Source organism: Podarcis gaigeae (genome assembly GCF_964106915.1).
Source record: "Podarcis gaigeae genome assembly, chromosome: 3".
Lineage (NCBI taxonomy): Eukaryota > Metazoa > Chordata > Lepidosauria > Squamata > Lacertidae > Podarcis > Podarcis gaigeae.
Window position 1 is genome coordinate 45,515,423 of NC_139680.1, and position 144,179 is coordinate 45,659,601.

A 144,179-nucleotide genomic window follows, 5' to 3' on the forward strand; every position below is an offset into this window, starting at 1 on the left:
GGTGGGAGATTGTTTAGTGGTTGTTGGTGAAGATCAAAATTTGTTTTTGGAGATGCATTGTCTTTGCTATTATGTGGATTGTTTTGTCGTTTTATTATTAGATGTTATTTATTATAAGTTATCAGTGAATCATTTGATTTTTTTATCAATATGAGATATTTCCATTACTCCATTGTTTGTATGATTTACATTTTGTTGAACCTTGGAATAGTTAGTGAATTATCTTGTGTAAACTCTTCAATGTGAACCGCTTTGAGCATGGCTTACCATGGAAAAGGGGCATACAAAAATTATGATGCTATGCTAACTGTGGTGTTCTTTTTGCTTGCATAAAATGTGATCCTCTGTATAACTGCATCCTTCCATAATGACCAGTTGTTCCACAAATGGCAGGCTTCTCAAGCTTCTTCATTCAAGTATTTAGCTGCACGATGACAAGCAGGTAGCTAATCCAGCTTTAATATTTTTCAACCTATCCTACTAATACGACAATAAATTTGATTTCAAGCTGTGCAAAAGCCTGAGAGCATTAAAACTGTATCTGTCCTCCACGGAAAAGATGTTGCCTGGTATTCAACAGACGAGGTAAAATAAATAGTCTCAATAAACCCCTGTGTTTCATTTCAACACTTTCCTGAAACAAGATCAAAGGCAATTTGGCACAACGTTAAGAGTGTGGAAATGTATTCAGTGAAATGGTTTAGTACAGTTGGCTTTTGTTCCCACCCGAATAAAGAAATCAGAATTTGCAGGGCAAACCTGTAAACATCTACTCAGAAGTAAGTCCCACTGAGATCAATGAGGCATACTGCCAGGTGTATTTGGTGAAATGTTTTGGTTCACATGTGGGTGCAGGAAGTGCAAATTAGGTGGGTTTGCATTCAAATGGAAAGTACATTTATTTCTCACCATTCCTATCAGGGAGTGGAGTTTGTCCTTCCATGCTACTGGCCATGCCACCTTCAAAGGTGTCTTGAGTCTGACACAGTAGGGCACTACTTTTCTTTTTAGTGCCCTGTCCATGCAAAAGAAACCAAATAAAAATGTGGGCAAAACAAAAGTCTAAACTATTCTTAAAACTATTAAATATTTATGTGTTGCTGTATACAGTCCTCAGTCTCAAGAATCTCAGAGAGCCCTCAGTAACTCTGAACAGAAGTTATAGGACTGGCATAATATTCCATTAACTCAAACGTGGTTAATCAATGTGGTTTGTTCCTATGTGAATGATCAGTGATGGCAAACACCTATGGGTATATTAATATTTTGTAACATAGTTTGTCACACTTACAGCATTGATTCATTTTGACAACATTAATACCTTGGCATTTTCCTTTATTGTTTCTAATTAGGGTAGGCAAATGGCTTTTCCCAGAGTGAATCAATATGATACAGTTGGTGAAATGTAAAATGTATGTTAAACCTGAATTCATTGTAATTTTTTTGCAAATGGCCATCAATCAGTGTTAAAATATTGGCACAGCAATTAAAAAAAAAATCAATCCAGTGTCTGCCATTGTTCACCCTCAAATGAATCTGTACAAAGAGACAAAATTGTTTTTGTGATCTTTTCTTGCCAGCAAAGCTGAAAAAGTCATTTGAAAATGTAAGAGGAACACAATAAACAATTGGTTTGCATTGCTTGTTGTAGTTTGTCATATTTGAAGGGCCTTCCTCCACCATGTCTCCTCTACCTATTGAGTTGTTCTCAGAAAAAGTGTGTGAAAGAAGATGCTGCCCATTGGCACCAGCCCAGTTTTAATTCCAAGACTCCGGGTATCCCAAGTGTGCAAACTGCGGCTGCAGGACCTTTTCCCCTCTGGTGGCTGGACCCCCGTGGTGCCAGGCCACCTCCCCGCATGTCTGCAGCTTCAATGTGCCTTAAGTGTGCAGTGGCAGCCGCAGGGAATTGCAAGAGTCCCGCATGCCAGGAAGGCATTAGAAAACGCAAGTTTTTAGGCTGCCCCATCTATTTGTTGGGTGGTGTGTGGGAACTACTGGAATGGGCGGATCCTGACAGCGCACATATTAAATATCCCAACTTGGTAGGGTGATATTTTCCTGTGGAACGAACCTACGGAGAAAGCTGCGCCTCCCTCGGAAGATCGGGTACCATGTTCTGCGCAGGATAGAAGAACCTGATCCACGTGTGCCAGGCAAGCCCTCGTGGGTTCCTCCCAACGTGACCGGCGCTCACAAACCCACAGCAATTAATTACCTCATTATGCTTTGTTTTCTACAATGTTTCAAGCACATTTAGATCATTTTAGATCACGCATTTGTCCTGCTAGTACACAACGGTTGCGGTCCTGTTGATTTATTTTAGGAAGAGACACTAGAGGCGGGATTTGATGTTTCCGGAAACGCCAAGAGCCAGGAGAGGGGGGCGTCAGTGCACGTTGCAATTTAATGATTTCCTAAAACGTCTTTTGACTGCACATGGATCCCCCTGCAGACGGTGAGAGGGCGGAGGATGTGTGTTCCTCATTCCCCTGAGTAGCAGCTGTCTTCCTGCAGGTGGCGCTGCCGCGGCAGCCAGATCGCGTTCTGCCCGAAACGGCAGAGGAATGTCCGCCGCCGCGCTCCGTCCGCGGAACGTTCTTGAGCTGACGTGTGAGTGCCAGAGGCCTCGCCGTTTCCACTCCGCCGCCGCCGCCTTCTCCTCCTCCTCCCCCCCTTTCCCCGCCCCCTCCTCGGACGCGGGGCAACCATGGCGGCTACCTGGGAAGAGATCCTGAAGTTGTCCCAGCAGTTCCAATCCGCCCAGTTCGCCCAGGCGACGCAGAGGTGAGGGGGGGAGGGGGAAGGGGAGGAGCCACCCGCGAGCCCCCCTCGCGCGGACGAATCTCGCTCCTTCCACGGTATCTCGCGCGACCAGCCCGAGGCTCCTTCATTCCCTGCTCAGCAGCAGCCGCTTCAACGGCGTCCCTCTGGGCCACGACCCGTAATGCCCCTAGAAGCAGCGCAGCCCTTCAGCAGGGAAGGGGTCTCTGCTCACCTTAGTGCCGTAATGCTCTTAAGTAGGGTTGCCTGTTGTTGTTTTCATCCCCGCTCCACGTGCTCTGCTTTTGACAACCTTGGCATACAGAAATGCAGCATATCGGGGCTAGAGCTTTTCCTGGCCTAGAGAAAAATGTCACCCGGATAATACTCATTTGCTAAAGGTGCTGCTGCCAAAGGCATAGGAACCAGTGAAGAAGCAGGAGCGATCCTGTCCGCCCTGGGAACCCGTGCTTTGCTAGCTGCTGCCCTTTCCCACGCATCCTGCAAACATGTCAACGCGTCCCCCATGCATTTAACATTTGAACAAGCGCCCGAGGCCAGTACTTTTCCGAGCACAATTCAAAGTGTTGATGCTGACCTTTAAAGCCCTAAACGGCCTCGGTCCAGTATACCTGAAGGAGCGTCTCCACCCCCTTCATTCTGTCCGGACGCTGAGGTCCAGCGCCGAGGGCCTTCTGGCGGTTCCCTCATTGCGAGAAGCCAAGTTACAGGGAACCATGCAGAGAGCCTTCTCAGTAGTGGCACCCGCCCTGTGGAACGCCCTCCCATCAGATGTCAAAGAGGAAAATAACTACCAAACTTTTAGAAGCCATTTAAAGGCAGCCCTGTTTAGGGAAGCTTTTAATGTTTAATAGGTTATTGTATTTTAGTGTTTTGTTGGAAGCTGCCCAGAGTGGTTGGGGGGACCCAGCCAGATGGGCGGGGTATAAATAATAAATTATTATAATTATTATTATTTCCTGGTATATCGATCTCCTGTGTTGGCCTGCTTTGCAGCAGAAGCACTTGAAAGGGTCTTGTAGCTCCTGACATATCTGTTTGGGGAATAAGCTTTCGGCCTGCTCCTCATGAAGTGGACTCTTTAGTCCGTGGAAGTTGCATCCCAGTATTGTAATACATTTGTGGGTCTTTTAAGATGCATGTACTGTAAAGCTAAAGGGCTGCACCAGCTGCAATGTTTCTGTGAAAGCACAAAAAGGGTAACTCAGTTTCGTCAAAGTGCTTATTTTAGCAGGCTTTGCCGTTGAAAGAATTGTACTGGACCTTTGATTACTGTGATGACGGTTGAATATGAATGTGTGTGTAATATATGAGAACAGAACTAAGAAAGTATGACTCGACATACATGTTTGGACATTTTCAGAATATGTATTACTGCATGCTGTTTTGTATTATTTTTTAATATAATACTATAAAACTGATAAGCCCATGGCAGTCCACAAGGTCTAATATTTAGCAGACAGTGTTTTTGTGAGCTTGTAATAAGGCTGGCAATTACTTTCGTTTGTGGAATGGCCATATAACACAATACAAACTTCTGTTCCATTTAGCTGCAAAAAAGATCCATTGATGTCCATTACTCATAATTAGTGTCAGTGCATTTAGAATGGTAACCAATATTATCCAAAAACACAATACGATGTTATATTTCAAGTTCTGATATAATCTGCTGAAGATAAAAAATCTGCAGTAATTCTGTGAAAACTGCACTAGACATCCAGTGTCAAATGTACCTTGTTGTTGTTTAGTCATTTAGTCGTGTCCGACTCTTTGTGACCCCATGGACCAGAGCACGCCAGGCACCCCTGTCTTCCACTGCCTCCTGCAGTTTGGTCAGACTCATGTTTGTAGCTTCGAGAACACTGTCCAACCATCTCGTCCTCTGTCGTCCCCTTCTTCTTGTGTCCTCAATCTTTCCCAACATCAGGGTCTTTTCCAGGGAGTCTTCTCTTCTCATGAGGTGGCCAAAGTATTGGAGCCTCAGCTTCACGATCTGTCCTTCCAGTGAGCACTCAGGGCTGATTTCCTTCAGAATGGATGCGTTTGATCTTCTTGCAGTCCATGGGACTCTCAAGAGTCTCCTCCAGCACCATAATTCAAAAGCATCAATTCTTCGGCGATCAGCCTTCTTTATGGTCCAGCTCTCACTTCCATACATCACTACTGGGAAAACCATGGCTTTAACTATACGGACCTTTGTTGGCAAGGTGATGTCTCTGCTTTTTAAGATGCTGTCTAGGTTTGCCATTGCCTTTCTCCCAAGGAGCAGGCGTCTTTTAATTTCGTGACTGCTGTCACCATCTGCAGTGATCATGGAGCCCAAGAAAGTAAAATCTCTCACTGCCTCCATTTCTTCCCCTTCTATTTGCCAGGAGGTGATGGGCCCAATGGCCATGATCTTCGTTTTTTTGATGTTGAGCTTCAGCCCATATTTTGCGCTCTCCTCTTTCACCCTCATTAAAAGGTTCTTTAATTCCTCCTCACTATTTGGTATTCTGGTATTTGGGAAATGCCTTGGAATCTTAGGTGTGGGGAGAATGCTGTTGGAAATCAGTATATATGAAGCTCCACAAAGTTTGATCAGCCCCAATAAACAACTTTCTTGCCTGTTTTGCACCAGTTAATCTGGAGTACAGACCCCTAGTAACGTTCCCAGTTTTATTAATATTGATAAGAATCCCTGCTTAACCTGTAAGCATGGTGTGGTGGTTGTGAAACTCACCTTTCTGCTTTCTGTTTGCAGTAAGACAGAGCGTTAAGGGATAATTTGATTGTATTGTCAATCTGTCAGAAACACTTGTTTTAACTGAAAATTTCTGTGGCATAAATAGATTGCTAAAGCTTCTCCAGATTGTCTTAGAAATGAAGTAGCACTTGTTTAAAATCAAGTTGTCAGGATCTCATGCAAGATGTTTTGCTGTTCTTTTATGTATGCAGACTGTCGGAACGTAATTGCATAGAGATCGTTTCTAAGTTGATTGCTGAAAAACAGCTGGAAGTGGTGCATACTCTTGATGGAAAAGAGTATATTACTCCTGCGCAGATTAGCAGAGAGATCCGTGATGAACTTCATGTTCATGGTGGTAAGTGTGTAAAAAATATTATTTCTAAATATGTTTACAAGCTCAACTACAGAGAAAGAAACTTTAAAGGTAATTTGCTTTGGGAAAATAAAAATACATAGAAACATGTATCCTTGCCATCGAGACATTTAAGGGTCATGATTCTAACACTATTTCATAGTGCGAATGGACTCGCCAAAGTAAAATAACCATTAGAAAGATACTCCTGTTGACATATCTTCAAGATCAGCTAGGGGTGGTGTGAAAAACAAAAGCAGCAATTCTGATTATCCAAACTGCTAGTGGCAGAATCCTAGCTTGGAAGGGACCCAGGTCTCATCTAATAATGGTAATGTTAGGTAACTTTACATTGCAGTCCCATACATCAGTGTTCCCCAACCTCGGGCCTCCAGCTGTTTTTGGACTACAACTCGCATCATCCTTGACCACTGGTCTTGCTAGCGAGGGATGATGGGAGTTGTAGTCCAAAAACAGCTGGAGGCCCAAGGTTGAGGAACACTGCCATACATGACTACTCAGAACTATGTTCCATTGAGTTCAATAGGCTTCACTCCCAGATATGTGGGTATAGGACTGCAGCCTCTATGTCATTCCACTTACCTCTCAAGCTGCTGCTGAATTTGGAATACTTGGTGTACATTTATCATTTAAAAGGAACTGCAAAGAAGTATGTAGGATATTTTTATGTGGAATTGCAAGCACAGTTTAGCACTATTCTGGTATGTTACATACATTGTCTGCACTGAATGGGAAAGTTGTAAAAAACAGTGTAAACAGTTAGGTGAAACTGGAGACAGGATTGTAACAGAGAATTCAGTTGTATTTACAAAGCTGTCTAGTCTTATCTGAAAGGTGAGTAAGAGCCAAACTGTCATTAGCTATTCCATCCCTTGCATTTTTCATAAAAGGCACCCATGAGAGGCATGGGTTTGAATCAGAAGAAGGGTTTCTTACCCCCACCACCCCCACCCCACTCCACCCTGGCACAATTTTCTTTTTTAAAAAATGAACTCTTTCCCCATTTTGGAAGTTGCTAGTTGCCTCACTCAAGATTGGATTTGAACAGTAGCTGTGCCACTGCTGGTAACAATTAAACTCCTAGGGTATGAGGAAAAGAATAATTGAGGGAGCTTTCTTCCTGGCAAGTATCAGTTGATATCTGAAGTTGTAGCATCCCTTTCATGCTGAGTACAGGAATAAAGGCAAAGGCCTTTTGGTTTTTCATGCCATTGTTTGTTTAGTTTAAGAACAAAGCATTAGCTACCAGCAGGCTTCATCAACCTAAATCTTTTTCTTTATGCAGATTAACAGACTTATTTCAGTGGAGTTTACCATAGTGCAAATGATGCAAACTCTTGTGCATGTTAATGAGCACACAACTCTTTTCACAAGCTCTTCCAATTTCATTTCAAAGTGGGGGCACTTTCATGTATAGATCTTTTTTGAAAGTTTTCCCTCCACTGATGTAAGTTGCGGTACTAGCGGGCATGGAAGATCTAGAGCATGTCTGCAAAATACTCTTTGCTATTCCAGATGTTGCTGCTGCCACCACCTTTATAGTTCACATCATGCTGGTCCAGGTATGTTTAAAGATTTCTACACAAGTGGCATGACTTTCTTCCATGTGGATGTGTAGATGCCTTTACATGTAATAGGACAAATATGCAAGAAACTTAGAGGCAGTTGCAGCTATGCTGGAAAAATTATGTATAAAGGAAATCCTATTCACACTTCATAGTAGTAAATTCCATTTAGCAAGCAGGGTTAGTTCCCAGACAACATGCATGAAACCATGCTGGAAGTTTCAAATCAGAATGTAAAGAGTAATAAAACAGTTCATTAAAATGTACTTCCTTTGTCTATGACTTTCTATATTATGCATTAAAATCTATTTGTTAATATATTCTTTCTTTTATTACAGGTCGTGTAAACATTGTTGATTTGCAACAGGTAACTTGCTTTAAGCATAAATACTTTTTATCTGCGCTTAATTGGGCCAATTTGAAATACACATTTGTTTTTAATGGTTTTGTACCCAGAAATAAGTCTCATTGTGTTCAGTGAGGCTTACTCCTAGGTAAGTGGGTAGCGTATGGAAACCTAAATACTTATTGAATAGTGTATGGGTGGGTCCCCCCTTCCCTTTTAAGTCCCCAGTCTTACAATCTTGCAATTAGCTGACGGGTGGAGATTAAATCCTGCCTCTAGGTTACACAGTCTGTTACCTGCTGGGAACAGGATCGCACAGCCAGTGCAGTATTAAACCCTGTCCACCCACCCACCAGTAATGTCAGCTGGGTGGGCATGGTTTTGGGGGAAAGACCTAGAAGGCCAAATTGTCCCATGTCCTGGAGATTCCCCACCTCTGGAGTAGAGTATAAACACTTACCTGCTAACCTATATTTCATTTTTACTAACTGTGGTGTCTCTGTAGGTTCCATTATGTTGCTCCCATTCTCTGTAATTTTATATATTGTTATAAAATTACAGAGAATGGGAGCAACTTAATCACACTGTTCATCAAGATAAGCACCCCATCACACTTGTTTTAATTTTTGAAGCCTGTTTTAGCCTATCAAGGAGGTTGGGCTTTTTAAATGTCACAGTATGCACAAATAACAATGACTGATCGCTGAAACAGTCAGGGAATTAATATTTCATTTCTGCCAACCTTTTTCCATCTGAAAGCTTCAGCTAAATTGAAGCTTTTCATAATAATTAGAGATTTTATTACATTGTGTGTTAACTTGTCTTGATTGCTATTTTCTTTTCCAATATCACATTTTCTTTTTCAGTTAAGATACACCTGTATCTGAATTATTGAAAAGTAGCTAGAGTGTAATGGTTTGTGAATGTGAAAGTGTATCATTTTAACAGTAGATGATGGATTTGAATTCTAGATGCTAACCTGTTTCTCCCCCCTGCAGGTAGTAAATGTAGATCTGCTCCATATTGAAAACCGAGCTAATGACCTTGTCAAATCAGACCGAACAGTTCAACTAGTATTGGGGCAGCTTATAGATGAGTGAGTTCTTTCAAGAGTGATTAAATACAGTGTAAATGTGTAAATGTGTAATGGGCTTTTAGATGTGATTAATCCAGAATGAGGAAATGGAAGCCAATAATTATGCTTTGTGTCTGAGAATGTACTCCACTGCTTTTGTACAAGCTGAGCAGTTGAAGTCATACAAACATTTGAGAACCACTTTATTGTTTTATGCTCGCTAATGCAAAGGAAGGCATTTAAACTTTCCTCATTACTGTTGAGACAAAGACAGAAAAAGCTCTGGAAATTAAAAGGAGGGGGGGTTGTGTCCCTTTTATGCCCAGTGTGTGTAGAGGAGATGGATGAGACTCCTTAGCATCAGCAGCAAGTAGTTTGCCCTCTTGGGTCGTTTGAAAGAGAGACACAGTGTGCAAGGAACTCTTACTACTTAGTGTAATGTGTATCACCTTTAAGAATCGGGTGCTGGAAAGGACAAATGGGGAGTACACAGGTCCTGCTTGCAGGCTTCCCATATGGATCTGGTTGCCAGCTGTGAGAATTAGGATGCTGGACTAAATGGGCCTTGGGCAAATTACCTATATATAATGACAACCTGATTAAATCGCAGCTTATATCTAGTATATAAGCAGTGCTCTATTGCTGACATGGACCATATGTTTGCTGTGATATCAGATATGGGTGCCGTTCAGTTTAAACTCCAATATCAGCCTACAATCTTTATGTTTTAGAAATGAGCTTCAGACGAGATATATCAAGCAACAGAACACTATGAAGAATTACATTTGCTTTATCAGTTTTGTAAAACATGAAAACTAATGGTAACTTCTGTTTGAGGGAGAATGATCACATCTTTTACAAAGTTTGTAGTAGACGCAACATACACTTAATGTTTTCATATAGTACTACCGGTATATAGGATTAGTAAAAGCAAATAATGTTACAGCACGCAAGGCAAATTTTGAATTTTATACTACTTTTTTTTCCATATTAGGAATTACCTAGATCAGATAGCAGAAGAAACAAATGACAAGTTACAGGAATCTGGGCAGGTGAAAATATCTGATTTGTGCAAGGCATATGACCTTCCTGGAGATTTCTTGAAGCAGGTAATCAATATGAAAATGACCAACTTTTCACTAAAGCATGTGATACTTCACCTGTCATTACTATTATGATAATAGGTTCCAGTATCAAATGCACTAGCTTGTGATCTAAGTTTGACAACGTCTTTTATGGTACTTAAAGTCTAACATGGTTTTAATTTGCTTATTGCTTCCAAATACTGTGACTGCAGTATTGAATCTAATTTCCTGGCAGCCACTGTGTCTAATAATAGGGAAGTGAAGCAGTCCTGATCTGCTACTTCAGTAAGATTCTCTGAAAAGGCAAAAATATTTCTTAAGATCCGTAGTCATTGGTTAGCACAGACCATTGGGCTGTAGAAATTGGAAGCATTTGTTGATTCCCCAATGTGGTGGTTTGCAGCCAGATGAGCAAAAATGCATTTTCCTAACATACCAGGAAAATAAGGATGGTATCCATAGCACCAGGAGCAAAACTAGGCTTTATTTCACCTAGGTTAAAGATCTAGTTGGGCACACCAACTCAGGCATTGGCACACACACACAGGCTGGAAGCCTTAATGGTGCCCCTCTGGAGGCTTCACACAGGGCAAAAAACCAGCTACGCCCCCCCCATAGCTACAACACTGCATAGCACTTGTATTTCTTCCCTCCCCTTGTGTTCATCCCAATTTTTTTTCTGGGGTCCCCCAACTCCAGAGTTTATTTTGAGGGCATGCAGGGGACTGCAGACAAGAGGAATGGAGAAAGTTCTGTTCTGCAAACCCAAGTCTCTTGCATTAGCAGAATGGGAACATTGGATAGGGCCTCAACTTAGGAAGCAAAATGGGCTACATTATGTCTTATTTACACATGAGAACCTGTTTACGTCAATAATACATGCAAAGTTCCAAGTAATGTAATTGTGTGTGATCTAATACTGGTACAACTTCAGGTATTCTGTCACTGAAGTGCATATTGTTTTGCACAAGAGTTCTTAGAATCTTGATGCAATAACTTTAATTATACTTCAAAATTGGTCAGAGATCCGCCACATCACATGTTTTTTCTCGGTACTAACATGGATTTCTATGTAAGAATGATAGGTGTCAATTCCTGCCTTCTGGACATCATGTTGTTGTTGTTGTTGTTGTTGTTGTTGTTGGCTTTAAAACAGCAATACACAGCAGGATTCCACTTCACAGCTTCATCGATAAGGCAGCAGCAATTCAAGGTTTTCTCCCTGTTTGGCCCCCAATCTTCCATTCATTCAACATTCCCTCCTGCAAGACTCTGTTATGAGGAGGTGACTCTGAAATAACATTAGAGCGTTTGGCTTGGGGGTAGCATTCATTTATAACATTTGTTTTAAAACATGCCACCTTTTATGTTAGATTTCAGGGTTGCATACAAGGCTTATTAAGATCTTTAAAACAAAAAAAAATTCCTTCCAGTAGCACCTTAAAGACCAACTAAGTCAGTTCTTGGTATGAGCTTTCGTGTGCATGCACACTTGGTATGAGCTTTCGTGTGCATGCACACTTCTTCAGATACAGTGTATCTGAAGAAGTGTGCATGCACACGAAAGCTCATACCAAGAACTGACTTAGTTGGTCTTTAAGGTGCTACTGGAAGGAATTTTTTTTGTTTTGACTATGGCAGACCAACACGGCTACCTATCTGTAATAAGATCTTTAACTGAGTCATCTTGACTGTCTCCAATAATCTCTGAAATGTATTTGATTAGGGCCCTGGAACTATGCCGAAGCTTGGAAAGCCCGCCTTTCTACCTCTTAAATGGCGTTTTGCCAGAAAGACCTTCATTTTTAAGCACAGAAATGTTTTAGAATAAATAAGATGAAATCCAAATAAAAGAATGCAGACCAAAGGTTTTAGAAATCTGCTGCCATTGACAGATGGGACACAGAGCACAGCCAAAGTTTCAAGCAGAAGGATAATTCCAAGTTACACAAATTTTTGAAACACTTATCGCGCTTGAATCCATTGAGTATTTTTCAGAATGTACCAGTAGGACTACAGAAGGTCGAGGCATTCATCAGCTGCAAAAACTTAATCCTAGTGCTATAATGTGTGCCATACTTCAGAGCTTCCTTACTGTCAAGTCCCATGATAGTAAGCAGGAATGTAAGGCTCTCTACATTGGCTTAATTGTCTTCCTGAGCATTCAAGTTCTGAAGAGGGGTCTCTTATCTGTACCAAGAAGCAGTGGTGGATTAATGGTTGGTTGTAGTCTAACATCAAATCCTGTCCCAAGGCTGAATCCACATGCACGTATTAAAAGCCTGCTAAAAGCAACATAAAGTCAAAATGTAAAAACAGTGCAAGGTCAAATGGCTTCTCCGGTTAATTGCTGTGTTTATGTTCTCAGGCATTTTCCATCCGCCTGGGCAAAATTATCCATGGGAAAATTGATCAGGACAACCGAGGAGTGATTTTCACAGATGCATTTGTCACACGGCATCGGGCCCGGATCCGTGGTCTGTTCACTGCCATTACCAGGTAAATTGAAAGACACGTTTCTGTTTTGGGATAAACAGCTCTGATTATCTGCTCCTTGTGTGAGATATGCAGACACTTCCTGCATAAAAGCAAGATTAAATTTTCCAGAGCAAATGTAACTGTTTTTAATTACAATAGCAATGGCAACTGCATCACTTTGGCTCTGGCTTTTCATCAAAGAATCTGCTCCCATAAATTGACAAAAGTTGGACATGCTCCTACTTTTCCGATAAAAAAATTCCAAATCTTTACGCAGCTACTGACGTCCCATCCTTAAATGTTTCTTCCCTGCAAAATCTCCACAAATTTCTTGTCTTTAGCAGTGAAAAAACTGGAAACAAAAGACATTAGTGGTTGCATAGCATATTCTAACAGTATTCTGTTTATGAAGTAGAAAATAGCAATTTAGTTTATTCCAGTATTCACAAACTTGGTCCTCAATGTGGAATAAATAAAGATATTTAAGGAAGGATTCACTGTTGTGCTAAGGCGATGGTTCCATGAGGACAAACATTTTGGCTTGCCATGTGGAAGGATCCCCCATGTGCTTTTATGGGGGATCTCTCAGCCCCCACCAAAAACCAATTTTGGTTGTGCAGAGGGAAAGAAGGAGGGGAAGTCCCATTGCACACATGGAAGTCCTTCCACAGGGCTTTTGTTGATGGGCAAATTGATCGGGACAACCGAGGTGATTTTCACAGATGCCGAATCCTGCCCTAAGTGTTTATGTATGAGTGTCCTGGTTTCTTATATATCACTTCTCTCTTTAGACCTACGCCAATAATTAACCTAATAACTCGGCATGGATTTCAGGAGCATCTGCTTTACTGTGAGTTTTGTTCAGACTTATTTAATGCTGATTTTTTGTTATATCAGAAAGTGTTAAGTAAGAGGAAATTAAGATAAGGTTTGAAGCTTGCGTACTTTTTTCTCCTTTCGAAAGGAAACTGAAACTGACCCATTAAAATGCATCTTTCATGTCTTGTTTTGGGGGACCAAAGGAGGTGTGGCCTTAGAGGAATAACCCTGCCTCGTTACCAAAAGACTTCTGCAGTCCTGAGCTTTCGCTACCTAAAACTATGCCAGCTCTTGTTTACTACATATCATTCTTGTTCATTCCTCCTGACCACTATCATTTAATGTAGTTTGCATTTATTTTGGCCAACCATTTTCTGGCTGCCCACACCTTCAACATATAGATTTTTCTTGTTCTAAATAAGAATATCTTAATTAAATTAATTCATTGCAACCTAAAGTGAAAATCAGACAGTAACTAAATGAAGCTCATATTAAATACATGCATTCAAATTATTATTTCTTCAACACTAGTGTATAACACCCCATGTACGAATCAGGCAAACAAAGCTGATGTATTTTTTTAAAAAATGTTTTAATAAGACATACCACCCACAAAAATGTAAATAATTATAAAAAGAATCCATAGCACACACTGTTGCTGACTGCAAATGTCTGCTGAGACTGTGCTGAAGAAACAGCTGTTTTCCTGTGACTTTTCCCCACTTGTTAATATATAATATACTGTACTACAGGAAGCAGGTGAGAGGTGAACTGTTTAACATCTATCTATCTAGGTGTGTCTGTGTGTTCAAATTATTTAACTTGTCCAGAAAAAAGATAGGCCTGCATACATCCCTCTGAGTTGTGGTTGTAATCCCTGTATTTTTAATCACATATTCATAAGTATTTCTAATGCTGTGGCGGCTTTGTTTCTTTTCCCAGCTATGCTGGAAGAACTTGTTAGTACTGGACGTTTGAAAGGCACAGTGGTTGGTGGAAGGCAAGATAAGGCTGTGTTTATCCCTGACATCTACTCCAGAACACAGAGCAACTGGGTGGATTCGTTTTTCAAGCAAAATGGTTATTTAGGTAACTTACCCCTTTTGAACAAACTTTTCTTTCTGAAAGTTACTGGTCAAGAGAAGCATATTTCTTAGAGATCTCCCCCTCCCTCCGACCCTCATATATCCCATTTTTCCTCATCAGTAATGGTTGACGCCTATTGAGAGAGACTGGTAGGGCAGGAAGGTTAACAGTAGGCAGAGCCACTAACAGACAGAGCCAATTCTTGTTTTGTCCCCATCCTCCTCCCTCCTGAGTTCTACAAGGGCAACACTAAAACTAAGGAGGAGAAAGCTGACAGTCAGTGCCAGCCTCTGTGCTGGCTGGAAGTAAGTAGCTGGGGGCTAACTGAGTTTTATGGGACAGCACCCTCCTCCCCTTAATAACCAGCCTCCGCTGCTGATCACCAGTGCAGGAGATAATGCAGTGCAGAACATCGCCATCTCCTGCTCCCTAGTATAGTTCCTGGGTTGGAAGAAGGACAAATTCCTGAGCTCCTCCTTTGGGCCTGGATGAAGCTGTAAGCTTTGGTAATAGAGGGCATGTTTGGAAGAGCAGACCTAGTCCCACTCTTTAATCCACACATGACAGGACAGCAGGGAATGGACAAGACCATCCCAACTCTTCATTATTCTGTTCAGTGAAGCTATTGCTGTTGTATTGGGGAAAACAGAGGCTAGCCATATTCTCCTATTGGGGAGTGATATAGTGAGCAGACTTGTGGAAGACTTCCTCCCTTGCCCACCTGACAAATTTACCAAGTTAACATACAAACACCAGCTCCTGGGTTCCCTACTGCTTCAGAGTGAGCAAGAAACAAAAGCCACAGAGAGGCTGCGAAGAGGGTGGTCAGTGTCCACCAAGAGATGTCTAGCCCATTGTCCCCAGTTTTGTTTTGGTTTGGTTTAGTTTGCTTCAAAGTAAAGGACTTTCTGTAATTTTGTAGAATTTGATGCATTGTCCAGACTTGGCATCCCAGACCCTGTGAACTACATAAAGAAAAGGTACAAGTCCTTGCAGCTCTTGTTTCTGAAATCATCTTGTGTTGGTCAGGAAATTGTGGATCAAGTGGAGGCCTCTGTGGATGAAGCCATCAGCTCTGGAACATGGGTGGATATAGCGGTATGCTCTTTGCTTTTCATTTCTTTCCACTGGCTTTATTTTTCAAAAGGGGTCACAGCACAGGTCATGACTGAACTTCTTGCACTAGCGCAAGGAGATTTCCCCCGTCATGCACACTATGCGTCATCCCCAAATCTCCTGAGAGTTGAGCAAACTTCAAGGTTGTTTGGGGTAAGAGACTTGAGAATGTTCCGTCACGCAAGGGAAATCCTTGTGCTGCCAAATATTCACCACAATGCTACATTGTCTACAACCGTTTGCCTCCAGAAGGACCCAGGTCCAATCCTTGGCATTTCCTGGTGGGCTCATGGGGGATAGATACCCTGTTAGAGATCCTGCAGAAACACTGCCAGTCACTGCCAGCAGCACAGAACCAAATGGACCAATTATCTGTCTATATAAGGAAGCTCCCTGTGTTCCTATGTGGCAACAGAGACTATTTTATGCAGTTACACAGAGGAAAATTATACACCACAGATTTAAAGCAGTGATTACTGCAATTTGCAAGGACATGGCAGTTGAAAGGTCATCACTTGCTAGTCTCGCTTGTTCCAGCTTGAGAAGCATTAAGCCTTAATTTCAAAGCATAATTTCTGCCAAATCAATATTGAGCAAGAGCTTAGGGTTGATGTGGCAGACTCTAATACTGCCTGAGATGCTATTTTTGTAGATGGGACTTCAGTTCTTAAACAAAAAATATTTGCTATCAAGCTTTATGTCTCAATAGACAGTACATATTCCTGTATTCCATTTATCCAAAAGCGGCTTTTACCTTTGTGATAGCAACTGTTCCTTATCGGGTGTGGCGGGGGGAGCTATAGAGCTTTGAAGACTAAAAGCATACTTACTCCTCCGAATAGGTGCCACATGCATTTTTAATTTACCAAAGGTAGTGTGAAAAATTGGAAGTGGAAATAAATTATGGCCCAGACAGCTCTGAAAGAGAGTGATAAAGTCACTAACTGAATTCACAGGTTAACTCTAATACACTTGTGTGTTTTACAACATTCTATAATTCCAGCTTAAAATTCTTCACACCACTTGCCTGTAGATTTGTGGACATATTTAGCTCACAGTTGCTTCACTGCAATAGATGACTGCAGCATTTTTGTCCAGATAGATAGAAACGAGTTTTGTACAAAGTGGCAGTAATAATTTTCCCAACAAGCTACCTAGAAACAGGGAATTACATGTTTATCTGTCATCATCCAGGCAGAGGGCACAGACTCCTGTCATCAAATACTGCAGGTTATAAAATGCCTTTTGAATTGGCTTTATATCCTACCTGGAGTTTTTAATTTGTACATTATTTTAATGCAAACATGGCAAGTAGCTTGAAACAGCTTTGACACTTTACAAAAAGCTGTAAAGATTTATTTTGTCAAAAAGCTTTTGATTTCCCAACCTCCCTTCTCTCAATGTCATCTTTACATTTTCAGTTTTTCTGGTTTAGAAAAATCCTGTTTATTAAAGTACATTCATCCACCTATTCACCTATTCATCTCTCTAACAAAGATTAAATGAGTAGACAGGCAGGATTTTGCATCAAGGTAACCTAAATTCTGACCTTATTAAAGCTGATTTCTGCAGTGAGTATCAACTCTGCAGATTGAGTCAATGCAGAGAGATGTGCATAATTTATTTTCTGCTATAGAAAGCTATTCAGGGTAGTCAATCCCCACCTCACCTCATACTTTTGAGATTTCACCTGACATCGTTCAGACACCTTTCAAACCTTTTCTTGCAGTTGTAAAAACTAGCAATATTTAAAAAATAATAATCTTGGGACTGCTAAATTCTGTGCCAGGATATGAGTATCATGCATGGTAGTTATACAAACAAATTTGTATATATTGTAGCCAGTTGGTTGAACAATAAATAACAATGTGATGGTTTTCGTTTGGCTTTGCTTCTTTTGCTCCTAGCCTCTTCTTCCAAGTTCATTCTCTGTAGAAGATGCCAGCATGTTGCTCCAGCAAGTGATGAGATCCTTCAGTAAACAACCTTCAACTCTGGTCTTTGGCGACACTAATGTTGTCAGTGAGAAATTTATCAACAGCTGTGCTGATTTGTTTGGTGATCTGATGCACCAGAAAGCTGAAAAGGTTTGTTTCTGGGCGCATTGTTTTAGAAAAGGACTGCATGAGTTACAGCTGACCAAACTCAATGCCACTCACCAGTAATGCAGTGTGGCCCGTCAGGTGCTCTCTCCTTCCCCAGCTCTCTTTGCAGTTTGATTCAAGCAAAATCAATATATTCATTGAGCCCTTGATAGACTTATCTCTGGCTGGTGGGCTGCATTCAGCTTGATAAGTCACATGTTGTGCAAGCCTGTCTTTAGCACATATTAATGATGTTTTTATGTCTTTGAGCTGAACTACCTACCCATGGAATCAGCATTGTCCATCATTGTGTTTTACATTTAATTTTGCTTCTCGTTAAAAATGACACCTTTGTTTTGTAAGCTTTGTGCAACACATTTTGGGAGAATATTGGGATGCCATCACATTTGGCTCATATTCCTTGAATATGTACATCCATTTTCCATATCTCAAGCCAGACACTGTCAGATTCTTGGCTTTCCTACTGTGATAATCAAGAACAAAGCAGCAGGTGGCAAGGAAAGGTTGTCTAGTGATTATTTCTAGGTGAGAGTACAACAAAGAAAACGGAGATATGTTGCTGCATTTCAAAGTAAAATAGCAAAAAATGGGATTATTCTGTTTATATTTCTTGCATATCTTCTTCCTATCAAAACCAGCACAGCTCAGTGGATGGTGGCTAAGTTTAAGGTAATAGTGTTCTGCTAGGACCTGACAGATGGGATACCTCATGCAGATATTAGCTGAGTATGTGTCTGTCATGTATTGCGCTCTCGTATGAGTGTCTGGGACATTATGTCCATGCTAAACAGGAGGGGAGATAGTATCAGAAACCTTAAGGATTTGCAGTACGTTCCAGTGCATCTCACATGAACAGGTGCACGTATGATCTTCATTTTAGGAGATGAAAAATAACCCTGTGCACTTAATCACAGAAGAGGACCTGAAGCAGTCTGCATTTGTAGAAAATGCTTCTTCAAGTAAAAAAGACAAGAAAGATGAAAGAAGAAAGAAAGCAGCAGGTAAGAAAATGGAGGCATAAGTTACTTGGTTACTGATTCCATGGTTTCTTGTTAGTTTGGCAGCTGTCCTGTTGGCATGACAAGGACTTCTCCCACATTTCAGCATTGACAATAGAGACACAGGTTTTGGGAAGAAAGAGTAGTGCTTCTCTTCTTTGCTGACTACTGTCAAGTTTTCACTGCTCAAGGAAATGCAAAGAAAAAGAGTGCTGGAGGGAGCAGGGTAACTCTGCCATTTCACTCTGTAGCTGGACATGGGAAGCAGAACAGCTCTTGTCTCTCATCATCATCATCACCACCACTCACAACTTATTTATGTAGTCTTGGCCCACCGTAAGACACAATGAGAAACATTGGTTAGTTGTTTGTGGGGAAGAACATTAACATGTACAGTAAGAACTCCGTATTGAGTTTGCAAGAAATCCATATTGATGAGGAAAGCTCCCAAGAGAACAGAGTTTTCTAGGGCATGGTGGCTATAGAAGCTCTCTAGACAGCACTATATAAGGCAGACTCTAAAGCTGTAATTAGACGGAAGGAATTTATACCAGTGTTGTCTTTATAGCCATTTCTCTTATTTATTAGCATTCCCCACCCCCGAACGTGTAATTAATGCAAATGTCAAGTCACACGTTTATATACATAATGTTACCATTGCTTAGTCTGCTTATCAAACCATAAGGCTTTGGTCAGGATGTTAACGATTGTGTTCTGATAGCACAATATGATGCATGTTTACTCAGAAGTAAGCTCGTCTCTATTCAGTGGGGCTCAGAGGAAGCTGTGCCTAGGATTGCAGTCTAAAGTAAGGAATATTCATTCAATTGAGTAATTTCATTTTACAAATGAGAGGATGAAAAGGATTTGCTAGAGTTTTGAAACTATTTACACTGAATTTTTAGAATAGCCTGAATGTGATCAACCAGAGTTGTGATTGTATAGTGGCATTTATGCTAAGTGGCTCTTAACAAACTTTATCAAAGTTTGATATAATGCTTTTCTTCCAAAACAGAGTACCCATTGTATGCCAAAATAAAAACTACACTTGAATTTTACATTATTGTTTTAACATACGGGATTGGGACACTCACAAATTGCAATTATAGAATTGTCTTCTACTCAGAAATGAGACCCATTGATTTCATTGGGGCTTACTCCCAGCAAAGTGAGCATAGGGTTGTAGCCCAAGTGTTCCAATGAGTTGGTTTAGGGTCATTTGAAATAAAATGTGCAGATGACAGTTCTGTTCAAAAGGCAAACAGTAATCATGAATATTTCCTGTTCAGCATTGCTTGAACTTGTGTTAATTTCATTGTCAGTCAGCTTAAATGCATTTCCTTTCATCTTGATTTGGAACTTGCTGTGGACATTGCTTCCTTTCATTTTACCGTTATCTTTTATTTGATTTAAGTCTGAGTCACATTTTCATAAGGATCAGTTTGCTTTACTGATGAAGTAGAAATTAGAACAAATATTGAAATACTATACTCTTAGTTCTGTCGTTCTTTTATTATGCACCCAGGTATAGTAACTCCTGTTTCCTTTCATAATATAGTCAGGGTTATTATTTTCTCTGTTTTTATAAGGATTTCGGTTTCATTTTATTCTATTTGTCAAAGCATCACTTGACTTAGTAATACTTCACATGCTAATCAAGTAGTTTTTCCACCAGAGGGCACTGGAAGTGTGAAAAGTAGCGGTGGAGGAAACGCCAGAGAATTTAAGATCAAGAAAGCCAAGAAGAAGGGAAGAAAAGACGCTGACAGTGATGAGGAATCACAAACAAGCAGCTCAAGTTTGTAGTTTATTCTACTATAGTAACCTAATCCTTGTAGTTTTGTAAATGCAGTACTGTTGCCCTGAGTTTGTAATGAAATATTCTCCTATAAGATATCCAAATATATTAGTATGGTTATCTTTTTTTCTAAGATAATTATTTGAATTGTGACACAAAGCCTTTTAATGGTAACACAGAAATGCTACTTCAAGCAAAAATCAAGGTTAAGCACGGAACTAAAATATATATATATATACATATGATGAAGAGAATTTAGTGAGCTGTTTTAATATGGGGCTGCAGGTGTGAGGAGAAACGTGCTAGCACTCTGGTAGTGCAAAGTTCCGTTACCTGGTTTCAGGTGATTTCCATGCACTGTAGCCCAGCACGTCATAGCTGGCAATGTTTGGCAGCTTCCCCCAGCCCTCTGGAGAAGTTCCTCAGGGATGTACGGGGAGCTGCAGGAAGGGAAAGGAAGATCAGTTGCATTATCTGCCTTGCACAGTGTTGAATGCAGCCCAGGATAAACTTTTTTTTTACCTGAATGCTTTAAATTGTATAACCTTTTCACATTAGAGCATCATTTCTGATATGTGTTTGGTAACATTACTTACTGCAAATGGCAATGGTGCATCCATATAATTTTAACAGCAGTTTTTTTGGGGGGGAATCTCATTTTACCATGATATTTCCAAATGACTCCTGAATTAATCTAATCACAAAAGCAAACAAGGGGAGGGGGAAAAAACTAGGGCTCTGTGATAAACATACAGTAGCAATTTTGAATAACGTGAATAGCAGTAGTCGGCACGTGCTTATTTTTTTGTGACCTGCGGGACTAAGAGGAATGTATTTTGTGTTCTTACACGGGAGATTTCAAGAAAACTGAAGATATGAATTATGTTTCTCATGGTCATTGCAGATAAGAGCAAGCACCTCGAGATCCCTTTTCTGTCACCAGAAGAGATTGAGGATGTTTTAAGAAAACATGTAAGGGACTGTCCTGAAGAGCTTATAACAGAACTCGCTGACCATCTAATAAGGTAATTTCAATTATTTATCTCAGTTTTGACTTAAACAGGGCCTAACACATCCTATAGCTCAATGAAAAATGAGAATTCCGGTGTTCCACCTTGCAAGGCCTTCATTCATTCATTCACAGTATTTATATCCCACTCTTCAGCCAGAAGGGCTCCCCAAGTCACTTATGTATCCATAAAAGAAATGCAGTAACTATCAACAACTACAATCTAAAAAATTTACAACCCATAAAAGATGAAAGGGAAGATGAAATCAAGCAAAGTTATGTTACCAGGTTCCCATATTAACCAAGTGTGATGAAAGCAGACAGCTCAAAGTTTGAAAGACAGGCCTTGTTGGGCCCTTGAGAAATAGCCTGCTGACCCTCCCTTCTATGATGTGTCTGCAGCAGAAAGTTGTTGATCTCACAAAAAGCAGCTCCAAGCCAGCAAAAGAAATCATTTTTAAAGCAGTCACACAGGCCAGACTCCTCCTTTGTTGCCAACTGCCATTGTTAACTACTGCAGCTGCAGGCTATGTGAGCTGCCTGTGTAGTTCTGTTCTAGCTACTGTGTTGTGTACAAAAAACAGTTGCAGCTGAAGTTCTTAAAATGCCCTTGGCTTTAAATTTTCAACTTCTGATAGGAAAACATGTTGTTTTGTTGTTTTGAGGTTCTGTAGTATTTGAAGAAATACTAGTCTCTTACTAATGTATTCCCTCCCTACCCCCACCCCCCCATTCTTTAGGCCCTTGACCAAGAGTTATCAGGAAGTTGTGCGTTCAGTATTTATGTCCTCCACTTCTACTTACTCTGGAGCTAGCAGGAAAAAGACCATCAAGGACTTGCAGGAAGAGGTGTCCACCCTGTATAATAATATCCGATTATTTGAAAAAGGAGCAAAGCATTTTACAGGTACAGCTTGGATTGTATCTAAGGTAGTGCTAGGTAACTAGTTCCAGTAGCACTAGATTTCTACTTGAGCAACAGAACTTCCTACCCTCTCCCCATGCACACCTTAAATCTGTTCTGAGTGTTTCTTCAACCCACTAGAGCAAATATCTTCAAGCTTTTTAAACCCAACCTTCCCATTTAAACATGCATTTGGGGATCTGCTTCTCAATCTTTTACCATATATTCCCATGGTGGTAGTGCTCCTTTTACAACCTGCCTTAGAGCAGGCTGCGATCCACCAGTGGGCCCCAGCCCACCCATTGAAGCACCAGTGCTCTAGAGCAGATTTGGGGAGCGCACAGGGCACACGTGGAGGGAGGAAAGGGAAGTTTCATTGCTCAGTACTGTATATATATCCTTGCAGAAATGGATGCCACACACTTATCTTCAGAATGAATTTATGGTTTAACACACTGTTGCTGGGCAGTTTCTGATTTCAAAAAGAACTCTAAAAGACTATAGTCTTTGATGATACTGCCCACCCATTTACTTAAACTTTTTCTTTTTTTACCTCTTTGGTTTCTATTCTTCTCCCCCTGTCTACCACAGATATTTTTGTGTGGATGTTCATTGAATTCTGCCGTTTGTAATCTGCACAGAACTGCCCGTAGGAGTCAGTTTAATATTTGCTTTCTCTGCTTGAAGCAAAAGATGGCCTAGTTTGAAACATCTTGTCTGACCTTTCCAATAACATTTGCAGGTCTTTCATGCATTGTGATGCCACGGACATTTTAACACCTGTAAAAGCAGCTGGAAGCAGAGCGTAAGATGCTTTGTGGCTGGAAAAAAGGCCGAGGCCTCTCTAGATTGGCTAATGTAATATGCAAATATTTACAAATTGTCTTTTTAATCGCAGAAATTCTGTTTTGCAGATGAGACGCAAAGTAACATCGCCAAGCACATGCTGAAGACGTTTTGCACTGACATCACCAACCTCATCTTCAACTGCCTAGCTGCTGATCAAATGATGGCAGCAGAAGACTACACTGCCATTACCACCGAGGTACTTTGATACTATTTCCTATTATCTTCACAGATTCTTAAAGCAATTAGTTCATATCCCCCCCACCCTCATTGTAGAGCTGGACAAGGGGGAGGGGGGGGCCCTGTGCTTCTTCAGGTGTTATTGATGAACTCCAATTCCTATCAGCCCCAGCCTGCATGGCCAGTGGTCAGGGACGATGGGAGTTGTAGTCCAACAACATTTGGTTGTCTATTGGTTCCTAGACCCTGTTATAGGGCATGGGTTCCTGTGCTTATAAGATAGCTTAGATCTCCACAACCCCTACAGACATTTTTCCAATGGTTCTCCCTGTCTGTAGGTCTCCAGCACAGTGCCTGCAGAAACCTTCTCTGCTGACCACAGAGTCCTGCCTCCACATGCCTCCCCCTGCTGAAATTAGGCCTAGAAGAAAACTTCAATTGTAGCTGATTTATTTCAAAGCAAATTGCATTTTGGGGGGCATGGCAGTACAATAAACTCTGCCCACGGTTGTGACCCTCCCTACTGACCTCCCCGTACACACACAATTAAATTTCACAGAGCCCTTCTATTTGCAACAATACAAGGCTTCTTTAAAGCCTTATTGACATGAAGAAAGGGTGATTCTGAGTTAGTGGGGTTGCAGCTGGGGAGGAAAGGATTACTCTTTTCCTTTCTCTTATGCACCCCCCTCAAAATTGCTCCCCGCCTAACTGCAACAGAAGGCTTTTCTCGAGCCTAATTGTTGTGGGGGTGATCTTCCAGGACACTATAGCTGCGGGGAGAAAATTGGCTCTTGTCAGAAGGTGACAAACACCCCATTATCTGGGGGCAGTGCAACAAAATCACTTTTTTTAAGCTTAAATGTGGTTTGTCCAGTGTGCAAGGTGCCCATGACCATTCCTCTGGTTTGCAAATATGTCACAAGGCCCAATAAGGCTGACCCCTGCAATATGAGATTAGTGTTTCTAAGACTACTTTCTTTTGAGTTTATTGACCAAAACATGTTGTTCATTGGAATCTAAAATTACCTTCATTGATTTGCACACTTCTTCAAATAGATGAGGAAAAAGATTTTGAGTACTTTATCTGAAGAGACAAGAGGTCCTTTAACAAAACTCCACATTTCTCTGAATGGCAAGGTAAGTTTCAGGCATCCAATCTGCACCCACTCTCCTAAAGAAGTGTAGTTTTATTTGGTTTGTCATTATTAATTTAGTAAAGGATTTTGTTCTTCACTTTTCCCTTAATAGTTAATTTCGAAATAGGCAAACTGTAAGCGAAATAAACTGAGAACAAGCATTTTATTCATAGGTGTGAAAAAAAGCAAGAGGGATGGGGGAAACAGCGGAGGACACAATATAGGCAAAATATCAGATACCTCTGTGTGTAGAAGGAAGCCATGACACTCCACATTAGATGAGCTTCTCCCAACCTGTAGAAAACCTCACACTGAATTTAAAGGAGATAATAGCTTTGCTATTCTTTTTGTTCTGCTTTTTTTTTGAAGAGTTTAGAAGAGTTTGTTTCCTGTCTTGATGCTGCTGCAGAAGCTTGCGATATTATGGTGAAAAAGGGTGATAAGAAGAAAGAAAGGTAATATTTTTGCAATACATAGTTTCCCTCTGTAGGCTTCTACAGGTGATCACTTTTTCAGAATGATAGGTGCTTCATTGCTGGCAAACTAGTCTTGCTACTCCAAGGAATAGGGAGATAAAAATGTTTTAATGTAAGTTAATTTTCCAGAAATAATACTTTCCAGCTTTTTGCTTATGACCTAAACTTTCTTGGTGGTATCTAGCCATGCCTCCCCCCCCCCCCCAAAAAAAAATGCTCATTTAAGATCCTTCACAGCTAGGAACTGCTTATGGAGGACAAAAGTTAAATTCAAGTCTCCTGACGAGTTACACATCTTCATTCTGTGGCTGTTTAAAATCCTTTTATATTAAGAATACATATACCTACTGACAGTGCTTTTTTCTGGGAGGGATGCAGGAATACGGATACCCCTAAACATTTTGTGAATCTGAGTTTGGCCTCATTGATGGAAAGTATTTCAATAGGAGTAAGAAAATGAGAGTACCCCTAAACATTTTTTTAGGAGGGGAAACACTGCCTACTTACCTGGTAATCCATCTCATTGAACACAATGGGTCCTATTTCTAAATAGATTTGTATATATATTGCACATGTAAAATCTTGCAGCTTATGAGTCCTAAATTTAACATTAAATGCTTTCAACTTTATTAAACTGGAATTGGAAACAGCATCCTTTAAAAAATACAGAAAGATACTTCAACAGTGTGTTTACACATACTTGTCCTCATTAAAGGTAGTTGGTTTTACTACCACGTGGCTACCAGTGGGGAGGTGCTTTAACATTATGGCCACTTAAGAGAAAAGACACATTGACGAGTTGGTGGAGTCATAACTAACTAGCTAGAAACAACAGTATTCATAATTTATTGTCATCATAGAAGCCCTTTATCATTCTGCAAGCAGTAGCAATTAATGTTCTTGTACTGTAGTCTTGGTTTCCTAAATCTGTCCAATAGAGTCGCTTAACCTCATGGCACTTCCAACAGCATTTGGAGAAATATATGGGATGGTAGTAATGCATGACCTGAAGTTCACAGGACTCTTGCGGAATCTAAGCCAAGCCTGGTCAGAACCTGGGTAGGAGACTGCCTGGTACCCACATATGCCGCCATGATTTCCATGATAGAAGAAAGGTATAATGAGTGGATTTGGTGGCATCTATACCTCTTGGTAATATTATGCACCAGTAAATTGCTCTTTTTCATTCCTGTTAATGGGTAGAATAGTATTCAGCTTTTTAAAGTATTTGCGAAGTTGCCGTCATTATCCTTGTACTAGGATTATTATTACTAAGTTTATTCGTTTCCTTTTTGCCACAGGCAGCTCAAAACAATAGTAGTACATCTATTAAAAGCGGGAATGGGGAGAGAGAAAACATTAAAAACATGCCACCCATTCTAAAAGGCCTTAGATCATACAAATGGAAAAGTGAGAGTTTCTAATTAAGGCCTCCCAGAAGAGGAGAGTGGAACTATAGTTTTGAACTGTGGTCCAAGTCCAAAACTTTTGTTTTCAAGGAACATTGTCTTATAGATTAACTCACTGTTATCCAAATCTGCCAGTAATTAAATTGGTAAAAGCCTTTTCTCATCATACATCCTGTTTCTTTTCTCAGGCAAATCCTGTTCCAACACAGACAAGCTCTGATTGAACAGCTGAAAGTCACAGAAGATCCAGCTCTCGTTCTTCACCTGACATCAGTCTTGCTGTTCCAGTTCTCAACACACTGCATGCTTCATGCACCCGGAAGATGCGTGCCACAGATCATTACTTTCTTAAGTACAAAGATCCCAGAGGTACTTACACTAGAAAAACCAAGGAGTGTTGTAATTTCCTCTTTTCAAAAGTTGAGAAAATGCTGGCATTCACAGAAACCACTTTATTTATTTATTTATTTATTTATTTATTTATTTAGACTGAAATCCTGTACACACGTTCTAGGAGTAAATTGTATGGAAATCAGTAAAAGTAAATATGTATAGGATTATATATGTGCATGCAGAGGGATGAAAGTGGACATTTCTGTGACTGGTTCAGTAATTAATTTCCACAACATAGAATTCTCAGTAAGCACATATAGGGAACTATGTGTGTCAACTATATATAACAAGGGATAAAATTAGGTATGTGGTCTACTGAATTTAAGGGAAGCAACTACTGTGCAATATTATAGTGCAATGGTCTTCCAGGGAAAGCTGTAAATATGGGATGCAATATTTAAAATAGATTTTTTTATGATCTGCCCATTAATATTAGACAAAAATAAAATCACTCATTTGTATTTTGAAGAAATGTTAAGGTTATCTTTTTTGAACGTGATTTTAATCTTGGTATATATTTTATGTGAACAGATTAGAGGTTTTTATGACTAAGCGGTATGTAAATTATGTTAAAACAGATCTCATTTGATTTGATTTGATTCTTTGAGATGGGATCATAATTATGCTTGAAGGAAGTTGCTTTTCTCACTGCGGGTTCTTTATGAACTAACACAACCACCATTTGATTATAAGTTGCTCATATTGCCTTCTTAGTAGCCACATTTTGTTTCATTTTGCAGGATCAGCATTCTCTTCTTGTCAAATACCAGGGGTTAGTAGTGAAACAGCTGATAAGTCAAAATAAGAAGATTGGGCAAGGAGACGACGACTCAGTGGATAACAACCTGAATGCAGAAGAAAGCATAGAGGCAATCCGGAAAGAACTCCAGGAGCTGGCTGGCTCTGTCAAAGACCTTGTTCTCAGGCCCAGAAAATCTTCTGTAACAGAGGAATGATAATCTTAATAAAACTCATTCAGGATGTTCAAAGAGTCGGGATGTTTTCTTTGAGGAAAACTCTGATAATGCTTGAAATAGCCTTGGCTTTTAGAAGCTGTGTTTGCAATAATTATATTACAGTCCTAAACACAGCAACCATGTGGTTGGCGAAAAGAACTGAAATGCTTATTGAAAATGCAAGGCAGCATAACCAAAGGGAGAATTTGTCTCTTAAAATATTTTTGTAATATCTGGCAACTGAACAAAGCATTTGTTTAGATTTCATAGAGTTAAGAATTCTCAGTTTTGTAGGCCACAGAAACAGTGTTGGTCTCAAAGGATGGAAGACATTGAGCATATTTTTTTAAACTGTTGGATTGGAACTTAGTGTAGGACTATGCAAGCTTTTGCATTTCATAGAATTCTGTCTGATCTGACGAGTTCTTTGAAATTTCAAAGCCTACATATTCACCAAATATGTTCTCGCACAATGCTTGTGTTTTCCTTACATAAAGAGATGCCATTTATTCAAAAGGTTGTTGTTTATATGCAAATGGAAGGTGTCCTTACATTTCTGTTAACTGGACATTCTCACAGATAGAAGGGGAGAAAACAACCCCCTCCCCCGAGCAGCCCTGGCATTTCTCCGTCCTTTGCTACAGAGACCCTGCCAACTCTCCAGAGTTGATTTCTATGAGGTATAGGGGGCTTCAGAGAGAAGAAACAATTGGCTAAATTTTCACCTGTAAGAGTTCTACTACTCAGGAATCAACCATATATCTCTGTATTCTGTATTTTTCCTTTCCAAATTACTAACCACTTAAAAATAAAATGTCACTAGAGCTTTTTTTGCACACAAATTAATTGTGTATCAGTAATACACAGTGCTCTGTGTCATTTTAACATTATGGAGAGAAATTGTTGTGGTTAAAAAAGTTAGCATCCCCAAATTATTTTAGTCCTAATATTAACATTCAAATGGAGGGGGGGGCAGTGTCAGAGACACAGTTTAAGATCATTGCTAGAGGACAAATGTTGACAAATGCCCACTAAAGTGATCTCTTAAACACACTCTGTGGTGTCCCATTGCTAGAGACATGTGATGTTTAATAGTATTTCACTCTCTGGTGTTTATAACTCTGTAGTACATTTATTATGAGACACAATATTTAATCCATTTAAAGAAGAAAAAGCTAGGAAAAGGTTATCATTAGTTCCTATGTCAGGTCTTTGTACATGTCTTGGTTTTATTGAGCAAATTATTCTCCTGAACAGCCATTCATTGAGATTTTTGTTATTGTTTGTGCCAGCATAACTCTTTTCATTGCTGTTCCTGCTGTTTGCTGCAATTTAGATGCATTTATACCTCTTAGGGGTATAAGTGAAATCATAATTTCCATTATATATGGAACATTTGGTTTAACAACAACAAAATAGCATTGCTGTTTTCCATTGTATTAAGTTACTTTGCAGCAACTTTGGGTTTCTTTTGTGGATGCTTGACTGCGAACAAGTTTTGATGCCAGGTTCTGCCTGCCCTTAAGCCAGCTTTCTCTGCATTCATGATTTATCTTGTGCAGATTGGCTCCAAGCCAGACAAGAGAAAGGGAGCTATGGCAAGGCAGCTGGGTCTGAAGTGGAAGCAAACTTGGATCCCTTTAAAATGTGATTGGTTTGAAATCATGGCAGGAATATCTGCCCCACTAGAACAACTTTTAGCCTTTCCCTCGTTCCCTTTGTCATTTGCATCCCCACAGAATTTTCCATGCTGGTTCCCATTCTTAATATTTATTCATTGTTCACCTTGTATTACTCCCATCTCCTCCTGTTCATTTTTTTTTCTTTCCTTCAAGTTCTCTAATATAAGCTCCCCTTGCTCAGTGCTTCTGCTTTTTTCCATGAAACCCTTCTACCTTTCGTGCTTCTCTTCTGTTACTACTGTTATTGTAAAATGGAAAATGATTTTGAACGTTTGCAATGGGAATATGGGGGCAGTAAGATTGAAGATTATGTTACTCCTCTCAAAAGAATCACAGTGTTTTTCTCTCACGTGAATTTTTGATGCACACAAAAATTCAAGCCCCTTCATCAGGGTGCCCAATTAAGTTGGAATGATAAAAAAATGATGTCTGCAACCAAAGGGGACCATACTTCAACCAAATGTGTACAGGAACCTGTAGTCTATCTGAAATAAGTTGTGCAGTGTGTGTGTGTTTTTTTTTTACTGTAGCTGTTGTTACATGAACTCATTAAATGGCTATATTAACCTACAGGACTTCCTTTTACTTTACACCATGTAATTGTACAAATCACGATCCATTCTGAAGCAGACTTCCTACATCAGAAACTGGAGAGCAATAGATGACTGAGAATCACAAATCAGTAGTTTTAGAACCACATGGAAGCTGCAAGCAAGCTAAGAAGCAGGTGTCTGAAGTCTCCAGTATGCCCTGTGTCACCACCATGACCTACAATATTCAGCCTATATGGAATTCTAAACTGGGAGTGGCAGCAGGTTAACCAGCAACCCACAATGGCTTTCCAAATCTACCACATCCCAAGTTGCTAATGTATGCTAAGGATTCGCCTCTTTATCCTGGCATTTGGCACCTGAGATTGGTGTTTTCAGGACACATATTGAATTTTAAATTGTAGCCTGCCCTGCGATCTGCCAGTTAATAGTAATGATAATAGTGAGAATGATAGTGGCTAGAGTTGGGAGTCCAACAACAGATTTCCCACTGCTGTCCCTCACTGAGCCTCCATTTCCTGCTTTGTTTCAGCGGATAAAGCAAATGATGAAGGCAGGTTTTTGTTAACTTTTGGACTATGGCCACAGCCTTAAAAAGTTGCATGCCTGCCAGAGTGGGTAGGGAGAACAGGGAGTACTTGGCAGAGAGGAGAAGCAGATATACTTGGTCCGGAGCTTCAAGTCTAGAAATGAATCCATTGTAAATTGATAAGGCAAGGCAAGAGATCAGAGACAGAATGTCAGCATAATCCTGTGTATTAGAACCTCTGCATTAGAGCATATTGCAATTTACCCAAGTGTGGCCCAAGTATGAGCCTAGTGAGGCTTTCACCATTTGGTGAGCCAACATGATACACCAGGGGTGGGCAACTTCAGTCCCTGAGGCCAAATGTGGCCCTTGAGGACTCTACCTGGGTTTCAAAATCTTAGGTCAGGAGCCCTAGAAGAAGAGAACAAGAAGAAGAGTTTGGATTTGATATCCCGCTTTATCACTACCCTAAGGAGACTTCAGAGAAGTGTGACTAGCCCAAGGTCACCCAGCAGCTGCATGTAGAGGAGCAGGGAAGCGAACCCGGTTCACCAGATTACATGTCTACCACTCTTAACCACTACACCACACTGGCTCTCTCTACACTGCAACCTCCTTGAGGGTTACTTTGCCTAGTTTGAATTTATCCTTAACTCTCATTGCTCTTTTTGCTTGCCTGAATGGAGGATCAAGAGAGTACATAGAAAGAAGCTTGTTGTGCAAAGGTATCTTTAGCATCCTTTCACTTTAGCCTCCCCCCCCCCAACTTGGCTGGTGTGTGGCCTGCAGGAGCTGAAAAGGGGCCTATGCCCCCCAATATGTGGACTTGCACTACTTCAGGTGCAACAGAAGCAAATATTACCTATACTTTCCCACTACTATCCCAATTTACCCAGCTATAATTTAATCTCTTTTTTTTAAAAAAAAATAATTTTTATTAATTTTCACAACCAACAAAAGACAAGAAAGAAAACAACAGCACACACAAAAAGAGAAAAGAAATAGACATACACAAAACACAAAAAATGTGACTTCCCCATACCTCCCTTACACTGCATCCTTGTTTTGCAATTTTTCAGCAACCCTTTAGTCCTTTTTTCTATTTGTATCTCTCTCAAATTTCTTAACATTATTATTTACAGCTGTAATTCTCTGTTTCTTACCCCCTGACATCTTAACAGTCCACTATCTTACAACAATTTTTAAGGTATAATTTAAATTTTCTCCAGTCCTCCTCCACTGTCTCTTTCCTCTGGTCACGGATTCTGCCGGTCATCTCCGCCAGTCCCATAAATTCAGTCACCTTCATCTGCCATTCTTCCAGAGTGGGTAGTTCTTGCATCTTCCAATACTTTGCCAGAAGAATTCTTGCCGCTGTAGTTGCATACATAAAAAATGTCCTATCCTTTCCAGCTATAATTTAATCTCAAGGCTGTGGAACCTATTGTATATCTGCTTAGAATGTTTCTTCTTGATGGTTGTTGCTTCAGAGACGAGTCCCAAGGACGCTTTATGGAGTGTGGGACATTACTGCAGTCAAATGAACAATCCATGTTTTGCCAGATAGGCACGTGAAGGGCCTGAGGCTCACAGAGCTGTAAAAATTTACTACAGAGAACTCTGAAATCACTGTGAGATTATTAGCAGGAAGCTGGCCCTAACACTACATACTTTCTGCCTAGGCATTTCTCTCTTCTTCATGCTTCCAAGCTGACTTCACCAGGCATGTCAGCTCTGCAGCTCAGACACCATTTTTGAATGTACATTTTGTACTTTCGTAACATAGTAGTTAGGGACGCAGGTGATGCTGTGGTCTAAACCACAGAGCCTAGGACTTGCCGATCAGAAGCTCGGCAGTTCAAATCCCCGCAACGGGATGAGCTCCCATTGTTCGGTCCCTGCTCCTGCCAACCTAGGAGTTCAAAAGCACATCAAAGTGCAAGTAGATAAATAGGCGGAAAGGTAAACGGTGTTTCCGTGCACTGCTCTGGTTCGCCAGAAGCAGCTTAGTCATGCTGGCCACATGACCCGGAAGCTGTCTGCTGACAAACGTCAGCTCCCTCGGCCTATAGAGCGAGATGAGCGCACAACCCCAGAGTTGTCTGCGACTGGACCTAACGGTCAGAGGTACCTTTACCTTTACCTTAGTAGTTATAAATCTGCCTTCATTTTGCTACCATAATTGCGGCTTCAAGACCTAGCTTATGTAAGTAAAGGCTACTTTTATTTCTTCACAAAACAATGTTTGATTGTTGGCATTAAAGCATCCTGGATTAATGCTTCTAGAAGATTAAATCAGCCTTGTCAGCTTCCAAGTTTAAGCTACAAAGGATGGTACTCTGCTGATGTGCAGCTGTCATAACATGGCAAGCGCAGTTAGGGGTGGGGCTGTTCTTGTGTGCCATTTGTGACTGCTAATATTTTCAGATTTTGAAACATCTCCTCCTCCTTTCTGAAATATAAGAGCCCTTCATGGTCCTCCTACATGCTCTGTGTTTAACTCCCAACACAGACAGTATATGACAAAACAGCAAGAGACCCAGCTGTTTGAGGTCTAAAGGAAACAGAGTAATCTTCTTGGCTGCCTACTGCAGAACCAAGGAATCCCATAGGAGACAAAACAGATCTGGCAGGCTATGCTTGTTTCTCTTGGATCCCTTTCTCTGAAAATCTACAATCTTTCCTCATCCTGTCCAAGCATCAGAAGAGGCAACTGGTAGAAAAATGTGAGTATCTGAGGAACTTACATTCTCTAGCTCTCTAATATATGAAACTTGATTATTTAAAAAGTTGTTCACAGCAATATCAAAGATATTCTCACTCACAGCTGCCATAATGAGAGAACATAATGGAGAATTTCAGGTTCCTCTCCTCCCTATAGTTCTGTATGTACCATATGAAAGTTAAGATTTCGCTATATGGCCAAAGAAAAGAACTCACATGGGGAATAAAGAATGGATGCACATTTTAGACTTGGGAGAACTAACCGGTATTAAGATTTGCTGAGAGATTATGTGGGTGGTAGTAGTTCTAACAGAAGTTGCAGTTTGCCTACTGGCTATCAGGTCATACGTTGTCAATGCTGTGAAATTTGGGTTACCTGAAAATTATGAATCATACTTATTCCTATTATTAAATGTTCTATGTTGCCTCTGTGTGTGTGTGTGTGTGTGTGTAATTTTTCAAAAAAGTCTCCATATACTATTTTGTGCTGCCAATATGACAGCAAAATTAACGAAGCAAATTCAAGCAAACTCAGTTACTTGTACCAAAAAAGAAAAAAACTGAAACAGTTCTTTGGAGGGATGGTGTGTCTGCTAAATGGTATAATTCTTAGAGTAATTAAAGTAAAGTAAGTTAAAGTAATTATATTTACAGTTCACCTGCCATTTTCTCCAGCCTACCCTTCCATTCAACATATCCGTTATGCAAAGAAATATTATGACGTTTTTCTCAGATTCAAGTCCTCCATGAGCTCCATGGGGCTTAGTCCCACATAAATGTGCAAAATAATGTAGCCTCCTAGGCTATTGTCAGTGAAAACACATAATAAAGCTACAGTCCTAAATACACTATCTGGAAGAAACTTCCATTCAAATGGAATGGTACATCAATGTGTTTAATCAGATTTATAAGGCATGTTTCATTCCTTGTTACTCAGCTCTTTTCTACTGTACTTTCCACTCTTACTTTTTCTGGCCGCATGAGCCTTTAAATCAGTGCTGGCCACCCATAGTATTTTGATCCTTTTGATCAGTTTGTGCTTATGACTGTAGATGTGCTAGTGGTGAGAGAGGTCTGACACAGGAGTCTCGCCTCCACCCCATACAGTGGCAAGCTCAGCAACCATCACTATTCCTAATACCCTTATTTCCCCAACATTACCCCACCCCGAATCAGCACACACACAGAGAGAGACAATTGCTATGCCCATCTTGTATCAGTAAACATATAAAGGAAACTTTCCTATAACTGAAGGTAATTTTATACTGTACTATTTAATATCCCATACACATTTTGCATTAGGAATCTGACTAAAACTATCAATTAGGATGGTGAAGCATTGGAACTGATGCCCCGCAATATTTTTTCTTCAGTCTTTCTTGTTTTAACAACATATTTTTTCCCCCAGCTGTTCACATACTTTCACTGAAAAGAAGACCATTTTCTCACATCTGGTCTGTTCCCATCTGATGTTCGTTCTCGTATTTTTCTTCATACCATACGATTGCTTGTCATTTCTTAACATATCCCCCCCCCCCCCAGCTGGCTGGAACAAATCTATCCATAAATCTGTTACCACATTGCTAAGAATTTCATTTTGCTGCCATGCAGGTCACTAGGATTGAGGCTGTGTAATCTTTAGAAATCTAAAGAAAATGTTTGCTTTGTGACATTGACCTTAGGAAAAAGCAAGCTTGTTTGAAGATGGCTCTGATCGTCAGTGACCTATGCAATATTCAGTCTCCCAATTTGAGGGTCCCAACTGCTCTGTGTGTTTTGTGTGTGTGCACAGAACTCTTGAGCACCCAAGCATTCCCATTCACTTAACTGGGAAGGGACAGTTAAGTAAATACATCCTTTTGCCAGCAAGAGACTCTGCCTCTCACACTGAAGTGACTCGGGAAATCCTGGTTGCTCTATAGGCTTCAGAGCCTCTGTGCTTGTATACAATATTCCTGTGATATGCAGACTTTTATTGTATGATTATAATACAAATACTAAACTCCTGGGGGGAGACAACAACATGAAAAAGCAAAGATGCCAGCATAGTTAGCAGTCAGCTATCAGCTATTAGAGGCAAGAAGCCTGCCAGATGAAAAGAACAGCGTCTACCTGAGAGTTCTCAAAGAACTCAAATGTGAAATTGCTGGTCTTCTAGCAAAAATATGTAATGCTCCTCAGGTCATTCTCCATCTCTCAGGACTGAAAAGTAACCAATGTAACACCAATTTTTAAAAAAGGATCCAAGGGGGTTCCTGGAAATTACAGGCTGGTGGAATATAATATTAAAAATAAAATATGCAAGCGTATAGGTATTTATTTAGATGCCACCCATCTGACTGAGTTATCCCAGCTACTCTGGATGGCTTCCAACCATTATAAAACCACAGTAAAACATATAAAATATATAGAAGAACAAGCCTTGCTGAAGCATAGCCAGCATGGTTTCTTCAAAGGTAATTCTTTCTCATGAACCTATTAGAGGTCTTTGAGAGTGATGGCAAGCATATAGATATTGGTGATCTGATTGACGTAGTGTAACTGGACTTTCAAAAATCTAGGGTTCTGTTTTTCTTTACAAAACTAGGTCTCAAAGACCTCTATTAGGTTCATGAGAAACAGAGTGGTAACGAATACCGCCAAGCAACCTTTTAAAGGCTTTACATTATTTGGTATATTATCATCTATTTCTGTAAGGTTTAATTAGGTCACCCAAAATGATTGGTTCATCTCAAAAAAAAAATTAAAACCAGCAGTCTATTTTCAACAATTTGTAAGGTAAAGGTAAAGGGACCCCTAACCATTAGGTCCAGTCGCAGACGACTCTGGGGTTGCGGCGTTCATCTCGCTTTACTGGCTGAGGGAACCAATGTACAGCTTCTGGGTCATGTGGCCAGCATGACTAAGCCACTTCTGGCAAACCAGAGGAGCGGACGGAAACTCTGTTTACCTTCCCACCGGAGTGGTACCTATTTATCTACTTGCGCTTTGACGTGCTTTCAAACTGCTAGGTTGGCAGGAGCAGGGACTGAACGGGAGCTCACCCCGTCGCAGGAATTCGAACTGCCAACCTTCTGATCGGCAAGCCCTAGGCTCTGTGCTTTAGACCGGAGCACCACCCGCATCCCTTTTAACAATTTGTAAGTTTTGTTAAAATGGGGTTATTAGGATTTAAAGATCAAAGGCATGAAAGAGAACAGACACTTGGAAATGGATTAGAATTGTCACAGAGCAGAAAGGATCAAGGATGCTTGACCTTAATGCTGCAGCATCCTTTGGATTTGGAACATCTAAATCATGGCAACAGATGCTAGGAGCCGGCTGCATTCTAGATTTGGTATAAAATGTTAGAAAGGCTGAGAACAATTGATCAGATGGGCCACTGACCCAGAATAATATTTATAGCCACTGGTTCTACACATGTGTAAGCAACAATTCAGTGACTCACTGTACGTTCGCTGTGTTTGGAAATAAGGCAGACAATGAAAGAACCAGACAACCTTTGTAGTCCAGTAATGTGCATAGCGCCAGGTCTTTGGAGTCTTTCTTTATCTGATTTACTCAAACACAAAATATAGCTTCCAGCAAAATTAAAGTTAACATGTTTCTCTAGAGATTAAGATCAAAGCAGTGGAAAAGATTCTATTTCAACAGCATGATGTTCACTCCCTTATCTATAAACTGGGGGTTGGGGGTCAGAAGACAGCAAGTGTAGGGAGACGTCTGTTAATCATTTTGATGTGTTGTCTTAGAGATTGTCCACACTTCCACTTGTTTCGTTTTTTCTTCCACTTGTTCCATGCTTTTTAGGCACAGGTCTGAGAGGTTTTTCATTTGCCCCACCACTTTCCCCAAGGAAACCCACTGTTTACCACTAAATCGGAACAGACGTCAATCCGAAAACTCATACTTGCGACAGGCAGAAAGCAGAGGGTTTTCTCAGGAAAAGCTGCAGGAAAAACAGACAAAAGCTCACACCTGTGTCTAGAAAGCATGGGAAAAGCAGAAGTGTTGATGATTCCTTCAAGTCCTATACCATAGAGCCTTGAATAGACCTTTAATGAGTCACTCACTACTCCCTGTTTTCTCTTGAGTCTCATAAAGGTTCAGGGAAACGTACAAGATTAGACCACTCTGCAGGGGTGCCATTTTAGATTACAGTAAGAGAGTGGACAGAGCTGCAGCAGGGCACTCCATACAGGGCAGACACAAGCAGCATTCTATGTTTCCCATTGCTTATGTAGTCAAAAGAGCCTCACACACTCAAGGGTGCGGGGAGGTATTCATCAGACCTAAGAGAGAGCCTTTAGGTTTGTATCAAAACAAACAAAAACTAGGGAGGAATCAGGGGAGATTTCACCACCACGACCCCACCTAAGTATACTTGGTGGTGTGCTCCTAGTTGTAAACCTTACAGCAAATTTGTAAGTGAAGTCTTCCAGAGAGGAGGACTGGGGTTGAAAGGAAGTGGCTTTCCTAGCTAACCAGTGAGTCCACGGAAGAGAGAAAATTGGAACTGAGGAGCTCCTGGTTCATAACAGCCTCTTAGCCAGTATGCTCCATCAATTTTATATGACCTACTTTCTTCCCTTTTCTTTTTTAAAACCAGAACCATTAGTTCTCCTCACTTGGTATTGTCTATGCTGATTGACAAGGGACTCAGCAGTTTTTCCAAGCCCTTGCTTCAAATGCTGGGGATTGGACCAAAGATCTTATGCACACAGTACCTAACAGTGTAAACTCTTAAGATGATCTTCCTCAGGGGCAATAGTTTAATATTCCACCACTTTGGTCCCTCAACAAACTTGAGTGCTAGTTTGTGTTCCCCGTTCAAACATCTATCTACCCTCTTTTGTATGACTTAAAAGCAAATAGGCAATAGTTTTGAGCATAAGATGCTCGCTTATTTTTGGGATTGCTTTGATGGATTGTATTGTCGGTCATTTTAGATAGCAGGCCATTTGACACAGTTGTAGACACAGCAAATCATTTTGACACGAAGTTTTGTAGTATGCAGAGACAAGGAATTTTCCACTGCTTGTGCCAAATAAAGTAGTCACTATTTTTGGTCTGAGATCAGCATTCCATCTTCCTCCTCCTCTTCTACTCCTCCTCTCTGACATTCCACAAACCCTGAGGGAATACAATTAAAAACTCAAGAGTTCTCAGCCATCCACTCATTTTTAGCAGCAGAGTCTAATATATTAGTTACATGTTCTCATATCTGTGTGTGTGAACTGAGGGCTGGATAATAGTTGGTATTTCATAAACCATTCTATTCCCAAACCAGCTCAACACAGGAAAGGTAGGTGGAATAATCCAAGCATTATATAATTCAGAAGTTTTTCTCAGCATTAAAAATCATTTACAAACTCATGCTGGAACATATTGATTTCGCCCAAAGCATTCCAACTTCCACCGCCCACCAAAAGGCTCTTTTGCATATGCCCTACTGAAATGAGTGGGATCTCCAATGAGGCAGCCTTCGCCCAGCTTGTGCCTTCTGGATGTTTTGGACTCCCAACTCCCATCAGGCACAGCTGTTGGGAAATGGAGTCCAAAACATCCAGAAGGCATCAGGTCAGTGAAGGCTAAAATAAGGTATGTGGGGGGAGGAATCCTAGTGGATTGTGTGAGGTGGGTCAGATTTATCTTGGCTACGGCTCTGCTCATTTTGATCCTTCAAGGTTTTCTTCTCATGAATTACTCTGATTTATTTGCTCAGTGGACTGGAAAGGGTTGTGTGCAGGATTAAAAAACAAAAACAGCAGTTTCTGGGAGCCAGACATCCTTGAAGGAGGGGTTCCCTTAGCAAATGGTCACCAATCAACTATTGGTAGAAAATCCTCACCTCCTTTTTCCAAAGCACCAACCACTTGTCTGCTGCATCCTGGGTGCTGCTAATGTATAGCACCATGTCCCCAGACTGATGCTATGTGTGAGGGTATGTGAATCATAGCAGCTGTAGCTATGTGGGAGCCAGTGTGGTGTAGTGGTTAAGAGCAATAGTCTCGTAATCTGGGGAACCGGGTTTGTGTCTCCGCTGGGTGACCTTGGGCTAGTCACACTTCTTTGAAGTCTCTCAGCCCCACTCACCTCACAGAGTGTTCATTGTGGGGGAGGAAGGGAAAGGAGAATGTTAGCCACTTTGAGACTCCTTCGGGTAGTGATAAAGTGAGATATCAAATCCAAACTCCTTTTCTTCTTCTCTAGCTACATGGTTGTGCTTGGAACAAGGGATGCATCCACATGGTGTCAAGATAGTACACTAGTGCCATATCTAGGGCAGAGTGAGGCAGTCACCTCAAGCAGGTGACTTGGGGGTGTCATGAACAGGCAGCAAATCATTAGGTTTTAATTTGTTGTCACATTTTTACTGTCAGGGACAGGCCTATGGGAGCCAGCATCGCTTGAATGGACCTGGGCACATTGATTTGTAGAGGACCAGAGGTGGCCCAATACATTTTGCTGCCTGAGGTGGAACAGAAAATGATGTCCACCTCTCCAGTCAAAGTACATGGTTCCCAAGGCGCTCACTCCTCCTCTTTGGAAGTAAAACATACTGTAACTAAAAGCTAAGTCATGGACACAGTGCTGCCCTTCATGATACCGAAAATTAGTCATCTGCCTCTGCCTAACTGTAGAGTCAGTCCTGTTGGGGAGATGTGATTTGAGGTTCCATCTGAGGAAGCAAATTATCTTGGATTGGCCCTCTTCCTTTTCATTTTGTTCTATACTGCTCAGCACTAATTTCTTGTTTTCTAGTACCCCACAAAGGAGCTCATTTTTTAAGTATACAAGCTACACACATTTTCTCCTAACTCTGTTCACCCCAATGTTTTCTTACTCTTCAACCAGTCTCACAACTGGGGCAGCATGCATAGAGTCCTTTCAAAGTGTGGTATTCAGCTCAGAGTAGAGCCACTGAAATTAACTTAGCCATATTCATTCATTCATTCCAGTGGTACTACTCTGGGTAAAACCGAGTTGAATTCCCATCAATGTGATTAAAATTCTGCCAAGCACTCATTTAGGAATAGGGAGCTGAATTCAGTTCCCTTTCCTTCTTTTCAACCAAAAGATTTAAAAATAAAAATCTATGCATGTTGCTTTGGAGCCACCATTGTGGCTCAGGACCAGATCTGAGGAATTGGAGAGCTCTGATTGTGAAGTCTCTTTCCACCATTTGGGGAAGGAAATCTCATGAAGCAGGAAGCCTCTAAAAGGAGTTGGTGGAAATCATGTGGAGAGACTACTGTTGCACTAAGATCTGCTTTCAGACTTTCCATGGTCATCTGGCTGGACTAGGTTGGTCTTCAGCTTGATCCAGCAGGGGTCTTCTTAAGTTCTTTCATTATGCTGTGTTTTTTTAAAAAAACAAAAAAAACCAAAATGTTAACAAGGCACTGAAAAATGAACTTGACCATCATGAAAGGCACTGCAGAAGGTAATTGGCAGAAATATAGCTCTGCTGTGAAAGGGCAACAGTCAGGTAAAGCAGAAAGTTCAGGTTGTACACTGTCATCAACCATGTCAAATACTGCATCTTCACCACATGTGGGACAATAGCACTACGGTCCATACCTGAGAGGATTTTGCTGCACTTGTGGATACTTTCTCCGAACCGGAAATAAATTAGCATCTTGCTAATTAAATCATGCTGGCATTTTCCTTGTTGAATGGAAACAAAGTATTTAAATTGCAGGCAAAAGGAATGATAATGGAATGTAACACTTCAAAAATAATTCACCTGGATTCACTGGAGTAAATGGATGAATTGTATTATCAGATTTAAAAGCTAAGTTTGAATAGTGTATTTTCTTTCTTTCTTTCTTTCTTTCTTTCTTTCTTTCTTTCTTTCTTTCCCACACATGAAAAGCTTTTCATTCTATTTTGTCTAATTTCAAATAATGGCAAGTTGGTAAAATTAGATTTTATGTAAGATACTGGATTTGGGAATCGTAGGGTTTACCTGGATTGTTGTTGTTTTTGGTTGCTTTTAGTATTCCTTTATTTTTAAGACAAAATCAATGAGAGAGATATACACATATGGGAAAAGAGGCTGAATTAATCCGACAGATACCTTCTTTGTATGTAAAGTAGATCTATTTTATCCTGACACTTACCGGCAATAAAATGTTTTTCGGGTGGTAAAAAATGTTGAAACACACAGAGGATTTCTCTGCAGTATTTCTAGTTGTTGGGTATGTTTCATCAATATTTTTACACTTGAACACCCATTATCTGGTGAATGTGAGGACTTGCATATGTGAAAGAAATCAGCCCCCACAGAGCACTGCTTTCTTTTACCTGACATCCCTTGCACACAGTGTTGTGGCCACCTCCCACTGAGGCAGTTAACCGGTTCAGCTGAGGGACACAGAGGTTTGCGTGAGCCAGTAATGAGATGTCAAGTAGTGCTGGTGCCTGAGTGAATCAGCCCTGAACTAATGCCCTTTATATTTTTACACACAGCAGCACATACACACTCATGCTCTTTATAAACAAGACTGAAATGGTTGGGTTGAACTATTTAAAGGTCAGACCATTACAGAAAACCAACTGGCCAAGTGGTCATGTTTTCCACCATGGAATTGTTCAGTCTGAGTTGATGGAAACCTGGTGATATTTTATTTCTTGCTGCAGATTCTAGTCTACTTGAGAAAGCCTTTGATCTCAAGTAAGGTTTCCTGACATTTACTTGGCCAACCTGGTGGTGGGTTGGTTGTCTGAACTCATCCAAACCCACCCTCAGTTTCTGATTATGCCGCCTCCTATGATTCTTGGCACCAAACCCATTACTTGCAGCTAAATAAACAGTAGCAGATGTCAAAAGCACTCAAGGCTGGTATTTTTCTCCTACATAAGTGCTAGTCGCTTAGTGTTATTCATGACATATTGACTCATTGCTTTGGCCAGAATGACATCTCGAAGCAAAACTGGGCATGGGATTGCTTTGGTCAACAGAACTCGAGTTATTTTTGAATTCCCTCCTTCCAAACAGTGGTCAATTATGTTGCTTATAAATGGGCCAGGGGTTTAATCACTGATAATTAACCACTATTTACTTGCCATCTTTACATGAATATCAGGACACCTGCAAACTATGTGACAAAAAATTAAGTTGTTATTGGTCATTTTCCCCTTCATGACACATAGGCTAAAATGATAAAAGTGTCTCCACATGTTAACAGTGTAAGCTACTGCATAATGAAAATCACTTTGTTTGACATTATATTCTACCCCATTTCTTTAAACTATAGAAGTAGCTTATCCCAGCTATCAGTAGGTTAGGTAGTTGTTAATGGAGTTAACTTGGGGGAAGGGGGCATGGTGGGGTATCCCTTACCACAACTCTGTGAGGAAATATTCTGAGAGTGATTGACTGCTCCAAGGTAAGCAAATGAGCTTTTTGGATGAAGACCTGGTTTTCCTGCATCCAGATGCAACGCTCTAACCACAACACCACACTGCTTCTCCTTTTCTTCAGATCTGGGAGCTAACCATTTGGCGAATAGGCATAGCTTGCATATGGAGTACATTCAGGAGGTTCCAGGTTTAATCCCTGACATGTAGGGCTTGAGTAGGGCTGAGAGAGACTCCTGTCTGAAACCCTGGAGAGAAACTGCCAGTCACTGCAGACAGTACTGAGAAACCTGGACCAGTGGTCTGACTTGGTATAAGGCAGCTTCTTATGTTTCTGTGTTGAGAAGCGGACACTACTTCACAATACTTACTTTGCCACACAGATATTTTGAGGGAAATCACCACACAGTGGCTCTTCCCGCTGAAAAATCAGTGCTGTGTGGTTCTACTTCTGTAACACAGACATTGTCTCAACCAATGAAGCTTGTTTATATGTCTTTATCTATATCTATATCTGCATGCAAAGAGAAACCAGACTTATTTACCTTGGGGCATGATTTTTCACTTTGGGCAAGAAAGAAGCTAACCAAATTCCCAGAGCAGTCCATGGCCCTGAGGAAAAAGACACCAAACCTTGTAGGGAAGAGGTCATAGCTCAGTGGGAGAGCACATGACCTGCATGCTTAAGGTCCAGAGCTATCCTGCAATGGCTGGTGGCTCCTCTCTCATGTTTGGCCTCCTTCCATGATAAGAGGAGGAGGAGCAGGCTACTGTCCAGAGTTCAATCCACTGTATCTTCACTTTAAGGATCTTAAATGGGCAGAGATCTCCTTTTTCTAAGCTTGAAGAACACTGTTAGTCAAAGCCAGACTGGAACTAGATGGACGAGTCATCTGATTCACACTATAAGGCAGCCATGTATGTTGAGACAAAATCATACGCCACATTATGGCCTGTGATTCAGCATATGGAGCTGAATTTAGGAATTGGGAGCTGTGCATAGCATTAAAAAATTAACCAATACTTTTAATACTCTGGGTTATCCTTATTTAGTTACTACATGCTGAGACATATATGCTAGGAAAGTGTTACTGTTGTACCAATGATATATAATTTTCTTTTCAAAAACGGCTGGAGGGATTCCCCCACCCCTCCATAGTTCTTCTCCGAGTCCATAATAAACCATGCACTCTTGACATGAGCTGCACAATAACATGAATAGAGAGAGAATTCAATGAAACCAGCAGATGTTTAATGGACAACTTCACTGGGAACTCTTTGGCTTCTGATCTCCCTGATTCTCAGGAACCGTGTCCTAATTTTAGTAAAGTCCTTCTGGGTCCAATGGGCATATAACAAACCAAAATAGCTTGCCTACAAACCTGAGATTTTTCTGCTGTATCCTGAACTTTGAGTATTTATTCAAATGAGTTTTCCAAGCACAGAGGGATAAGCAGAATCAGGTTTCAGGCTTGTGGGATTTGCTTTGGGTTTTTTCCTAGACTCCTAGGATTCACTGACTGGAGCCAGATACAAAAGACATACTCTTTGGCTGTGTACGCATTACTGGTGTTTGCTGTGACTCCAGAGCACTCCTACCCCTGGCTTTTCAGTCTGTGTCACATGGTGCTACCCACGATGCAGAGCTATCCTGCAATGGCTGGTGGCTCCTCTCTCATGTTTGGCCTCCCTCCATGATAGGAGGAGGAGGAGCTGGCTACTGAAGCCATGCCACACTCAGCTCTGCGCTCAGCTACCTCTGCCCCCTCCCAAAAGATATTGGGGGGCCCAAGACAGCTCCACCCCATGATTTGACATACTCTGTTGGTGTAGATTTTAATAGCACTTAAAAAAAAGATAATATGTGTCAGGGGTTCAGGAGCAGAGGCACAGGGGAGAGAGGAGATGGAGAGCGAGGGGGAGGAATCCGAGGGGAGCGCAGGAGATGACAGTGGTCCGAGGGATTCCATGAGCCTCTCCAGCGAATCGGAAGATTCACAGAAGGGGGCGCCGGTGGCCAGGGGTAGAGGGTTCCCAAGGGGAACGCCCCAAGAGCAAGGCAGCAGCAGGGATTCCCAGAGCAGTAGTTGGAAATCAGGACCAGCTTCCCCACCAGAGCGGAGTGGGGGGGGGAAGAGTCCCAAGCATCGGGGCCAGTGCATTCCCCACCAGGAAGAGAAGACGAGACAGGGCTGACCACGCCTCCATCGGAGAGTCAGACAACGGGGGGGAGGTCAGATCCGGCCAGCGTCCCGGAAGGGGGAAGCAGTGACACAAGTAGTGTGACGGTTAGGAGAAAGGTCACTGGGTTGGCGCGAGAGGCAAGTTCAAATGTACAGGAGCGCGGGACAGCAGAGAATGAGGATTGGGAACCGGGTCCTAAAGCCCGCCGGAGGCAGGGGGAGGAGCTAAACGACTCAGCGTCGGAAGAGTCCAGAAAGGGCAATGCCCCAGCGGGCAGAAGGGCCCAGAGGAGGAGAGAGCAGCGCAAGAGGTGGAGCAGGGCTAGGATCTTAAACTGGTGTCAGGGGGGAGGAGACTCAGACGGGACTTCGCCAATCTAGAGTTCAAGACGTAGTGCTGCACGCTGTGGCTTTGAAATGGAAATTGGACTTTAATAAAGACTTTTGTACATTACCACAGCCTAGCGTTGGTCCTCTGTGAGCTGGGACCTAGAGGCAGCTCTGACAATATGCATATTATTAGGTGCTGTATTGACTGACTTTTACTCTTAGCTCATAGGAGATTACTGTATTCACAAAGACCTTTTAATGCAAGGATGTGGAAATTCTGGAGAATCATGTGTGCTACAGTTCCAAAGACTCATTATAGACAAATTTCTCCCTAGAAACATCACGAAGAATTGAAAATGGCAAGTGATCAGTCTGCTTGCTATCACTGCATGGCCTCCCTTTGTGGAAAGAGATACGCCATGAAAGAAGACAATGCTTACTGTGTGAAGTGCTACGACAGCCTGTTTGCTAACATCTGTGAAGAATGCAAGAAGCCCATTGAATGTGACTTCAAGGTAAGTGTTGATTTGTTCCAGAAGCAACACTGTTCCAGTGTTATTCCAAGCTTTGTGGAAATAGTACATATAGAGATCATAGGGGCACATGTGTTGCCCTGCCTTCAATGTCCCAGTCGGTACTCCCCGTCCCAATGCAGGAAAGCCTGAAAGATATTTCTAAAAGCAATCAGCTGAATGTTCTTAGAAACTTTCCTGCCATTGGGAAGCCTGCAGTGATCGTGAGGGTGGGATCATAGGCATATTCAGCTGAATGCTGAAAGAACCCTGTACAGATCTTCCCACAGCCAGGCACCTCTGGCCCAGTTGGAGCCTTCAAATACCTACCGTAAATAGAGCTACACTTTCCACATGAAGCAGAGTTCTGGGTGTTTGCTGAATGCTCAAAATCAGCAGTTAACTATAGAAGCAGTTTAAAAAATTATTTTATTTTATTTATTTACTACTAGGAGTATTTACTACTACTATGTAGTTACTAGGAAGCAGTCAGGTCCAGGGGTCTGGCCTCAGGCCTGCTACCTAGAAAACTTCAGGATTCTTCCTCCTAGCAAGCTTCATTAGCTCATGACTGCCATGTTGGAAATGACAGGAAAGAAGGAAAGGGGCTCCTCATTTATTGAAAACCACCCACAGGCTTTAAAAAAATGTTTTAATTCAACTCAGACATGAATCTACCATGATCAACAACTAATGATTGTGAGCCATGAAACTATGCTCCTTTTCTGACATAAGTGTGGGGCAGCAGATGAAGTAGAGACTTTGTTTGGAAGGGTTCTGACTGCTCCTGTGTTGCTTGTGACTCACCGCTGCCCAAGATATAGCACTAGTATTCATTCTTGTTAGATCGGAGATGAGGTTTGAATGGTGAACTGACTGAAGTGTTTGTCTACAGAATAAGGCAGAAGCATTGATATGTACACCAGATTACCTGCACACAAACACACCCACCCAAATCCTTAGATCGGTATAATGCATCCATAGATATAGACAGGAAGGAACCAAAAAAAAAAAAAAAAAGAGTATATTATTATTATTATTAGTTGGGTGGAGGGGTAGGTTGTATGTCTGAGCCTCCTTCTAATTTCTGGACCCAGCACTGATTCAATTCCTGGCATAACCAGGCTAGCTTCCTGATAAAGTACTGGCCCACTAATTATGGGCCATAAGCTAACAAGTAAAGGTAAAGGGAACCCTGACCGTTAGGTCCCGTTGCAGACGACTCTGGGGTTGCAGCGCTCATCTCACTTTATTGGCCAAGGGAGCCGGCATACAGCTTCCGGGTCATGTGGCCAGCATGACTAAGCCACTTCTGGCAAACCAGAGAAGCGCACGGAAATGCTGTTTACCTTCCAGCCAGAGCGGTACCTATTTATCTACTTGCACTTTGACATGCTTTCAAACTGCTGGTTGGCAGGAGCTGGGACCAAGCAACGGGAGCTCACCCCGTCACGGGGATTCGAACCACCAACCTTCTGATTGGCAAGCCCTAGGCTCTGTGGTTTAGACAACAGAGTGGCAAATGGGAGGGGGCTCTCTCAACTCGCTGGTATGTAGAAAGACAAAGGCCAGAGGTGAGAGTTGATTTTTGTGAGCTAGAAGCTAGAAGCAAGGCTGCAGACTGGGCAGCTGGGAGACAGAACCATGCCTGATTTCTGCTGGAATCCAAGGCTGTGGCTATGGGGCTATGGGAGAAGCAAGACCCCCTTGGGATTTTAATGCTGTGAACCCCTCTGTGTAGGCTCAGGTGGTTGTTGTTGTTGTTGTTTAGTCGTTTAGTCGTGTCTGACTCTTCATGACTCCATGGACCAGAGCACACCAGGCACTTCTGTCCTCCACTGCCTCCCGCAGTTTGATCAAACTCATGCTGGTAGCTTCAAGAACACCATCCAACCATCTCATCCTCTGCCGTCCCCTTCTCCTTGTGCCCTCCATCTTTCCCAACATCAGGGTCTTTTCCAGGGAGTCTTCTCTTCTCATGAGGTAGCCAAAGTATTGGAGCCTCAGCTTCACGATCTGTCCTTCCAGTGAACACTCAGGGCTGATTTCCTTAAGAATGGATGCGTTTGATCTTCTTGCAGTCCATGGGACTCTCAAGAGTCTCCTCCAGCACCATAATTCAAAAGCATCAATTCTTCGGCGATCAGCCTTCTTTATGGTCCAGCTCTCACTTCCATACATCACTACTGGGAAAACCATGGCTTTTACTATACGGACCTTTGTTGGCAAGGTGATGTCTCTGCTTCTTAAGATGTTGTCTCCCAAGGAGCAGGCGTCTTTTAATTTCATGGCTGCTGTCACCATCTGCAGTGATCATGGGGCCCAAGAAAGTAAAATCTCTTACTGCCTCCATTTCTTCCCCTTCTATTTGCCAGGAGGTGATGGGACCAGTGGCCATGATCTTCGTTTTCTTGATGTTGAGCTTCAGACCATATTTTGCGCTCTCCTCTTTCACCCTCAATAAAAGGTTCTTTAATTCCTCCTCACTTTCTGCTCAGATGGTATATATGTATAAATAAAGCACATATCATAAAATAACACCACAGTCTCCACTGTCCCTCGTTCCAACACGAACCCTGGGTAAGCGACTGGAACCCCTGGGATTTTGCACTGCTCAGAGATTGGGGTGGTACGCAACAATATAACCTGTGACATTAAACTTCTGCAGATAAATGCAGGTTTTTAATAGTTTGCAGGCTCCCTACAGACCCAATGGGGTGGGTTTCATCCATCATCTGAATTCAGCAGCTTAATATAGAGATTTTAAACTGCATTAACCCTCAGAATAATGTCTTCGCTTCTTTAATATCTGGGTTTTAAAAGTGGGGGGGGGGACCCAGTAAGTTGTATTATTTTAACAATTCATTCCAGAGAGATTTCCTTTTCTAGCCTGGGCTTAATTCAACTGATAAGATCGAGGGAAACCTTAAAATAAATTCCACTGACAAATAACCAGTGAAAAATGACTTCCCCTTGGTCTGTATTACAGACAGCCTCCCCTGTAACTGCTAAGATTCGCAGGGAAATAAATGGCATTCATCATTTTTATGTAATAACACTGTCTCCGCAAGCAAGATATCTCAAGAAAAGATGTGTTTGGATTAAAATATTTTATTCGCCAAATGACAACTTCATTTTGTTGTTTATCTCCTAATGCCTCCTCACTCATCACAGAAATAGCATCTTAGTGGCAAATGGGGATGATCAAAACGAAACAAAACTTCACGTCTTTGGGCTTCATCTTTTCTCTCAGAACTCAGGCAGAACTTTTCATGAAAACTATGCACACCACAGCGGGATGTGTGTATAGAGATTTGTTCCTCCTTTAATTCCTCATAAAGCACAACTCTGTATAGGAAAAATGAGTATATTAAATGTATTGTACACAAAATATCACAATATAACATGTACTAATACTCTGATTGGTATGAGATCTCTCTCTCTACACACACACACACACACACACACACACAGAGAGAGAGAGAGTATCTGGTCAATCTTTAAGTGATATATGATATATATAATCCTACAAATTACGGTACTATTCAATGTCTCCGCATCCGAAAGTTCAACTATATTGTACTGAAGTCCAGAGTGTAGATTCTCTGTGTAGTTTAAAAACTGCTTATGAGGAGGACTCCAACAACGAAATATCCAGGTAAAATCCTGTCACCCTTCATCAAGTCAGTCTAAGTACATTGCTAAATGATACATGACATGCTGTAAATGACTCGTATAATACAATCTTATATGGGGAAAAAACCCACCTAAATTGATCCAAAATATTCAAGTGTTTCACTTACATATGCAGGCAACTTAATGCTCAACAATATGGTCAGCTCCCACCTTGTGAGGGCGCTCAGCTCCTGATGAAATGCTGAGTCGGATACTAATTCCCCCGGGGTGGAGATTTAAAGGGACCATAGCATTCCATCACAATCTGGGATAGCATACAGTAAAAATCACAGGAACAACTCACAAGAAACTACTCAAATCCAGACTGAGATTTAGACCTTTGGGGATGACTCTACAGTATTCAGATGGAAAATCCACTGGCTTCCAATTGCAACATAACCTTTCTTACATCTGGTCTGCTGTATTGGTGTGGTTTATACTTATATACATACGTACATGGGTATAACACTCGGTTCTATACGAATCAGGATTTTAGAAGATATGTCCAGAATTAGACACAAAAATTTGGAGGCATCTATGGTACAAAACCACATACAACATAGCCACACTGGTGGGGAGATATGCTTTGTGGTTCTACAAGACAATACACAAAATTACACCCCATTTCCCTAGCACAAATAGAAGAGGCAGTTTTGCCTTTCTTACTCCATTGACCTGAGAGTGAGTCCCACTGAATTCAATTTTGCAGAGACATGGTTCAGATTGCAGGCTTTTCCAAACAGTTCCTTTCATCCTGTGCTAGCTCAGTTAAAGTATGCAGCTTGAGGGTAGACAAGGGAGAAAAGGTCAGAAAACATCCTCCGATGTGGTTAAACTACAGAATATTCTGTCGCTCTGCAGGTCATTTTTGACAATTATTCTGAAACCAATGGCTCATAGCGCCTTCGGATTTGATTGTATCCAACTGGTGTTTTTTTTTGGGGGGGGGGCAGTGTTTAAAGGAAGCACCTGCTTTTTATTAACATGCATTCATTGTCTCTCAAAGGATCTTGCTTACAAAGGCTGCCACTGGCATGAAGCGTGCTTTAAGTGTGCCAAGTGCCATCAGTCTTTGGTAGAAAAGCCTTTTGCTGCCAAAGATGAGCTCCTGCTGTGTACAGAGTGTTATTCTAATGAGTATTCATCAAAGTGCTTCCACTGCAAGAGGACCATTATGCCTGGTAAGATAACACGGAGCTTTTGCTAACGAAATAAATAGGGTCACATGGCGGTTTTAATTAATTTTGAACACTGGTCTAGTGGAGCTCAATAGGCAGAAGTACGATTAAGGTGAAACTCTCTTCTTTAATCCAAGGGCCTTTTCAGATGAATGCTTCATTTTTACAGGTGTTGCACATTCCTTATGCAGAGGCCAGTTTACTATTTACTGTCCAATTCACCCACCTGTTGCCATTTCACCTTTTGCCATTTTACCTCCCCTTTCTTCTTTTAGCTTTTAGGAATGTGATTAGGTGAGTTTTACGGAGAGCTACTTATGCAGATCCACATCGTTTTGTATGTCTTTTTCCTGAAAGATTTGCTTCAAAATGAAAGCTACTTTCCCAGGAGCTGAGCACTCCCCACTGTACCACTCCAGTGGGACCCTAAATATCCTTAAATTTATAAAGGAAATAAACCTTTTTTTCTCCAAAAATGCTTTTGGGTGTTGTACTATTCCACTTATGACACAAATAGACATTGGGATCCCATAGCCTGGCTGTTTCCTGTGGCAAGTTTTCCTTATTCGGAATCGCAAAACCTTCGTTGTGCCTCCAAACCTTTTTTTTTTTTACCTTAAATTCTGGGCATGCCTTTCAGTCACAAAATGGAGTCCCAGGGAGCCACTGGCAGGTGGATTCTTTCTCAACTTTTCTTTTTTTGAGCAGCATTTTCAATTACCTCACGGAGGTAAGTTGAGCCACCCATCTCACACATGGCTTGTCGCTCTATTTTATAAGACTGATGCATTCCCTGTTGCACTTCCTCCAGAAGAAAAGTTGTGGGGGCTCTGGATCCTATCCGCCAGCTCTGACAATTGTGAGTAACAGGTGCTCTGCCACAGTTCTTTATTCAGCCAGAGTATAGGCAGCAATCAGCAACTCCTGCTATGCAGAGTGGGAGCACAAATTCAGGCTTGCATCTGAGACTGAAATGTTGTCACTGAATAATTCAGACCCATTCAAAGCCAGGGTGCTGGCCAGGTGTCCAAAATGGAAATTTTAATTATGTACTAAATTGCAAGATTTGCATCAACTTTTGCCTATACAAAAAATATTCGACAGATGCCCTAGTGCAGGGGTAGCCAAGGTAGGGCCCTCTAGAATGGTTGGTGGCTTATAAGTCACTTTGGGTTGCCTTGGGCAAGATAAAGCAACTAACAAATTTAATTAACAACAGCAAAACAATAGATGTTGTGAACAACTCCTGTCATCAAAGAGCATTTGCCATGTTGCTGGGGCTGATGGGGTTTGTAGTCCAAAAACATCTGGAGAATACCATTGACTTGGCTGCCCCACAGTAGTAGAGCATGCTATGATAATTATTTGTATCATGTCCCAAAATAGCCATTTCTGTGTTACATAACTATTTTGTGGTGGTGCTACAAGGTTGCATCTGGAGAGAGTTAATGTTTTCTAGCAGATGAACACTGAAACATTCTGCTACATATAAGATATTATCCAAACAACTGGCCCTAATTTCTGATTATTTTGTCTAATAACATGCCAAGTTATACGTTCAAGATATTGATTATCTATAGAACAATTCGGAAATCCGATTCAGAAATCAATCCACCTTACCAAAATTAATAAATAAATGTTAACACATTTGGCAAGATTTCCTCAGCATGGGAAACAAGTGTGACAGATCCAGTATTTTAAATTTTAATACGCTGAACACTAGTAGTAGTCACACAATTAAATTAGTCTCCTTAATGTTAAATCTGTCTTAAGCTGTACTTATGGTCCCTTCTGAATAAATTGGAAGACCAATGTGACTGTGGTGGAATCTATGCACATATTTTAAAAAAAAACCTGTGAAAATGTTGTGAAAAACACTTTTATAAAGTGAAAAACACTGTGAAAAACACTTTTATAAAGTGTTTTGAAAAATATATTGAATTTGCCATAAGCTCACCATCACCATCTAGTCACATTTGTATAATGCACGTAAAACACACCTAAGACGTTATATTTGCAGCTGTATAGCTGAGTCCTGTGAGTTGATTTAGGAATAAGATTTGGCAGCTGAATTTAGAAAACTATGGTTGAAGGTATGAAGCACTGATAGTGATAGGTAGCTAGTTTCTTTTAATTCAAGCAGCCTAGTCAGATGCAATCAGAAGGGTCACAGAGACAGTGGGCAGTGCAGAGATGTGAGAGCCAAACTAAATGTGATACCAGAAAGTCTGGCATAGAACCATCCCTGGATTTCACAACTTTTCAAAAATTTATTGAGATACCCATACATTCCCACTGTGAGCCCAGTACTAGCCTCAGGGGGACATTTAGATTGTGGGAGTGGTGCAGGCACAAAGGACTAAGACCCTCCATATACCCTGTGCCACTTCTCCAGTAAACCCCAGAGAACCCCCACAACTACTAAAGAAATGCAGGGAGGTTTGGTCTCCTGCATTCTTTGTTGCTTGGTTCTGATACAGAGATGTGATGGCAACCTTATTTTTGGCTGCTTGTTTCACAGCAGAGGTTTATTTCAGATTATCACATATATATGGCGATTTTCCTCTACTACTTATAATCAACTAAAAAAAAGAAAAGGAGGATAATAGGCTTGCTAAAAATTGTTTACTGGTACAGGTAAAGTACAGTAATGAAATAATTTGTAGACCCAACGTGAAGCTAAAGTGGAATAATACAGTGCTGACACTTTCCAGCATAAGATACGAGACTCTTGAAAAGGTGCTCAATTCACACAAGCACTGGCTATAGGAGTTTTATGCTTCCCAGGACTTGGAGCTGATTAGAACCTCATTGTTTTCATTATCCTTACCCTATATTCAATTACCACTTGTACAAAACAGCTATTTTCCTGAACTGCCTTCCTCCTCTCTGTGTAAAGCTCCTCCGGTGCTGCAATTTCAAACCATGCTGTTTCAAGTCCTTGAAGAGGAGGTGTTGGAAAGTCTTGGTTAACTAATGTCTTTGCATTTATTTTCAATAGTCAATTGAAAATATTTTCCATTAAGTATTATAGTATTCCATTTATGGTAAACTTAGAAAACAGCTCAGGATTAGAAAAACTAGCTGCAAAATGTTGCTGATTTACTTCAGCTCCTGATTTTTACCTAAAACATTGCTGTACAGACCAGAAGGGGGATAGGGATGTCTACACCCAATGTCCATTTCTTGATTTGCTTCCCTGCAACGAACTCCAGTTCACTGAAGCTGTCATCTGTGTGTCTGCTCTCATCTACACACGCATCATCGTTTGCACATGTGCAATGGCTGTCTCAAATGTACACACCTCAGTTTAACCAGGGCTTCTGCGGAAATTGATTTGAAGGAAAGCACATCACACCAGAGTATTTTTCAAGAAACTGCAGGATACCTATGGACTGTGACTGACGTCAAGTTTCCTCAGCTTCAAACACCTGTGGTGGGTGTATGCTTGAGCCAGAATAAAGCAGCAATGCATACATAGACTAAGAAGAAAATTTGTTGAAACAAATATGGCAAACTGCAGAGACCTCCACATGTCTTTCCCTATCGGACATATTAATACCTTACCTCCCTATATCTTATTTTTATGTCCTTTGATTAGTTTTGAGATGGCCATTTCACTTTGACATTAAAACTTGAATTTAACCATGAGTTTCTGTGCTTGGCTGAACTGGGGCTGTTGTGCTGTAATTGATAATGAAGAAATAATGTCCTAACCATACTGTTTTAGCACAGTTTTTAATACAGCATTCCCAGCCGGCCAATAATCTGTCAGGTTTCATGATTGGTTTTGCAGGTTCTCGCAAAATGGAGTTTAAAGGAAGTTGTTGGCACGAAGCTTGCTTTGTTTGCCAACACTGTCGGCAGCCACTAGGGACAAAGCCTTTGATTACCAAGGACAACGACAATTATTGTGTGCCTTGTTTTGAGAAGCAATTTGCTCAGTGTTGTTACTCCTGCAAAAAGGTAATGAAGCAAATGAAAAATACTGGGGCAGTGGGGGTGGAGAGATAGGTGATCACAATGAACTTCATTGTCCATTCCACAAACAGGGGGGTTGTCATTTGTCCACAAAGGAGAAGCAGACACTCTTGGTGACAGCAGCCGCCCTCTGCAATGCACTCCTTCAGATAATTCATGAGACCATAATTACCTTTAAACCCCTCTTCATATTAAGCAGTATAATGTTTGTTAACCAAAAAATATTCTTTCTTACAATGACCCTGATGCAAACATCCTCAGGTTTGATAGAATTCACTGCCAAAGAGATGGGAGGAAGCAGATACTCTGAATCTGTTTCCATTGTCAAAATTACACGCGGTGAACAGGTGCGCAGAAGGTGAATGCTAACAGCACCAACAATGCATTCAATGGTGCATTTTACATTTCAGGCGCACCTTATGGGATACAAGATGGGTGCCCCCCAAGTCATCATTTAGTGCAGCATTTCCCAACTTTGGGTCCCAGCCATCAGACACAGTGGTGATTGATGTTGGAAGTTGTAGTCAACAACATTGGAGGACACATGGTTGGGAAAGCCTAATCTAGGAGGTACAGGTGTGTCATTATTGGGAATAAGTCCCATTTGACACAATTAGACTTCTGAATGGACATATATGAGATTGTACTGTTAGAGAGATAATCATATGAAGGCTTCAGTCCTAAGACCACTTATTAGGAAGTGGTCCATTGGGCACAGTGGGACTTCTGATTGGCATACACTGGATTGTCTTGAAAGCATGCTTCAGCTGTCCATCTACCCACGCAATTCCACAATATAACACCAAGCCAGAGCCCTTCTGTTTAAGTATACAGTGGTGCCCCGCAAGACGAACGCCTCGCAAGACGAAAAACCCGCTAGACGAAAGGGTTTTCCGTTTTGGAGGCGCTTCGCAAAACGAAATCCCCTATGGGGTTGCTTCGCAAGACGAAAAAAATCTTGCATCCCCCCGCGGGTTTTTTCCGGTTTTTTCGCCCTTTTCTTAAGCCGCTAAGCCGCTTATCAGCTGTTCTGCTGATAAGCCGCTTAACAGCTGATCGCTGGAAGCCGCTTGACAGCTGTAGCGCTAATCTGCTAAGCTGTCAATGGGCTTGCTTCGCAAGACGAAAAAACCGCTATACGAAGAGCCTCACGGAACGGATTAATTTCGTCTTGCGAGGCACCACTGTACTTCTAAAAATCTCAATGCTGCATTTCCTGTTGGCAGTCCAGCTGCCTCTTATCCATTTCTCCTTTACAACCAGCACCTGTTTCTGTAGGAATAGTCTCAGAGCCAACCCTGTTGGACATTAGTAATAAAAGAGAAAATAATTCTTCTGAGCATGTGTAGAGTGCCTTTTCCCCTTGCTACAGAGACCCAGAGTGACATTTTCCTTGATCGTGGGGTGACTCCCAAGTACGCTGGATATTCAGCATCCCTCTCTTTTTATAAATTAACCAAGGAAGTGTGGTGCTTATTAACCTTTGGTTTTGTACTTAATGCCCAAGTTCAGCATCTGAATACAAATGCTCCTTTATCATCCAATAGGTGATAACTGCTGGCGGTGTGACCTATCATGACCAGCCTTGGCACAAAGAATGCTTTCTGTGTACCGGATGTGAGAAGCAGCTGGCAGGGCAGCGGTTCATTTCCAAAGATGAACATCCCTACTGCCTTGAGTGCTTCAGCAGGCGCTACGCAAAGAAGTGTGTGGCCTGCACCAAGCCTATTACAGGTAGCTGTTGACTATCCAACTGACAAAATACAGTCCATATTTTGATGGTCATTATGGCAGAAGCAAGCCTCTTATATAATCATTGGCAGTATTTGTGCTCCTTATTTCAGCATTGCTGACGGATGAGCACAGGGTGCTAAAATTATTTATGGTAAATTGGAGAGCAGTACTATTACCGCAGGACATTTATATGATCATGAGAAAGTGGCCCTGTTGCCACAATTCTTGAGCTGTAATGAGATTCAGGCTCAAACTAAATGTTACGGTACATAACAAAATATTGGCCACATGCCTAGTTCCTTCTTTCGTCTCCGTAAGATCTTGCATAATTTATTTGCTATCACAGCACCCTGGTTCATATCCAATGCTGCTGTTCTCTGGTGCATGTAGCAGAATTTTCCCCCTTCTGCCCTTTCCCCTGCAGCACCCTGAATACTCCCAAAATCTGTCCCATGGGATTAGAGGACCCTCTGGAGCAGATTTTGAAGGTGCTTAGAAGAGAAGGAGCAGAAGTCCCATTACACAAGCATAACTCCACACAAGCAGTGCTGAATACACTATTCTATGTTTAGTGACTCTACCAGTGGTAGTCAACAATTGGTAGCTGGAATGGGAAAATACAGGATTTTGCAACATGGATACATTGGACTACATTTTAGGGAGGTGGAGGGGAGGGGAGGGGGAGGGAGAAGCTATACAGTTGCTGCTCATAGCTGTCAACTTTTCCCTTTTCTTGCGAGGAATCCTATTCGGAATAAGGGAATTTCCCTTAAAAAGGGGGGGAAGTTGACAGCTATGTTGCTGCTGTCAGCAATGGGTGTCTGCATGTTGTATGAACTACAGTGGTACCTCGAGTTACAAACGCTTCAGGTTACAAACTCCACTAACCTGGAGGAATTATCTTGAATTGAGAACCTTGTCCCAGGTTCTTTCGCCCTTTTAGTTTTGTTCTGATTGTATTCACTTTAACTGCAAATAGATAGATGATAGATAGATGGATAGACAGACAGACAGACAGACAGATACTAGTGAAAAAACAATTAATTCACCCCGGGCCTTTGGGAACTGAATGGCCAGGGACCCACCAATTGTAAATATTAGATTGTAATTTTAGTACACTAGTTGATGGTTTTAGGGTTTTTTATGGCACTGTGAAGCATTTAGTGATGATGAGATGATTTTAATTATATTTCATGCTGCTCTGGGCTCCCAGTTGGGAGAAGGAGTAATATAAAAATCAAATGAATAAACAAACTAAAAATAAACTCACAAGATGGTTATGGAGGATAAAAATGAAGAGGAAGCTGCCTATGTTACTCTGAACATCTTGGGGAAAGGTCAGATCCAAGATGAATTCTTTAGGAGAAGGGCCCAAGTTCAGTGGTCAGGGATCTGTCTTACATGCAGAAGGTCCAAGGTTCAATCCCAAGCATCTCCAGGCAGGGCTTGGAAGGACACCTTGCCTAAAACTCTGGCGAGCCAATCACTGTAGACAGTATTAAACCAGATGGACCAATGGCCTGATTCAGTGTAAGGCAGCTCCCTGAGTTTCCATTTTCCTGTGAGAATAGCAACACCAATGCAGTTACCATGGTAAGTAAGTGGTGACTACGAACATGGCCTTGTTTACATCCACATTTTGGGTCAAAGAGTATGAGTGCAAGAGGAAAGGCATCTATTCCCAGCCTCTGAAAATCAAAATAACCAACAAAATACACAACTGTTTCAAGCAAAGCAAAATCTCAATGAGTCGTCCTCCCCTTTCCAATTTCTAGTACACACAACACATTAAGCAGCAGCTGGAATTGTTTTTAAGGGTGCCATGGTAAGAGTTCACCCACTTCCTGAGCATGTGATCTGGGGAATCCTAGCATTGCCAAGCATCCTATGAAACTCTGGCTGGCAGGTGTGTCTGTTATTCTCTCTGCAGTGAAAGACACAGAAGGCATTTTCTGTGTGTCATGCTTGAATCATTTAGCCTCACCTTCATATTCCCAGAATTGAAGAACAGATCTTGCCAGAAATAGAACACTGCTTTCAAGATTTGTGCTTAAATGGCTTATAATTAAATGTTTGGCAAACACACAGAGGCTATTTAAAAGTACTCTAAGACCATTAGCTGGATCCTTTTAAAAACAAATTGAATGACCTCTTGTCCCAGTTCTGAGGGGTAGCACTGCCAATTAATTACTGATCCCGTCATTCAAAGAAAGAAACAAAACTGATGGGAAATTCAATCAGCCATAACCTTTCTCTCCATTGCATATGTGAGTTCACACACAGCAGACCCTGGAATTTCTTCTACAGGCATAATTAATTGCAAGCAATTAAGCACCACCTTTCCACAGCTCCATAAAAATGTGCTTTTTAGGCCAATTTACTTTTATGTGTTAGATTTATAATTCACAGTATCCAACAAATATGGTGAACTGTTAAATCCATAGTAGGATAAAGCTATGAGTATTGAACTAGGCGGGCCTTAGGTCTGATCCAGTAGGACTCTTCTTATCTTCTTACGTATACAAAGCAGTGTGTACCTGTGGGTGTGCATCCTGAATTAAAACGGACAAGACAGCTCAGGGAAGCTGGCTTAAATGTGCACATTGTTGGTCCCATAGTGGCCATTTCTGAATCTCAGAAATATATACCATATTGGCCCGAATATAAGCCTCATTTTTTCCCCCGAATTCCGACCATGAAAAGTTAAAGCGTGGCTTAAATTCGTGGCCTTACAAAAATTGGCTATTATGATATTGCTGCTGAAACAGTGATAAAATGGAATGGGTATGAGTGCCTTCGGAATTTTAAGGGAGCAGCTCATATTTGGGCCAATATGGCAGCTATGTCAGCATCTATTGTTGTAGTGCATGTCAAAACATGGACCCTTCAGTGAATTGAGGGTGGCCCGAGACACTTTGCTGCCTGAGGTGGAATTGCAAATGGTGTTCCCACAACCAGGCCAAGGTGCATAGTTCCAAAGACCCATCAAATTATTTTGGCACCATGAGACAGAGACTCCCAAAAGCATTGTCTCCATACCTGGTAGTAAAGAATACAACAAGAATATTACATATCTGATGTTTTGCTGTGTTTTCATCACAGCATTTTACCTCACTCTACCTAATGGTAGGACTGGCCCTGAATGAATCACATGTGTTCATTGATCCAATTTTTCTCCAGTTTCCATATATTAGGATAAATGAGAGTTTTATTTAATCTGGGAGCCCTCAGTGGACATGACATAATAAGTGGTGAGAGAGTCCTATTTAGATTTTTAGATGGAACTAATTTGCCTCAGTGTATGGCAGCTTCACTTCATTTAGCTCAGGTTTTGACATTTATTAAAGGAAGAAGGAAGGGACTTTGCTTATTAGAGCATAAGTTACTGCCTTTGTGATCTGCTAAAAGGCACTCACAGCCCCACTTTTCATCTCCATGTTTTCTCTTCATAGCTCTCGGCGAAGCCAAATTTATCTCATTTGAGGATCGCCAGTGGCACAGTGACTGCTTTAAGTGTGGGAAATGTTCCAGCTCACTGGTGGGAAAAGGATTCCTAACCCAGCAGGATGAGATCCTCTGCTGCAAGTGCGGGAGCACCGCATAGCTCACAAGACCTGAAAGCAAACCTTGTTAATTTCCGTGCGCTTTAAGTATCACATGCATAATTGCTCAGTGGTCAAAAATCTGTCTAACAAGTATAATTATTGTTCAGTTGTGCAAATTGCTTCCTGACAGACTTTCTGACACAGCTGGCAGACGTCCCTTTCATCCTGTATAACCACTTTAAATAACAGGGTTTCTGCTAGGAAACAGTTATAAAGATATATTTACCTGAAAGCATGTTTGGTTGTTTAACTAATTGGTTGGATGGATGGTTCCTTGTAGTAGAGTGCACTCTACTGTTGGGAGTGGAAGAGTGTGCAAGCTTGCAACACAAACCAATACTGTGCTCAAATTCTAATAAAAAGAACATACATGACAGCTCTGTTTAAGAAACACCAAAATGAGATTTTTCTGACAGCACAGTGTTTATCACTGTCTGCGACCCTTTCTATGCATATGTAGGTCAGCAACGAAGGGTGCTGTCAAACAGTTAAAAAGTTGTGTGAGGAAAGTAATGGGGATGTTCTGTTTTATTTTGCTGCTCGTAGTGGTGCTTTTCCATCTTATATTACAAAAATGCCGCACTAAACATGACAATGGAGCTCCTGGTGTTTTTGAATTTGTGTTCAAAAAGTCACATTGGCTGCCTTGATTTGGATGAGAAATATATGGAGATTTAACCATTCTCCCCATGCTGATTCCTTAACACAGATCTTGTAGGTACCCATATGGAGTACAGGAATTTTGCTGTCAGAGGCAAAGAACAAGATGGTACCTCTCTTCCCATTCCATGTGCAGAAATCACCTAATTGGTCTAGCTCATAAATCTTACTTCAACACTGCTGACATGATAATGACCACCAGCATCAGCCTAGTTTAGGGGAACCAGAACATACACAGCTCTGTCCTGTGTCCTGAGAAGAATAGCAGTCTAGGAAGGACAACCAAGTGGATGTCACAGCTGCTCCCATGTACCCTTGCCTAAGAGTAGGGCCGGCCCTGGCAGTTGAAGTAGAAGCAGGTCTCTCTACATGTTTCTCAGTGTGAAGCACAGGAAAGGTCTCTGCTTTCCATAAATGGCAACACATTTGACATGTGGGTTTGAAGGGAAGGGAGTTGGAGAAAGCATTATAGTACTGTACCTTCCTATGCGGAGCCTGATTCACAGCCTACTCTCAGCATGCTGAAGGGCTGGGTTGTATGCCCTTTCTACAACAGGTGGAAGCCATGTGGAAGCACCCTAGGTCTTTTGCTGCAGTTAGTATTGTAGATATTGATACTGTGCAGCATGAAGCAACTGGATGCATAAAAACTGATTCCTTTTGGAATAAAACATTGTCCAGACCCATGAGATATTATCCAAAGCTTTACTTGCAGAACTCCTTCAAGCGGGGTGAGCCTACAAGGTTTGTTTGTGCCAGCATTGGCATCCTGGTGTCCCTGGAGGTGGAGTTAAGCTTCCAATTTACTCTCAGTTGCCTCCCCCAAAGGAAGAGGCTCTTCCCTGGCAGGAAGAGGCAGCTCCCCAGCACCAGGTGTTGGGGTGACTAGGGGTGCTGGATATCACTGGGGCGGCAGACTCCACTGCCAACCCAATTTGCCCCACCGCTGAATCAAGCTCTCTAGTCCTGGGCTTGGACATTTCTTGGGGTCCCAATTTCACCTTCCCCATCCTGATAGGACCTTCCTCAGGATCCAACCATCTCCTCAGGATCCATGACATCTTCACAGGCCTCATGCCAGTCACTGTCAACCAGTATTGACAACACTGAGCTGGATAAACCAATAATATGACTCAGTATAACACTGCTTTCAATGTTCCTGTGTTCCTAACTGAGAGCAAGATGTGCTGCCATGAAAAGGTCAGGGTTGCTCAGCCCACTCATATGACCAGCATTATTTTTCTTAGCTGTATGTAGCAGAATTCGAGCTCCATCAATAGTGCTTCCTCTTCCCCTTTGTCACTTCCAAAACCACTCATCTCTGCATTCTCCCCCACTTGACTTCTCCTGCCCACTTTTCATTTCTCTTACATTCCGCACCTTCCTCTTTACAAGGCTAAAGTTGTCAAAAATAGAACTAGGTTGCCAGGCCTAAAAATAAAAATCCCGAATAGAGGCGCATATGTGCAAGGATTTTTCAGAAATGAATGCTCTGTTAAATGCCAGGTGGTTTGAACGATCTTAAAATAAAAATTAGAGCTAATCTGAAGTGCTTGTTTTGTATCACCTAAACTTCTGGGAGGGTGAAAGCAGACTTGTAGAACATCTATGAAAGGGAAGCCAATTTTTTCCTCAGATTCTTAAGGAGGTTCCAGTTAAGTACCAAAGCCATGCATCTCTGTTCTAGGTGACAAAATATAGAGGGAAGGCATAAGCTTGCGCACTCTGGATCAGAGGTTTCGATTTTAACAGGTGCTAGTAGATATATTTATGTATAATTGAACTGATTCTGGTGTGCCCACGGGCACAATTTCAAGGTGGGTGGTGTGGTGGTGGCAGCGGTGGCATGATGGGGGTGAGTGTCCTGGATAGAAAAAGTTGGAGCATATGGGAATAGCCTCTTCTTTTCCTATTATTTCATCTGTTGAGTTCCATAAAATGTAAATAATAGGTGACATTATCACTTATTCTCTTTTTGGAAACCTAGCTTATTTTTCAATGATTTATAAGCCAGCTTACACAGTGGGTGTCATCAGGGCAGGACTTTGAGGCAGGCGCCCAGGGCCCTACTCAGCAGAAGGAGCAGGTGGGCTTCCAAATGCGGCAGGCCACATTCCCTAATGTTGAAGGAAGTCAAGTGAATGCACATTATCTTTTAAACTGGGGAGAGGAGTCCTAAGGCCGTGACACCCAGAATTCAAAATTGCCCGACTGCAGCACTGACCCTACAACAATAGTTCTCTGGTCAGCATATAGGATCAAGCAACGGAGAGGCCCATTGCTGAATGGTAGGGCATCTGTTTTGCATGCATAAGGTCTCAAGCACAATCCCTGGCATATTCAGGTTGGGCTGGGAGCGGGGAGAAAACAGGTTGATTTGGGCAGTGCTTCTCCCTTTTCTTTTTCCTATGTCTTGTGCCATTTGGCTCACCAATGCCCAAGCTGGAGTGTTCTCTCTCTCTCTCTCTCTCTCTCTCTCTCTGTGTGTGTGTGTGTGTGTCTGTCTGTCTGTCTGTCTCTCTTTTTCTCCAGTGGCTTTCCCCTGGAGTAGGGATAGCAGAAGCCCTGTGAGAGCCCAGGAACAAGCAGAAGGGTCAGAGAGCAGAGGCCCTTAATAAATCTGTTCTTTTTGCGTTTTAATGCCATTGCAACAAATGGACTGCGGTATACATAACTGGACACAGAAGTGCACTCTTCAGATTCTGCCTTTCGGCCACTAGGTGGCGCAACATCGCTGCTGTCCAGGCCTGGAGAGTCCTTAATATCTGATTTCATCAGTGTTGTATCAGAAGAAAGCTGATAGGAGAAAGGAAACAAAAAAAGAAAATTAACTTCATAGAGGAATAAACAGGCACAGTGTTGACTTCAGCACTGCTAATATTGATTTATGCCAGCTGTGCGACTGGCCTGATGACGTTATTTGAAAAAAAAAATCCAACCAGCGTGTTTCAATATTACGCAATTTATCACATGGATTGAAGAGCATCCCTCATAATTCATCTGCTGCTAATACAGCGTGACTGGGTACTATGGAAACTGATACACAAACCTCTTGAAAGTGTATCTGATTCTATCAGGGTTCATACTGTCATCTCGGCAGGTGCTTAAAATGGATGCACAGCCCTTTTCTGTTTTCTGCACCCATGGCAGGAGACATTCAGGTGGAAAGTATTGGTGTGATCTGGGGAGCCTCATTCACACAACAAACAGGGAGCACCCAACAAGCAGAGAAGGGGTGATTGGCAGCTCAGGGGCAGACCCACCTTCCTCCAAGGGTCTCCATGCATTCAACTAAAAAATCTGTACAGGATTGACAAATGCAAGCTTTGTATTCATGATCAGGGTGATTGAGAAAGATCCTACACCTGGTCAAGTTGTATGTGCAGAGTCTCTTGCCAATCTTGGTGTGAATGTGCAGAGGTCACACGCAACATCATTTAAATAAAACAAATGAAATCCAAAGAGAAAAGAAACTGATAATTCACTAGTTAAAGTTAACAAAAAACATCACATAATATGATAATAAACAAGCAGAGGGCTTCTGTCTTTCCTTCAGGCCGTCTTAATTGCAAGAAGACATTCAGCAACTAAGCAAACCAGGAAAAACACCCTCGGAACTAAACAGCCCGCCAGAACTCATTGCCTCAGCAAGGCTCATGCCAATCTGACTGGTTGCCAGGCAGCAACACCATCATCTTCTTGTTGGATGTCAACAGAATTAACCCTTAAGTTACCTAACTGAATGATTCCTGCTGTTGTGCTTCCAAATGACCCTCCTACCACAACCCTTTCCCCATGCATTCCATGTACCATAGGGTAGAACTGTCAATGCAAAGTTGGAACAAGGTGGGAGCAAAGCAAATGCTTTCCTGGTTCAGACCAATAGTCCACCAGGAATAACAACCTGTTTCCAGTTGTGGCTGGCTGCTTCTGATGAGGCTTGAATTTAGGGACCAACAATTCCCTAAACCAATTCAAAAACTGGAAAACAGCAATGCAATTCCTTTGAACAACAAATATGTTTGATAGTTTGACAGCACACAAGAAGAACCACAGTTAACAGAAGCTAGATGAAATCAATATCAACAAATTTTTGCAATGTGGGTTTCCCACAGCACTCACGGGCCTTGAACTTGTTTATTCTTAAGCATTTGTATATGGTAGAGGTACTATTTACATGCCCTAATTAGTTGAGGAAGAAAATGTTTAAGGCCGTCCTTCCTCCTAGAAAACGAAGCTTTCATTTTGCAATTGCAAGCATCTTAAACTTCAGAAACAATCTCTATCCTTCAGAGTCCTCAAAAAGGCCTTTTCATGGAGGTTATGCAGTAAGTGAATATATGGGTTCATATTTCTTCAATTTAAAAACTTTAAACAATTGTCAGAACTAGATGTTTATTTCTTCACTTTGAGAATCCTGAAGGATAAGTATGTTTTCCCCTGGGGTTGTGTGTGTGTGTGTTTGTGTTTAAAGGAATCCTGCCAATAGTTTCCTCCCCACATCTTAAAACACAGTCACTCCCAATGTCCTTGGCCTAATTTGATCTCCCTTACCTGCTATGCTTTGTAACAGAAGGATGATTATGCACCATAGGAATGTCAGCATTTCAGCATCACTAGGCTCTAGTATTAATAAATATGTTCATATCATGACAGAAAAAGGTGATATAAAATGTAAACAGCTTTATTGTGTGTTCAATTTCTATAACAAAAGAAATAAAAACAACAGCTTTTTGCACTTCCAGAGAAGTATGTACGTTGTTACACATTTTGTAAGATGTTACAAAAACATGTAAGATGTTAGACATTTTGTCAGAAAGAGCTTTTTTAAAAAGTGGATAATCATCACATTAAAATACTTTGATTCAGAGTCAGTGATGATGTCAGGAGGGTAAAATGCTCCTATTACTCCCATCTCTATCTCTCCCATTAAATATTTGTTTTTGATTTTGTCAAGAAAAATTCCCTCTTCGACAGATATCTCTCCCCTCCCCCCTTCCTTTCCTTTCCTTTTCTTTTCAATTTTGTGGCATGCTTTTCTTTCCCCTCACAAAGTTAATCAGGTATGTGTTTTCTTCCAGAACTGCATTCAAGCACCTACTTATCTTATTGAAAATATTTACATATTGGTCCCTTCAACAAAGCTGTATGCGACTGTTACCTAATTTTGGGATAACTGGGCAGGACTTGGCTTTGGATAAAGGGCAAAGGGATTCAAGATGATGATGAGGAGGAGTTTGTTGCTAGGAATTGGGGGGGGGGGAGGTTGGTTTGCATTTAGTATGTAACTCCCTAATTCTCACTTCCTGAAACAATACACAAACCGAAAGACAGCTGTCCTTTGAATAGTGTTGTTTTTCTCTGAATTTTGTGTTGCAGTTCTCCCATCCAATAATATGCAAAGAAACCTTATAAAAATGTGCACTAAAATGCATGCATTGGTGAAAATAGCATTCAAAAATACATTATATCATGAGAAATTGCTTGCAAAAATGTGCATATTGGGGAAAAACATACATAAAAATATGGAGAGAGAGAGAGAGACTTTATTTGCATTAGCCAATGGCCGTAGCAACAGTAAAACATTACAGTACACGCAGAAAAGAAAATTTGATATAAAAGCACAATTTAAAGTCCTGAATCAGCAGTCAGTTAGTGGCCCTTATTCTGATTGCCCCTGCTATGAACCCAGCAACCTTTGCTGCTATCTGCTCATTTTGATCTGATAGAAGAAAGGACATTGTGGCAGTGGTTGAGTGCCCTGGGATGGTTAGTACGAGTGGGGTTCCTCAGGTCTTTGTAGAAAGTACAGGACAGGAGGACATGTGCCACTGTTTTGGTGCTACCATCTCCACAGAGACAAAGACATTTTTCAGGCGGGATCTTTTGGAATCAACCCTCAAGTACCGCACATGGCAAAACATCCAGTCTTGAAAGTGTAAAAGCATGTCTGTATTTTGGGATAACAAGTTTGTGCAGATATGGGGCCAGAGAATCAAAATGGAGAGGTGGAAACTAAACATACCAAAGGCAGAATTTCCCTATGGTGGCCAGTTTGTTCTGATGCTCAATATCTTTTAGATGTTGACCAGTTAGGCTGCTTGCTTTAGTGGGGCCCATATTGAGTAGGTGTTGTGGGGATAGGCCACAAGAGTAAAGTTTTTTTATAGATGGTTTTAAGCCAGACACTTTTATGGGAGTCTTGAAATATTAGGGATAGTAAACTGGGGGGATTTGTGTTTAGGCGGCCCCAGAAGTTAAGAGTTCTTTATATCAAGAGAAATTTGCACTAAAATGCTGGTGAATTTTCATGAGGACTGATGTGGAAATTTGGAGAACTGACCTTAAAATTGAAAAAACAAGAAAAGAAGAAATACTGAAATGGGCAATCTGTTCATCCCTAGTTGTTTCCTTGTATTTCTTTCTGCTCCATTTGTGCCTCAAGTGAGGCTACCACATTATTACTACAGTACTTTCTCTCTATACTCCATTGCTCCTTCCAAGATTGGCTGCTAATTCTCACCTTCTTTTAATAGATGGTGAATTAAGATTGGCAGGTAGCTTTTGAAACAATTACTGCTGATTTAGACTGTTACATCATTCTATGAGTCAAAGAAGGCTTACTCAGCCTCACAATAATTTACCGATGCATCACTTCTTCCTGTTCTGTTGAGGGCAACCAAGCAGCCTGTTCATACCCACTGAAAAAGGATGCTTGAACTGGATGGGATGTGGTGCAAAAGGACTAGCTTTTGCTTTGTATTGGTGAAGTCAAAAGGTGGTCCTGCCGTCCATTTGCACAGGAATGTGGCATAAGAAGGAACCGAGAGTCTATCTTAAAATAATAGCCTGTTGACAACACAGAACTCCTAAGATATATACAAGACAAGCATATCAGGGCTAATGCTTCCCTAGGACAAATGGAAGAAAATTGCCTTATGTAGATTAATGCCCCTGCTCATTTGCCTTACCAGAGAGATCTCTCACCAGGTGTTTCCCCAAGCCTCACTCTGAGGAAGTGGGTGTTCAGAGTGATGCGATCCCTTCAAAATATGATTTCATGGCATCTTTTTCCTGTTTCCTTCATTGCACAAAGTAACTTAAGTGTGTTTTTTATACCTATTTATATATTTTTGATTTTTAAAAATTTTTATTCATTTCATTTCATTGACCTGACTTTTTCATTTTACTTTTACCTTGTCAAGAGCTCCTTATTGCTGAACATATATTATTTTGTGGTTGTTTTTCTCCTTTTGTGTATTTTCTCTTTTTGTTGTTTAATACGATAAAAGAGTGACACAGTCTGGTTGAAGTGCAATGGGAGTGTGCCTATGCTGCCACCACAGATAGAAATACTATTTTTACATTTAGTTAAAAAGGAAGTTAAAATAACTTTTAGCTAATTTTCAAAGAAGATTTCTAGCTGCCATGAAAAAGTGTTAATGCCCTCTGGCATCAAAATTTTAGCATCAAAGAATGCAAATGGCCCATCCAAGTGTCCTTACAACTTGCTCTTTCAACCTGTGGGGTTATCATACAGCAATTTTATAATCTAAGGAACTCCTTCGTGGTTGGGAGAATTTATTCGGCACAGAAATCGAAGAAACTACAGGACGTAAACCTCTGGAAACATATATTTAGGATAGTATTCAATATAAGCCCTATTCGGAGTAAGGTAAAGGACTCCTGACCATTAGGTCCAGTCGTGACCGACTCTGAGGTTGCGGCGCTCATCTCGCTTTATTGGCCGAGGGAGCTGGCGTACAACTTCTGGGTCATGTGGCCAGCATGACTAAGCTGCTTCTGGCGAACCAGAGCAGCGCACAGAAACATCGTTAACCTTCCCACTGGAGTGGTACCTATTTATCTACTTGCACTTTGACGTGCTTTCAAACTGCTAGGTTGGCAGGAGCAGGGACTGAGCAACAGGAGCTCACCCCGTCACGGGGATTCGAACTGCGGACCTTCTGATTGGCAAGTCCTAGGCTCTGTGGTTTAACCCACAGCACCACCCATATCCCCTATTCAGAGTAGATCCATTGAAATTAATAGACATGAGTAACTTATTTCTATTAATTTCTATGGGAGTACTCTGCATAAGATTTAGTTGGACACAACCCCATATTTCTTCTCATGTACAACAGAATCAGTGAGAATAGAGTTAAAGAATGTACCCATCAGTGATGGATACATTCTTTTCTTTCTTTCTTTCTTTCTTTCTTTCTTTCTTTCTTTCTTCCTTTCCTTATACAGTATTATTCAATGATTCTTCCTCCATTTATATCCTTTTCTACAATACAATCTAAAGGTCTCAGAAGATTTAGTTTTCCAAGCAGTTTGCCATTTTTGTATTCCCTGTAGGAAGCAGTGAATGTAACCATCTGATTTAGCCATCTGTAAAATGATTTAATGACATTGGATGGCTGAATGAGATATTTAAGCTCTCTTGTTTGAAGGGAAAGAAAGCAAGGCTCATCTGTGGGCTATCTGAAGGGTTGTTTGGAGATATTTTTATCTTCTACAGAGATGACCACGGCACCTCACTGACTAGTCCAGGATCCAAAAGTGGCACAACAGGAGAGCTTCCATGTTCACAGGGGACTATGCCATCCATTTTTTTCCTTTTAAACACATCTCCTTGAATGGTATTGATTGCTGCTCTGGAGGGTTCTTCGAAAAGAGCCATTCAGGATGTTCAAAAGGCTGCAGCAAAGGGGTGTGGGCACCTAGAGCTCTAAGTACACACAACCATCATATTTAATGACTGTGGGGACTTTTCAGTTAAAAATAACACTTTTAAAGGTGTCAGTGGTCCAGATTACAAGAGCACAGTGCATTTCACATACCGCAGCACTGAAGTGAGAGGAAACTGGAATCTATTTCTATCTTCACACTGCATTTAATCTGCATCTGTGCCTGACTATAGCAAAATCACATTTCCTCCCCAGTCATTTTCAGTGTTAAGAACATAACAATATAAGAAGAAGAGCCCTGCTGGGTCAGACCAAAGACCTCACTAGTAACAACATTCTGTTTTCGCTCTGCCTCGCCGTATGCCTTGCTTCAGAGGATGCATATGGACAAACCAAGTTTACAGCAAAGTGAGAAACATTCAGTTCTCATTTCATTAGGTTTAAGTTAGGTGGAACCTCATTCCTGAAAATGAGCCCAAATTGAGACTATGACATAGGAATTTGTTTTTAGCACCAGAACAAAACTGAGCTCAAAGTCATTTCGCACAAAGAGTCCACTCCTGATTATCTTTCTGTATTTCAGCAGCTTAATTTAAGAATAAAGCGTCATCTTAATGTTATTGTTGTTAAACAGTTGTGAGCTAGAAACTCTTGCAAATCATCCAGAGATGTACCAGTACAACATGAGGTGTCTTCTGCCCTAAACCATATTTTAAAGTAGGGGTAGTCAACAGAGTGCCCTTCTGAATTACAGTTTTCATCATCATCGATGGTTGGCCATGATGGTTGGCTAGGGCTGATGGAAATGGGAGTTCAGCAACACCTGGAGGGCAAATGGGCTACCCCTGAATGTAGCATTATGTGCAAAAGCCTACTCCTCCCTTCCTTCTCATCCTGTTCATGTGAGTGGGAGCATGTTTCCTTTTCCAACTAACCACAGTTTATCATTTCATCCAAACCAGGAACTGTGGTTAGTTTTAACTATGACTTATCTGAACAAAGCCAAAATCAGAAATCATAATTTGATCTTAGCTTATTTAGACAAACTAAGTTCTCCCACTCTGGGAAAAACAGCAAACTGCAGTTAGTTGAAAAGGGAAATAAATGTTTCTGATGTCCTCACAAGTGTACTTGAGGAGAAAGGATGGGAAGCTCATGAGCCCAAGGGTCTTTCTTGTAGCCCTAAGCTATGGCTTAATGTTACATCTCAACACACTGCCTATGTGACATTATAGATTGTCTCCAGGAGTAAAACATTAGCAAAATGGATTTTTATCTACTGTCTAGAATGCTGAGAGGCAGACAGAGAACTGCTTTTAAATGCAAAATAATGTCTATATTCCACTTTGCGAGACACAATAAACTGTGTTAATATTGATTGTACAGCAACAACTACTGTGACAAGCTCCCACCATGAAACACCTGTGGTCAAAAATTAGATTTAATGTTGTGAAAGGCAAGGTTGCCAGACTGTAATAGAGAAGCACTCTGGAGCTACAGCACTGCTTTATTTCAAACAATGCCATTTTTCTTGGTCTCTCTGCGTTCTTGCTGCTGACAGCCGAATGACAGGTAACATGGAGTTGCACCTGTTAAATTTCTACATTTTATGCAGCTGTTAGTCATAATCATAGTCCTGGTCAATTTATTTATATGCCACATTTTCCACAAAGGCACCTGTGCTCAAAGCAATTCACATTTAAAAAATGTCTTTAATATTGGTACAATAACAGCACAGAATGAAAAAGCATACTGTCACTAAAACTCAACACTAAAAGAAATCAACAATTAACCATTCATTTAGCATACATCAACATTCAAATGAGAATAAATCTAAGGGCAAGAGAGTAGAGTACTGCTTGATGGTACAAATGCAGCTGGTGCTGCCATTGCTAAACTGCAAGCCCCACATGAAAATAATGTGCTCTACTGCCATTCCCAGTCCTTGATAGGAAGTCATGAGAATGTTTTCAAAAGTCTACCTTCTTGGGTACATTTCAAATGTCATGGGCCTCATAATCTCTGGATTGAGATGAAATGACATAGAATCTTATCATATCAGCCCTATCAGCTTTCAACTGACTGCATGATTTAGGGCTCAGTGAGACAGTGTCCAAGCTTTGAACTGCATACACATTTCAGCATAAATCTTTATCTTCTTGTGTAAGGTGAAGACAGGGGTCATTTCCAGGGGGGCAGCAGTAGTAAGTATGGCCACCACTCACTACGTGGGGAGACCTTGATGTTAGTCAACGAACTGGAGGGATGTACACAAGAGTCAAACCCAGGCAGCAGAAAACATCAGTGAAAGAAAACTGCAAATACTGTAAAATCAGGGTAAAAAGGTAAAGGTACCCCTGCCCGTACGGGCCAGTCGTGTCCGACTCTAGGGTTGTGCGCCCATCTCACTTAAGAGGCCGGGGGCCAGCGCTGTCCGGAGACACTTCTGGGTCACGTGGCCAGCGTGACGAAGCTGCTCTGGCAAGCCAGCACCAGCGCAGCACACAGAAACGCCATTTACCTTCCCGCTATAAAGCGGTACCTATTTATCTACTTGCACTTTGATGTGCTTTGGAACTGCTAGGTGGGCAGGAGCTGGGACCGAACGACGGGAACTCACCCCGCCGCGGGGATTCGAACCGCCGACCATGCGATCGGCAAGCCCTAGGCGCTGAGGTTTTAACCACAGCGCCACCCGCGTCCCTTTTATCAGGGTAGAAGAAAGCAAAAGACATTTCCATTTTCAGTTAACTTCCTTTATTCCCCCCTCCCCCGGTTAAGCTGCCAATTCTTTTTACAGAACCCTGCTCTTGTACATTTAAGAGTAGCTTAAATGACAAAGAATTAGCTGGTGATCATATTTATCTCCATGCCATGAAACACTTCAAACTATGATTCTGGGGTCCCTTGGGCAAACCGCTCATCGCTCCTCCTCCTCTGCCTCATCATTGCTGCCACCTGATTGCTTGCTGGACACAACCAATCAGTAAGCAGTCAGTGGCAGCTGCTCTTCCTCCTCCTCACTGCCAATGTTCCTTGCTTGCTCACCTTCTCTTGGCAGGCCAGAGCCAGAGGCAAAGGACCAATCTGGTTGCAACTGTGAAAGGGAGGAAGAGAGCCAGGACTTTCTTGACAGTACGCTCCCCCATGCTGGTCCTTGATGCTTCACCTGCTGCTCAAGTGGCTTTTAAAGGCCCAAGAGAATGACAGGGTCCAGGTTCATTTTTTTCCCCCTTAGGCCACTGTCAACCCTATGCAATCTCTATTTGGAAATTCTAATGTCTATCTTCAATATCTACTTTTGTTCTGGTTCTTTTATGATGCTTCCTAAATTGAATATGACATTCTCATTACCAGAATCACACCAGTAACTTTGGTACAGAAAGTTTCGTCGCACCTTCCGTTTTTGCTGAACAGGGATTTACAAAGAATTTTAATAGGCCTATTTGTTGCCACCGTGGGTGTGAATATTCTCACCGTTGCAGATGTTGAGATGTGACCTGTAAACTAATTAATTCAGAGCGATAGCACAATTGCTAAATCCACCTTGCTTTTAGCAGCCAAACCTGGACTACAAATAGTTTTAAAGTACATGAAAGAAATGTATATAACGTTGTACCTTTTTCGTTCTTGTTTAAGCAGAATAAACAAGCTGGACCTCCAAGAATATATTGTAGGATACCTCCAGCCCCTAAAAGTAGAGCAGTGCTCTTAAGGGGTTTTGAGGGAAGGGCACAGGAGGAGGGTATAAGGGGGTCACAGCACTTCTAGGGCACACCACTAGGACTTCCTCCACTTTGCTATGTAGTTATAGAGTTATGTATGTTTCCATGTCTGTGGAATCCCAAGCTAGAAACTGCTCCTTTATTTTGAGGCGGCCCCATTTTCACTTCCAAATTGAGCTGGATCAGACCAAAGGCCTAGTAGTCCAAAAACCTGTTTTCACTGCGGCCAGCCAGATACCTAGGGGAAGCTCACAAGCAGCACCCAGGTGTCACAACACTCTCCACACTTGCAAAGCCCAGCAATTCTTATTCAGAGGCCTACTGCCTCTAGCACGGGAGGTAGAACATAGTCCTCATAGACCAGGGTTTGATTCTCCTCGCAGCTATGAAGCTCACTGGGTGAGCTCACTCGTCTCTCAGCCTAACTTACCGTATTTTTCGCTCCATAGGACGCCTCTTAAAAACTAAGGGGAAAAGTCTATGCATCCTATGAAGCGAATGCAGGGGAGGGGCAGGCTGGAAAAGCTCCCAAGAGCCGCACACAAGCTTGGTGCGGCTCTTGCGCTTTTGCGGGAGGTGGGGGAATTGCCATAGCCGCGCGCAGCCTCTCTAGCTGGGAGAGACTGCGCAAGACTAAAGAAGCCAAGGCAGCAAGCGCAATCCATCCTACTCGCTGCCTTGGCTTCCTCTTTAGCCTTGCACAGTCTCTCCCAGCTGGAGAGGCTGCGCGCGGCTATGGCAGAAGCCAAGACAGCCAGCAGGATGGATCCTGCTTGCTGTCTTGGCTTCCTTGCTCTTTGGGGCTGGGGGGGACCCGGGCTTCCCCCGCAGCCCCGAGAAGCTGTGGGAGAAGCTTTGCTCTTTGGGGCTCGGTGGTGGGGGGGGAAATAATATTTTTTTTCTTGATTTCCCCCTCTAAAAACTAGGTGCATCTTGTGGTCCGGTGCGTCCTATAGAGCGAAAAATATGGTCGTTTACAGGGTTATTGTGAGGATAAGATGGGGAGGTGAACCATCTGCACCACCTTGAGAAAGGAAATAAATTAACTGAATAAATAGTCTCCATGAATTTGTCTATTCTGCTTTTAAACTGTTAAGATTCTCAGTCACTCGAATTCACTATGAGAGGAATGATATGCTTGTTGGCAGTGCATAAAGGTGTGCTGATGTGGACACCTATGAAGATATGATCTCCCTGTTTGGCATGACTTCACCCACATTGATATGATGGGTTGCAACTGTGCCAATTTGGATGCCTTTTGAGATATTGCCAACCAACTTGGTATATGGGTTCCCAAGGTAGAGGAGGTGGTTTTTACCTACATTTGGATGCCGGTGGATGCATTGAGCATCAGCATGCATGTGTATGGGAGAACACAGCCTCAAAACTCACAAATTACACTATCCATAAAAAAACACACAATATTTTTGGTTTCTTAGAATTCCCAGGCAGCACTGGGCACTTTTCAGTTTTGCTGTGTCTTTGTTTTTAATCACTGGTAGGAAGACATTTGATTAGGTAAAGAAAAGGTGGGGTAAGAAGCAGCTTGGCAGGTGGGGTGGAACTAGCAGAAGCCCCACTTCTGTTTCTATGTATGTTACATTTATCAGTGAGAACTAGGATAACCAACATGTTGCCCTCCAGGTGTTCTTGAGCCCAAATTCCCGTCAGTCCCTCTGTCCCAGCCAGGACAGCCAGTGATCGAGGTTATGGGGAGTGATGGGAGTTGTAGTCCAACAACTTCCAGAGGACAATGTATGGGCTACCACTGTTCTTAAGACACCAGCTTCCCTCACAGACAGCATCCACTCAACAAGGTAAAAGTTTTGGGGTCTTTGTATGTTTACATGGATGCCAAACAGAGGAAGGGAAGGTTGTCTCCATTCCTTTGACTCTGAGACAATTCAGCACTATAATAATGCAAAGCTCTTTTGGGGGGAGGGGGGATGAAATCTCTTCCATCTATATGACTAGTTTCCTAGGGAACTGACGAGACAAGCAATGTTTGGGAGGCCATGTGTATTTAACTGGAATGCACCCCCCCTCCAAACTCTCTCTCTGTCACTCACTCACACACACAACGTAGCCCCACAACTGATGAGTACTTAAAACACTGTCACTACAGGATGGTATGTGATCCAACTGGAAAAGCAAAGTAAATGCTGGTCCTTATTCTGCCTAATTAAAGTAAATTAGTTACAGCAACTTGCTGTCAGATTAACACAGGTTCAGGCAGACGGCTGGAATTTATTTAAAGAGTTACTTTTTGTTGTTTATTTAAAATATACATTAGTTTGCACAAAGTCTTTGCTGCATCTGACAGCTTACAGCCTTGTTCCCATAAGAAGTGTCTTTATTGGCGGGGGGTGGGGGTCCAGTTTGTTCTTGTTATTATTATGCTGCAATTGATGGAAATTCTTGTCAGTTCATAAAAGCCTATTTGATCCCAACTTTCTGAGACACTCCAGGTACTTGACAACAGATCCATAAACAATCCTCCCCAAAATGCATACAGAATCAAACATAAAATAAAATGTAGTTCACCTGAAGGAGGAAAAAAAGCATCAAACAGAATTTTATCCTTTGCTTTAAAAACAGTTGCCATAAAATATTTGGTTAAATGTTTACTTCTGAAGTTTACTATCTAGAATGACTCCCATTCATCCTGTTTTCTCTTTTTACAGAAGTTATTAATTTGAATGATGAAAATCATCATGTCAGCTAAAGGGGAAAGGTTTTTCTTTTTTTAGTAGACAGAAGCCCAGACTTGTGTTTGGCCCCAGTGTTCAATACTGTAAGTTGTTTGTGGATAGAGCTGGGAGAGAAATTTGATTTTGTTTGCATTTAAAAGCAAACCTACCTAATTCACTTTTCTGAAGCAATACAAGAGTCAAAACAGAGACATCCTTTGCAGTATCCACTTCTTCAAGTTCTGGAGTGTAGTTCTGCAGCCACATGTACAAAAATGCATATACTAAATTAAAGTGTGCATAGAAATGCATTTATTAGTGACAATAACATTCCAAAATGCTTTGTATTGGAGGAGAAATGCATATATTCGGGAAATTGTATACAAACATTTCTGAGAAATGTTCAGAAAAATGTTGATGAATTTTCATGAGGACTTCTTTTGTGAAAAAGGGTGGGACTGATGTGGAAATGAAAACTGAATGAAAGTTTGTAAAAATGAGAAACAAAGGGAAATCCAAATTGACAGATTTCCCCATCCTAGCTGTAGGTCAAAGATCAGGTGCAGTGACTGCCATACTGTTGTACAGCAGGCTGAATTTCCGAAGATGTAGTTTGTCATACATGTGTATGACAAGTTGGACATATTCTAATTTCTTCTTCCCCAGAGCTTCTAAAGACAGGGGAGCACTTTGCTTGTTATCAACTTATGAAGTATAAAGCTAACATGATAAAAGATTTAATATGAGAGGCAAAGGATCCATAAACATACCAATATTTTATGTAAATATGAGAATGCACAGCAGTTATCAACATGCATATAATGCATATAATGTAGGAGTTACATGGGACTGCCTTGGTTCTGTCTTGGCGCTGCACAACCATATCATCACCTGGGTTGTGGCCCATGGCCAAAAAGGCCTAGCTCTGCTCCAAACCAAAATTCTGTTAACGACGCCTTACAAACTGGAATGGTAGGCACATCACAGCTTCAAAGTACATCTTGCGTCCTTACACATATTCTTCTCTTGAGTTTATTTCCAAACATCTAGTAGAATGCTTTCTGGCTTCCTACAAAAGCTTTGTTCATGTAGCCTGAGCACTATCTTGAAAAGCGTAATGAACAAAATGACAGCTGATTGTTCTGCAGAAAAGTAATTTTGTAAAAGAATGCTTACCTCAGAGGACTGTTCACACCTACCACACAGTGTAGGTCAGAAATAGCCAGATGAATAAAGCCGCTGCGAAAAGAAAAAATTAATCAAAGCAACATTACTTACTTCTCCTTTCAAAGAACAACTTTTAAATTGCTTCTGGCAGTTTTCAAGCTAAATAATTGGAAATGGCCAGTTTTTCAATTCTGCCTTTCTCAGTGCTATTGCATAGCTAGCATTTTACTTTATCTGCATTTTTAATCCTTTAATCTTTACCATTTTATGCTTGCTTGCTCATGAGATAGTTGAATTCACCATAACCATTTCAGTATGGTGAACTCACAGGGGCGAAGAGCTCATTCATCTTACATTTTTGCAGATCTGTATCTACATTGTAAACACCCATTCTTCATTTGCAGCATCTTCCCTGACTCTGAGATAGTACAGAAAACTTTTTTGTTTAATCAGTGCTCCTGAAGAAAAATCACCAACACAAAAAGTGTTGGGTTCAGTAAAGTACATATTTGTGTGCATTTGTGGTTCCCTCACTCATCTTTCTGTTGCCATCCTTTGCGTGAGCATCAAGGTAATTTTTTTTCAGGAGCCTTGCAGCTGGCTATGAGCCAGAGGGAGGCAATGGAGTTGGCTCACATAATTTTAGCACGCACACAGGGATATAGTCACACCAATCCTCCTTGCAAGCATTTGACCAGCTTTGAATGCTCATGACATCCCTAAGGGTTGCAGAGAATAAGAATCTACAGCTGTGAGCCTTTGCCTAGCTTCATTTTATAACTGGCAACATATTACATGAACTTTAAGACAGAGCTGCCCCTGTCACCCTTGCATGCAAGGTGCTCTGGGAACTTTATTGGCTAAAGAGCAGGACTAGAAATCCAGCACATAGCCATAGTTTCCCATTATGTGCAACCCTGGAAACTATGGTTAATGGCTTCAAAACAAACCAAGGATATTGCTCCATGGTCCAAAGTTAGCATGTTTGGAAGCCATTAGTTGCAGTTTCTGGGTTCACAAATGGGGAGCTGTGCTTAAGTGTTTGCTCAGTCACATGCGCAAAGGGGGGACCGAAACGGCTGCAAAGGCACTCCATGAACCTGCTTGATAAATTAGCATTTGTGGCTTGGTACAGATGTGGCCTGCGTCTATTTCCCCTTGCAATTTTGCTGGTGACTACTATGCAAGCAGTGGATGCTAGACTTAGATTTCTTCTCTTCAGGCACGTCACTCTGTGAATCATCATGGCATTAACCTGCACCTAGATTGCTACAGCAACCAGAAGCGTGGTACAAATCAGGCTGTTCTACTTTCATCATGGTTTCATAACTGTGCCTTGGGAAATCTTTGTAAAGAGGCTGAGCTGTGTGAGGGACTAGACCAGAGAATGTCTTCTGGAAAATCATAAGCAGAGCCGCATGGATGTCATATATAACTAGTTCTTCATCATGTCTAGATGCCATAACCTAGCCAGAGCTGGAAGAGACTGGGAAATGTGTATTGGTCCTGAGGAGCTAGAACCAAATGTCTTTGTTTCCTAGCTTGGCTGGACTGGAGCAGACAAAGCTTGGCTGGAGTGGAGTGGACAATGAGAGCAAGAGGACAGCTCCCATTGGTCACTGAATGGGCTAATCGTGAGTAGGGTAGAGGGAATGATCAAATGGCTAAGCAACAAAATGAGTTACTTGTTACCAAGCTGTATGAGCCAGAATGCATCATAGGGATTCAACAGATGAAATATTTTAACGTAGAAATCCAGAGCAGTCATTTTAAGGCTTGGCCAATGGTGGTATTTCTGATGAAGTCTTCAAGGTCAATTCTGCAAATAACATATTTCTACAAACAAAATATTTTTTTAGTGCAAATGAAACTTTAATAATTATAGTTTAATAAGGAAGAAGGTCCTCTGTCCAAGATGGTATAGCCTGGTTTTATTAGGCCTTCTATGCAACTTTATCTTTTTTTAAAAAAAATGCATTGAAATACAGTGCAATCAAAGTAGGATATAAATCAATACAAAATAATGAGAAGGTACCAAAGATTTCAGAAGCATATCAAAGGACAAATACAGGTAATATGGTGTTGTTGTTGTTAAAAAAGCTCATACTGGTTTAAAATTGACTTTAACAAATGTTAAGATCTTGGAAGTCTGATATTCATATAGCCACTAAGAGATTCCAAATGTCATAAGGAAAATGATGCTTATATGCCTGAAAACTGAGTGGGAGAACTGTACAAATAAAAGCTAAGTATGTAATTAAAGTCTTAGCAACAATTTTCTCCTCAGCAGGTGGAAGCTGTATATTCATGTAAAGCTAACAATTCTGTAGTGTTTGTCACTGGCAAGCTTGGCTGGTGAAATGGTTAGCCGTTCTTGGGCCATGATCCTAAGCACATCACTGTATTGAAATCAATGGGCCTTCCTTCATAAGTAAATGTGTTCAGGACTTTCAGTTACAAACAGGAATCCTAGCCTGTTGCTGTTTTTGTTTCTTCAGTATGAAGTGCTGGATTTGATCTGCAAATCCCATGCGCAGGTTGGTTGAACTGGTTAATTTAAGTACAATGCAAAACATCCCTTAAAAGGCCTTAGTTCAAAGAAAGTCTCCTACAAAGCTACAATATGCTATCAATTATCACAAACATTTTGCACCATACCTGCTCTCTCTTTGATAGCTTCCTCTCCCTCCTGCAGCAAGTGGTGTAGCAAAGTTGCATGAGTCATCTAGCCCTATTAAGTTGTTCAGTGCCTCCCGTTTACCTGCTGTCTGTTTTGGGTACACTGTGGTCTGGAAAGCTCACAAAGGAGACAAGGAGGGAGAGTTGTCTTTTACTGGACTCAGTGGGGTTTGGTTCTTCAGCTCTAAAATAAGATGGAGTTTCTGACCCTCTGAAATGTCATACTATGAGAAAGCACAGGTTATTTTATGAGAAAGCACACACAGCCAAGGGTAAGCCACTGGTTCCCTGGGCCAGAAATTGGAACATCACATATCATATTAGTGACACCATTTTCTTTAAAAATCTAATTCCACAGTGGAAATTGCTGGATTTTCAGCCCTCACCACGTCCTTCAGTCCATTTGTCCCTTTCAGTTCCTTCCTTCCCATTCTTTTTCTTCCTTCTCTCGTGCTTGGATGATCACTCCAAATGTCCTCAGTATCCTCATTTTCCTTTCCTCCCCTCCAACTTTGTATACTATACACCACTCTTGTCTCTTTTTCTCTCTAACCACCTCCCACTCTCATCTGTGCTCATGCACTGCACATTCATGGCTCTACTGCTGCTGACGAAAGTATGACCAGAAGGTGACCTGTAGCACCCGCGGTCCCCAGCCCACAATATAAGAACCACCACTTTAGAGAATGCTTCATTCATTTATGCTGTTGGTTCAGTTTAAAAACCTGCTATTCATCATACAGATCACAGGGTTTGAGCTTCATTTGCAGCAGGGGTGTGGAATCTCAGGCCTGGGGGGTCATGTGTCTGGCCCTTGGGACTCAGGCCTTTTGTGTCTGGCCCTTGGGACTATCCCTAGGCCACGCCTCCTCTATAGCCACACCCTCTCTCTTCAGGCCACACCCCTAACAACACCTGCTTTGCTGCCTCCTTGAGTATGTTTGCCTGTTTGGAATGTGGTCCTTGAACGTGGTGCCTCTCAGCCAGATGTGGTGCCTCTCAGAGACATGTGTGTGAATGTATGTAAAAACTCTCCTACTGTACAAAGGTATGATTCACTGATCCACCCACTGGTATATGGCCCCAGTATTATGGACTAGCTACGTCTTCAAGAGTACCTCACATAGAGCATGTTACAGTTATCCAATCAGGATGTTAGCATGGATCAGTTTGGCAAGGCTTTCTTCATCCAAAAACAGTCATAGCCAGTAATAGCCAGTGCTTTCCAGTGAAGCCACTTGAACTTCCAGTGACAAAGATGGCTCCAGGAGCTCTCCCAAACTACAAGCCTTCTATTTCAAGGGAGGTGCAACACCATCCAAGACAGGCCATCTACCTATTTCCCAGGCTCAAGAACCACCAATGTACAGCCTTTCCATCTTAGCAGGACTCATCTTCACTTTATTGGCTGACATCCAACTAAGCAATGGTCCAGCACCCATACAACCTCTTCTGTTTCAGGAAGAAATAGTGTTTCATGTGCATATTGATAACACTATTTTTCAAAGCTCTTGATGACCTCTCCTACCAGTGACTTCATAAACAGGGAGTGGTGGGGACATCATTAAACATGAAATCTTTGTCACATTTACCCCCTTCTGGACATGTACAGCAGATTGTGGATGAACTGTCTGTCTGCAAAGTTTTCTTGTACCTTTCATGCCAGACTTGCACAGAATGTGCTGCTGATGTCCTGAGCACTCTGTAATATGCTTGATTATTCCTAGTAAGCAAAGGCTTTTGCCTGCTGCTCTTATGTATTATCCTCTGGTTCTTTGCCCCCATGCCTTACATAGGAAGAACTGCGTGGTAACAAGCATTGTGCACTGCTAAAGAAATTTTTTAAAACCCAGCTGCAGCACAGATAGCTGGACAATCAAACCAGTCTAAAGACTTGGCAGGGTTTGGGGTGGGGGAAATGGATGTGCATTTGATATTGTTTCCATACAAGAAGCCTAGGGCTGTGTGCATGTTGCCAGCTTAAAATGTGGGTTCATTTTATCAATTCATATTGAAGCTTGTCTGGGGAAAACACATCAAAATGCAGTCTTTCATAAGAAACAACAGGGTAGGTACAAGGTAGGTATGACTTGTGGCTAATGTCATGTGTATACCGCTTCCCAAACCAGCAGTGGGAACGCACTAGATGCAGAGCAAGCAGGAGTGTTTACACAGACCATGTAGATATGCCCTTAATACACATATCAGAAGGCACACTGCCCATGCAACTTTTGGCTTTTATATTCTAAAAGGCAGCAGTCCAGCTCAGGAAGGCAGAAAGGAAAAGATGCTGACTGACTTTAGCAATCAACCTTTTATATATTTCAAAGTTGCTTCTCCTATTACAAAAGCAAATTCTGCAGATGTGTGCCAAATAATCTCTTAGCTAAAAACCGTTCTGCCATAGTCAGAATTTTATTGTGGATTTCAATAACGCCAGAATAAGATTCTGAGAGTTCAACCATTACACCATTTTTGACAGACACAAACACATTTGTTTTTCATTTGAACTTTAAAAAAATATCGCTTTATGATTTCAAATATTTACCATGAGGCAGGAAATCAGAAATTAACATATTTAATTTACCATCTGTTTTAAATCTTTCTGCCTGCACAATTGTCAGCTATCCAATCTACTTTCTCCCCCCCCTTTTTTTTTTCCTTTTCCTTCCCAGGTTTTTATTTTTGCTGGCTCACTCAGTAAATACATGGCACGCCGCTACAGGTGCAATTGTTGGGAGAAATATACCATGTAAACAGATGGTCAGGTAATTCTACTACTGATAGGTCCCCAGTAGAGCCATTACTAGCATCTTGTTTCATCCCTGGTCATTTCCCCAGTCATCAGTTAACAAGACAGGGAAAATATACTGTGGTCGACCAGCTACTTCCAGGTTGGCAAGCACATCTCAGAGTTGCTAGGTAACCTACAAAGGCTCCTTCCAACTTCCATCAAACAAGGCAAAATGGTTGCTGGTGGCAGAACAACTAACTCCAAAGTAGGTTTAAAATATTACAGATATTCACATTCAAAAGTGAGCTATACTCACCAAGGTTCAAATGGAGTTTGCATGTCTTGAAAATTGGGGGGAAACAGCAACCCTAAAATAAGGCCGTTGGGTTATGTGTGTGAAAAACATCTTTGTGAAGAAACCTAGTTTCACAAAGATTTCTACAACAACAAGCTCAGTTACATTATTTCTCATTTTACATTACATGATGTGAATCTATAGGAAATTATACAAGTTTCATAAATATTGAATGTCACCAGGAAAGACAGTACAGCTGTTTTAAACTAAAGCAATTATGTGTAATACGACCCTAACTGAAATGCTTGTTTAAAAATGTCCATGTCTGAACATGTATATTAGAAGGCTTTGTTTCAATAAGGCAAAAGGAAGCAGCAGAATTTAGTTTATTTTTAGGTAAAGGTATATGCTTTTGTTTACCCAGACATGTAAAGCTGACATGTTTTAATGTATATTTTAAACTGTTGGTTTTATTTCTATTTTGATTTTTTAATATAAACCCAACTTGTTTTAGTGTGGTTTCATGGCCTTTATCAACTATTTTAATACACATTATCTATCTTTTGTAGACTGCTTAGAGGTTTTATTTATAATCAAATAAATAATATACAAAATACATTAAAGTAAATGAAATATAGATGACACAGTGCTATTGTACAGCTTCTTATGCTTCTTGCAGCTGGATGCAAGGAGAAGTGGTCAGCTATCATTATGCTGCAATCAGGTTGTCAAATTTTTTCCCACTTTGCACTGATTGGGATCCTAATTAAATAGGCACAAGGGGCTGCCAGGAAAGATAAATGTCCTTCATCTGCTTCTGTAGCGAGAGCCCAGCACACATTTTGTTCCAAAAAGGCTGAAAGAAGACAGGACATACCTTGGGAAGTGCTGACTCTAATCCCCAGTTTGTATGTTTTGCTTGGTGTATTTTACTTCCCACCAAGGACTTTGATTCTCATATTTGGCAGCCTTGGAAGTGAAAAGCTATAAACCCCAGGCGAAAGTAACCCTGGTGAAGGAAGTAGATGGGCATAGGTAAGGGAAGTTGAGAAGGTTGTGAGTGCTCTGCAGTGAACACTGGAAAAGAGGTATGAATCTGGACAAAGCCTTCTGCCTGTTAAATAGGACTAATTGTGACTCGTCAGAGCACTAAGTTACAGACACAAGCAAAGACTGTCTGACAGCATCCTGGATCATTGTACACCAGGAATTGAGACCATCTGTCTTTCTGATGCTGTTGGATTCTAGTTCCCATCAGTCCCAGCCATCAGGGCCAATGGTAAGGGATGAAGGGAGCTGGAGCCAGACAGCATCTAAAGAACATGGCTCTAGTATCTTGTTGACTATCAGTAAACATATATTCAGGAAAATCAAATGCAAATCCCCCCACTTGCATTAAGAGAATTGGTAAATGACTTCTCAAATGACATTTGTTAGTGTGGACTCTTGCCTTTGCTAGAGTAGAGCATGCCACTGTTTGACCTGGCACAGAAAATGATGACTTCTAGGACTGAGCTTTCACATCCATTAAAATCTGAGTTGCTTAAGCTTAGCCAATTTTTCAGTTAGGCATGTTCCCATTTTCCTGAAGAGTTAATTGTGTTTCCCCTGTAGTTCTGGCAGGGCAACCAGGTATTCTGTGGGAATGTTAAGTTTTGACTTACTTTCAAAACTGGCACAGAACACCTGGAGGAGGCAGTAGATGTAAAATCAGTCAAAGTCCTTGCAGTCTCCACTCCAGCACCTTTGTTTTAACTTGTGCTCTGGAGCCAGCTGAGTTGCTGAGTGTTCAGCTCAAATAAATCCGCCTGTTGAGACTGTCAATTAGTGCCAGTTTTGATGACAGCTTGTTACATTTTCCAAAAGGTCACCTAGATATTCATCTTTTCTGGCACTCTGTCGGAATCAGCTAGATATAAATAATACTTCACTGGGATTTGTCAGCAGTGCTTTCACTTTATTTAGCACAGTGCTGGGTACAAATAGCTCCAGATTTCAAAATATTTCAAACTCAGGGTGTTCTTTAGCATAGACTATATTTAGTGTCCTTATGTGCAATGGCTGATTGCAGAAGGTTCATTCATCCATAGACCTAATAATCTACTTGAAGATCACCTTACCAATCAAGATTATCTTAAAAATAAAGATATTGTGTTGTATCCTGTGCTGTCATGTGCAGATAGAAATGACTTTGATTCATCTTCCTTTCCTCCCCTCTGCAGGCCCCATGTACCCACAAAATCTGCTTTCCCACGGACATCTGGCTGGCCAGAACACGATTCTGAACTAGATGGGAGAAAAGCAAGAAGACCCATTGCACCAGTGAAGTCTACTCACACAGTGTTGGGTTCTGTGCATTGTAGATTAACAATGTCAATGTTTCAATGTCAATCTGCCAATTACATTCTGGAAATTAGACTCCTCTCCTGTTCTTCTCAACAAGTACACTCATTCAGTGATCCCATGTGAAGTCTCTCTAACCCTTTGTCGCTTCCACTGCACCTCCCATCAAGTTAGTCCTTCTCGGCTATCTGCTTATTAGTGCTTTCCCTTTCACCTGGGCCAGTTGCTCCATGACCTCCTTGTCTCCCCAGGTTCTTCTGATTTAGAAGTTTCTGCTCAAGTACAACCTACCTTCCTGCTTGGCTTACTTATATTCCAAAGGTTACTTGTTCCTTGTCGTTTTGTGAAATTTGCATTGCATTGAGTTTTGTTTGATAGTGTGGTTTCATGTTGTTGTTGCAATTTTAATTGTAGTAAACTTATGGATTCCAACCTATCACTGGCCAGGAATGCTTATGCCCAGCATAGACTAGTTAGTCAGATATAGCCATTCCTGGCAGTGATAGCCTGGCCTCAGCTGTCCATGCTCTAGTGATCTCCTGATTGTACTCTACATGGGGCTGCCCTTGAAAGTGGTCTGGAGGCTGCAGCGAGTGCAGAATGGGACTGCTTGGATGGCAATTGGGGCAACCTGATGGGACCATGTGACACAGTTCCTGAAAGCACTGCAGGCTTGGGACCCAAGTATTATTATTATTATTATTATTATTATTATTATTATTATTAATTTTACCCCACCCATCTGGCTGGGTTTCCCCAGCCACTCTGGACGGCTCCCAACAGAATATTAAAAACACGATAAACATCAAACATTAAAAACTTCCCTAAACAGGGCTGCTTTCAGATGTCTTCTAAAAGTCAGATAGTTCTGTATCTCCTTGACATCTGATGGGAGGGCATTCCACAGGGTGGGTGCCACTACCGAGAAGGCCCCCTGCCTGGTCCCCTGTAACCTCACTTCTCACATTGAGGGAACTGCCAGAAGGCACTTGGAGATGGGCCTCAGTGTCCAGGCTGAACAATGGGGTGGAGATGCTCCTTCAGGTATACTGAAGGTATATGCCTTCCCCAACACCAGCCATATTAGACCCTATGACAGGCAGGTGAGGCCTTGTTGATGTCGCTGCCATTGGATGAAAGGTTTTCTAACTGTAACTACTTTCAGATGTTTTAAATTGTAATTGTTTTTATAATGTTTTAACTGTTTTATAATGTTTTTGCTTTTGTTTTGTTCTTGTTTTTAAATTGTGTATCTGATGACCACCTTGGGCTCATTGGGGAGAAAAGATGTGCTGTAAAGTCAATAGATAGTAGTAATCTATTGTAATAATTTGTTGACTAGTTTCCCCATTTAGCAAAATATTCATGACTATTCCCATGACATCACATTAACTCAACCAATGACAATTTCCGAGACAATAATAAGATTGTTTATTTATTTTTTTAAGTGACATTTTCACTGGTATGCTTATCATTTGCAGTGGTTTTAGAGCACTGTAGGATGATTTATCCTCCCTTACCAGAGCAGCCCTAGTGCCACTTAATGGACTCTTTAACTATGATTCACATCATATAGGCACCGTAGCCTTTGCCCTCAAGAGGCCCAAACAGAATCTGTTGCTTAGCGATGGCGGCCTTCGTGGAAATTAGTTTGAACTTCAAAAGCACAAAACATCTCTTATTAGGCATGGGTTTCAAAATAATGAATTCCTCAGAGAGTGCTTATTAGGATCAGTGTAGAATCAACCCGCCATGAGCACCAGCAACAAGAAAGGTCTTCAGCTCCACATTAGGAGGAAATTGACTATAACTTCCTCTGTTTGTAATGTTATGTCACTAAAATGTGCCAAGCAAACCTAAAATATGCGGTAAGAAATAAGCTGCACCAATCAGTAAACTGCGGAAGTTAACCACATGGTTTTGAAATTATTTATTATAAAGAAAGAGTAATCTGGTAAAGAGGTGGAGCAACAGTAATTGAAGAAATTAGTTAAGCATGAAATGAGACAGAACTAACATCCATGGAAAAATTAAGATACACCCCACTTACTTAAAAAGGGGGGTGGTTACTAGGTTCATATTTTATATAGCAGTGACATGACCAAGTTTGCTAAAGACATTTAATATGTGATTCAGTCCAAGCAAATGCAAAGTGATGTACTTTGGAACAAAAATCCCTAATACACTGGTTTTCATTAATGGCATCTTAATTGGCAGTGACTGAGTACTGCTGATAGTTCAATGAAGACGTCAATCTAGTGTGCAGCAGCTGTGAAAAAGGTGATTCCATAATGTGAATCATTAGGAAAGGGTCCATTTTCAAACTGTGAATATAATAACTTACACAAATGTTTTGTGTGACCACACTTTGAATATTGCGTACAATTCTGGTTGCCGTATCTCACAAAGGATATTTGTAAAGCTGTAAAAGCGCAACCAAAATGATCAAGGGGTACTAGAACAACTCTCTCATGAGGAAAAGTTGCAACACTTGGGTCTTTTAAGCTTAGGAAAAAGGAAAGAGAAGGGAAACATGCTGAAATTATGGGGAAAGTGGATAAAGAGAGGTTCAGTCTTTGTCTCTTTTATACTAGAACCTAAGGTTATCCAACAAAGCTAAACAGTGGGAGATCCACAATAAAAGGAAGTGATTCTTCATGCAGTGTATATATTTAAACTATAGAATTCACTATAAGATATAGTGATAACCAGAAACTTGGAAGGGGTTTAGATGCATCCCTGGAGGATAAGGCGATCAATGGCTGTGTGTTGCCTCCAGTACCAAACATTGTGTGTCTACAAATGCTAGTTGATAGAAATTGCAAGTGGAGAGTGCAGCTGTACTTATGCCTTGCTAGTAGGCTTCTCATAGGTATCTGTTTGATCACTGAGAATCAGATGCTGGACTAGATCTTATCTTATCTATCTTATCTATCTGACTCTTCTTTTGTTCTTAAATTTTACAAATGGTTGTTTAATCCCCGTGGAATTTTGGCTACCTCCCATTACAGAACAGCTCTTATCTTTTCTGATATTCAGGAGAAGAAAGTAGCACAAACAGAAAGTTGAGTGAGTCATAAAGGTCATTGTTTTGTGTAGAAAATGAATCATACAACATGATACAAATGCCTCTGGCACACATTCTGTTTACTTTGAACAATTTTTAATTACTCAGCTACAGCTAGATGAATGGCAAGCTCTAAAATCTTCCAGAGACTGTGGACATGGAGCCACTTGGAATTGTTAGTGAAACGCTGTGACCATGATGAAAGATACAAATTCCTGTTAAGTCTTCTGGTTGATGCACAAACAATTATCCGCTTTAAGGAGGAATCCCGCACCCTTTTCTACAATGGTTATAAGCAGCACTGCTGAGACTACTTATAAAAATGTTTGTCCTGGTTTATTAATCATTTCCTTTTATCCTACGACATCAGCCAAGATGCTCTGTAAAGATCCCAGGTTCAGACCCCAGTATCTCCAGGTAAAAGGTGGTGGTAATGGGAAAAACCTTTGCCTGACATCCGGGTGAACTTCTGCCCACAGGCAAAACTCAGCTAGAGCTTGACATACCAATAGTGTGATCTGATGTAAGGAAACTTCCTATGTTTATTTAACCCAGCCAGATGGGCGGGGTATAAATAAATTATTATTAATAATAATAATTATTCCAGTGTATGAAGTAGCCCATTGAGCTCAACACCACCTGGAACTGCCCGTTCTTTTCAGCACCTAGGACAACTCCACTGTGTGGCAAAAAGATTCTCTTGGGGACTTGAACAGGAAATCTACATGAAAATAAGAGCGCCTGGATTTGGAAACTTTTTAAAAAAAATGCCACTTGTCTTTTCCACCCACCTGACACATTGCAATCTTTTGTGAAGTATTTTACTGCTATATTTGAAATTTGAAAGGTCAGAATTGCTTATATTAGACACTAGTCTTCAAAAGGCTCTAAAACCATGCCTCTGATTTTTCTAACAAAACACAAAAACTGAATTGTTATGAAAACATTTTTAATAGGTCAGCATTTCAAGAATAGACATGATTGGTTAACATTAGCAGGCTCCTTCTGGACTGCTAGACAAAGTTCATTTCCCCCCTTTGTTTTCCTGTTATTTCCAAGGAAAATATATGTACATCATACACGCTTCACCTTTAGTTTAGAACTCTACATCTGAGGTGTCCCTATCCATACTGGCTTTGTGAAGAAGAAAAAGGAAAGGAAAGTCAAACCATTTCATTTCATTGACAACCAATATCAATTCTATAAAGTAACAGATTTTAGAAATTCATAGCTTTTTCACCTGCAACAAGTGCATAATATTGGCTTAGTTGCCATATAGCAAAAATAAACTAATACATCTTTCTGTGAGGACAGTGTTTCATGAACTGTAGGTGGTAAATATATGAAAGAATATCAAACCCGGGCAGCTACTTAGGCATAAATTCATTTTAAAAAATATATAAAAATACCGAACAGAAGGGGAGGAGAAGAAACACCACTGTTATTCTCTGTACAAACAAAATAGGTTACACAAAGTAGTAAATCCCCTCAAGGCATGTACAATGTCCCTCAATAATTTGCAGTGAAAACCCCCTTTAGCAACAGGTTTGTACAACCATGACAGTTTTGACAAGTAGTTTAGATAGCTATAAATATATATATTTAAAAATCACATTCAGTTTGATCTTCCTACTGCAATCTCCTCCCTTTTTTGTTTCCCCATTATTAAAAGGAGGAACTTCAAGCAAATATGTATTTGAAAAATAAACAAAGGGTAAAAGTCCTTAACAACATTTATTAATGGCATGATTTACATCATTTTTTAAAAATTTTTTTTGGAGAGGTGGGAATCTCTACTTCACTGTTGTCTTCTGAAATGCATACAAAATGACTTCTGTAAACACGGGTATAAACTTTAGAGAAGTGTAAATGTATGCATGTGTGCAGCTGATTACCAGTAGGAGTGAAAGCTTCTCAAGTGTAAGAGGATATAGAAATTCATCCCAAAATAACAAGGCACTGTTCTAAAACAGCATGTGAAAAGCAACAGAGCCAATGGTGCTATATCACAATATCACATTTTAAAATCACATGTGCTCATGTTTCCCTTTAACACACAGTATCCTGTTAATAGCTTTCCTAGCATACAAAGATCTTTTTAATATTTACCTATTCCAAGTGCAGCACAATTTAAAAATCCAGAGAACAAAGACCAGAGGAGCAGGTGAGAGGGGAGGGAGAGAGAGAGAGAATGAGGGAGAGACATTTGTCTAGTCACCTCTTGCTTCCAACCTTTTTGTTGAAACAGGATTTTTTTTTCTTCACTTCCAAGCCACTAAAAAAAGTCAGGCTGTCATATACTGCATCAGATACCAAATTCTGTTGCAAAGTAAATTCACAGTTGTACAGCATAAGCATAGCCATACCCTCTCCATCTAGTGCAGCAAGACATGCTGGCTGAAGACCGCATCTGCAATCCTAGGCGCATAACCTGGGAGCAAGACCCATTGCATGTTGTGAGACTTGCTTCCAAGTTAACACAACAGGCCCATGCTTCAAGAATGCTTGTTGTTTACAGAATCATCCTGTATACAAAGGAAAGCTTTATCATCATAGGAAAGCTATATTCTGAATGCAAAAGTTTTAAGGAGAAATATTTCCTGCAAATGTCAAGGTCTAAACCTTTCAGCATTTTTTTTGTGCACTGTAGTCAATTAGTGAAGTTTGGTATGTGTTATTTGGTCAAATTTAAATCCATTCTACTTTTACTTTTCCAGTCACAGGAACAGAAGTACTAATTTACACCCAAGTATACCTTACACTGCCATTTAATGTAAGAGCCACCCCACAATTTCAAAGGACGAGATGCCCAAACTGTCTCACGATGTATGAAGATATGCTGGCTGTGTTGAACTCTAACCTGCACCCATAAAGAAAGTAAGACAGAAAAGTGAGGCCAGTCTCTGTAGGTAATACAATGCACATGGTTGCATTACATAGGGAGGTGCAAGACCTGATCCCTCAGGCACTGTAAAGAGTATATATTCTGATACAACTAAATAAATAAATAAATGCACTACTAGAAGGAAGATTGTTTTCCCGCATATAACTTGCTGCTAGAACTTCAAGAACATTTTGCTCTCCAGAAATACATGAAAAACAAATGTCCTACAAATTCCAATATCTCTTGCCTCTCTATTTTGCAGCTTTATATTTTATTGCATTTATAGCCCCCATTCAAATGTTAATCACATGAAAATGGCCAACCGATTACAGAACTCCCACAGTATGTGGTTCTCTGCACTACGCATGGATGTCCAAGCTAGGGAAGCCTGTGTTTTTAGTTCTGTGTGAATAGGTTTCCAGCTTCTATGGAAGCTTTTAGGCGCAGATGTCCTTGTGTTGTAGAGCTTGCCCAGCTCAGATATCCAAGGTCAATTTATAGATATTAAGAAGCATGATATTAAGATATTAAGAAGCACATCCTTGCTGCCCCTTTTAAGGTGAGGATCCCTTTCAGTTACCACATAAAGGCGGGTTATGTTGCTTTCCTTTGGAAGACAGAACAATGGCACTGGTTATTGACAGCATTGACAAGTTTCTTTGTTAGAGAGTGATAACATTTAGTAATAGAATTAATGGGAGGCAATGAATTCTCCCTGCAGTAAAAATAAGTTAGGTAAAGTAGCATCAACAGCAAACACACCTCAGTCTATGAAATCTTCTTCCATAACACAACTTTAAAAAATATATATACTTAATTTTCAGAGGAACAGCATTGCTTCTTCCTATTTGACCAAGTAGTGGTTTTGAGTTATGTCATTTGCTGCCACTGAAGAAATCAATTAGGTTAAAAAGAACCCCAGCAAAAACATATCTAGCCCTCTTGTAAACTACAGTAGAACTGATGATAGATTTAATATATTGGCATCTTTAAGTTCATTTAACAGATTGCACGCAAGTATTCTCGAGTAATTCCTAACATAATTTTCCATCCTTTTTTTCATATTTTCTCAAATAGGACCTGGTGTTTGTAGGGCTAACATCAAGACAAGTAAAGCTGGTAACTGATGCAACCCTACAAAATGACTTGACTAAAGAAAGAGGGAGAAGAATTAAATCTGGTTGATAATGCAAGATAACTTATTAATGCCTGTGGAAGTATGAAACCCCTGCTTACTCTCACTTTCTAAAGCTTTTTAAAAGAATTCCCTCCTCCAAAAACCTCTCATACAGAAGAAATCAGTGCATTAATAATAGCTCCAATATATTAACAGTTTTTATTTGTACCTTGTGGAGATCTGGTCCCTTTATGAATAAAAGTTAGTACTGTTTCCTTTTTGATCCAAAAGACCATACAATTAGTTCCACAGGCACAAAGGAGAGTTGTTCTAACGTTTCGCAAGCGACTGCACCACTATTCCAGGTGACAAATCTCTCTTGAAACTAAGGGCAGTTTCAGAAACAGTTTGTGACATGGACTTAGAGGCTTGGCATTCCAAAGGAGTAATGGTAGTTTCCATTGGGTATACATTACAAAGTAGCACTTTGGATTCTGAAATTTGTATACAGTCATACCTCGGGTTACAGACGCTTCCGTTTGCACACCGCGCCGAACCTGGAAGTACCAGAACGGGTTACTTCTAGGTTTCGGCACTTGCGCATGCGCAGAAGCGCTAAATTGCTCTTCACGCATGTGCAGAAGCGCCGAATCGCAGACACATAAGTCACGAACACTGCGGGTTGCGAACGTGCCTCCCGCACGGATCACGTTCGCAACCCAAGCGTCCACTGTACTTTAAAAAATGCAATATGGCATCAATTGTTTTTGGTCAGGGCTCAGCCTATGACACAGAACAGGTAAAATTCATAGAAATGTAAGATGCTTATATCCCATTGAAATCAATAGGACCCCAAACAAAATCCCATGTGCTTCAGCAACTAAAGTTCATAGATTTTAATGTTATGGTTTCCATGAGACCTAAGCATGTTTAACTTCTGCTGGACCACAATGAATGTATTTATGTATAGCCTCAGTTAGAGCGACATGCACTGAGCTTCTGAGATTCACATAAACTCAGTGTTTGCAGATCTATCCTTCTGAAAACAATGTTTGTTAAAAGATTGTTTACTGAAACACTACAAAAGTTGGATAAAAAACTAAACCCTTGCAGGAAGAAACAAAACACACAAAAACAAAACACCCCTATACAGTTCTTTTTAAAGTGCACAAAGATAAGTAGAATCTATTTTGAATATCACTACAACTCTTGGAAATGTTAAATTAAATAGAGACCTTTTGGCTCTGCTATGGTCCGATCTGCACTATACATTTAAAGCAGTATCAAACCACTTTAAAGAGCCATAGCTTCCTTCAATGAACCCTGGGGATTATAGTTGGTTAAGGGTGCAGTGAGTTGTTAGCAGATCCCTATTTCCCTCACAGAGATACAATTCCCAGAGTGGTTTAACAATCAATCCTTCTTCCCTGGGAGCTGTGGGAATTGTAACTCTGTGAAAGGAATAGGGATCTCTTAACAACTCTCAGCACCCCTAACAAAGTACAGTTCCCAGGATTATTTGGAGGAAGCCATGACTGTTTAAGGTGGTATGATACTGCTCTAAATACATAGTGGATATGCGGCCTATGTTGGCATAAAACAGTAACATCTTTTATTTTTTTAAAAAAGTAAGTATTCAGCCCAATGTACCATAAAATAGCAGCATTAAAAACATCTACAATTAAGTGGACCTGCAGTCATTGAGCATCAAACTTGAGAAATAATTCAAATAAGTCTTCCTCTCCACTGCAGAAAGCTGTAGGTAGTGGCCACAATCCACAGAAAGCTACACGTGTGCAAGGGGAGAAACTGCACATAGCAGGAGTTTTCTTTGAAGTTGTATCTGCTGAAGGAGGAACCTAAACTGCAGCAGTGGAAGCTGCTGTGGCAAACAGAAATCTCTGTCTGCATTATTCTTCCTTTGTGCACATGGAGCTTTTTGGGTTTGTAGCCAATATCTTTGTTTAGTCATATACTCCAGTAGCAAAGTCCAAATATGATCTCTCTCTTGAAATTGCACATGGTAGCTGGAATACGTACTAAAGTTACAAACATGGCAGCTAAAGAAGCCATTGTATTTCAATCCACCAAAATTTACGTACATCAGAAAAAAAACAAGTGTCCCTTTGCTGCAGGTTTCACACAACTGACCGGTGCTCCCCACACACATATACTGCGCTAGGCCGGATACGTCTTCTGGTGTGACCAGGTAGCTGTGGCAAAAACTTGAAGTACTTCGGCATCAAGTCTAAGCATGCATCGTGAAATTTCTTGATCCTCCAGTAGTAAATCAATGGGTTTAGGGCAGACTTGAGGTAGCAGAGCCAAAGGAGCCAAGCGCTTATCTCAAAGAAGTTGTGCTTCTGATCGAAGTGGCTGTTGAATGTGGCAATAAGGCTGTAGGTGGTGAAGGGCGCCAAGCAGATTATGAAGACAATGAACAAAATCAATATGGTGGTGAAGGCACGAGTTTTAAAGCTCATATCAATGTTCATCTGAAAGGGTCTCTGAAGGCTCATGAGACCAAGTTTGCTAGCTTGGCTGAGGCATATGCTATCTGGGTGGCTGTGGATGCGAACTGCGTTGTGCCGTACAGTGTTGAGGATGCCCATAAAAGAATACAACATTACCAAGAACGGGATGAAAAATGAAATCAGTACCACCAGTATCACATAGGCACGGTAGCCAGGGCTTGTTGTGTAGCCAAACACACACTGAGGTGCTCTGGAAGGTAGCAGGTTGGGGTTTCCCAAAGAAAGCGGGAAAGCAACTACGAAGGCTGCAGCCCATGAGACAGCAATGAGGAACTTTGCCCGGTATGGATTCAGCTTATCCTGCCTCTGAACTATTATAAGGAACCTGTCAATGCTAATGATAAGCAGAATGGCCACCCCTTCGATGACAAATAGCCAGAAAAACATGGCCGAGACTCTGCAGAAGATATTCCCAAAAACCCACCGGGTTGTGATGACAGTTATCAGAGCAAAAGGCATGTTCAGCACAGCAAGCAACATGTCTGCAAAAGCCAGGCTAGCTAGGAGAATGTTAATAGCCGATCGCATTGCAGTCTTCTGATAGACCATTAGGCAGACAACAAGGTTGCCAAGGAAAGAAACGAGGAGTATAAATATCATGGCAGCAGAAAGAATTACCTGGAGCGGCAGGCTTAAGCTCTTGGAGCCCGATTGCAATGGGTGGGCAGTTGTAGTGTTGGTTGTCAGAGTAGTTACCTCAGTGATAACCATGGCACCCAAGTGATATTTCAGTGGCTGCGTTGTGCCACTACGAACCAAGAAGGAGGGGGTGGTGATATTTGCGTACATATTTTCATAGACAATAAAAGTTGCATTGAATGTCCCAGAATGAGCAGACGTCAGCATTGCAGAAAAAAACATCACTTCCCACAGAGCAGAATGCAAGGGAGAGATAAAGAGGCTTCAAGGCATTTTAGCATATAAGGGTGGTGTCATGATCCATGGCCATGCCCCAAATCGTAGTTAGAGATCCAGCAGGGGGAAAGTAAAGCTTCACCCTTCATGGCAGTGCTTTGGTCTGAAAAATCAAGCAGGAATTAGAAGGTTAGACGCGAGTATAATGTTGTTGCTTTTGCTTAGTGTTAACGCATACTGAAGACAAAGTTGGGGGTGGGGAAGCATCTACTACAGAAATCAAGGGAGGATGCAGTGCTGCATATGGCTATGATCAGAAGAGCTGCACAAGTAAACCCTAGAGTACCAAAAAAAGTACTGTATTTTTCGCTCTATAACACACACCTGACCATAATGCGCACGTAGTTTTTAGAGGAGGAAAATCCGTAGGCATGCCACCTGTAGTCATTCCCTCCATAACACACACAGACATTTCCCCTTACTTTTTAGGAGGAAAAAAGTGAGTGTTATGGTGCAAAAAATACGGTACATAGTAGCCTCTCTTTCCTATTGCATTGTCCTGTGAGATTCTGTTTCTGAGAACCTTGCAAAGGCACATTCAGACATAATTTAGGAGCAGGAACCCCTTTTGCAGCACAACTTTCTTCAGACAAGTTTCTGCTGCGAGTAGGAGACCTTTACAAAGTCTGTGTGAGTATTAATTCATTTTAGTCTATTCTATTGTGATTTTAACTTTGTAAGTTTTAAGTTACAGTTGTAAATTTTTAGTGATAATTTTATTATCCTTCTTGTCAACTGCTTTGAGGTTTTTTTTCCAATAATCAAGTGGTATATAAATGTTATAAATAAATTAAGCAAGTAAGTAAGTAAGTCAACAAAATTTTGGCAAGTCAATTTAAGTCCAATAGTCATCTCTTTCTCTAGTAACAGGCTATACTCTTTGCAGATGTTCACTGGAATACTAGAGAAGAGTAACAAATGTGTTCATGCTTCCATTAAGAAGACTTTTGTGTGGGTTTTGTTTTGTTTTTGACAGATTCTCTATGTGCAGATATACTGACAGAAGGACAACAAATGTACACCCCACTGTAGGGAATCCACTTGATTGTCACCCCTGCTCCTCCCTAGATAAGCAGGTAGTGTTGTAGAGTAGAAACAAGGTAGGCTCTTGTGTATTGTGGGGAAAACCGATACTACTGTCAGATATACTTTCATTTAGTTGTCATGTAAATGTTAGTAGTAGTCTAATGGGAACATACAAACCACATGAAGGGTAGCTAATTTAATGGTCTACAGCAGGACTGGGGACTTGGCTTTATGTCACAGTGATGTCAACCCCCATGGGTTGATGCCCCTTTCAAAAGTGCTTCCTTGCCCAGAACTTTGCAGGCACCACCAACATACCCACTTTACAGCTAGATTGAAGTAAAACCCATTTCCAAAGCAGCAGTTACAAACGACTATGAGCTGCAATTAACCACTTTCACATATACACACCTTTCTTTCCCATTTCACCCAGCTTTGATATCAATGCTGATGGAGTATGTCCTAATGCTAATAATTAACTGGGGCATAAACACGAGGACAATGGCAAGACGTTTCAAAACTTTAGTGAGATTTAGCAAACCATTTTAGGTATATTTCAACCAAGACTATCCTTTTCTTTCTCCACTCCCAACCCCCGAAAAAAAAGCTTAAATATGCAATCCACAATAGCAAGAGAAATGAAATTTGGGCTATTTTTAGTTGCGATGAGTTGCATAAAAAATCTCTGGCAACAAAGCCCATAAAGGCCTATGACTCAAATAATACAGCAAGAAGCAAGGAAAGACTAACAGCAGTAGCCCACGGGGGAGTGATGTAAAAGGTAGCATGACAGGAACAAATAATTCAGGTGAAGAATAAAAGATAACAGAAAACAGGGGAAGCCGTTTCTGCTTATGTGTTTCAGTTCTTTGTAACATATATTGGGCAAGTCAGTAAAAATAACCAGCAAGTTAAGTGAAGAAACTAGAGACTTGGCATATATTGCTGAGATTATTCTCAAGGATGTCCCAGTTCAGGGTAGTGTTTGATTTTTGAAGCATAGGTGGTCTGTAAGCTCAACTGAACTAAAGTTCATGTGAATTAATGTAATAGCACCAGGAGAGGGAGAAGGTCTAGAAGTTCACCTCACTCCTGGAGAATGAAGAATCAGTTAGGCCAGGGGTTTCCAAACTGTGTTCCATATACAGCATCTAGTACAGTTCATTACAACTGCTACAAGAGGCAGAAAAATTATTAAGTGGTCCTCCAAGACACTCAGCAAATTCCAAGTGGTCCATGGGGGAAATGGTTTGGGAACCAATGACTTTCTTAAGCCATCTTTGTGTGCCTGCTTGAGATCTGCTGTGGTGATGTCTCATAGAGCAGTGGAAATGTTTGTGCGCACATGTTTGTAAGTGCAGCAGTACGGAAGAGGGACTTTTTGTGACAACTACCGCTTTTGCGGTAAAAGCCACAATGTGCAAGCATAGCCTTACAAATGTAGGACCTATTTCAGCAATGGTACAATGTCCCATAACACATGAATCTGCAGTAAAAATAAAAGTAAAATCTTTACCAAAATCTTCAGTAAAGATGAAGTTGAGTTACAGCACAATCCTAACCATGTTTACTCAGAAGTAGGTCCTACTGTATTCTGTGGGACTTACTCCCAGGTAAGCAGGGTCAGGATTGCAGTCTAAGTGGCAGTCCAAAGACCACCAAGTTGAAAATATCTAATGCATTCCCACACATTTCCCCCTATATAATGGCTGAACTTCATTATTACATTCAGATAAAATGAAGGAAGTGATAGTAACTTGTTTCAACCTGTCATCTTAAAACAATTTGTATGTTCTTTTATACTTCATGAACAAGATACTGTTTACCTGGGATAAAAATGTTAATCTGGTGCTGGTTTTTAAAAATTGAGTCGATGGATTGTAAGAGCAGTCAGTTGCACCCTATACCAAGCCTTTCACTGCTATTATTTATGTAAACATAAAAACAAAATTAAATTGGGTACTTTGGAAGGCTCTTATTCCCTTCAAAGGGAAATAATAGCTCAAAGGGGTCATGAAGCCATCTTAGAAGTTTTCTTCCCCAGTTCTGTGACCTAAGTAAATGACATTATTACGTACATCCAATTTATGAAGGAAGAGATTATAAAAGAACAGTAAAATTTTAATGGGGGGGGGGGGGGACTGCATTCTCAAGGAGATAATCACCATTTGATTTTCTCTTTCAAAAACTTATCAGCCTAGGCAGCTCTTTCATTTGTTTCAGCATTAATTCAATAACTGACAGACTAATGCTTGTGGCTCAAATGAAGTCAAAGATTGTTGGACAGATGACAACCTGTAATTACTAATAAAGATTTATCATTGCTGTTCTGCTGAACAAAGGTAAGTAAATATCAGCAATAAATTGCAATAGTATCTCACAGACTAGTCCAATATGCCAGTTGTATGAAACATGACTGCTAGCAAGCATTCAGCTTTGCCAGAACTTAGAAGAGCTTCCCCTACAGCCAACATCTTCAGTAATTCCCGAAGAAGTTGCTTCAATCTATTCTAGTAAGAGCTGTTACCATAAAAAGTCCATCCCCACTGGCTGTTCTTCCAACCCAGATGCTTATGGACAATATCATGAAGGAAGATACTGATCACTATGCTGGTGAAAAAGACCCTAGCATGTGAAAGGGGCTTATGCACTGCTCTAAAGCATTGCCTGCAATCATAGAGGCTAAAAGTTAATAAAACGTCAAGACAGCATGTCATATAATTTCTGTACTAGATTCAAACAATTATTCCTATCAGTAGTACTGGAAATACAGTGGTACCTCGGGTTAAGAACTTAATTCGTTCTGGAGGTCTGTTCTTAATCTGAGGTACCACTCTAGTTAATGGGGCCACCGTGCCGCTGCCACACAATTTTTGTTCTCATCTTGAAGCAAAGTTCTTAGCACGAAATACTATTTCTGGGTTAGCAGAGTCTGTAACCTGAAGCGTCTGTAACCCAAGGTACCACTGTATATAATTCACTACTTGTCTCTAAACATCACAGTTTAACATACAATGTACATCTTCACAAGGCGTTAAGAATCAGAAGTTAAATGGGTCTTACTGTCAGGTAAACTATTAAAGGACTGCAGTCTTAGTTGATTCTCAAACTTTATAGGCAGAGCAAATCAAAGCGGCCCCAACAGTCAACCAAATCAGGCATTAGCCAAAAGCCCGGACCTGAATGCTGGTTGGGCAGCACTGATGTCTATATCCTATCCATGGTGGCAACAATTATATGTAGCTACACTGTCTTGGCCTATAGATCTGTGAAATTTACAGTCCAGGTCCTAGTGGGACTATAAATATATAAAATGTATAGATTTTACAGATCTATAGTATGGAACAGTGCAGTTTGGTGAGCATTCTCAAAACTGCTGGATTCATGCCTGGCAATTCAGCATCAGCATAATGCGGCTATGATCCACAGCCCATTTACTCCAGAGCAGCCCCTCTAGATTCAAATGGGCTTTATGCCCACACTCAGCCCAGCATCCAACAATAACTCTGTCTGGAAACACAGAAATTCCACCCACACACTGCAGCCTGCATGAGAGTAGGCAAAGTAGATAACCATTTATTATTAAGAATGCAATCAGAAAAGGCATAATAGGACACTCAAAATGGTTTTCACTTCACATTGAGATCAAGGCCTCATAACTTTTGTTTGCATTACATGAACTACTGTACTTTTTTACTGCCAACATTCTCCCACCAAACTGAGGAAACAAAAAAATAATAATGGGCTCCACACAATAGAGCTAAATCCTATGCTCACCTATCAACTCCTCAGAAATCCATGCCAAATAGGTTCACAGGAAACACCTGCTTGACATGAATAAAAATACAATCCTCAGAACATATGCTTGGTAGTAAATTCCACAGAATAATGATTTTCAGTCTATGAAAATTCCAGATAAGCAAAAATTGGGGGGGGGGGATGGTAGCAGTGTCAATACTAAGCAATGGGGGGGGGAGGGGAAGACCTAAGCCCCCAAACCCAACAAAGAAACAAACAGCTTTGGTGCAGTTGAAAATACAGGGAACGTGATTCACCTAGCCAACCCCATTAGCAAGAACTTCTACCTTACATGACAGGGCTTTCCCCGCTCTCCTCCCCCCATGCACCCTGCAATAGGTTCAGCTGGGGGGGGGCAGAAATACCCCAGAACAGAGTTCAGAGGGAAGCAACAACCCTCACGCAGATGGAATGACTGGAAGAGCGTGGGGCTGAATTCCACCTCGTGTTAATACCAAAAGCATTTCCCAAATGATTTTTAAATAAATAAATAAAGTTAGCTCTTGAGCAGAATAGAAGTTAACATAAAAAAATCAAACTGTAACAAAAAGCCAGGCTCCCTTCCTGGTGTGCAACTTCCCTGCTTGAAGGCCTTCTTCAACTATATTCCCCAAAGAGGCACTGAGTCGTTTTGCTTTGCCTCTGTATATACAAGGAATCATCTGAGAAGGAAGGAACACCTTTTGAATAGCAAAGGTAGACATGTTGGCTTACAGGAAAGATTCCCATAAGCCACATTGGCCCAAACTCAAACCCTTGCACACTGTTTGGGGGGGGGGTTGCCTGATAACCAACCCAAAATGACACAAAATAATGTGCAAGTTTTTGAGCTCCAGAACATTTCATCAAGCTTGGTGGTAAACCAACCAAGGGAGAAAAATGTCAGTTGACATTGAACTCACGTAATCTGCATTTAGTCAGTCTACAGATGGAATTTGGGAGAAAGTAGTAGAAATGCATATTAGGCTCTCTTAGGTGCTAAACAGGTTTCAGATTGCATCTAAGACTGCTGGGAGCAAAAAAAATGTGCAATGGTTGATCCCTCATTTTTTAAAAATGTATAATTTAGCTGTTACCCATCATCTGGCAAGACACAAAGTTTCCTTGAGCAAGTCACCATCTTCCAACATTGCTAAACAGATCCAAATGTCACTTGTATTTTCAAGATGAATTAAATTCTGTTAACATTCTGACTGTCACTGCTCTTCAACTCAACACTCAAGTCCTGAGAAACATGTAACTGGGACCCGTATCACTGCTTAAGTTAAGCAGGTGATGGACTACATCTGTACCTAGACGAGGCCAACCACTGGAGTGCCCTTTAAACTGCTGTAGACTTCTCATTTTTTGTGATACAGGGAAAGCATGTAGAGTTCTTTGTATACATTAATGAGCAATAAAAATTAACATGGTATTTTCAAAAAGTCAGGAAATTAATATTTCATACTTCTGTTTTATCTATCTGCATGAACCTAAAATACCAGTTCCAAACAGCATGATGTTCTGTGGACAGTCTGCTGCCACTTCATTTCCAAGTCTGTTTCCTTAGCAACACTTTAATCCATCTGGCTACAGGCTTCTAAATTTTACAACCATGTTCCTATCTACACCAGAAATAGACTACAAAGGAATTTATACTACCACTCATGCAAAGTCACTAACGTAATTAATCACGCTAATAAAACAAATAGTGTGGCTAGCTGTAAATAATTGGGGAGAGAGCCTGGATTATTATATATAAAATGCTTATGATGATCAGCCCACAACTGAAACATCAAATAGCTACCAGTTTAGGTTTGCTCAAAGTATTTTGAACACCCATCTCTGCCAGACACGCACACTAGGCACCAGACACAGTAAACAGCAAAAGATTTTGAGTTTTCTGCCCTCAGTTTGATGTAGAATGAAGGTTACAATAATGTAATTTAACAAAGCAAAACTTTTGAAGCTCTTTCCCACTTGTTTCAATGGGCTACGATTGGACAAGTTGCTCAGCAAATGAGGAATAAGTGCATTACACAGAACAAATGCTCTCCAGATCATACTTGGGATAAAATGGACTAATTAGGCTTACACAAGGGTCTGTTTTCTTTGAACAGACATGTCATAACCTGCTTTTGAAACTCCCTCAGTTTCAAAAGCAGTTGGCCATGTAGTACGGAGGCCGCCACGTAAAGTAAAAGTAGTCTCAAATCTCTTGGTCTCAGAGTCTTAGTTTCACTGTTATTTCAGATTTGGATCTGTACAGCTCTCCCACACACCTTCCCACTTTCCATGTGTGTTTATCTGCTTTCAGCTCCTTCGTCCCTCTCCACCATTCCTCATTTATGCCATCTGTAGCTGTGCTTGGCAGTCAAGACTGATACTGCTATCAGCCACACACACAAAATGCCCAACCCGGCCATTATATCCATCTCTGAATCCACTTGCTTTTGCAGGCTCTTCTCCTTTTCTATGCTATCTTCTGTCACTTTCCTTGCCCTGGCCCAGAGACAGGGAACATGTGGTCCTTGGCTTTCATGCAGACTTGGGTGGGAAGAGCACCCAGAGGGAAGGATGGGAAAACCAGGAGGACAAGCGAGCAAAATCAGATGGAGGGGTGCAGGGAGGCGGAGAGTCAACACAAGTGATCAGTTCAGATTTCTGGCAACAATAATCTGTTCCCAATGAAACTAAGAGGGAAAGTAAAAAGGGGTTGGCAGAGAGGGTTAAAGAATCCTTCCCTTTGGTGGCATGCAACCCCTGAATAATAATTTCCCCCTAGCAAATCCAGCCCTTGACAGAAAGAGCTCCCTGGCTCTCCCTAGAACACCTTCACTTTTTAATTACATCTACTGTCTACTTCCTTTAAGTTCATATAACAAAATGCACTTCCTTTTCACCTGCTTCATTCCAGACCAGAATAGGTATTGAAATCCATCACTCCTATGCTCATTTGTGGTGGTTATCATGGTATTAATAGATCTTACGCTACCTTCTAAATTCTGTGATAATCTGGCACAGTAAATTTTCCCTATGGTATCCCATTTTTATTGTGTTCATGTGGGTAGAGCTTTGACTGACATCTTATGTCCTGGCTGGTGTAGGTGTCAGAAGGTCTGACTATCAAGCTTTTATTTTTCAATGGTTGTGATTGAAAATACAATGCAAATAAATCCCTCACCTGCACTTTACAGCATTCCAAGCGCTAGACCTTGCCTTTACATTTCAGTGTGGATTTCTTTCTCCTTTTCTTTTAGTGACATTTCTGTCACTGGAAAATTGTCATTCCACATCCAGTACTAGTTACAGTTGCACAAGCCGTAGAAGCAGAATGTGGATATGGACATTGAAACACATTTTCAAACACTCATGCTGAAAACAATTTAGTTGGTAGCAGGACGCAAATACGTTTCCATCTGAGTGTCCTTACTTAATCTGCATTGGTCATTGCAGCCTATTCCCAATTCTTATCTTAAGACAAGAAAAACCAGTGTAAGTACACATTCAGCATTTTAGATGATATCCAACATTTTTGCTTCATGAAAGTGCTTCTACTCACAGAAGCACCCTGTTTGTGAACCTAACCCTCATTCAGCGGAAGGAAGCTACCTCCATTCGGGAAGGGGAGATCCTAGATGTCACCTAACACTTAGAAATCACACCATAATTCTGCAAACAGTGGTACCTCAGGTTACACATGCTTCAGATTACATACGCTTCAGGTTACAGACTCCGCTAACCCAGAAATATTACCTCGGGTTAAGAACTTTGCTTCAGGATGAGAACAGAAATCGTGCTCCAGCGGCGCAGCAGCAGCGGGAGGCCCCATTAGCTAAAGTGGTGCTTCAGGTTAAGAACAGTTTCAGGTTAAGTACGGACCTCTGGAACGAATTAAGTACTTAACCCGAGGTACCACTGTAATCTTAATGCAACTTTAAATAAAATATAGAAAGCTCTGTACAATATATATATGGAGGCAGAAAGGAGAACAATAAACTAGGAGATGGTGCTTAAAAACATATGGAAGCAAATTTAGAAAACTATTTGGCAATGTAAGGAGTCGTCATTGGCTAGGACTATTCAGAGCCTCTGGGAAGGGGGGAAGAAAGTCCTACACCAGTGTTTCCCAACCTTGGGCCTCCAGCTGTTTTTGGACTACAACTCCCATCATCCCTAGCTAGCAAAACCAGTGGTCAGGGATGATGGGAATTGTAGTTCAAAAACAGCTGGAGGCCCAAGGTTGGGAAACACTGTCCTACACCATCACCACAGATTCAGGGTGGTGTGGGAGCTTGCTCTATAGCACATACTGTGAATCAGCTGCAGAAAATTATAACTAAACATGCCAGTCAGTGTTCCAAACTAACAGCAGTGATTGGAAAATCCATACTGGCTCTTGTTTAGGACATCTGTAAGTGAGCCCACACCATCTTTCATGATGAGATAAGTGTGTGTTTGTGTGATCTGATCATCATCCTATGGATGCAGGTGCATAGTCTCAGCTTCAGATGGTTTAAGCAAGCATGAGAGAAGGTACAACTCACCTGTGCTCCTTTCTAACACTTCTTTTGACTGCCTGAAGCTACTCAGAGTGCATTTTGGGGCAGTAAATCTTATAGCATAAAACATATTAGCAAAGCTAACCAGAATATTCTGCATACGGATGCTAAAATAGGATTTGGGTAGAGCTGGTGATAAGCCTTTGTTCCACAAAAAGCTGGAGCTAACCTACTCTTGATTGCTATTGTGCCATTTTTGTAAAACACACAAAACCTAAAATTGGCTAAAGATACCGGTAATTTCATGGAAGAGTAGCTTAGAACTTATTTGTTCTTGCAGAAGTATTTTAAACTATTCAGCTACATTAGGGATTTAGTACCATTTAGGATAATTTACAATTTATTTCAATTATAAGTTACTGAGACACTCTCTAGGCAAAAAAGCTCATTGCGTAGTAAAACTGCTCCTATACTGTACCATTGGAGGTGCAGATGGTGGCTGTATGATTAGACCCTCATCAAAAACATAAAAATAAATGTCCTATGCACACTAGAATGGTTATTTTACTAAAGTTATTATCATGGAATCATAGAATTGTAGAGCTGGGAGTGACCACAAGGGTCATCTAGTCTAACCTCCTGCAATGCAAGAATCTCAACTTAAGCATCAATTGCAGATGATCGTCCAACCTCTGCTTCGAAACCTCCAAGGAAGGAGAGTCCACCACCTTCTGAATGCATCTGTTCCACTGTCAAACAAGCTCTTAGAATCATAAAGTCATTCCTGATGTTTTGTCAGAATCTCCTTCCTTGTAACTTGAAGCCATTGGTTCAGGTCCTTACCCTCCAGTGCAGGAGAAAACAAGCTTCCTTTAAGAGGCAAAAATGAAGGATCTGGAATCTAGTTCCACACATAGCACTTTTGTGGCAGAATTACTAAGCTCCATACTAAAAGCACTAGTAATATTGTATCTTCACAGCATGGTATCCATTTCAAAAGCCAAAAGGAATCAATGAAGTCTTTTCCTACTGAGTCAGTATTAGATTTCCTACTCCTTCAGAAGCAACTCTCATCCCTCCTGCCCCACCAGAAAAAATTACTCCTGCAGCTGTATAGTTCTCAAACCCAGCATAGGAACAAAGTCTATTCCTTCTTTCCAGGTTCAGCCATCCCATACTTGAACCGATGTGTCAAAAAAACCACACAGATTCTTAGGCAGCACAAAGTTCTGGAACACAACTGGAGCAGAGATGAATTAAGCATTAAACCAAAAAGGTTGCATTAATAAGGTCTTAGAGGTGAATCAATGATTCACATAAGCATATGGTACAGTCCTCTGCTGTACTATGTAACATCAGAATCCAAGTGCTATAAATAACCTCTTTTTAAAAAATAAAAAGCGCCCACACTTCCAAATCTAAAATGTCAAGGAGAAGGAATTTTAATTTGTTGGCCCACAATTTATGACTGGAGTCCTATACAGTGGTACCTCGGGTTACAGACGCTTCAGGTTACATACGCTTCAGGTTACAGACTCCGCTAACCCAGAAATAGTGCCTCGGGTTAAGAACTTTGCTTCAGGATGAGAACAGAAATCATGCGGTGGCAGTGGGAGGCCCCATTAGTTAAAGTGGTACCTCAGGTTAAGAACAGTTTCAGGTTAAGAACAGAGGTGCAGAACGAATTAAGTTCTTAACCTGAGTTACCACTGTATTCTGTTATGTGTAAACCCTGCTGATTCCAGTATAATCTAATATACATATAATGAGATTCAGACTTGCAGCCCAAGTGTGCTTTGTCTTTAAGACTTCTGGATGGTTGATTATTCTGCATTTCACAAATCAAGCTGCCAGCTATACAGTCCATAACAGGAAGTCTGAAAAGGTTATAAACTTTATTAACTTAAAAGACCTGAGGGCCTCTTATGCCATTAAGAGTTTCACTTTAATTCCATAGACTAAAAGACAACTAGCCTGTTTAAAAAAGCATTTATCCATTGATGAACGCTAAAGTTTGGCTACTGTACAAAATAAGCAGGTTAATGGACACAAGTTTGAATACTCATGGTACTCAACACTTGAATCTCTGAATATGCACTTGTTAACAGCCAAAGTACTGGCAAAGAGTGCAGACTTCCAGGAAGTTCTCCTGCACAAGCTAAATAAACTCAAAATAAATGAGTGTTGCGCAAGGGTCTCCTTTTTGAGGATGAAAGTGAATGTTTGGCCCATACACAGAAGCTACTAAGACAAGCAGCGGGGATGTTTCCAAGATAAAAGGTTGTGGGTGAAAATTTGGTAGTTTTGAAAAAATCTGCATTTTACTGTCCAACCAGAAAACTGCTGAGTTGAATACTCAGCATATTGCTTTTAGATGTTAGCGCCTAAGGCTGTTGGACTCCATCTCCAACAATGCCAGCCCACTTGGCAAAAAGTCAGGGTGATGCAAGTTAGAGTCCAAGAATGCCAGGAGGCCACAGGTTTAAATATTTCTGATTTAAATATTGCCTGATAAGTTTTTGTGCATTTCCTGTGTGTGTAAGCTTCCTCTTTTTTGGTATTGGGAACCCAAGAGTTTATTATTCTTTTATTGCAGTGACACAGCCCCAAAGAGGGGGCAACGTTATGACTACATACAGCTGTACAAGGTGAGGGATCCTATAATTTTCAGGAGAAAATAGTGATAAAAAGCAAATAGCTTGTTAAACACTAGCAAGGAGCATACTTTGAGACTCGTACCCACTTATTGTAGGAATGTTTGCACTTCTTTACTCAAGTATAAACTCTCATGGAAAAGAGATCCCTAGAAAATTACAGAACTCATTTATTGTAGATCTATATCTCTTTCGTGTTCTGTGCTGACTCCCACCCAAACCACTGACCAGCACAGATGTGCTTAACTTTAATTTTGTGACAGTGCCATAAGTCCCCAGGCCATTCTTTGAATGCTAACTCTGGACAGACTACAGATTGATGTGCAGAATGGCTGATTTCTGAAAAGCCACTAATTTTGTCATACCCATACATCACAACATTGATATAGTGCAGCTCATCTGAATCCCAACTGCATTCTTTTGATCAGCAGAGAGGCTAAAGTGGAGCATTAACAAAGACAAGACTTAAGCAACAACAGTTCTTCTACTTCTCTGAACAGGACAATGAACGATGGAAAACCTGGGAATTTTATATCCATGTTATATACAGTAATGACAAATCATTTACTGCAGTAAAAGTATATGGACTGAAATCTTAGCCACAGTTTTTAGTTTAAGATTGCTAGTTCATGGGATCTTTACCTAAGGCTACTGTAATAGCACAGTAACACAGACTGGGATCATGATAGCTTGCCCTGTCCTTCCACCAGTTAAAATTAACCATTTTAATACTACATCATCAAATCAGAAAAAAACTCACTGAACAACCTACAACGAAGTCATGGCAACTTGGACAAGCTTTCAGGTGAACTAGATCTTCATATCCCAATCCTAAACACCTCACATGGGAGTAAGGTCCCACTTAAGATTTTGAACTCTTGCTTGCATTGCTGAAATAACCATGATATATAAAAGTATCAAAAATGCTACTGAATGATTTAAAGAAGTAAAATTTCCAAATTTAACAATGTTCTACTGGCACTTATACATAGGATGAAATGCTGTCATACACTTTAGTAACTTGCCCATCTCTCCAGTGATGGAGAAACCGCCCGGTGACGCACGTGAGACGTCTGTATGGGCTGCCGTGCGTGCGCACTCCATACAGAATGCCACACGTGCACAGTCCATATGGGATGCTGCACATGCACACTCCATATGGACTCCCGCTTGCACGGTGAGAGCAGCCCATACAGACACCACACAAGCAGCGCCCATACTGACTGCGCGCACCCTCGGCATCTCTACAGGTGGGGGGAAGCAGGGGCCATCTTGTCACACACACCCTCAGAGTGGCACCCGGGGCAACCCACCCCCTCCGCCCCACACTTAGTACGCCCCTGCATCTCTCAAAGCAATAAGCATTATTTGGAATATGTGCAACAGGGAAAGTTACATACTGTAGGCACACTGGATGGCTTTTCAAATTAACATTGGAAATATCTATCTCACTTATTAAAGAGAGATCCAGACACAGCCTATCCAATCTATGGGGGGAAAGGCTGTAATTCCGTAGTTACTTGTTTGGAAGTAATCCCATCCAGAGAGCACTTCAAAAGTGGTTTTAATGCAGTAATCTACACTATATCAGTGCCTTATTCTCTCTTTACTACACAGTGTGTCATGAACTCTGCAGCCTGGAAACTTAATAAAACGTAATATATAAAAAGAGTTAAAGAGAATAACTTTTCCACATTCCTCTTGGGAATGCACACTGCAGTCTTCATGACAAAGCAGGAGTGAGCTGTTCTGACATGCCTGTACCACTTGCAACCCACAAGGCCTAATGCAGCCTAGCAGCCACATAGGCATCCTACCACATGCTTGATAAAACCCACCAAGTTTTGTTGCCTCCCTGAGGTCACATGGCTGGTAAACTGCACCTGATGTGGTGAGTTAGAAACTCTGGAGGGATGCTTTAAATTAAAATACAGTTCTGCAAAAAGTAATATTGTTGCTTTCACAAACTGCCTTTTATTTATCTCCATGAAGTATCTCAGTACAAAGAATGTGAGTAAACTCTTTTCCTAAAAGTTATTACCCATACCAAAATATTACAGCAGAAAAAGTATACTATACAGAAGCATATGCTCACTAGTTTGCCTAATCAAAGAGCCTACCTGTTATACGTAGCCTTAGTCATTGCAGAATTTACAGCATTAGCAAGCTGCAGTAGAATTTCAACTCTCTAAGGATGAATTCAGGCAGCAACACGCTCTAAGAAATAACTAACTTACAGGTGGTGATATGCAAGTAGTGAACACTTGAACTGTATTCATTCTGGCATCACAAACCACGCTGCCACCAGAAAAAAGCTTTGCAATAAGGAGATATAGAACAATTCAAATGTTCTGAAATTACATACAGTAGCATGCACACCGGCTAGAGTAACACTGCAAGACACACTTGCAGGAAACATACATCCCATGCGTCTAAATAGGGCTCCCAAATTACCATTCACAGGGTTAGTTTGAAGCACATCAAATTGCATGTCCTGTTGAATTCAGCTGAAGTACCCTGGTTCTGAAGTTACCAGCAAATCAACCATTTACATTTTAGCTGTGAATTTACTTTCCCTTACAAGATGGCAGGGAGCCTTCACCACCTACCTGAATTACAGCCCTCCTAAAATATACATATTTCACCCTATAAGCAGTTGCCACCCCCCCCCCCTCACATTTACTGACAAATGACTACACAAACAGTCCCCTTTCAATAATCAGAATGCATGGCTATAAAGTCAGCTCAGATTTACCTGGCAGAAACTGAAAGGGAGAAAAACAAGACAAACGTAACACATACTAAGGAAATAAATTAGTGCTTTACATGACATGTCCATACATGCATAAGCTCAGTGAGACTTACTCCCAGGTTACACACTTACACTGGAGTAAGTCCCACTGAACACTGTCCAGTGAAAAAAACTGCTCCTTATTTATTGTAGCTGCCCAGAGAACTTCATGTTATGGAGCAACATACAGATGTTTTATGTTTGTGTGTGTGTATTTTATTTATATATATAAAATATAAAACTGTTCTGTTATAGCTCTTTTTAACAGCTTTAAAAAATGTGGTTAAGGGACCTCATCTATTCAGAAGTGAAGGACTTCCTCTCCTTTTAACCAGGATTCAATATTTCACCACTTCAGGAAAGCCAGCATAAGTATGTGAAGTTTGAAAGCCCTTATTAACCCACCACATAACAGTAAGTTTGTACATACAGTAATATCATTTCACTTCTAAATACCATCCCTTGGTTCTGTAGTCAGAATACCAACATGGAGGACACATGGGGGCGGGGGGAATGTGGTTTAAATCTGAATCATGCAATTCCCTACCACTCTGGTTCTAATAACTCTGATTGTAGCAACAGAGGATAGTGAAAGTGTATTAAGGAATGACTAATGTGCCCGAATGACTTAAACACACCAATTCTTTAATCACTGCCAAGGATGCTGCAGTTGCCCTTGGTGTTTTAGACAAAGTTTAATTTGAGACAGGGAGGGTTTAGCAGGAATGAATTAATTAAAGGCCAAAGCCGAAGTCTGAGGCGTCAGTCCTCAATACATCTAGGACTTACTGCAGACCTCTGATTTTATAAATTAAGGCAATGGAATCCATCTGGTCCTAATTTGGGTTCCTGGTTTTCAAGAAGTACTCTGGCACCTTGCAAAACAACACACATCCATCCATATAGCACCACCATATATATATATATATATATATATATATATATATATATATACCATCCCTTGGTTCTGTAGTCAGAATACATAGGAGCCAACTCCTAAGGGCTGAGAGGTCTTCACCCCCTCCCCCAATAAAATATTAGAGGGGGCCACCACCACCCCAAGTTGAAGGGCATTGCCATTCAAACGGGTCTTGTGATTGATTATGCAGGGCAGTGCTTACCCCCCCCCCCAATATTTTGTTCAAGTTGGCACCCTGTCTGTGTCTGTGTGGATGTATATGTATAAATATATGTGCGCACACACTGGTAAATCCAACGCTCCCTTCATTTCACACTCACCATCACCAACGTGCATCCCCATCTCTACTCCCCCCCCCCCCCCCCCGCCCCAAGAATGCACTGAAAGAGCTGCGGGGAGAGATCTACCGTTTAAGGTGATGAAGGAGTATCTATTCTAGATCACATCCAACCTCCCCCCCCCCCCCAGCAGCATGTGCTCTAAAATATGAAGTCGGGAGCGAGGAGGGGGAGGAGGACTGGATCCCAAGTCCAGCATCTCCGAATCGCGGCGAGGTTTAGCTCGAGCCCCTCGCCCTCGCTCCGTTCGCAGCCCCGCTCCAGGGAGCCACACGCGGCTCCATCTGCTCCTGCCCATGCAACCTCCTCCTCTTCCCCCTGAGATTTAACCTCACCTCGAAACAACAATAACAAGCCCCGGTCCTGGGCAGGCGGACGCGCGAGTCGAGGGCTGCTGCCTCCGGGAACTTTCCTGGCGGACAAGAGACCCGGGAAGCCGAGGCGGCGGCGGCGGCGGCGGCGGCGGCGGCGGCTGCAGCACTTCGCCTCTGCCCCAAAGTGGAGAGAAGAACAAAAGCTTCCAAGCCGGGGGGAGGAGGAGGCGGCCAAGGCAGCAAGTGAGGAGCATCGCCTGCGAGCTGGAGCGGGGTCTCTCTCTCTCTCTCTCTCTCTCTCTGGCTAGGTTTACCCCTCAGCCCAGCCCGCCTTTCCCCCCACTCCCATCCACCCACGCAGCCGCCGACCCCTCCTCAGCGCAGCCGCCCCATTCGCTCCGCGAGCCTATCCGGGCGAGACAGCTGCTCGCGGAAGGCAGAAGGAACCTGCCCGCTCCCCCTCCCGCCCCAGCCTCGCTCCTGGGCGAGATGAACGAGTCGCCGGCGTCGCCAGCTCCCGGGGCGGAGCCAAGGGGCCCGGGTGGGCGGAGGCTGGCAGGGCGCCCGAGCGTCGCGCGCAAGCGAGCCGGCGCGCTCTCTACCTCTCTCTCCGTCTTCCCTGGACGGCGCGAGGCTCCTTCCGAGGCGCGCGGGCCTCTTCTTGCCGCAGCTGTAAACGCTGCCTGTGGCGCAAAAGAGCGGCCGGCTCGGTGTCGTGAGAAGCGGAGCCGGAGCCTCGCTGGCTTTTTCTGCCATGGAGGGGAGGGAGTCCAAGGAAGGAAGGACGACGGGTCTCTTGCCTGTCGCCAGCCAGAGAAACCCCAGGCGTTGCGGTGGCTTAGCGAACAAAACAAAACAAAAAAATCAGCCAATGTTTTTGGAAGTACATAAACTTTTTTTTTTAGTTGTTAATTGCAATTTTTACGCTGAGAAGAACAGGCCATATGGTCATAGCTTTGCCCACTAACCCAATTGCGATGTGGCCGAAAGCAATCTCAATATCTCAGTTGTGAGGTAAAAATAGGGTGTGGTAGCAGGAGTGCCAACTAGGCCCTTTGACCGCAGGTGCTCAGGGCCATGGGTGCCATGCAGCCTGCATGGCCCAGGCACCAACATTTGTGGATGTCCAGCCCCTTTATGGGCAATTTTGTGGGTGCTCCTAGGGAGTTGGCATCTATGCATGGTAGTAAAGGGACACACAACTCAGACAGGGCCGCAGAATCACAGAAGCATAGAATTGGAAAGTTGGACGCAGGGGTGCCAACTTGAATAAAATATTGATCACAAGATGCTGCGCCCACCCACCATTTGAATGGCAGTGCTTATCAATTTGGGGTGGGGGGCTGGCTCCCTCAAATATTTTATTGGGAGGCGAAGGGACATTGGCCCCTAGAAGTTGGCTCCTTTGGTTGGAAGGGGATCATCAAATCCAACTGGCTGCAATGCAGGAATCTTTTGCCCAACATAGGGCTCAAACCCATGACCCATTAGATTAAGAGTCTCATGCTCTACCAACTGTGCTACTCTGATGGCTTTCAGATAGCCTTTCATATTCTGACTGGTGTTAAAATAATGCAGTGTGTTCTACTCAGTAGCCCTACTCTCTACTTGATGTGCAATATAGATTTAATTCCACTTCTCCAGCCACTTCTCTTCAAAGCAGTGGTTCTACAACTATGCTTTGTTGCACATGGACATTTATAGATCAGGGCCATTCATTTTTAGTTTTCCCCTGCTCCCTGAACATAATGTATTAATACAAGGTTGCACTTATTATGCCATAAAACAACTGCCCAATGATATTGTTGCATCCTACAACAGTATTGTTAAGAGCTTGGCAGCAGACAGGGTGGTCTAACACATGTTTAGCTTCTTCTCTTCTTTGGTGATCACTCGTAGCCAAATAAGATTGTCTTCCATGAACATGGCCTTAGTGAGTCCGTAAGTAACTATGTGGCCAATTCTGAATCCACACGTCTTTCCACAGTGGGGACATAGGTTGATCACAGTGAGGGTTTGCCAAACGTGCTTTCCTCTTAGCACATTTCTCCCTTTTGTCTTGAGTTTGAGTGTCTTCAGAGTCCATGACACCTTTGCTAAAGACTGTTCTCCAACTGGAGCACTCGCAGGCCAGTGTTTCCCAGTAGTCAATGTTTATACTACATTTTTTTTTTTTAGATTTGCAGGTTGCCTTTTGTTGACCACCAGCATTACGCTTTCAATTTTTAAGTTTTGAATAGATTAGTTGCTTTGGAAGACGATAATCAGGCATCTGAACAACATGACCAGTCCAACAAAGTTGATGTTGAAGAATCATTGCTTCGACAATGGTAATCTTTGCTTCTTCCATTACACTGGCATTAGTTCGCCTGTCTTCCCAAGTGATGTGTAAAAATTTTTGGAGACATCGTTGATGGAATCCTTCAAGGAGTTGGAGATGGCTTTTATAAGTCGTCCATGTTTCACAAGCATGCAGTAAGGTGGGTAGTACAATAGCTTTGTAAACAAGCATTTTGGATCCCCTGTGAATTCCTGGTCCTGAAACACTCTGCACTTCAGTCAGGAGAAAGCTGCACTCGCAGAGCTCAGGTGATGCTGGATTTCGACATCAATGTCAGCCCTTGTGGAAAGATAACTGCCCAGGTAGGAGAAGTGATTGACACTTTCCAACGGTACACTATTGAGTTGGATTTGTGGCTTCAGAGGGGTTGTTTTATGCTTGTTTTTTGGGTGTTGTGTGATAGGCCAAGCTTTTTGTAAACTTCTGCGAAGATACTTAGGATGGTTTGGAGGTCATCCTCTGAGTGTTCACACACTACGTTGTCATCAACATACTGAAGCTCTGTGACAGAAGTTATGGTAACCTTACTGTTTGCTTTCAACCTACCCAGGTGAAAGTGCTTTCCATCTGTTCAATATATAATATCTACTCCGGTGGGGAGTTCCCCTTTGACAAAGTGTAGGATCATGGGTGACCCTGCTGAGAGTATGAGACTCTTGATGGCTTTGCTCACAAGGATCATAGGAATGTGCAAGCGCACTCACCATGACAAAATGATGATTCATCATCAACCTGTTGATTAGCATCTAGCAGTTATATGAGCAAGGCTCCTGTTGGGCCAACCTATTATCACTGAAATCTACTCAAGACCTTGCCTGCTTTCAATTTATAATACTAGAATACTAGTATAATACTAGAAAGCCTTTCTAAACAGAGCCTTTCACAAATAGGAAGGGCATTTTCTCAAGTTGTTAAATAGTAAGAAGCAGATAAATAGTAAGAAGCAGATAAGAGGAAGTTCCTCAGCTAAATAGTAAGAAGCAGATAAGAGGAACTTCCCCACAGTGTACGTTGTTACGATGCACACACAGCAGCGAATCTGTTGTTATTCCCAAAGTACTCTAAAAGGATGAAGGGTACTTGCAAGTCTAAAAAGAGTAGTTAAATACTGCCGTGTTTATTCTAAAGCATTTCATAGTTAACGTTTCAGAAAAAGCAGCTGTGATCCTCTCACTACTGAAGAATCCAATGAGAAACAAATATCTAAAAACATGGCCTTGAGTGAAAGAAGAATTACACAGCACTTTGTATGCTGGAGTGTGCAAAAGACATTCTAAAATAATAATGGTTGTGCATTTTATAATGTGTTGCCATGCCCTGCATTTGCTTTGTCTAGATGGCATCTAATCAGAGATTAGAAAACAAAGAAAACAAAAGCCAACCTTGTGATAAAGGAAATCCACTCAGAAACACCCCTTAAGCTTTCACTTGAAACATTACAAATATTGGCATAAAGACATGTAGTTGAACCAACATCTTTTTCTGTGTAAGTAAATTACAGGATACACACTATTGGAAATGAAGTGGTTCAACCTCCCCAAAACACTTGCAGGTACCAATAGTATTGAAGATACCCTGATAGCAGTAAGAGTGCAAATCATCGTGAATGTGCACTAAAAAGGATGTCTGCAAAGACCCACAGTGCTGCTTGAGAAAGTGAGAGATAGCCATTCTCTCTGGCATGCATAGAAAAAGGGAAGGGAGACGGTGGTGTTATTTCACTCCAGGTTTGGGACAATCTTAGAAATTAGCAGAAGTGTTTATGGATGCTGCCAAACGTTGCCAAAGGTGTGCATGAAGTAAGTGACTGACCTCTCCCAACTCCAGAGAGTACTCAAGACAGAGGGAAGCGAATGTGATCACAAATGATGACTAGCAACTAAGTCCAGAACAAAACATGTGAACTGTGATTGATGACAGTTAGTACAGCATAGAGAAGTGATCCTTCTATCATACCACCTTCAACTATCTGAGATATCTTTATCTGCCTTATTTTTTTTGGGGGGGGGGTATTCATAAAATTATGGTAGGCAGGTCTGATTTGCTCTAGACTTGCAGATAAGACATCATTGACCATTAGCATGTTTAATTAATGCATGTACACTTATAAAAGTTACAATGGTCCAGGATCAGCCAAGCAGAAGTAATGATTCTTTTCTCCATAGAGCTCATGAAGTCAAGTGAACCTGCCCTATCTATGTGTCAACTTCTGTATCTCTCCCATCCACCATAATATTATTTAGCTCACTGGCTTGACTTTGTCTGACCTGTGTCTGACCTCATAGGCTTCCGGTGGGATATCAGTGTAGTTAAGGACTTGGCATCATTTTTGGATACAGGTTTTCCATTTATTGTGTATTTATTCATGTATTTATACTAGACCTGCTTCTATAGCTCTTTCATATGTCTTTAAAATCATTGCAACCACCCATTGTGTTTCCATTGTTTTTCCAATAATAAAAAAGAGCAACAATTTTAAAGTGTAAAGGTAAACATGTGTAGTAAAAGAAGGATGCCACAATATGAACAGGTGTCTGTGGCTGAGAATATAAGAATGGTGAAAAATACTGTATTTATATACCACATATATATTTCTTCCCACAGAGGTTTGGAGGCCTTTCTACGCAGACAGGCCTATGCAGTTGTTTGAAACATTTTTGACTAGCCAGTCATTTAAATGATTATTTTGTACTGTTTTATAATGATGTTTACCGGTATGTTTTATTACACACATATTGTTGTACACTCCCATGATATATTATGAGATGTTACCTTTAAATATTTTTATAAATAAATATAAATAGTGTGCATTGGGGGGGGGGGGGAATCATTATGCAACTTAACACACACACCCCATCCTTCAACAGCAAACTCAAATGTTGAGTGCCAACACAAATTGGACCAAAATGGGGCTACTGAGAAATCATTTTGCCCAACATGGAGCTCAAACCCGTAACCCTAAGTCTCATGCTCTACCAACTGAGCTATCTTGTTGAGCGTCTTTTGAGTGGAGGTGAAAAACTGGGGTGGAGGGGAATGACTTACTCAAGCTGCTTACAGCTTATACTATCCTAGAGGATGACATTGTTGGCTACATGAATCTTGAACAGTAACATTCATGCTAGAAGATACGGGTTTTATTGCAGGTGCCAACTTTTCCTATAAGGCTTTATAATATGTAGGCAGCTGCCTCACAATGCACTGTACCAGTTGTTCACCTTGCTTCTTATGAGTTACCGTATTTTTCGCCCTATAGGGCGCACTGGCCCATAGGACGCACCTAGCTTTTTTTGGGGGGGGGGAATTTTTTTAAAAAATATATATTTCACCCCCCCCCCCGCCCCAGCCGTGGGGCCCCCAGAACAGACTGCTGCCCGCAAGCCTTGCGAGCCCGGCGGGACCTCCCGCCGGGCGCACAAGGCTTGTGGACATCTGCCCGAAGCACGGGGCGTGCTCTGCAGCGTGCCCCATGCATCAGACTGCACGCTGCCGCCCCAAGCCTTGCACGCCCGGCGGGACCTCCCACCGGGCGTGCAAGGCTTGCGGACACCTGCCCGAAGCACGAAGCGTGCCCCGGAGCGCGCCCTGTGCTTCGGGCTGCAGGCTGCTGTCTGCAAGCCTTGGGAGCCCGGCGGGCACTGTGCGGCGGGGTCAGTGCGCACCGGCGCCTCTCACTCTCCAGGCTTCAGCGTTCGCCCCATAGGACACACACACATTTCCCTTCATTTTTGGAGGGGAAAAAGTGAGTCCTATAGGGCGAAAAATATGGTACACTTGAGTTATCTGGATATGCCAGGGATTGAGCTTGAAACCTTCTGCAGATGCTTTGCCACTGTCCCACAGCACATTCACACATCCCAAAATATATTGCAGATGTAGTGACAATTCTCAGATAGCAACAGGAAGATTCTTGAGATGATAAAAATTTGTGCAACTGCTTTCTTATAATAGTTTGAATGCATTCCAGTAAATCAAGCAAGTAGTTTGCTGTCAGGAAGAGTTCAACTGACTGCTCTGTGAATCAGAAAAATTAAACTGCAGACCATAATGCTCCTTACCAACACTGGGCAGAAATGTAGATGGAAGAGCAGTGTACATTGGAACAAATCCTCAAATTAGATTAATTTAGCAAGGCTGTGTGAATTAAATGGAATTGCCGTGCTAGAATCAAACATGGTACCCTGGGAATTAGGCACTTGCTTTCATTACGGCCAGGAAGCCTGAGTACAAACACTTTGCAGTGTCCTCACAGAAAAAGACCTATTAATCAACTTCTGACAACTCGGCCTCTTTTTCCCAAGGAAGTTTTGTTGGTTTCTGCCCTTAAAAAGTTAGGCACCATAGCAACAGCAGAAACCAGGCCAAGTGTATGTCGATGCAAATGTAGGTAGCAAGAAAGAGAACAGCAGGCCAAGGAGGAGCACAAAAGCGCACAAATCCCTTCCACAGTATCCTGCGGGGGCCATCCACCACCAAATCCGCTTTGATGCTTTGAGATGTGAATAGACATGCTTCAGCACTGTACTGTGCAGAGGGCATGTTGAAGTTAATGTTATAAGGTTAGCCTGGTTTTCTTCTCCCACTTTCCTGGTGAGGGTTCTGAATTCAGGAAGCTCCACTTCCAAAATAGACAGGAACTGTGGCCAAAGGTGGCAGCTCCCTTTCCATGCCTAAGGTCAGTGGTGTGCAGTGAAATTATTTGATGGGGAAGTTAGGCCCAGAGATGCCAGCTTGCGAGGACGATTGGGGGAGGGGGAGTCACATGTGTGACATCTTGGCATTCTGATGTTGCGTGCTAGAGCATCACACCTCCCTAAGTTGGGCAGAAGTTTCACAGGCTTTAGGAAGGAGGGTTCAGGGCTCTGACAGAATGCTGGAGCCCTCTAGCCTCCTTCCCAAAGCTGGGCATGGGTTCATGGAACTATAACTCCCATGATCCCACTGGCAGGCTTTGTGAAGGTGGGGGGTGGGTGGGCTCTTAGATCTGTCCAAGCATCACATCTCCCTCACTAAGCCAGGCAGAAGCTTCCAAGGGCCTTGGGAAGCGTGCTCCAGGGGAACTTTTAGGGGGCTAGCCTAGTCCACTGACCACATGCCACTGCCAGTGCATGTCTACCTGGTAACCTCTGAGAGATTCTACATCAGATTTTCCCAATCCTGGTGCCCTCCAGGTGCTGACGGACTATAACTCCCATGACCTCATGCTGATTGGGCTGGTTGTAGTCCAGCAGCATCTTCAGGCCATTCAGTTTGGACGAAGCTGTTCCTGCGTATTGCAGAGGACTATTGCTTTCCAGCCTTTCTCAACCTGTGGGTCCCCAGATGTTGTTGAACTACAACTCCCATCACCCCTAGCTAGCAAGGCCAGAGCTCAGGGATGATGGAAGTTGTACTCCAACAACATCTGGGGACCCACAGGTTGAGAACTGCTGCAAGCCATAAGCGGGGTGCTCTTTTCTTTTCTTTATAATGTTTTCAGGCTGAGGGAGGAATGCTAGCATATCAGATGGAAAGTGTTTTAGCAAACCCACCCACTTTGGATGCCTAGTTCCATTACATATGTAGAACTTTTTAGCACTTGGAATCTTCCCCCTGGCAGTCAGAAGTTGCACAGTTCAGAATCCTACCATTTCCATTTGGTACCTCATTTCCTGTAGTCTGTAGGGTTGTCCCTGCAGGATGCCAACCAAGTGTGCTTTGCCTTGCCTACTCCTGTGTGAAAATCATAGAGAAAAGCCACTGGTCCCCTGGGACCTGTTTGTACCTTTTGAAGAAGCTCTGCCTAATAGAGAGAACCAGAAGCCTTGGGAAAGATCTAAATGCTAGCCCTTTCAAAATAAACTACAGTGGACATCCAAGGTGAGGTAATTCTTTCACACTGTTGTTTGGTGCGCCTCTAGAAGTAACCTACAGGCAACCAAGGTGAGAAGAAAATGCCTTTTCTATGGCCAAGATAATATTTATTTCCCTCTCTCCCAGAGAGAAAAATACATCTCTTAAACTACTGTGTAGCAATATTCTGCCAGTGCCTCCAGTCATAATGAAAAGGACGATGCCCTAGATATAGCCAAAATTCTTAGAATGATGCCTAGCTTTAAAGGTGCTTGTTGCCCATTTTTAAAATCTTAACCGTGTTTGCATTGCTTTTTATTGTGCATTTCTTCACATTGTGGTTTTTCATGATTTCACGTGTGTGCATGCAGTTCTCTTGTATTCAAGGGTTTCCTCACTGCTTTTAGGGCAAGGACCAAGATATAGGGATGTTTCCCTTGCAAATTTGTATTGGATTCTTTCAATGGAAAAGCTGTGTGCATTATTTCCACAGTCCACATTCTACCAAATTGGGTGGGAGTGGGGGGGGGGGGAGCAGTGTGAAGATGGTTTTGTATGATATGGGGCTTTGTGAAACAGTCCAAGCTACCTGATATTTCTAGGGGCTGTGTCAGCCATACCCCATGCCTGCATATTGATTCTTTGGATTGCAACCATAATGCTTTACAATTTACTACTTTGGGAATCATTCTAAGCATCTGCAATATGCTTAGAAGAGGTGTAACCTGTTACCGGTTATCTTGGTCCTAAGCACCAGCATTATCTCAGCACTGACAACAATTGTTGTGAAGGGTGCAAACACTGCACTGCACCAGCTAGTGTGAATACTGGATAGCTTTGTTACTAACTGAAATGGAAACCGGCCTTTTAAATGTAAATTTGCTACAGTTTTGACCTGGAGCTAATGGAAGTTTCGTGCAATTTTGTCTCGCCTGTGAGCCAATTGCAGCCTATTGCTGATTAGGAGATATTGTTGAGCTCTCACTCTGAAATATGCATCCCATCAGCTTTCAGAGGGAGTCAAAACCTGTAATTTTCTAAAGCTTCAGCTCCTAATACTCAGCCATCCTTCATAAAGGAATCTTTGTGACAGCATTTATTTTTTGCATTCAGGATTGCGGGAGAAGAAGGGAGGGAATTAAGTTTGTGTTGTTGTTTGAAAAAGTAGAAAATTCAAGCAAGTCATGGCAATGTTTCTATATGTAACAGAGACTGCAATCCTGTGTGGATGGATGGTTGCAGGGTGGGGGGAGAGATGGGGGAGATTGTGAAGCCTAAAGTGTTTTAAGTAGTGAATATAAAATTAAGCTTAATTGTTTCCTTTCTGAGCAGCACTGTGTCTGCATGGAAACCATGGTAACAAGGGACAGCATATGCTGGTACCTATTTCCTGAGTGATAACAGTGAATGTAGAGTAGGCACAGCTCTGAACAACAAAGCCTTGCCAGTTAGAGTTCAAAGACAGCATTCTCTGCACCCAAGGCAGCTGCCTTTCTTGTCCCATCCCACAAAAGTACGCTTCTTATTTAAGAGAAGCAGCATCTTTCATAAAGAACCTTCTAAATAGACAGGGATTCGAAATGATAATTTTGTACAGAGCTTGCTATAATATAAAGCTTTGATCTCAACCCCCACCCCACCCCACAAGAGAGATTTGGAACTTTATGATGCATTCCCACATAGCATGCTGGATGTTCACTTTGATTCAGATTGGAACAGGCTGGGCGTGTGTATATCCCATAAATCTGTGGCATGTTGAAAAGGAGCAGGATGTGCTCCTAGGCATGAGACCCAACTTTTCAAGGACCTCCACTTTCCACCTCTTATATTAGTGAAGCTCTGATATCTTAGAAGCATGGAGGCAAGTCCTTATTTGACCTCTTTGGTGGATACCAACTGAACCAACTTATTTGCTCATTTTTAATTTGTAAGTAGTGAATATAACTTACCGTAATATCTTGTCACCACTAGGGTTGCTATACGTCCAGAATTTCACGGACATAGCCAGGATTCGGCTGTTGGAAATAGCGCCTGGGCGGAAACCACTCTATGTCCAGGAAAATCAGGACGTTTGGCAACAAAGGTGGGAAGTGTAGATTTTGGCAAATTTACTTAAGATTTTAGTGAATGCTATCCTCCTTCAGTTTTTCTTAGCTTTGTCAAAGGGATGACTAACTGTGAGAGTGAATCATTTATACCATTTTGATTAAATGAGAGATTCTACAAGAATATGTGTTTTACTTTAACTATAAATAGTAGCATGTTTATAATAATGTGCTAAAATAGCTTGCATTAACACTAAGGTCATGGAGAAGATATCACATGCATTAAAATCCATTCCAACAGTCAAAACACTTAGCTGCATTCAACCCTGGGAATGTAGAAAGGAGGACTAGATTACCTGGCAGCAGTGACTGAATCCATTAAATAAGCATATGTATTTATAGGCAGAGCAACTCAGCATCCTTAGTTGCATTGTGAATTAATTATCACAATAGTGCCTCAAAGGCAGACTCCTCTGTTTAAACTATTAAGATGGAAATGTATGCAAGTCTGTGCCATCCATTGAAAAAGAATGCAGAAACATTTGCCAAAAAGCATGAACTCCTAATGTAGGCTGTCCTACCAAGGACACATTGAACGGTGCTTAGTTGAGCACTGAGCCAGCTAATGGCACAAAATGAATGAATGAGGATCAGATTGCAGTCTTCTAGCTAGGTGGGCTTTTAGATATCATTGGAATCTTGTGTCAAAAGCAAAGAAAAACGTTACATTGTAGCCACTTGGTTATATAAATAAATAACTTTTTATTTATTTATTTTATTCCTTTATTTGGGGATTTTTATCTTGCCCTTCATAAAAACACCACCCAGTTCACACCTTCAGGAAATCTATTTTTATGTATGTAAACACACTTGGTTGAAACATATTGTGTTGAAGTTCGTGTGAAATGAAATGAAAAACCTATTCTTGGGCGTTTCTTCTATAAGGGCTTGTTTATGCATGCAAGTCACTGCTGGTCATCAAGTGATGAACATGTATTTGTGAACCAATCCTTAAGAACACAGAATTTTCAGGAATTGACACAAATGTTTTGTCTGGTTTTCTTCATTCAGTGACTACCTGTTACAGAGGTATAAATTTATCCTTTGCCTCTCATCGCAATTGTATTCCAGAAATTTGGGGTTTTGAATGTTAAAGAAGTATTTATGTGGAGTCCGCAATTTTGATCATCTTGAAAGATGATATAAATCCTGTCACTAGTGCAGTATCAGAAATTGTGTAATTAAAGTTTTTGCCCCCATGTACTTCCAATAAGCAGGGACATGGGTGGTGCTGTGGGTAAAACCTCAGCGCCTAGGACTTGCCGATCGCATGGTCGGCGGTTCAAATCCCCGCGGCGGGGTGAGCTCCCGTCGTTCGGTCCCAGCTCCTGCCCACCTAGCAGTTCGAAAGCACCCTTAAGTGAAAGTAGATAAATAGGTACCGCTTTATAGCGGGAAGGTAAACGGCATTTCCGTGTGCTGCTCTGGTGCCGGTTCGCCAGAGCAGCTTCGTCACGCTGGCCACGTGACCCGGCAGTGTCTGCGGACAGCGCTGGCTCCCAGCCTCTAGAGTGAGATGAGCGCACAACCCTAGACTGGCCCGTACGGGCAGGGGTACCTTTACCTTTTACTTCCAATAAGCAGACCTTCATTTGACAGCATCAAAATGGTCTCTGTGCCCTCCACCCTACCAACAGCCACTGCTCATCTCAAGATAGGGTGAGATTCTAAAATCACCTCCTTGCCTTCCTCTTTTCACTTTGGCTGAACTGCTGATCCAGGCACATATTGCCCTGATGCAGTTTGAACAGGAGGAGCTTCAAGATGCTTCTGATCTTCACTGGTGGGTGATTTGAACCAGTTTCTGAGCTAGCAGCATGTGTGCACCAATTAGATAGATAACACGTGCAGCAAAAGAGAAGGTAGAAGAGGAAAGGTTTGCATGCCGATTCCTCAATTTTCATTGTAAAAATGAGCAGAATAAACATACAACAATCCCTTTGAAGCAAGCAAGAACCATTATCCACTCTCTTAAGGCACTGTCATGTGCTTTGTTCTTATTTATTACCTTTCAATGAACTTCCTACTCACGTACTGTACATTATTTTCATCCAAACTTGAGCTGCACAATAAATCAACCTTCCTACCTTTGTTCGCAACCCATAAAACGTCTATAAAATAGTATTTAAAAACCTGGCAGATGGCACACACTTGTACAACTGCAAAGCAAGATAAATACCATTCTGTTTGTTTTGGAGCATGGTAGACTGTTGGGGACTTATTGTCTCCATGGAAATAATGGCTTATAATAGTGGTATGATAAGTAACATTTCAAAAGAGGAAATGCATTATCTTTGATTCTCAAAAACAGGGAGTTAATACTTGCTTTTTTAATGCAACTAGCAAATGTTTTGTTATCTCCTATAATGTATGTATTGTACAACACTGCATATAAAAGCTACCAACATATTTTTGACAAAGAGTGATGTATCTATTTGTTGTAAAACTGCTTTCTTTTCCTTTCTGCTTTGATAGCACAGGGTGACCCCCACCCCCCGTTGTTAGGGCTGATCTATAGTGCAAGCTGCACATAAACAGAAATAGATTGCAAACCAGCTTCAGCCAGCACACTAGCATGGATCCCTGCATGGATAGTGGTGGTGAACAGAGAACTCAGCTGCACTGGTTTATTTAAGTGTCATTTTCTTCAGTTAAGGAAAGTCCTACATCAATTAGTCACTCTAATGTCACATAAATACTTGCAGAATGGAGCAGTACGTCCTATTTCTCATATATTTTTCCACTACTTCTTAACACATCGCCAGAGCAGTATTCAGGTGCTGTTGGCTCCAGAATTTAGCATCTTCAGTGTCTATTTAAAATAGAGCAATTTTCTAGCCCTTAAAGATGTAAACTAGGTTCAAAAGTATGTGGGCAAAGCTTCAGAAGCCCGAAGGAGGACTGAGCAGTGTTTCTGATAGTTGTGACCTCTGGGTTTCCTATAGCTGTGATTTAATTTCAGCTGTTGTCTTTTATTTGAAAAAATGCAGCATCTAGGCAGATTTGAACTTAACTGCTGGTGTCAAGATGCAACAAAATACACCTATGTGTGCTGTTTTCCTTTGTGCAGCTTTTCCTCGCCCCACAAAATGTGACACTGAATTGCTTTTAACATGAACACATGCTTCCAAAAGCAACCTGCTGAGAAGAGCTTTGGTTTGGGAAAGCTTCTCTATGTAATACTGTGGGTTATGAAATCTGATGGATGGCAACAATCTACTTGGATGACAGGATTTCATCCCTATCCTACCTCAGAAGGTTTTTGGATAGCCCCTCTCTCTCTGCTACTTTTCAGTACTTCAGAGACAGACAGGTCCATTGGTAATATCCTATAGTCTTGTGTTCCCCATGCTCCCAAATGCACACTATCCCCAGCATGTTCCTAGCAATCAGCCACATGGTAGGATGGCGTGGACATCATGCTTCTGTGGTCTATGAGTGGCTGGGTAGTCGTAGTAGTAGTAGTAGTAGTAGTAATTGTCCTGTCTGCGTTGCTTGATTAAGGGCAAAATCATCACCATACTAGCATGCAAACTTGCCATTGATATTGTATCTGTATGTTTAAAAAACAGCATTAAAGTTAGGCAATTGAAAGCCATTTCAAAAAACTCTGATGCAAGCACAAGTTTGGATTTGGTTAGGTGTCATTTCAGAAAAAAATATATTAAGTATTAAATGTGAAAGGGCTTTTGGAAATCACAGAAGGATCCTCCTTTCTTAACGCACCTGAATCAGTGTGTGTCTCTCTCCAGCGCTCACAACACCCACATGGCTTCCCGTGCCAGAGAAAAGGGGACCAGTCAGGTCTCCTGGAGGATCAGAGCTTTCCCCAGTTTCCCAACTCACCCCCCCTCCAGCTGCCTCTTAACAGCATGGTATTAATCTGAGGGCTGCAGTTTTTCCACTTCGTGCTAGAGCATTGAACAAGAAAAAAGGAAACCAAGCCAATTATGTTCCTTTGCTTAAATACGAAGCATAGGGACTGATATAACTTACTCAGTGAACTCTTGTGGAACAGGGCTAGCATCTATTTTCATTTTGCTTATAGTTTTCCCCCTATGACCTATAACAGACATAGGCAGACTCAGCCCTCCAGATGTTTTGGGACTACAACTCCCATCATCCCTGACCACTGGTCCTGTTAGCTAGGGATGATGGGAGTTGTAGTCCCAAAACATTTGGAGGGCCGAGTTTGCCTATGCCTGACCCATAACAAGTAGCCCACACCAATTTTTAAGATACTTGAATATTGTGCTCATTTATCCAAAATCTGGAAATGGAAAGTACTCCAGATGCTTTGGGCTCCTTTGGGAAGGATTGGGTGTAAATTTAATAAATAAATGAATTCCAGATGGATCCCTGTCAGAATAGACTGTTCTCCTTTCGTCCCCCTCCAGTCAGAGGCAAGGGGAATGGTGCCAAAGCTACATCAGTCAAGATATATTTTGTGGCAGAACTTGATTGCTCACACATTATTGCTTCCTCAGATAAATGTAAGGACAGCTTGCATGTGGACCCCCAACAAGCATTTGGCCCATTCAGCTACGGAAAGGAGATTAGCATGGAGACAAAAGGGACTGTAGCTTTTGCCTTCCATCATCATAGATCTTCACTTTCTTGACTTTCAAAAAATGCAGCTGTCCTTGAATGCATTAGCAGAATGCATTATCTACATAACCCAAGTCTGAAACATGGTGTTAACATTCATCCTGAGAAAAGTGTATTCAGTTTCAGACCTCATAGGCAGCAAACACTGTATGTAAATACAACCACAGATTTCATTTCAGCAATACTGTGGTTATTCTATCTATAGACTTCATGGGGCTTGGGAATTAAGAGGTGTTCAATTGCTACCCAACCTTCTTAAACAAACAAACAAACTGCACAATCTCGCTAGGCCTCTGCTGAAGGGCAAATTAGTCCTCTCTCCTGTAACACAATTCTTTGTGTGATTAATTTGATATTAAGGGATGGTGGCGTGGCTTGGTGGGATAGAACCTGGTTTCCATGCAGAAAATCCCAGGCTCAGTTCCTGGTATCTCCAGGTACAGCTGGGAGAGACATTTTCCTGAAACCCTGAAGAACTGCTGCCCATCACTATAGACAATATTGTGCTAAATGGACCAAAGTATGACTCCATATAAGACAGCTTCCTGTGCAATCACCTTATTTTTTAGGAAGAGCTATGTATGGCTTGAGTAATATTAATTCCGTTTCACAGGCTTGGCTTTCACTTCAGTTCAGACACCTATGGCACACTCAGAAGCAACACAGCATTATATTCCATGGGTTTTACTCCCAGGTAAACGTGTATTGGATCAGAGCCCTGGCATCAAACCTTTGTTTTTAAAAAAGCAGCTCTTTATCTTCTGTGGAGTGTGGCCTGCATTATGTGTGAGCAGATTCCAGCTGCTACCGCTTTCTTTCTCACAATGCCAATTATAGAAGCAGTTCACAGGGAAGGTGTCCAGCTATCGCCAACACAATTTGCAGCTCGCTGCAGCTTCTGGAGTCTCTTTTCCTCTCTACCAAGGGGAGAAAAAACAGGACTGCTTTCTTTCTCACATTGTTTAGCTCTGCAAATTTCAGATCTCACCTCAAAGCCAACAGTCTCTTTGGAGACGCTAATTTTAGAGCTGGATCTATAAGGTGCTGAACGTTTTTCGTTTCCAAAGAGAGGCAAAAAACTATTTTGGCAGTGAAAAACAGCCTGCTCCGTATAGTGATGGTTGTAGACGTTTTGCTATGAGTCAGAAAATCCAAGAAGCAATACCCCCATCTCCCAATAGAAAATAAATAATTCCAGCCTTGTGAATTTTGTCAGCCAATATCTGCTGCCTGGAGGCAGCCATCTTAGGGCTTCTTCTAAACTAAACCTTTGTGACGCTTCAAGTTGCTGTAGCCTTTGCTTCTTGCCCATGTCACAAAAGTCATGTGGGAGAAGCCCACAGTGTAACCAAACTGTGTGAAGGAGCTGTGTTGGGACTCTCCCACATAACCTGAGGGCTTTAACATTACCCGTGCAAGCCCACCTTCTTGAGAAACTCCCTCAGCCCAAACTCCAGGGAGCCCAAACTTGGTAGCGCTTCCAGATGTTACTGGACCACAACTTCCATCATACCTTACCATTAGCTGGGCCAGCTTCTTCTAAAGAACAGTGGGTTCCCCACTCTTCTTATAGGCTAACGGTCACATTTCAAAATACCCTGCCGTTGGCCAGTAGGATTCTGGGCTTCTTTCTCCCCTTGCCTATTTCACTGTCTTTTAACCTACCTCTTCAGTTCTTACCATATTGCAACAGCTGCTGTTCCACTCTAACACCCATTCCTTTCCCCGTCCCATTTTATAGTTGCCTTTACTCCTGTCTCCTCTGAAGCATAAATCTCCTTTCCTCTTCAACAGCCTGGAAATTCTCAATGAGAGTGGTACAGTGGAACCTCGGGTTACATACGCTTCAGGTTACATACGCTTCAGGTTACAGACTCCACTAACCCAGAAATAGTACCTCGGGTTAAGAACTTTGCTTCAGGATGAGAACAGAAATCGCACGGCGGCAGCGGGAGGCCCCATTAGCTAAAGTAGTGCTTCTGGTTAAGAACAGTTTCAAGTTAAGAACAGACCTCCGGAACGAATTAAGTACTTAACCCGAGGTACCACTGCATCGTTGAGACACATTCATAAAGGAGAGGTAAAACCAATGAAAATACCCAGGCTGGGAACCATGATGTTTACTTACAAGTAAACGCCATATAGAACATAGGCTTCCTCTACCTTTAATACTTTTGCAGAAGAGGGGCCTTCTCAAGATGCATCTGTTGGTATTCCTTTTATTTTTTTTTATAAGGCAATTGTGAAAAGGTCCAGGGGGCATGTCATTTTTTAGCATCTAAAGGGAAATTATTCATAGGGAAGGCTGCTGGTCATTTTAGGGTCAATTTTCTGGTGCATATTAAATATACATAGTAACGCACAGCCAAACAAAGGAAACAGCCAGGCAACAAAACAGGAACTAATGCAATTCCATCTGAATCAATATAGATTTCCAGTACAGCTTAGAACAAAATACAGAAGTTCAGACAATACAGCTCTTCATGGGTGTGTGGCCAATAATAAAAAGGCATGAATTCAAAGACAAAAAGGCAGCAGCAGCTATCAAGGGCTTCCATACAAAGAATTACAGCCAGTAAGCCAGTAACACATAGCAAAATTGTTTTTGGTTCCAAAACCATTTGTTTCTAACTTCCGTAATTAAGCCAAAATTAAAAGAATGCCTACCCTAACTCAATTTCCCCCATTTGCTCTTTTGCCCCTCCCCTTTTGACCAGACACAGGAACTAGACACACACTCATTTCTCAGAAGATAAACACATTGTAACTCTGCTTTGCTTTAATTATAACTATTTACAGAATGCGATGAGGGCAAGACATTCTGCAGAGCTCAGACTAAAATGCATTTTTGTTGTCTGGGGTCTGCATAACAGACAACTGCTTCAGAAAAGATGACCTCCCACGCAGCCAACATTTTCCAATTTTTGAATTCTTAGGGTGTATTTGCAGATTTTGTTGATATTTTGCCTCCTACTTCACAACAGCATGCCCTGGATGGTTCATGAATGCAACAGTGAGAGAGAAGGCAGTTACCGTTTAAATAAGACACAGTTTATAGGTGTTGTGTGCGTGTATGTGTGGAGAGGGAATCAGATGTGAAGTATTAAGAAGACACCAGCTTGGTCAGTCAAGATTTGGCAGACATTTTTATCTAGGCTTTAGCTGCTTTTTGTCTTGAGGAGGAAAGATCTCCACCGCAAATGGGATGAAGAATTCTAAGAGATCAGTCACATCCTTCAATTCTAATGAGTATTCCTTTGCTATTTTCTCTGCAGTCCAGGTTTCCGGAGAGTGGAGATGATTATGGAGAAGGGTCAAGACTTCAACTATGGCGACTTTGCCTCTAGGAACAGACTGAATATCCAGGGGACCAAGATTGCCTACTTTTGTAAGTCTGCGTTCCTCTCGCTTAGAAGGAAGGCTTTCTCCTTTGTTTTTCACCTAGAGTGGGGGAAATTATATAAAAAATAGTTAGGTTTTAGTGTACAAGCTACACGTGCTCCATCCGTTAAGGTAGGGGTAGGCAACATGGGAACTTTGGACTACAACTCCCATCATCCCTGGCCACTGGCAAGGGTTAATGAGAGCTGCAGTCCATGTCTGGAAGGCCCCATGTGGCCTACCCCTGCCTTTTAACACCCCCCCCCTTTCAACAGAATGTAACTAAAACATTCTAAACCCATTTCTTTTCTGAAAGCGGGACTTAATTGAGGAATTAACCTTCTCTATTTGGCTTGCCTGGTGCCTGATTTGATGACCTTCATGGGCCAGGCAGAAAGGAGTTTTCTTCAGATTTTAATAGCTTTCAATGGCTGCTCAGGATTCTGTTAGCTCATAGGAGACGTTTTGCTCTAGGAGGCTTAGTTTGGTCAGAATCGAGGATATACTTCCAGAGTTAATGCTAAATAACATTACTCCTGGTAAATGAGGGCCATGAAAATTTGTGTCCTGACCTTTTTAGACTCGTCTACCCATGTACTATCTGAAACCCAAGGGGTGCATTGGTTGCCAGATGTGAAATATATTTGCATTATTTTCAGCTCTCCTACCCCACTACACTGTTATGAAAAAATGCTGTGACAGAGGATATGGTTTTTACTGATTATCCCAGGTAGAATGGCAGAGACTGCGAATGAGTTCTGCCTGAAACCCTGCAGAGTGGTTGCCTGTCAGTCTCAACCAGGGGTGGCTAACCAACCTGTGGCCCAATAACATCTGGAGGGACCACAGTTATCATAATCCCTGACCATTGCCCATGCTGGCTTGGATTTATGGAGCTGGAGCCCACCAACTTTGGAGGTCACTCTTTCCCTATCTTCACTACAGATCCTGAAAAAATATTATTCCCACTAAGCACACTACAGTATTAAAATAAGCCTAAAAGCATGGGATTCCTTTCTCCACGCAATTTCTCATTTCACATGCAAGCCCCAGCCTTCCAACCAATACACACTTGGGTCAGTAAACCCAACTGAATACAGAATGACTTGCCACTGAATAAACATGTACAGGATTGTGATACTCACCCATTACCTAAACATGCTCACTTGCAATTAAGGCCTTCCTATTAAGTATGTTTGGGATTGCAGCCTGAGAAATCTCAGATAGATTCATCTAGGAACTATGGCATATTGACAGTGCCATCTTATGCATATTAAATCAAAAATAAGGCCCATTAAACTCAATTGGTATTGTATCATTAAGTGTATCATTGCAAACCAGAAAAATCCCGAACCAGAGTACCTTTTTCCCATGGAAATCACACAGGACTCTGCTCTATCTTTCTATCCTAAAATACACTGGAGAATATTAAAAAATATCTGGTTTATACCTGGGCTTAGCATATAAGAATTTTTTTTTTAAGGAACACCAAAATGAATGGTGAAGGGAACTGTAAAACACAAGTAATAGCAAATTAAGTAAAATAGGGAGCTATTCGGGAGGCCCGTGGAATATATCTAGATCAGAGGTCAGCAACCTAAGGCCCATGGGCCGGAAGCCACCTGCGGAGGTCATTCGACCGGTGCACGAGCTACCCCCAAACCGAGCTGCCCATTTGTGTGCTGCGCTAAACTGGCGCAGCGCGGTGCGGGGACTCGCTTCCACAGCGCCGAAAATCATGTCTGCGCATGCGCAGACACTGAAAATCACGGGCGGGCACACGATCCTGCCCATGGAGAAATCTCCATGGGACTGATCCAGCCCAGGCAAGATAAACCTTGCTGACCCCTGATCTAGACAGATGCAAATGTGATTCCTGCATTTATATAATAATTATAATTTGTCTGCATTGATAATGAGATTAAAATATGTACACACACAATCCAAGAGAGCAAAATGAGACCTAACTTTACATGGACAAAAACTATGACTATGCTTGTCACTGGTGTGTTAAAGTGCTTAACTGGCACCTGCATATTCCAAGATAACCTGACTCACATGCATAACTGGATCTTTGGACTCAACATAGACTTCCTTTAATAATGTGTGAAGGTGGTCATCTTTCTTCTTAATCTCTTCTTGGAATCTGTCGGTGTCTAAGGAGTCTAAGGAGAGATTACAGAACACATTCTAAAGTTATATATTTCAATTCCCCTCCACCCCAGCTTAAGCAAAATATTACAACCCTCAGGAGAGTAGTTCATAATGCATGTAAGGATACGCCTGAATTAATACACACCTACTTTCACAACACACACATGTATATATTCCTGTACACTTCAGGAAAAATGCTTTGGCACTAGCTTTGAAGCTACCATTTCTCTCTCCCCCGTTTTCTCACTAATGCGCAAGATTATTAACAGTTCATCCAGGCCAGTGTTCTATTGCTTACAGTAAGGGTGAGGAACATGTGATTGTCAAGACTACAACTCCAATAATCCCTGGACATTGGCCACACAGCATCTGAAGAACCATATATTCATGCTAGGTGGGGATATGAACCTGGATTTCATCAGTCTGACACTCTATCCACTACCCCACACTGGCAAATAGGGAGGCATCCTCTGCAATCACAATTTACTGTTTTAAGGGGCTCTCAGGAAGAGGGCATGCATCCTGGCTAAGTAAGCTAGTACCCACAGATACTCTCATAGACACTAAGAGTTCGCTGTGTTAAAAATGGCATAAAATAAATTACTGATAGCGGACCAGAAATTCCTTCCTTCCCTATCTTAACAGGATTCATCGCAAAACCGGCAAATATTTGATCTGCACCCCCGTTGTTTTAATTTAAGTTCATGATGAACAGAAATCAGGAGGGAGTGGGTAAAGCTTCGAATAACAGATGGTTAAGAAACCCAGCAAAACACTTGACAGCTGTCTACATTGGCGTTCCCAGTCGCCTTGCTTACTGCCTGGGCAGGGAACACGTTCATGCACTACAGCTCCCATCACTCCCCGATCGCTGGCCGTGGCGGCTGGGGCTGATGGGAATTGTAGGCTGGCAAACATTTTTTAAAAATTCTGCTGGTTTCCTCCACCAGTCCAGGGAGACTACAGCTCCCAGCTTGCAAATCAGGCCGGTAGGCCGCGGGAATACAGCGCGCAAGCCACTTCCAAACGTCCAGAGCGCGAGAGACGGCGCTCCCAATGTCACCAGGGCCCCTCCTTGGGCGCTGCGTCTGCGCCCCTTGCAAGAAAGGCCCCCAGCACAGAAAAGGATTCCCTTTTGCTGCAAATGTTCCGAGCAGCCGAGCAAAGGCGCCACAGGGCGGCTCAGGCACCCAGCCCCCTTGCTTAAGCGGAGCGGCTGTGCGCGCCGCGCCTTGGCTAACTCACGGTCTGCAGGCTGCGGGTGCCGCGGGGCTGGCGCGGGCTTGGCTTTGGCGATTTCCCGGTGGGCTCGGCTCTCCAGGTTGAACTTGCTGAACACGCGGGTCACCCTGGCGCCCATCATCCCGGCGCACTGCCGCCTCCCACTTCCGAAAGCGAGGCGGAGACGCGTCCTATTCGGGCATGCGCGCCGAGAAGCAGGGAGAAACAGGGCGCCCCATGGCGGGCGGGAGGCCGGGCTGGCGCCGCCGGGAGCTCTGGGTAGACCGGCAGCCGGACGCTTTGCACTCAGTGGAAGGATGTGTGGACATAGACTTGCCCAAGGGAGAGGCAGCTGTCCCCCCTTAATCAATAAAAAAAACAATAAAAATACATAGCTAAATGAGGTTCTCCCCCTCCCCAACAAAACTATATAGAAAAACAAGATATAACTATAACAGCCGTGTTGGAAACTCAGATATGAAAGCTAGGAGCTAAACGGCACCTTAAACCTAGGTTATGGGCGCAACATTTTGGAGACTACGTTTTAATATTTTAATGTTTCAATATTTTAATCTTGTATTTTAATTTTGTTTTTAAGTTGTAATCATTCAACTTGTTTTTATTATTGCTTGTAAGCCGCTCTGAGCCCGGCCTTGGCTGGGGAGGGCGGGGTATTAATAAACATTATTATTATTATTATTATTAACAGTGGAACATCTAGGCGTGCTTTTTTAATAACAAGAATACAAAGCTGAAAATGAATGACCTGCAGCTAAAATCTTAAGTCCATTTTTCACATGGTCTAGTCCTCATCTCAAGACTGCAAAAAACAAAGCCATGCATCCCCTGCCCACCCCCCTAATATTCTTAAGAGGATCTCTTCTCCAGTCTTCAGAAAGTGGCTGGAAGTTGGCAGGCAGAAAAAAGCCCTCCTTTCCTTCAGTTCTAATGGCACAGTACTGCACCCAGAGCTCAGAAACTGCTTGCGCTAATGAAATTCCCTGTCGCAAAATGCATCTAGAATGATAGGAGTTTCAAACACTGCCTGTGAGGTAGGTTTGGCTGAGGGAGAGTAATTGGCCCAAGGTCACCCAGCAGCCTTCATGTCCCAGTGGGGATGTGAACCCTGGTCTCCCAGTTCCTAGTCTAGAACTCTAGCCACTGCACCACCACAGTTTAGGCTGAGACTGACAGGTTGCCCAATAAGCTTCATGGTTGAGTCAGGTCCTAGTCCACACCTGCTCAATGAGACTTATTTTTGAGGAGGCATATATAGGATGAAAACATACGCAAATGCCCACAAGGTGAGTTGCAAATAAATAAATAAATAAATAAATGTATAGTACCTTATTGTGTAAGTGAGCCTTTTCCCCCAACAGCACCATGGTCCTGAACTGAAGGACCATTCCCCCTCAACTGCAATTAATATGAATAGGATTCTTTCTATGCTGTTTTCTATCATTAAAGCAATAGACTCACTAAAGTGGAGAGTCCAGCAGCATGCCCACCCCTAATACAGATTGGGGTCTCCTAACACAGTTTGTACGCAGGGCTGGCAGTCTAAGACTTTCAGCTGCCAAAGGCAGTTTCCTGTAGAGAAGTTGACTGGATCGACAGCTGATTCTTTCTTCAGCCCTAGTGAAAAGAGTGTCCTCCCCTGTACCTGATGGCAGCAGGCTAGTTTAGGGCTGCAGGTAATGCCATGGGACACACACTGCTTTGTCCATCGATGGGAAGGAATGGTTTGGGGCGGGGCTCAAGGTGGATAGCACCCCAGCACCTGCTACCTGAGACGACATCATTCTGCCCGTTCAAACGGTTATGGCCGTTTTGTACAGAGCCATGATCCTATGCATGTTTGCTCAGAAGTAAGCCCCACACTCATTCAGTCTGCAAAGCACAGCATCCCTGATCAGTGATCTGAATAGGCAGCTAAACCCTTGCTATATACCCGTGGTTTATATATGCAGAGAATTTCATTCTGAGTAGTTGGGCTGTGGCCAGAGACATTATTTCCAAGGTTGCTGCGCTTAACTGAATTCCCAGAAAACACAATGACTTCCGATATCACTTCATATGCAATAGGCTGCTGTTGTACTAACATATAGCCTTGAGCATCTAACTGCCATTGAGGCAGCTGAGTGCTACACACTCATTTCTTATTCTCCAGCCAACTTCCCTCTTGCCGCTGGAGGTTTCCCACGTGGACCATTCCTCAAAGAGAACAGTTACTTTCTTTATAGATGCATGGTTATATAACTTGGCCTTGGAATCTGCCGGAGGCCATCTGTCCCATGTGAATAGACTGACACAACAACTTATCAAAAATGACCAGCTTTCTGCTTATGTTTTACAGGCAACAAGCCAGCTATATTCTGGCATTTACCACCATAGCTTCATAAGAATACATTCAAATGCTGTAGTTTTATTCCTCTTCTACTTTAAAGGCTAGTTATATTATGCCCCATTGTGGAGATTTCAAGTACCAAGTGTCACATATCTTAGAAAGGATCCTAATCAACTGCTTATTATTATTTAAGGAGAGACTGGGCTGCCATCTGTCAGGGATGTTTGTTGCTGGTTCCTGCATTGTAGATCCCATGTCAGGAGTGTGATCTTTAGGAAGATGTGCTGTACAGTATATACTCTTAGCTCTCAGACTCCTCAACACATATTTTTATTTCATTCCCCTCCCCCCCCCCATCATTTCATTCTTGTGTTAGGAAATCATTGATCTGCAACTGCATTCAGGATCCATGGTAATCAGTGGAATGTTCTCTGATGAGACCAGAATGATTAATCCATCATTCCAAGTATGCTTACATGCCACAGGGACTTTCAGATCATTCCTTGTGTAGATGAATCAGCTGGGTCGCAATGAAAGAAGCTATACCTTAATTGTAGAGTTCATGCTTTGCATACAAAAAACCCTAGGTACAAGTCCAAGTTTAAGCCAGTTAAAAGGGCTCGTTAGCAGGGGTGCAAATTATTATTATTATTATTATTATTATTAATCGATTGATTGATTGATTGATTTAATTTGTATACTGCCCTTTATCCAAAGATTACAGGGCGGTTCACAAAAATCAAAATGTGAACATGCAGTACATAATAAAACAAGAATGAAAATAAACCAATAACCCTCTTCCCACAAATATTAAAAAGCCATAGAATGTTAATCAGCTAACGGCCTAGTTATACAGAGAAACATTTTTGCCTGGGAACCTCAAAAACGTCTGCCAATCAGGATAGAGAGATGAATGGCTTGGCATTATATAGGCAGCGGTATCAAATGAATATATATGTGTGTGTTCACAATTAGAGCTATACTTCAAGAGACTACATAAGACTAACTAGCAGTTTGAAAGCACATCAAAGTACAAGGAGATAAATAGGTACCACTCCGGCAGGAAGGTAAATGGCGTTTCCGTGCGTTGCTCTGGTTCACTTAGTCATGCTGGCCACAGACCCGGAAGCTGTACGCTGGCTCCCTCGGCCAATAAAGCGAGATGAGCGCTGCAACCCCAGAGTCATCCATGACTGGACCTAACAGTCAAGGGTCCCTTTACCTTTAACAGAGAAAGAGGGGGGGGTCCCAAAAGGATAGGGGCTATAACTCAATGGCAGAACACATGTTCTGTATGCAAGTAGCCCCAAATTCAGTATCAAGTATCTCCAGTTAAAAGAATGTGATCTTCCAGAGGTAAGTCCCATGAGTTCACTGCCACATAAGTGTGCACAGAACTGCTGCCTAAGTGAGTAAAACAGAACAGTATATTGTTGCAGGAAAAAAGTCTACTCAGGCAAATGGTTTCATTGCTGAACAGACACTGATTTCTCAAAAGATACAGGAAATTCACAGAATCATTCCCTGAGGACTTCATTTCACAGGTAGATCAGAACTGCTGAAACTGATGTGCAATCCAAGCTCACAACTAACTCTCTGTTGACTTCACAGCTGATAGGACTTTAATGGTGTGCTGTTCATCTCAGCATGGAACTCAGCCTGTCACTGCAGATATGTTGACGGAGTAGAAATTTCAGGAATGAATATTTTTGTATCAGAAGACTTCAAATGCATTTATGTAGTAGCACATCAATGATTCAGGGTGCAACTAAAACAGCACACTTTGTAGATGTGCAGGAGAATCAGCTTTGAGTCTAAACACATGCGCAGAGCAGCAGAGGACAGTGCTCCCTTGACCTCCATATGGTTGCACCACTCTTGTTTACCAGAAGGCAGAGGGGGAGGGGCAAGGCGGTTGAAAGATTGGCGCAGTGCAAATGTACTGGTTTGGCTCTGCCAGTGCATTTGCACGGTGCTGCCCTCACCACTGCCTTGCCCCTCCTCTTCTACATCTTGGTAAGCAGCAGCACTGTGATTGACTGGAGACCAGCTGAGTGCTGCCACCATGCCACCCGCTACTGGCACAGAGTCCACCAATAGTCAAAGGTTTCCCCATTAAGGCAAAAAGCAGCCACAGTCTAGCTGTGGTTTCATTTATTGAAATGAACATGTAAACGTATAGAATATTATCAGCTTTCACAATAGCAACTCATGCTGTCCCATTACTACAGCTGCTAAGGTAAAGGTAAAGGACCCCTGACAGTTAAGTCTAGTCGCAGACGACTCTGGGGTTGCGGCGCTCATTTCACTTTACAGGCCGAAGGAGCCGGCATTTGTCTGCAGACAGTTTTTCCGGGTCATGTGGCCAACATGGCTAAGCCACTTCTGGTGCAACAGAACACCGAAACCAGAGCAGTGCACAGAAACACCGTTTACCTTCTGGCTGGAGCGGTACCTATTTATCTACTTGCACTTTTGGGCATGCTAGCACTGGTATAAAGCAATTGTGGCATAAAATCTGTCAGTCCCAATGTTACTTTTATGCATGGCTCTTAAAGCAATTATTTTAATAGTGTTCACTACCTGGTATCTATCTATTCATTTGCCTCAGATGCATTTTTAATAGTTCTGATCCATCTCTAAATAATGTATTATTAATTCATTTAGGAAATAAAATCTGCATATCATACATCCAGACAGATATTGTTATTATTATCAATCACATTTTCCCACTCAGATCTGTTTTTAATTACTTATTCTAATATAACCAGTGGTACAGAAAGGAGCACACCAACGCTGTAATGAAAAATACACAAATACAGCTGTTTCTGAAAACCAAAATGAACTTCACATTTTGTATTATTCATTTGCTGTTTCTAGAGCTGCAAGCTTTAACTGACTAGGTGATGTAATTCATTAAGTGCCATTTTAAGCACAAAATAGACAATGGTGCTAGCAACAACAACAACAAAAACCCTCTGGGACTACTGACATTGCAGTAGAGGGGTCATGTTGATGTACAATTTCCCACCTCCTGAACTAGATTCAATCTGAAAGAAACTCCTTTCTGTTTGTATCCACAGCTTGAGGGTGAAACTGCTTTGGCTCTTATCCTTATGGAAAGAACCATAGCTATCTGAAGCCGAGAGCTCTTAAATGAAATAAATGTCAACACTGTCTTATCTTTTGGCTCTTCCAAATTCTCATAGACCCCATACATGTTTACTTTTAAAAGCTATTTAGTATGCTACTTTCCCCAAATATTTCCAAATTACTGTTAATTGAAACATGGCCAGGGTAGCTTCTATAAGATCCCTATCGACAGCACCTGCCAGCAGGTTTTTAAATATAAAAGACTTGACAGAAAAGGAGAAAGGGATGAGGTTGTAACAAGCAAACTCAGGTTGCAATCCTATCCTACATACCTGGGCGTAAGCCTCATTGGATTCAAAAGGATTTACTTCTGGTGTGTAGGCATGGCTAGGATTGTGCTGTCAGTCACCATTTATTAAAGTCACAGAGTTCGAGTAATGACCTTCCTGAGTGGGAACAGTTCAGGAAGAGGAGGAACCAAATGAAGTAGGGAATGTTCTTTTCCAGATAAACAGGTGCTGAAACTCACCACGAGCACCTCCTTTGTTCTCTTAGAAAGGCAATGGCGCCCACCTAAGAGGTGATGGAACTGAGTTCCAGTGAGTTCCCCCTGAAAAAACCCTGAGAGTAGTATTTTAAATGGTACATGGAGCAGGCTCTGTTTCAATCTGTCCCTCTATTGTAACCAGATGGAATGGCTACTGTTAGTGAAGAGCAGAGGAGAGGAGGAGTTAAATGGATTATTGTGTATTAGTCTTAATTCTTAGTCACAAATAGTATCTTAGACACAAATTCTCTTGCACATCTAGGCTGCACAATTATTGATTGCCTCAAATTCAATGTGGAAATCAACTGAAATTTATTCTAACAAAATTTATAAACAACTGAATAGAAGGCAACAACCTCTAAGTGGTTTACATAAATAAGAGAATTTCCTACACCTAACAAAACCCAGTGTACATTGTTGCACAGCGAATATAAAAAAATCATAGCATGGGATAACACAAGGCTCATAATAATTGTGGCTTACCAGATTTATTTCACACAAGCAGAGGGTTTTCAAACAACCCTCAAACTAACACTAGCGACATGCCTTTTAGCTCTTTAGATATATAGTCAAAACATTACATAATTGATTTGTTTCATTCCCTAAATTAGTTGCCGATTAATACAATAAAAGAGCTAACAATCAAAATTACTTCAAAGCAAAAATAATTGTTTCAAACATCATACAAAGAGTTACCATTTTGAAAGGCAGATTTTGAAACAAAATACAGCATTCTGAAAATTGCAACAAATTTATATTCCCATATTGTAAGTGATAACTAATGTATTTGTTTGTGTGATGTATTTGGTGCAGCAGTGAGCCAAATATTTTAGTTTATTTGCTCTACAGCTTGTTGACCTTGCTTATAGCAGATGTTACGTTTGTATCTCTGATTCTAGCCATTCTTTCATCAGGAAGCCCAGGTTTGCTATTTTAAAATGTATCCCAAGTGTTCCTTGTTCAAGGTCACAGAGTATAAACAGCTATTCTACTCACCTTAAGTTTTTGTTCTGTAACAGGATTCATACCTTGCTAGTGAAGTGATGTAATTGAACTTGATTTTGTCTCAGCAGGTCGTTCCTGGTACATAAATATTCCTGTGTGTCTAATTCTCACCTGCAAAAACTCCTTAGCTGGGAGACAGCTATACAGGGGAGCCTACTGTCCATTGTTACCAGAAGGTTATGGCCAGGCATAGGCAAACTCGGCCCTCCAGATGTTTTGGGACTACAACTCCCATCATCCCTAGCTAACAGGACCAGTGGTCAGGGATGATGGGAGTTGTAGTCCCAAAACATCTGGAGGGCCGAATTTGCCTATGCCTGCTTATGGCTTTCTAAATACAAGGGTACATTCTAGAGACTCCTCACGCAGGGCAGGATCTGCCATAAGGTGTCTGTCTGGACACACACATTTTGTATCCATGGGCAAGGGTGTGCATGCACTATCCACTCCTATGTTGCTCTGTGCACTCAGTCCCTGGCCATGGAAAATATCTGTAGAGGACATCTCCTCATGTTCATCTGAATGCAGACAGAACCCTTGGTGTGATTGGAGACACAGATGAAGAATGACCCTCCAATTGAACAAAGTGTTCTATTGGTGTTCAAGCAAACAGGAGAAGCCCCCTGCAGACCTTCTCTGCTCAATGGTGGGAATGCCCCCAAATCCAACTATTCTGGACAACAGCCATACAAGAAATATGTAAAATAACTAAGGAAGTACAGTGGTACCTCGGGTTACAGACGCTTCAGGTTACAGGCTCCCCTAACCCAGAAATAGTACCTCGGATTAAGAACTTTGTTTCAGGATGAGAACAGAAATCACATGGGGGCGGCGCAGCAGCTGTGGGAGGCCCCATTAGCTAAAGTGGTGCTTCAGGTTAAGAACAGTTTCAGGTTAAGAACAGACCTCCGGAATGAATTAAGTTCTTAACCCGATGTACCACTGTATTAAAAATCGCCCCAGAATTGGCTCTACTAGACATCTTCCAAGACGATAATGCCCACTTACATCACAAAGAACTCATAACCCACCTACTTTCAGCAACCGGAAACATCATAACCAGACACTGGAGAGAACTGTCAGGAGTAAGCATGGACCAGTGGTAATAGTATGGGAAACATAACCAATAAACTGAAACTGACACGGGGACAAACAGAAGAAGATGCCTTCACCCCGGTATGGCTCCCCTTCATCACATACACAGCCCAACAAGACAATGACAAGAATTCGCCAAAAGCATATGTATCAATATGAGTAACTTAATTCAAAGCGCCCACCCACCCCACTCACTCATGAAAACAAAGTTCACCACAGCCAATCACAAACAAGCAACCTCACCCTAGGCCAACCCCAAATTCTCTCACCACCAAAGGAACACAAGCAAATAGCAAAGAGAACCTACACAAACGACACTGACACAAACCCCTACACATACATTAAGTAAAATAGAAACATCGCCACCCAACCCCAACCCCACCCACTATGGCTCCCTCCACCTCTTCCCCCCTTTTCTTCCTAATGTAACACTAATGTTGCAACAAATGAAACTGAACTGTAGAAAATGTAACTTGAAAAAAGAGACATTGCACATACTTTTGTAAACCAATAAATCTTTAATAAAAAAATACTTTAAAAAAATAAATTACAGGAAAGCCAAGGATTTGGAGGGGCAGTGGCGGGAGACATAAAATGTGCAATAACATTGGGTGGGTCTTGTGTATGTCTGGCTAACAATGTGAAGCAAAAGAGGCAAAGGCAATCCTTTCAGGTTGGCTGCTATTTTTTGAAACAGTGATTCCTACTCATTGGTTTAAGTGGTATCAAGTTTCGTATTAAATAAAACATATTCAGAACTGGAGGATCAGCAAAAGCTGTAAATTATTAAGGAATCATGCTATCACATAACCAGTATGTCTCACTGAAGGCTCCTGTGTTTTTGTTTTGTTTTTTTTCAAATAATATTTATTATTTTCAGTAGATAAACATAGTAAAAAAAGAAAAGATTAACAATAATAAAGACAAACAAAAAATAAAAGATAAAGATAAAAAAGAAAAAAGATACATACAACATATTATCACTTAATAAATTAAAATTAAGTACCATCCATCTTCATAAACATAGTTTGTGTTTGTGCAATATGAAGTTCTGTCTGCATTAGTTCATCCATGATGGTCTCTATTCACAACCAAATTAATCTGTGGTTACTTTTCACAAAAGAAAGAAATGGCTGTATGAACTAGCTCCTACACACACACCCTGATGTTGCTATTATTTCTTAACTATCTTTAAAAGACTTCTATTGTTTTTCTGCTAATTTGTTGGTTTCTTGATTCTTCACAATCAATACTACAGAAAACAAGAAGCAGAATTGCCCTCCTCCCCCATATCAAAAATAATCATGATTGTCTTCCTCTTCCCCAGATGCTCACTCTTATTTTGGTTCACTTGGTATAAAAACAAACAGCGCTCAACTTCCAGAGCTCTTAAAAGAGGAAGTAGCAGTTTGAAAGTTGTGAATTCTAGTGATGACAGGCTGTGAATCAGTTCATGAAAATGCAAATTTTGGACTGCAATCCTGAACACAGCCTAGGGCGGGGAAGGGAAATATTTGGCCCTCCATATGTTGCTGTGGGTTAAACCACAGAGCCTAGGACTTGCGGATCAGAAGGTCAGCGGTTTGAATCCCCGCGACGGGATGAGCTCCTGTTGTTTGGTCCCAGCTCCTGCCAACCTAGCAGTTCAAAAGCACGTTAAAGTGCAAGTAGATAAAGGCGGGAAGGTAAATGGCGTTTCCGTGCGCTGCTCTGGTTCGCCAGAAGTGGCTTAGTCATGCTGGCCACATGACCCGGAAGCTGTACACCAGCTCCCTCGGCCAATAAAGCGATATGAGCGCCGCAACCCCAGAGTCGGTCACGACTGGACCTAATGGTCAGGGGTCCCTTTACCTTTACCTATGTTGCTGGGCTATAACTCCCATCATCCCTGACTTCTGGCCATATTGGCTGGAGTTGATGGACATTAGAGTCTAGCAACTTCCAGAGAACCACGAGTTAACCCTCTGGTGTACTGAACTGTGTTCTTATGGAGAACAATGGTAAGAGCAATGCTATTCAGGCAGATATGCTGGGGTATCTCCTGTGCATGTTAAGTTATGTCCTAACTGCTCCTGGCCAGGTGGTTTCATGTGTGGGTGCAGGAGCACAAAATATCAGCCTTCATTTTGTGCCTTCCCATTGACTCATACAGAGTGAATTATAAATACACAGGCATTTGGGGTGGTGTAAGTTACTCTGTGGCCAATGAACTCTGACCAGTAAATGAAAATAGTTAGAATATTGTATAGCGAAATTGGAGGATTGTTTATCCTTCTTCCTGCCCCAATACACTCACTCCTCGTCCCCTCTTTTCCCTTTATACAGTACTTGATGTAACTCACACTAGCAGGGCTTTTTGTCACCCCAGAGTAAGCAGAGATGTATGCTGGGGTAAGTAATTTACACTGGGTTAAGGCCATTTCAGTTTTGGATAGGGGAGGCATGCTACATTCTAACTTTTCCAGATGGTGCACTGCACCATTAATATTGTTCTTCAGAGGTGTGAGTAGGAAGTAATTAATAAAGGACAGAGAGAATTTAACTGTGAGCCCAACAAAGTGCCATCTGTCTTTTTAGCTCTGAGTTTACAATCTTTACTTATTTAAGAGGTGATAGCAAACACATTTATTGATTTGCAATATGTTTTCCTTTTATAGCAGTGTCAGTTGTGTCAGACCTTGAAGCAGATGCTAGCCACATGACAGCTATTTTCTCTCTCTCCCATGCTGGTTAACAGATCATCATCATTTGGCATGATGTTCACAACTAGTGTAGGTGATTGCAGGTGGTTTTTGAAACTGCTACTGAAGGTTTGTCCACCTTTTTTTATCCCAGGAAGAAGTACTGACAATTTGATTGCGTCCTATCACCATGCATCTTACTGTAGAGCCACACATTCTTCCAGAGG

The 144,179-nt window shown here is 41.7% G+C and overlaps 4 protein-coding genes across 9 annotated transcripts; 2 read left to right on the plus strand and 2 right to left on the minus strand.

Moving 5' to 3' along the window:
* The first annotated feature begins 2,538 nt into the window (after window positions 1-2,538).
* On the plus strand, window positions 2,539-29,920 carry UFL1 (UFM1 specific ligase 1). Its single transcript, XM_083730242.1, has 19 exons — window positions 2,539-2,787; window positions 5,722-5,867; window positions 7,789-7,817; window positions 8,795-8,892; window positions 9,866-9,980; window positions 12,325-12,455; window positions 13,226-13,284; window positions 14,196-14,342; window positions 15,262-15,437; window positions 17,363-17,542; window positions 18,441-18,561; window positions 20,234-20,356; window positions 21,261-21,381; window positions 22,106-22,272; window positions 23,184-23,314; window positions 24,355-24,435; window positions 24,804-24,889; window positions 26,508-26,688; window positions 27,453-29,920. The coding sequence occupies exons 1-19, from the start codon at window positions 2,711-2,713 to the stop codon at window positions 27,666-27,668; spliced, it is 2,385 nt and encodes a 794-aa protein (XP_083586368.1). The 5' UTR covers window positions 2,539-2,710; the 3' UTR covers window positions 27,669-29,920.
* A 2,964-nt stretch (window positions 29,921-32,884) lies between these two features.
* Window positions 32,885-59,950, plus strand: FHL5 (four and a half LIM domains 5). Of its 2 annotated transcripts, none has more exons than XM_083731476.1 (6): window positions 32,885-33,156; window positions 45,369-45,548; window positions 50,227-50,401; window positions 54,195-54,364; window positions 55,927-56,113; window positions 59,566-59,950. In XM_083731476.1, the coding sequence occupies exons 2-6, from the start codon at window positions 45,390-45,392 to the stop codon at window positions 59,715-59,717; spliced, it is 843 nt and encodes a 280-aa protein (XP_083587602.1). In that variant the 5' UTR covers window positions 32,885-33,156; window positions 45,369-45,389; the 3' UTR covers window positions 59,718-59,950. The 2 variants fall into 2 exon arrangements, with proteins under 2 accessions (XP_083587602.1, XP_083587601.1); XM_083731475.1 differs by lacking the exon at window positions 32,885-33,156 and adding an exon at window positions 41,297-41,350.
* GPR63 (G protein-coupled receptor 63) lies at window positions 48,354-112,033 on the minus strand. 4 transcript variants are annotated; one of them, XM_083731420.1, is made up of 6 exons: window positions 111,564-112,033; window positions 94,925-95,324; window positions 82,383-82,434; window positions 79,312-79,450; window positions 76,663-76,725; window positions 75,486-75,741 (listed from the first exon to the last, which is right to left on the minus strand). In XM_083731420.1, the coding sequence occupies exons 2-6, from the start codon at window positions 95,165-95,167 to the stop codon at window positions 75,687-75,689; spliced, it is 552 nt and encodes a 183-aa protein (XP_083587546.1). In that variant the 5' UTR covers window positions 95,168-95,324; window positions 111,564-112,033; the 3' UTR covers window positions 75,486-75,686. The 4 variants fall into 4 exon arrangements, with proteins under 4 accessions (XP_083587547.1, XP_083587546.1, XP_083587544.1 ...); XM_083731421.1 differs by lacking the exons at window positions 75,486-75,741; window positions 76,663-76,725; window positions 79,312-79,450; window positions 82,383-82,434 and adding exons at window positions 48,354-48,893; window positions 63,054-63,174; XM_083731418.1 differs by lacking the exons at window positions 75,486-75,741; window positions 76,663-76,725; window positions 79,312-79,450; window positions 82,383-82,434 and having other exon boundaries at window positions 88,704-95,324.
* Window positions 112,034-128,838: 16,805 nt separating this feature from the next.
* On the minus strand, window positions 128,839-133,368 carry NDUFAF4 (NADH:ubiquinone oxidoreductase complex assembly factor 4). 2 transcript variants are annotated; one of them, XM_083733977.1, is made up of 3 exons: window positions 133,209-133,368; window positions 131,868-131,965; window positions 128,839-129,869 (listed from the first exon to the last, which is right to left on the minus strand). In XM_083733977.1, exons 1-3 carry the CDS (start codon window positions 133,324-133,326, stop codon window positions 129,576-129,578), a joined length of 510 nt encoding a protein of 169 aa, XP_083590103.1. In that variant the 5' UTR covers window positions 133,327-133,368; the 3' UTR covers window positions 128,839-129,575. The 2 variants fall into 2 exon arrangements, with proteins under 2 accessions (XP_083590103.1, XP_083590102.1); XM_083733976.1 differs by having other exon boundaries at window positions 129,187-129,869; window positions 131,868-131,974.
* Window positions 133,369-144,179: the final 10,811 nt, after the last annotated feature.

Coding starts and splice junctions, on each gene's coding strand:
- UFL1 (XM_083730242.1), top strand. CDS start 2,711: ATGGCGGCTACCTGGGAAGAGATCCTGAAGTTGTCCCAGCAGTTCCAA. Junction 12,456..13,225: donor CTGTTCACTGCCATTACCAG/GTAAATTGAAAG, acceptor TTCTCTCTTTAG/ACCTACGCCAATAATTAACC. Junction 13,285..14,195: donor TCAGGAGCATCTGCTTTACT/GTGAGTTTTGTT, acceptor TTCTTTTCCCAG/CTATGCTGGAAGAACTTGTT.
- GPR63 (XM_083731418.1), bottom strand. CDS start 95,167: ATGTTTTTTTCTGCAATGCTGACGTCTGCTCATTCTGGGACATTCAAT.
- FHL5 (XM_083731475.1), top strand. CDS start 41,312: ATGTTGAAACACACAGAGGATTTCTCTGCAGTATTTCTA. Junction 41,351..45,368: donor ATTTCTCTGCAGTATTTCTA/GTTGTTGGGTAT, acceptor ATTTCTCCCTAG/AAACATCACGAAGAATTGAA. Junction 54,365..55,926: donor GTTGTTACTCCTGCAAAAAG/GTAATGAAGCAA, acceptor ATCATCCAATAG/GTGATAACTGCTGGCGGTGT.
- NDUFAF4 (XM_083733976.1), bottom strand. CDS start 133,326: ATGATGGGCGCCAGGGTGACCCGCGTGTTCAGCAAGTTCAACCTGGAG. Junction 131,975..133,208: donor GCACCCGCAGCCTGCAGACC/GTGAGTTAGCCA, acceptor ATCTCTCCTTAG/ACTCCTTAGACACCGACAGA. Junction 129,870..131,867: donor CCAAAGATCCAGTTATGCAT/GTGAGTCAGGTT, acceptor CCCCCACTCTAG/GTGAAAAACAAAGGAGAAAG.